The 144,179-nt window shown below is 46.8% G+C and overlaps 1 non-coding gene across 1 annotated transcript; it reads right to left on the bottom strand.

The window, feature by feature from the left end:
* Nucleotides 1–121,224: 121,224 nt before the first annotated feature.
* TRNAA-GGC (transfer RNA alanine (anticodon GGC)) lies at nucleotides 121,225–121,296 on the bottom strand. The gene has a single exon. It is a non-coding gene; the product is annotated as a tRNA-Ala (tRNA).
* Between the last annotated feature and the right edge of the window lie 22,883 nt (nucleotides 121,297–144,179).

Raw genomic sequence — 144,179 nt, 5'->3', positions numbered from 1 at the left:
TTGAATTCACCACCACCACAGCCACCACCCCAAAATCTTCAAGAATTTCCCAGGCTGGAGTGACAACCTTAACAGCAACATCCCAAGGCAGGAAGCCCTGAGGTCTTATAAGAAAGCTTTTAGAACCTGATGGCCAATAAGAGGCAAGAAGGTGTAGTGCCTGGGAGAGAGAAAGAGAAAAGGTGCATGAGAACAGCTCCTCTAGTTCAGAGGCTGGTAGTGTCAGGTTTGCAAAAAGAGAGTCAGGACCTATGAAGGAACATCTGGTTTGGGAATCATTCCTCTCTGAACTCCAGATAAGTACTGAGAATATGATGGGGGTGGGGAGCAACAAGAGAAAACACAGGTCACCCCCAAATTCTAAGGCTTGGATTTGAGGCATATATATGGGAGCTATTCCAGCAGACGTAGCATTCTGCAGACCGTCTCTACAGTCCTAGCAGGTCTCCTTTTCTACACTGGGCTAACTAGTTTTCCCTTTGTACACAAGCGCATCAGCCACAGTCACGCTGTATCATGGGCTTTGTAATCTCTCTAACAGCCATATACACAGTTAATAGTTATTACGCAAGGACTCTGTATAATACTAAAAGCAACAGGCAGAAGAGGAGCAGCACTCATAGTATCGAGGGGATGGGCCAGATTCCAGCGATGCAGGCATAATTTTCACACACAAAAAGGCAACCTCAGAATTAAGAAAAATCCCTGCCAGAGATCCTCAGAGGTTGCTCTCAGAGCATTCAAGCAGTGCTGGGAATAGAAAGTCCAGGCCACCTTCCACAGCAAAGGCCCCGTCCCTGCATCCAAGTTTGCCTCCTAATGGCTCAACGGGACACATTCTCAAGGGTACAAAGCGCCGACTGATTGGCACACCCATCCTTGGGCTGGAGAAGATACTGCAAAGGAAGAGGCAGATCCGCAGTGGGAGGACCTGGCATCGCGTCAGCCATGTCCAATCAATAATTTTCCATCTCTTGCTTTTACGGCATGGTCTGGCCACTTAATTGGGATGCGGAGAATTATGGGCGGTGAGCTGCCAGCCAGGGAGGGACATCATCTTTCAAAGCGGCTGTTCCTTCTTCTCTAGGGAGAGGCAGAGCAGCTGGAAGGGCTGTGAGCCTGGAAGTTTCACGAAGGGTTGCCCTGGCGTGGAGCCGTCAAACTGTTCTCCTGGGCAAAGTGAGGAGACCCTCCCAGTCCTGATCTCAGTGGGGCAGTTTGCTCTCCGTATTAGACGCTCATCCAGGGCTCATTGGAGATTTAGTGTAGCTTATAAGGAAGCTTTGCAAAAACCTGGAAGTTTTTGCAGATATGAGACATATGAAGCTGCCTTCTATCAAGTCAGGCCTATCAAGGTCAGTCTTGTTCTCTTTGGCGGGCAGGAGCTCTCCAGGGTCTCAAGTGCTGGTCTTTCACATCATCTACTACTTGATCTTTTCAGAGGGGGATGCTGGGGATCAAACCTGGGACCTTCTGAATGCAAAGCAGCTGCTCGACCAGTGAGCCACAGCACCACCACAACAGAGATGGGAGAAGAATTCCAGTGAAATAGGTTCTCTCCGGTCGTTACCACAGTGGCCAATTGTTGACCATGCAACAGGTAAGTGTTTCAACTTGGTGCTCCCCAGCAGGGATAATTTCAAGTGTCACATTCCTGCTGTTTAGTCCTAAATATCTCTGCTTCAGTTTTGCTTCCCCGTGTGTGTGTAATGAACACACAGCTCTTTGTTTTTGTGTCGTTTCTCTGTTTCCACACACCTCTTCCCTAAAATATATGCAATATGTCTAAATACCATATACATCAATATGTCCCATAGTCAACATGGCCCATCTGCGGGTACCTAAATCTGCAGATCAGGGCCATGTGTAGACTAGAGATATTTTCTTGCGAAACATAACAACAACAACATTTGATTTATATACCACCCTTCAGGACAACTTAACACCCACTCAGAGCGGTTTACGAAGTGTGTTATTATTATCCTCACAACAATCACCCTGTGATGTATTGTCGAAGGCTTTCATGGCCGGAGAATGATGGTTGTTGTGGGTTTTCCGGGCTGTATTGCCGTGGTCTTGGCATTGTAGTTCCTGACGTTTCGCCAGCAGCTGTGGCTGGCATCTTCAGAGGTGTAGCACCAAAAGACAGAGATCTCTCAGTGTCTCTTGGGGCTGAGAGATCTCTGTCTTTTGGTGCTACACCTCTGAAGATGCCAGCCACAGCTGCTGGCGAAACGTCAGGAACTACAATGCCAAGACCACGGCAATACAGCCCGGAAAACCCACAACAACCAATCACCCTGTGAGGTGGGTGGGGCTGAGAGAGCTCTGAGAGAGCTGTGACTGACCCAAGGTCACCCAGCTGGCTTCAAGCGGAGGAGTGGGAAATCAAACCTGACTCTCCGGATTACAGTCCTGCCACTCTTAACCACACCAAACTTGCCCCCACCCTCAGATTTGCAGAAAACCCAGGGGGAAATTGAGGGGAATGAAACAACCAAAACGAAGAAGTGTTGTCTGTGCATGAGTAAGACAACAGAATTCCTTAGGAGCCTCTGCCCCAGGGTGGAGGCACCAGTGCTACAGCCAGGAAGGGGATGCTGGTGGATGGGAAGGTTGAGAGGCCAGGGTGAGGGTGGGAGGAGAAGCTGGCACTACTTCCCTCACAAGGAATGAGCCAGGCGAGCAGGAGGAGGAGCTGACACCACGCCACCCCCTCAATTTGTGAGCTGGGTAAGCGGGAGAGGAGCCACTGCTGTCACTCCCAACCGCTAAAGGCAGGCAAGGGAACGGGAGCAGCCAAGCCAGGCAAGCAGTTCAGCTGGGAGAGCGGCCTGGCTGGCGAGTGGATGACATGCTGATGACCAAGGGGGACGGAAGAGAGGAAGAGGGGGCGGCAGAGCTGCTGGCAAGTGAACTGCCCAGCAAATGGCTGGCCCAGTGCTCAAGGAGGGGAGGGGATCTCCCCCCAACAAGCTTTGCAGGTCTCCACTTGTTGCCTATAAAAGCCATGCAATGCCCATGAACAGCATGAACAAGCCTTCCAAACTGATAGTTTAAAGAAGTGGGGGACCTCACCCCCTTAGCAAAAATTAGAAGGAATCAAAGAGGAAGCCCTCGGTCCTCCAGAGCCCCCAGCCAAGGGAGACCCCCCTCTGCAAAAATCTTGCCAAATTCAACACTGCGTTGTGTATCCTAGCTCTTCTCGCACAAAGGGCTCACAAGACAGTTTCCAAGTCATGATTAAAAACAATAATTCCATGAGCAAAACGCAGGCTCAACATAGATAAACGAGCCAGCACTAAGACAATAAAACAATCAGCAGCAATCAGCCCTTAAAACCAACTCGACTGAAAAGCGGCTGGTGGGAAAGATGATCCAATAGAGAGCCAATGAAAGAAGGTCGCCATCTCCGGCTTGGGAGTTGAGCCCAGTGCTCAAGGGAGTCTGGGGAGGGCAGATTTGGGGGAGGGAGTTCACTGATGCCGTAGAGTCTACCCTCCCAAACTGCTGTTTCCTCCACTATCCTTGTAGTCCGGTGATCATGTAGTCCGTGTAGATCATCATGATCATGTAGTCCGGTGATCCAGGCCCCAACTGGATGTTGGCGACCCTACCAAAAAATCACTTTAGGCAGGGGTGGCGTGAATCAACCAAAAGTCTGCAGGGGGGAGAGAAATTTTCACCTGGCGCCTAATGCTATAGAAAGTGCAGGGAGAGATTTTCAGAATCAGGGTGCCACTACCGAGAAGGTCCTTTTTCTACTGACCACCTACCTCAGCTTAGAGGGTGGTGGCAGAAAGAGCCAACTGTACAGCCATTGTCTTAGTTGCCAGGTAGGTTCAAATGGCAGCGATCAGCCCCTTCAATAGGCAGACCGTTAAGAGGAACTTACAAGCACTTGGAAGTGTTTCTGGAATCAGGAGCCAGTAAAGATGTTTAAGAATGGGCAGAGTATGTCTCCCAACTATCGGGCTGCTGCGTTGTGCACCAACAAGATACTAATTTAGTTGGCTTGAAAAGGAGGTTAGACGAGTTCACGGAGGTGTTCACTGGCTATCAGCCATAATGACTAAATGGAACCTCCGTGCTCAGCGGCAACAGTTCCGCTTTCTTATCAAACACATTAGAAACACAATGCATCTGTCTCCTTCCGCCGTCTGAGATGCACTTTCTAGAGAAGGACCCTGAGGAGCCAAACTGGGATCATGGTAGCAACTCATAGTCACAGCATTTCAACAAGACCCCCCCTGAAATGGGAACAACCAGGACTGTGATTTACCAAGAGTTAGGACTAGAAAACGGGGATAGTCCCTGGTAAATCAGGACAATGGGAGTATGCCCTATATCCAGGGCTTTTTTTCTGGGAAAAGAGGTGGTGGAACTCAGTGGGTTGCCCTCGGAGAAAATTATCACATGGCTGGTGGCCCCACCCCCTGATGTCCAGACAGACGGGAGTTTAGGTTGCCCTCCGCGCCGCTGAGTATCGCCATTGATACTCTTGCCTTCTGTCTTTTTCAGCTTTTGAAGATCCCAAACAGTCTCCAAGGGCAGCTCCCCACAGAGCACGTTGCTGTATTCCATCTTGTAGGACAGGATGTGTCGCAAATGACAAGACCAGGTTTCATTTCTCTAGGAACTAACCTAAGCTGGGAATAAATGGGAGGCATCTAACAACCCTCCGAGGAATCAGCCCCAGGATGCTTCCTCCAGCTTAAGTGGCTCTTCCTCCATTGGAAGAGCCACTTAAGCTGGAGGAAGCTCCAACTTAAGCTCCTCTATTGGAAGCTCCAACTTAAGCTTCTCCATTGGAAGAGCCAATTAAGTTGGAGGAAGGCTTCTCAATGGAGTGACAGGATAGGGGTAGAATCCACCCCAGTACTCACGGCCACCTCTGTCACCTGTTAATTAAGAGAGTAATCCGGGAGCACCCCCCAAACTGGATCTCTGAGCATCTGCTTGAATATTGCCAAAGAAATCCAGCACAGTGCCTAGAATCCCTCCTCCCAGTTTAAATTTGATCTCTGAAAGTGAACTGGGAACCCAAAGTCCCCGTCCCCCCTGACCCATAAAATCAAAGGGAGGACTCAGGCAGGCTGCCAATCTTTGAGATGCAATAGGAAGATGATAATACTGGCATTGCTTGCCGAGTGATTGCAAGAATTAAGATAATGCATGCAAAGTGCTTTGAACTTTCTAAACCAATATATAAATGCTTAGTAGGAAGAAGTAGCGTCGTGTTGCGGTGAGAGTGCCAGAAGCGGAAGGCCGGGGGTGGGGCAGGATCCAGATTCCGATTCCCATTCAGCCATGAAATTCGCTGAGTAACTCTCTTAGAGTCTCTCTGCATGAGATGTCTTACATGAGGATGCTCAAGTGTAGGGAGATGCAGGCTGATTCCGCACACGTTGGATAATGCACTTTCAATGCACTTTAGCTATCGTTTGGAAGTGGCATTTTTGTTTCACACTCGAAAAATTCAGTTCCAAATGATCTCTAAAACGGATTGGAAGTGCATTATCCAACGTGTGCGGAATCAGCCGCCATGTTAGCCGTTGTTTTAAAAGGCTCAGTAAATTTCACCGCTCTACCGGAGGGTAGTTTAAAAAGACAAAGCCAGCGGAGATCATTCCTCAGAGGGTTGTTAATTTCATCTTCACCTCCCCCAAGGCTCTGTCAATTTCACCTCCTTCCCTATGAGGAGCGATCTCCACCAGCTCTGTCTTTTTAAACTACTCTAGTGTAGAAAAGTGAAATTGACAGAGCCAAGGCTCTATCTTTTTAAACTATGGGCCAAAGTACAAGTGACGAATGACACAGGTTGAACACTTGTCAGCTTCCCTCAAGTTTTGGCGGGAAATGTAGGCAGCTTGGCGGAATGTTGGACAAGTGACAGTTGGAAAGTCCACTGGACAGCAGTCGGAGAGCCAAGCTGCAAGACCAGGATGCCTACATTTCCCATCAAAACTTGAGGGAAGCTGGCAAGTGTCCAACCTGTGTCATTCGTCACTTGTAGCTTGGCCCTATGTTTCCCAGCTAAAATGGCGTCCCCACTCCCCGTGTAAGATGTCTCGTGTAGAGAGACTCTCTGTAACCTGAGTAACTCTTCCTCAACCTAACCTACCTCACAGGGCTGTTGTGAGGATGAGAAGGGAGAAAGCCATGCACATCACCCTGTTTTCCTTGGGAAGAGGGAGAATGGAAAGAATTTTGTATTGCATCAAGCAACACAGGACGAGGACGCCGGTCTCGATTCTGCTTTCTGTGCACGCCCTCTCTCTCCCTCTCCCTCTCTCTGTGCTAAGATTCTTTTATGCCACAGTTCCTACAATATGGCTCCTCCTGATGTCAAATAAGTCTCTGTGCCAGGAGGATGGAAGGAGATTGGCGGAACAAGTTTTCCTGCGGGAACCTGCCGTTTGACTTCGCTCCCGTATTGCGGTTCATCTGGAGCACAGTTCCAGACAAGCGTGGCATGAAGCAAGCCTGGGGTTCTTTGATACATTGCTCCCAGGGAAGCCTCCAGAGAAAATGCTTCAAAGGCAGCAGTTTGCCTCCCCTCGGATGGGTTTTTCTTTCATCCAGAAGATGGCGAGGGAAGGTGGAGCGGGGGGGGGGGAGGAGGGAAGAAACTTAAGTGGAAACAGAAGAGTGATGTCTTTCCTTCTTGGGCAGGGATGGATGATTCTTAGTCGGGGTGCTGAAAGATGTTAAGTAGCTCTGTCTGCGGAGATCGTGGGGAATCAAAATTCTGCAATAAGGAAATGGAAATGGATTTTGAGTTGGGCTTCCAGGGAGGACTCTAGGGGGTAGCGAGGAGCTATGGGCACTGCCCCTCCTCAATTTGCCCAGTTCTTTTGTAGGCAAAAATTCAAGGGCCGCTTCTCACTTTTAAATTGGGATGTTCCGAGATGCCCGTTTTTATTCTGACTTTTGAGTGTTGCCCTTGAGTCATTGCATTTGGCTGGGTTTTGTTGCCGGTGTCCCCGATTTGCCTGTTTCTTTTGTACCACTTGTACCCAACTGATGCCAACAGAGGAGGCCAAGTAGATGCTCTACCATGGAGCCACAGCCCCTTCCCCCAATGACTAAATGGAAGCTCCGTATCCAAAGGCAGCAATAATCTGAATACCAGTGCTTGCGTGGAGGATACAACGGGGAAGTTTGGCCTCTGTGCCCCCTTGTAAACATCCCGGGGGCACCTGGTTAGCTGCTATGGGAAACGGGATGGTGGATTAGAGGGTCTTTTGGTTGCTCTCATGTTCCTATGCCCATTTCAGTTTGGGTTCTCCCTCTTGCGAAACAAACTAGATAAGAGCCAAGCTACAAGAGACGAATTACTTGAGGAGGAGCATGTGAAGGGATTCGCAATGTTAGCCAGGAAGCTGAGTTTTAAAAGAGATCGGAAGGCTTTGTCAATTTCCCCTCTCTACAGAGCCAGGGAAATCACTGCTCAGAGGGTTTGTTAATTTCCTCTTGGCCTCCTAGAAGGGGAGGTGAAACTGACAGAGACTTCCCAAGGCAAAGAGGAAATTAACAACCTTCTGTGTAGAGTCTCCTTGGCTCTGTAGAGAGGGGAAATTGACAAAGCCTTCCGACCTCTTTTAAAACTCAGCTTCCTGGCTAACATTGCAACTCCGTTCATGTGTTCCTCCTTGTGTAATTTGTAGCTTGGCTCATAGTCTCTGCTTTCACACGAGTTTCTCTTTCCTCAAGCCAAATTCCTGTCATTAAAATGTATTGGTTTTTCAGTGCTATTTGTGGAGGGGAAAAATGGCCTGTATATCCGTGGTGAAACAAGAATTATCAGACTACGGTCACTAAAATGTGGCTGATCAAAATGGACAACATATGAACTTGAAAGGAAACAGAAACGGTTGTGTTGCCAAAAAAAAAAAAAAAAAAACCCAGAACAGTCTGAGCATGAACTTAAGAAATTAAAAGACTAAAGGTGATTTTAAGTGTTTTTTTAAGTGCCCACTTCTCTTCCAAAACTTCCAACCCACCAAGAAGGAGCCAGAGACAATAGGCAGGAAGATCCAGAGGAGTTAGCCGTGTTAGTCTGTAGTAGCAAAATCAGAAAGAGTCCAGCACCACCGCCAAGACCATACAATTCCACTGCAGCACAAGCCTTCGATAACCACAGCCCTCCCCGCCAGATGCATCTGACAAAGAGAACTGTGGTCCTCGAAAGCCCACGTCAGGTGCCACTGGACTCTCCCTGACCCCGCCTATGTAAAGGAAATCAGTTACCTGTGATAATGAGATAACCATTCATAGTCCCTATTCAGTCCCAGCTTGACAGAGTCAAATTTACATATGAATTCCAATTCAGCAGCTTTCCGTTGGATTTTGTTTTTGAAAGGTTTCTGTTGAACTACAGTGACCTTTAAGTCCTTGATGGAATGTCCTGGTAGATTGAAGTGTTCTCCCACTGGTTTCTGGACGTTGCCATTTCTAATGTCAGATTTGTGTCCATTTATTCTTTTGCGTAGAGGTTGGCTGGTTTGTCCAATGTACAGAGCAGAAGGACATTGTTGGCACATGAGGGCATATATCAGATTGGAGGATGAGCAGCTGTAAGAGCCAGAGACAGTGTAGTTGATGCCATTGGGTCCTGTAATTGTATTCCCTGGGTAGATATAGGGGCAGAGCTGGCATCTGGGTCTGTTGCAGGGCCTGGTACCTGTGCTGGTGACTCTGCTGGCCGATTCATGATTGTAAGTGAGAAGTCGTTTAAGGTTGGGGGGCTGTCTGTAGGCAAGGAAAGGTCTTCCACCCAGGGCTTCTGAGAGAGAGGTATCATTTTCCAGGATGGGTTGTAGCTCACTGATGATACGTTGGATGGGTTTGAGCTGGGAGCTATAGGTGACAACCAGCGGTGTTCTGTTGTTAGTTCCTTTAGGTTTGTCCTGGAGCAGACTGTTTCTGGGTACTAGTCTGGCCCCGTTGATTTGTTTCCTCACTTCATTTGGTGGGTACTGTAGCCCCAAAAATGCTTGTTGTAAATCTCTTAAGTGGGAGTCTCGATCAAGAGCATTGGAGCAGATACGGTTGTAACGTAAGGCTTGGCTGTAGACAATAGACTGAGTGGTATGTTTAGGGTGGTAGCTGGAGGCATGTAGATATGAGTATCGGTCTGTTGGTTTCCGGTATAAGGTGGTATTTATTCGTCCATTATGTAGTTGTACAGTGGTGTCCAGGAAGTGTACCTGTTGTGTAGAGTGGTCCAGGCTTAGGTTGATAGTAGGGTGAAAGTTATTGAAGTCCTGATGAAATCTCTCAAGGGCTTCCTTCCCATGGGTCCAAATGATGAAGATGTCATCCAGGAATCTTAAGTATAGCAGTGGTTCCAGTGGATGGGAGCTGAGGAAGCGTTGCTCCAAGTCCGCCATGAATATGTTAGCATATTGTGGCGCCATGCGTGTGCCCATGGCTGTGCCATTAACCAGTAGATATAAGTTGTCACCAAATTCGAAGTAATTGTGAGTGAGTACGAAGTGACAAAGTTCAGTGGCGAGGTGTGCCGTGGTTTTGTCCGGGATAATATTATGGAATATTCCTTATGGAATAGGCAGGAAGGCCACAGAAGATCTGACCGCTCTCTCTAATGATGATGATGATGATGATGATGATGATGATGATGATGATGATAACAGGAGCAGCAGCAACAACAACAACAACAACAACAATAATAACAATATATTCGATTTCTAGCCCGCTTGCCCTGTGAGCAGGCTCAGGGCAGGTTACAACCATGTCATAAAACAAATGAATCATTTAAATAAATTAAATGCATTAAAATCAGAGTCAGCAATAAATACATATAAAACTCCAAGATGGCGGCTCTCTCCACATCATCCCAGCCAATATAAGTAAGGGAGGAGGGAGTGCAAGCTGGTGTCATACTGTGACTTCGCATACGGAGGGACAGATGTTATGTAGCCCCCCCCCCCTTAGAGGAGACTGGTTGGGAGGCATTTCTAAAACAACTAAGACTGGTGGTCTGGCTAAAGATGGTAGCCATAAATCTCATTGCTTCCCCAGTCCGTAAGGAGCCAGTGATCCCAGGAGTGAATGATTTTAAAGTAGCCTCTGATAGGAATCTTTTGTACAATTCAAGCTACTCCTCTCTGAAAAGAAGACTAGAGTGTGGGGAAAGGCACCAAAAAGGGGGTGGGGAATGAAGTTGCCCCTGGAGCATGTTGCCTATGAATAACGGCTAAAGCATGCGGGGATTTTCGCTTGGAGAGCAAGAGGCAACTAAAGGCTGAACTGCTGGGAGATAGAAGTGCTGGGAAAGCCATGATTTGATCTTCCCAGGGATTTTAAAAATAAAGATAGCTGCCACTGAGGTCCCCAATTTGGGAATTTGGGCCAGAGATAAACTCTTCCACCCACACATCATCTTTCTGATTTTTAAAAAAATCTTCCCCCTTGAGGATCTTTTATCTTATTTGATGAGTGCCAATGTGGTACAGAGGTTAGTGTTGGATTAGGATCTCGGAAACCTAGGTTCAAATCCTGACTGTGCTATGGAAGCTCGTGGGGTGACCTTGGGCCAGTCACGCCCTCTCAACCTAGCCTACCTCTCAGGGTCGTTGTAGCTGGTGTAGGAGCGGAGAGGCGAATGATGTAAGTCAATTTGGATCCCCATTGGAGGGAAAGGCACCGTATAAACAAAGCAGATAAACAGGTCACCTGAGAATGCGGGAGAAAAGAGAAATAGGAATCTATCTTTTATCCCTCCCAAGTGATCAGCCTCAAAGAGATGAGCAGTCCTTTTGAGTTAGTGAACCTATGTGAGGGTAAGAGAGTTAAGCAGCCCCGATCCAAGTGAAGGGCCCAGATGGCGGCTATTTTTATTTTTATTTTAAATTCAAGGAACATCCCATCAAAGGATTCCCAACATCTGGCCTTGTCAAGCCCTAAAGGATGGCAGGAGGCTTGGTTAGAAAATGGCAAATGCCCCAGGGACAGAAATTGTTCTCCCTTTCTTATGCTGGAAGGTTCTAGCGAATGTAGCAGTCGCAGGTTTCTTTATGAGATTCATTACCACCATGAATGGCCACTTGCCTTAAAACACCACTTAACTTAAAAAGCAATTGGCCAAAGATGTCAGGCTATTATCCACAATCACTAAATGGAACCTCCGTGTACAGATGGAGTCTATCTCTGAATACCAGCTATTGGGGAAATACAAGAACGGGCTGTTGCTGCCTTCACGCACCAATTGTGATCTCCTCAATAGCCCTTGGGGAGATGAAGGGAAGGCCGCCTCCTGTCCTCCTAACTTTGAGCGCTCATCATCACAGCCATTTCAGCAATCAGGTAGGTGGGACATGTCTCCTTTGGTTTGTGAGACTGAAAGCTCTCCCTTTCCCAAAGGCCTTGACTTCCCAATCTCTGGGATCGTTCTGGGGTTTACCCATGCCCAAGTAATGAATTCCAGATTCAGCTTAAATGAAAGTTAAGGTCATTATCTTAAAGAGGGTTTGCAAAAGCATGTAGCTCTCTTACACAGGCAACAGGCGTTAAAACAAGAAAACCTTACTGTTGCTACATAAAACCTGTCAATCTAAAAACTTGAGAGCTGGCTACTTAAGAGTCACTGCTTGGCATCCATTGGTTGCTTATCTCACCTGTCCACTTAGAACGCGAGCTCTCTCCTATGTCTAGCTGGTTTGGCATAGGGACATGCTGAGGTGATGAATAGCATGCGGTTTTCAGCTTCTCTCTGGCACACTTGCGACATGGTCTGAGCTTGGTTGAAGAAAGCTAGCTCGGAGAGAAAAGGAATAGAACAGAGTGGAGCTGGGTGAGCTGAGAAGCCATCTTTTTAGGATTCAATGCATCACTTGGCAACTCAATAGCCAATCAGGGGCGAGATGTTAATTAGCATTTCAGTTGTGTGAAAAACTAGAGTGAACATAGAGCCTCTCTATAACATAATAACATTTGCCCTTCAGGACAACTTAATGCCACACTCAGAGCTGTTTACAGAGTGTTATTATTATCCTCACAACTATCACCCTGTGAGGTGGGTGGGGCTGAGAGAGCTCTGAGAGAGCTGTGACTGACCCAAGGTCACCCCGCTGGCTTCAAGTGGAGGAGTGGGGAATCAAACCCGGCTCTCCAGAGTCCTGCCACTCTTAACCACTACACCAAACTGGCTCTCTCTGGGAACAGCTTCCCAAGGTTGAATCTCTGAGGAATGCAGAGACTGCTCTGCAGGTGTTAGTAAGCAGCCCAGCCACCACATATCTGACTAGGCCAGAGCCTGACACCATTTACAACTCTGAACCTGAGTTCAGCCATTTTGACCGAAACCCTGACTTTGGGCTGCCAATTTCCTTACAGGAGGGCCCATGTCTCAGTGTTGGCAGAATGTCCCAGTTTGAATCTCCGGTTAGAAACGATCAGGAATTCGCTGATGTGAAAGACCTCCACCTGAAACCCTGGAGAACAGCTAGCAACCAGAGCAGACAATACTGCCCGACAGATCAAAGTAGAAAGCAGCTTCACGTATGTCCCTGACTGGACAGTGTTGGAGACAGAATACCGGATGAGATGAATCTGTTGTCGGATCTCTTCAAATTCTTAATTCAGCACCCAGAAAAAATTATGCCAATCCAACGTATTTCCTTTCTGGGAGCAGAATCCTCATGGCTTGTAAGGCATCAGAAGGACAGGTTTTGGAATAACCAGAAAGACAGAAGTTTCCTCGGAACAGGCGGAAACAACCGATACAACTCTGCACCAAACATTTCCGTGCATCATGTGTGCATATGAAGTGTGGTAGCATCCCAATAAGAGCCTGTTTTCCTATGCAGCTTTCCTCCTTTGCATGGGTCTGCATTCATAATCATGCCTGCATGTATTTTGCATAAGCTTGGACTCCAAGAGTCTCAGGGAGAGACTCCTTGAAGCACAGGGGGCAGCCAACAGGCGCCAATCAGACATGAGATCCTGGGACTTGAAGGATTGCAGCACGCTTGATACTATGACTGTTATCAATATTTAATAATAATATTTATCCTTTAGGCAGCACCTAAAAGAACAACACTGGATCCCATAAGAAACAGATGAGAAACAAAACCTATCTCCAATGTGCTTCCAATCTAATTCAGACAACAAGGTTAGCAAAACACAAACAGGCAATTAAAAAAAACCCTACTTGTCACTACACAAATAAGTCTGGGGACAATTAAACTCTCCCCCTTGCTTATGTCCTCGTGCATTGTGGGATACTTGCAGACTTCTACTTCTTCATCATCTAAACCATAAATGACAGGTCCATTCTAAGATGACCAGTCCCCTGGTGGTACCAGGGCATCACCCGCTTCTACCCTCTGCCCCCTACCACCACTCAGCTGGTCATTGGGGGTGACAAGCACGCTAATGGGCCTCCCTGGCACACTCCCTGGGGTGGCACAACCACATCACTTCCTGGAAGTGATGTCATTGTGCCGCCCCCAAAAGCACGAGCTTCACAGTGGGCCGATTTGAGCTCCAAATGGGCCAAACAAGCCTGTTTGAGGCCCAAATTGGCCACTGCGAAGCGTGCTCCTGTGCCTGAGTGATGATGTCACCAGAAGTGACATCATCAGAAGTGCCATCATCGCGCAGGCGTGGGAGCATGCCAGGGGTGAGAAGGTAAGCACTGGGTCCCCCCCTCCCACTGGGAGGGTAAGAAGACCCAGTAACCCTGATTCATTCTCTACATCGGACAAGCTGGTCAGTCCCTATGCAAAAGAACATAAATCTGAAATTAAAAATCACAATGCTCAAAAAACAATGGGAGAAGGTTTTAATCTTCCAGGACATTCCACTGCTGACCTAAGAGGGGCAGTCCTCAAACAGAGAAGCTTCAATGGGAGATTACAATATGAGGTTGCTGAACTTGAATTCCTTTGCAGATGTGGAACAACGGACTCACACACACGGCTGAATAGGGACACAGTATTCTTATCTCGCTACAGATGCTCATTTTCTGCGTTTCCTTTTGCATTGTACCTCTGCATCCTGACTCCCTTCTTTGCAACATCTCTCCCACCTTTTGATATAAGGGCTCAGAGATCTCCATTTCTACTTGTATCTGACAAAGGGAGCTTGACTCTCGAAAGCTTGTACCCTGGAAATCTTACTGTTGTTTAAGGTGCTGTTGGACTCAAATCTTGCTCCTTACAAAGTAGAATTCCAAACCACAATCAGAGACAGGGATAGGCAGAAGCATAAACAAGCAATTAGTAGCTGTTAATAATAAAATTAATAAACATTCAGCAATCGGGTGCAGCTATATGCTTGGATTTAACTTTATAAACTTCTGCTAGAAATTTTGCAACACTTAAAGTAACACAAGGATTATGATCTTCTAAAAGGTAAACTAAAATCCCTCCCTTAATAAAATTATTATACTGAAGGTGTTCAGTTAAAAATTGTTTGCGTAACAGACCAAAAAGAGGGCATTCTAGAATAATGTGGGACAATGAGTCGAGGACTCCTAATCCTCTGATTGTAGACTATTATTATTTCTAATGTCAATAAAGGTAATTGATTGATTATTGAGAATTCCAAACCGGGATTAAACCAGAGTTTTGAGGGTTGCCAACTCCAGGCTGGGGAATTCCTGGAGATTTGGGAGTGGGAAGGACCTCAGCCAGGTATAATGGCATACAGTCCACCCTCCAGGGGAACTGATCTCTGTTGACTGCAGATCAGTTGCCAGGAGATCTTCAGGCGCCACCTGGAGGTTGGCACCTATATATTGTATCCTCTGGCATGGATTTAATCTCTCTTGAGACACGGAGTTGGGCTCCAGTCTACAAGTAATCTCATCATGTCACTTCTGGCCAGCCATGTTTACATCTGTCTGAGCAAAGAGGAACGTGGAGCCAACGCATGGCGTCTGCAAGGCTGCCTTGGACACCCTCCTGGCTTTCTCAAGAAGAGCATGGGCTGTGGCTTTGGTTTCAGTTGTAGCTAGGGTTTGCCAAGAAGATGGCATTAGCTGACTGCATGCAAAGAGAGGAGGGACCAAGGCCAAGGATCCTATAGGAGGGTTCATGTAAAAACCACTCATGGGTTCTTTTTATCCTTGCATCTGGGCACAATTCCAAGCGCTGGTGGGGATCTTTAAAGCCCTATCTGGTTTGGCACCAGTTATGGTGGTGGAGAGTACCCTCAAGTCAAAGCTGACTTATGGCAAGCCCTGGTGGAGTTTTCATTTCAAGAGACTCACAGAGGTGGTTTGTCATTGCCTGCCTCTGCAACCCTGGTCTCCATTGGAGGTCTCCCATCCAATCAGTAACCAAGGCCAACCCTGCTTAGCTTCTGAGATCTGTTGAGATCAGACTCACCTGGACTATCAAGGTCAAGGCTGGCTCCAACATACATGCTTCTTTATGAACCTACCCAATTTTGGAAATCTCGTCCCCAGAGAGACTCGCCTGTCCCCTTGCATCTTCCATCTTTATGTTTTGTCTGACGTTCCCTCCTCCTTGCCCTATGCTTGAATTGTTGTTTTGAGGTATGTGTATTTATTATACCATCTGAGTATTTTAGCTTGTTTTAATCGTGTGCTTTTAATTGGTTTTTAAGATATGTTTTATTACGTATGTTTTTAATTTGTTATCTGCCTTGGCGGCCCTAATCAAAGCAGAAAGGTGGGATATTAATCTTGTAATTTTTCTTTCTGGGAAAAGTAGTCAGGGCTTCATTTCTTCTTCTGTACCCAGCAAGCACAAACATGGCAAATCCTTATACCAAACCGAGTAATTATAAATTTTGGTGACATCACTAGAATCAAAACTAAAAATAACACTAAAATCCGGAAGAGGAGAAGGCCAAACATAATTAAACAAAGGCTGAGTGAAACAAACAAAGTCTTAAGGCTATTTAAAAAAATAGGATCGATTGAATGAATATCAGCGGGTAAAAGGTTCTGTAGATAAGAAGTGGGGGGAAGACAATAATGGGAAACGGAGGAAGAGATATGGGTTTCACAAGCACAAGCAAGAAAGAGAATAAAAAGCCAGAGATGAATGATAAGGAGGAGTCAGAAGATGGAAACAATTGAAAAGGAGTATAGTTGATGCTGGAGGAAAGCGAGAAAAGAAAGAGAGGGGAAAGAAAGGGGAGGGAGAGGAAGAGGAAGAGGAAGAGGAAGGAAGGAAGGAAGGAAGGAAAGGAAAGAAGGAAGGAAAAAAAGAGAAAGAGAAAGAGAAAGAGAGGAAGGAAGGAAGGAAGGAAAAGAAAAAGAGAAAGAAAGAGAAAGAGAAAGGAAGGAGGGAGGGAGAAAGAGAAAGAGAAAGAGAAAGAGAAAGAGAAAGAGAAAGAGAAAGAGAAAGAGAAAGAAGGATGGCTGGATATTAGGAAGAACTTTTTCACCGTCAGAGTAGTTCAAAGGTGGAATCAGCTGCCTAGGGAGATGGTGAGCTCCCCTTTACTGGCAGTTTTCAAAAAGAGGCTGGATGAATACTTGTCAGAGATGCTTTAGGCTGACCCTGCATTGGGCAGGGGGGTTGGACTAGAACCCCTGGACTAGATGGTCTCTAGGGACCCTTCCAACTCTGTGTTTCTGTGATTCTATGGCAGGAAGGAAGGAAAAGAGAAAGAGGAAGAGGGAGAGGGAGAGAGAGGAAGAGAGAGGAAGGAAGGAAGGCAGAAAGAAAGAAAGAAAGAAAGAAAGAAAGAAAGAAAGAAAGAAAGAAAGAAAGAAAGAAAGAAAGAAAGAAAGAAAGAAAGAAAGAAAGAAAGACCAGTTAATAGAAATGAAGAGGAGGAACAGGATCTCATCCATGGGCAGGTCGGGAAAGGTGGGTAGCAGAATGCTAAGCAGTAGCCAGAGATGTCATCTGTTGGGAGCAGCATGCTGCAGTCCATGGCATCGGCACCTTGAACTGGACTTTGCTCCTCCGACCAGCTCAACTAAGTAGGGCTTAGTTGGCACCTGACTGGCAAGTCTCCTACTTCAAGCAATAGCTAAGACCAGGGTCTCCCAACTAGGGTTCCCCAGCACTCCGGGGTACTGCCGAATACTGTCAGGGATTCTGTGAGAAATTGGAGAATAAATAAAGCGCTTTGACCTCTTCATTTAAGAGAAGCAGTATAAAAATCAAGTAACTCAAATAAAATAAATAAATTAATTAAATTAAATTAAAATAAAATAAATAAAATTTTTGAAATGTTACCGAAAGTCCATATATCCCTCGAGATATTGTGGTTGTTACACTTATGTAAGCTGACATATATAGCAGTTCTTTCTAAATAAATGTTCTTGACGATAATTTAGCAGTAATAGAATGGCACTCCCTGCCATCAACTTTTTCTGACCTGTAAACATTTTCATAAGTAGGGGTTCCTTGGAATTTGAGAAATTAATTTAGGGGTTCCTCCATGGAAACAGCCCTGACCTGGATAACCCAAGCAAGCCCAGTCTTGCCAGATCTCAGGAGCTAAGCAGGATCGGCCCTGGTTAGTAATTGGATGGGAGACCTCCAATGAAGACCAGGGTTGCAGAGGCAGGCAATGGCAAACCACCTCTGTTAGAATCTTCCCATGAAAACTCCACCAGGGGTCACCGTAAGTCAACTATGACTTGACGGCACTCTCCACCACCACCATGGGAAAAAGACTGGGAAACAGAGGCTAAGAGAGACAGCAGTGAATGAGGATATTTTCAGTTCACCTCTTACCTCTCCTATGGGTTCACAGGGTGGCCTTAGAGCCAAACTACACAATACGGTGTCCCTGAGTACTCCATGGGGATGTAACAGCATTTTAAAACTTTTTCTTTTAAAATTGCTGCAGGGGGGTGCTGATCCTAACACCGACTGTGGGGTGAGGGAACAAGGGGCTCCCCCCCCCCCAAGCTATTTTCAGGAGCAGTGTGGCTGTTCGACACCTGAAAATAGCACAGGGGATGACACAAGTCCCTCATTCAGCACTGTGGTCCCCAGCAAAACCAGCCTGTGATTTTAAAAGTTTTTAAAGGCTATAAAATGGTGCTGCACCTCTGTGGTGGACTTGGGGATGTGGTACCATGTAGCATGGCCCTTGGGCAAGCCAATCAATATCAGGCTGTGTCTGCAAGGTGGAGATAATACAGTGCAGGGTCGATTCAGGAATGACTACGATAGTTAAGCCGAGTGTTTGACTTGGACTGAGAGACCTGGGTTTGAATCCCTACTAGGCAGGGGTCATTTCGTAGAAAAAGAGCTGGAGCATAACTCATTAGCATAACTCATTAGCATATGCCACGCCCCTTGTCACCACTGGAAACGTTTCATTAGCATAACTGATTTGCATATGCCACACCCCCTGGCATCGCTGATCCTGGCTGTTTTGGACCCAATCCTGGCCATTCACAGCTGAAATTGGGCCCAAAATGGCAAAAAGGGGCTGAAAATGGCCGAAAAGGGGTCCAAAATGGTCAGGATTGGGCCGCTGCTGAGAGAGTGATCCATCACCCATCAGAGGCTCAATCTGGGCCGTTTCAGCCCCGATCCAGGACGAAACAGGCCCAAAATGGCCGAGAGTCAGGTGGGTGGGGCCACCTGACATGTGACCTCTTTGGGGAACTGCTGGTACTGCGTTCCTGCACATTCCCCCTCGAAATAAGCCCTGCTACTAGGGACATAAAGTTCCCTGAACACATGAAGCTGCCTTAAGCAGAACCCTGGTCCATCAAGGTTGGTACTGTCTATTCAGACGGACAATGGCTCTCCGGGACCTCAGATATCACGTCTTCCACATGACCTGCTGCCTGGTCCTTTTAAACTGGAGACACCAGGGATTGATCCTGGGACCTTCTGCATGTCAAGCAGATGCTGTTTCACTGAGCCACCCACATTGGATGACCGTGGCCCAGCCACTAGGGTTGTTATGGAGTATGGCGTATTCGGTTTTGGAAATTCACTTTTTAAGATGTAGCCATTGATTCTTCTTATTCTCTTATTTTCCCTTTTAAAAGCAGGATTTCTCTTTCATTTCTCTTTGAAGAGAAAGCAAGTTGCCCTTTTGTAACTTCACCTCTTGCACTATTTTACATTACACATCCCAGGCTGTGCTCTAGCAGGAAGACAGGGAGGCTTGGGAAGACGTTGCTTGCCTCTGAGCATCTGCAGAGTGAAATTCTAAAATTTCACAGAACCTCCCTTCTCGCCCCTCCTCTCTTCAAATTTTTCTTTGAACAGAAAGGAATTGATTAGAAATTTGACTCCAAATTCCTAAAAAGGGGGAAAGGATTTGGATTTCAGGGAGAAACGGGATAAAGATGAAAGAAGAGAATTTTGCTTAACAACCGTACCAGTCACTGGCCATTTTCACACTGCTTACCGGCCATGGGCCATCGCGCCAAGCTCCCGGAACGACAGCCGTTCTCGTGCAAAACCGCACCAGGAAGACGCTGTCGTTCCGGGAGCTTGGCGCGATGTTCCATGGCTGGTAAGCAGTGTGAAAATGGCCACTCTCTCAGCTTAACCTACATCACAGGGTTGTTGTGAGATGGAAAATGGGATTATTCCCTCCATATACACCAGCCTCAAAGGATATGAGAAATAATTGATGCACATGATGGAAACTGAACATCCAGAAAAGCTGATATGAATGCTAAATATTATGATGGGGTTAAGGAAGAGGAAGAGCATAAATTACCTTCCTCTGGATTGTAAAGCAAAAGCAGCAAGAGGCTTTGATAGTCAGATCCTTAGGGCAGAGAGGTCTGCTGTTTATGTTCGGAAAAAGCTCACAAGCAAGCTAAGCAAGCAGAGAGGCTTCCCCTGGCTTGTTCCCAGATATTCAGCCTCTGCACAGAGAGGCCCCATAGATGGCCCCACAGAAATAATAAACGGCTATAAAGATTAATATTAATTTTTAAAAATCAATTAAGCACCTTTCCCATCTCAGCCAGGATATGACGCTCCTCCTTAAAACGGTTTGGTTTCCCTCTTCTGTTTAGTTCCGAACGGCTTTCAAAAGAGGACCATTACTGAGCCGAGCAAGCTATTAGTTTAATCAAACCATTTAATCCCATCAAAGTTAAACGGTTTCCCCCCCAGATTCCGCTTTGGGAGACTGCGAGGTTTCCCCAGGCTGCACAGCTCGGCTTTCATCTGAAATCAGAGAGGCTTTTTACTGCTTGCCACCTCCACTCCAATTCCTCCTTCATCACCCTTTATGCTCTTCCCCGTTTCTCTAGCTTGAATTCCTTTGTTCAAAATTCTAATTTGGACTTCCTTAAAACCTTGCTAATATTGTTGTTGGTGCGGGGGTGAATATGGACCCTGGTTGTACTTTTTTTTGTTGGCAGAATGCATACAGAAGTTTAGTTTAGTTTAGTTTATTCGGTGTTTAGCTCACCCTCCCCACAAGTGGGCTCAGGACGGTCCTGACGCTGGCCTCAACTGTAAGCCTGGTGGAACATCTCCGTCTTGCAGGCCTGCCGAAATGACACAAGATCCTGGCGGGCCCGAGTATCCTCAGACAGAGAGTTCCACCAGGTTGGGGCCAGGACCGAAAAGGCCCTGGCCCTGGTCTCAAGTGAAACGTGAGAGCGTAACAGGGTTTAAAGTTGAGAAAAAAGGTAAAATATTTGGGTATTACTTTGTCAAATATGAACTGTATGTTATTCCAAAACAATTATATTAAGACTTGGAAAGAAATTAAAAGGGATATGCTAAAATGGGATAAAACTCAATTATCACTGTTGGGAAGAACAGCTACAATTAAAGTGAATGCCTTACCTACAATGTTATTCCTATTTCAGACAATTCCGGTATTGACAACAGAGACACCATTTAAGCAACGGCAGAAGGATATATCGAGATTTATATGGCGAGGCAAAAAGCCAAGGGTTAAATTTAAGGTTCTACAGGACGCAAAAGAAAGGGGAGGTTTGGGTCTCCCAGATTTGAGATTATATTTTGCGGCTGTTTGGTTTGGATGAAGGAATGGATACTGTTAAAAAACAGAAGATTACTGGACCTGGAAAGGCATGATCTAAAATTTGGGTGGCATGGGTACTATTCCGACGCGAGGAGGGAATCCCAACCCTTTGTCGTCAAGTGTCAACGCACATGCATGGGTTACAAACTTAAATAGTCTTATTTAACTTATTTAACTTCTTCATACACATAAGGAATCTCTACTCACAATTCTTCTAAATAACGAAAGGAGAGAGTGCACCTTTCATGCATAAAGGCACTTGATGGAGCTTTGTAGACCCATGAATGTGGTGAAAAAAGAGAGATGACTTGCTCCTCTCCCTGCTGAGGTGTGAATGCACAAAAGAGGAAACGGACTTAACCAGTTTTGGCGGGCTTTGAATGCCCCAGGGACTGAACCTATGTGGTAAGGCACTACAACTCCCAAGATGCACTTCTCTTAAAACTATAGGCATACAGTCTAGTCTGGTACATATTGATTAATATGGTCAGCTTGCTGCTGGAACACTACAGGTACCTACGGGATGACAAAGTTAAAGCCAATGCAGAATTTAATAATTATTATGTAAGGCGTGCAATCCTGAGAGTATGGAATAAATACAAACTTCGGTTCTTTGGCTGTCATCGCAGGAAGCTCATTTTAGAAGGGAAATGGTTAGTCTACTTAAATGGTTGCTAACCTCCAAGTGGGCCCTGGAGACCTCTGGAAGTACAACAGACTACAGAGATCAAGTTCTCTTGGATTAAACGGCTGCTTTGGAGGGTGGGCTGTATGCCATACCCAGCTGAGGCCCCTCCCCTCCTCAAAACCCACCCTCTCCTAGGCTCCACCCCCAAAATCTCCACGATTTTCTCAACCTCGAGCTGGCAGTCCTAGTAATGGAGCAGAGTAGTTGTTAATGGTAGCCCTCCATCAATGGCTGCTTTGGAGGGTGGATTGCATGCCATTATACACAGCTGAGGTCCCTCTCCTCCCTCAAACCCACCCTGCAAATCTCCAGGCAGCCCTTCACCGTTCTTCTATTTTTGAAGCTTGCAAGAGACTGCAGAACCAAGGAATTAGAGTTGCCAAAAGCAAATAAAGAAATTCCCAGGTGGAGCCTGGGGAGGGTAAGGTTCCAGAAGGGGAGGGACTTCCGCTAGTTGTAGTGGAGTTGCTGGCTGGAGGCCTCCTACCTGGCAACCCTACAGCCAGGCTTCCAGCCCAAGTGCCTCCAATCTACCCAGCATCTACCCAGCCTGCCTGCATTCAGACAGTCAGATCGCCTACAGTTAAGCTTGCTAACCTCCAGCATGGACTACAGTTCTCTTGGAATTTCAGCTGATCTCCAGACCACAGCGATGAGTTCCCCTGGAGAAAGCAGCAGCTTCTGAGGGTAGACTCTATGGTTCACAACAGATTCTAGATGATATTCCTCCCCAAACTCTCCTCCTCAGGTGCCAACCCCAAATCTCCAGGAATCCTCTACGTCATAGTTGGCAACTCAACATGAATACCCACGTTTCCAGGAATTCCTGAGTCGAAGCTGGCAACCCTACCAAAAGTAGAGAATTCCTTATTCATTGGCTCTACTTAGAGAGTAAGACCAGTTTGTTCAGAACTGCAAAAATTACAAATCAGCATTTTTTAATTTGGTCCTCCTCCCCAAGAAACTCCAGGTCGGATTACAAGGCTCTCCTCTCCTCCAATCTACTATCACAACAACCCTGAGAGGTAGTCTAGTCTAGGACAGAGGGAGTGGCTGGTGCAGGGTTACCCATTGAGTTTCATCACCGAATGGGGATTTGAACCTGGGTATTTCTAATCCTGGTCCAGCTCTCTAAGCTCGACTAGCCTTTGAAGACATTCAGATGAGGAGGATTTATGAAGCCAATAATTTGGCGATCACTGGCAGATAAAACACTGTATTCAGACACCACATCCAACCTGTGCTTGCCTGGGATGGACCTCGGTACAGCTTCTTCAGATGCTTCTACGCCCCCTCCCTCCTCTCCTCAAGCATGGAACATTCCGGAAGAATTGCATCAACCTTCTCATTCGCTTCATGACACTGAAAAGTGTGTATCTGGGCAAGCCCACCAAGGGAGATTCTAAAGTGGGACGAAGCTGTGAATTTAGGATCTTGGTCTGTGGGGAGGAAACCACCTCCAATTTGATCAGGTGCCTGCATTCATCCCACAGAGCAAATCATGAATAGATTCAGAGTTTTCCAAACAAACAGCATTCCACACAAACAGAAACAAGCTGAGGTTTGTCGTGACACTTTTGTGGCCTTTGTCTTTATTTACCAGCTTCTTTTATATCCTGCTTTTTGCCACAATGAAAACCCAAGGCGGTTTACAAGATTCTCCTCTTCCTTTTTTTCCTCACAACAACCCTGTGAGGTAGGTTAGGGTGAGAGTGTATGACGGAGCCAAGGTCAGCCAGCAGCTTCCATAGCAGAGTTGTTCTGAGTCTCCCAGAACCAAGTCCGAGGGCTTCCTCGCACAAAAATTTGAGTTTTCTTTGAACAAAACTTCAACTCACCTCATATTTAATGTGTGATTGTAAGCTTACCTTTAAAGGTAAGAGCCAGTTTGGTGTAGTGGTTAAGAGCGGCAGGACTCTAATCTGGAGAGCCAGGTTGGATTCCCCACTCCTCCGCTTGATGCCAGCTGAGTGAACTTTGGTCAGTCACAGCTTCTCGGAGCTCTCTCAGCACCACCCACCTCACAGGGTGATTGTCGTGAGGATAATAATAACACAATTTGTAGACCACTCTGAGTAGGCATTAAGTTATCCTGAAGGGCAATATATAAAAATCGAATGTTGTTGTTGTTGTTATCATTATCATTATTTTTATTATTATAAAAGTGAGGGGATGTAAATTATCTCCTGTGCATGTGGACTAGCCAAGAAAGGCCATGGGGGATGTCTATTAGCACTACTGACCATTCTACACATCTGATTAAATGATACAGGTAGATCCTTGCCAGATGCATGGAATCATCAGTAAGGCAAATAGTCCTCCCTCCACGGCCTTTCTCAGAGCGGGACCACAAGTGACGCCTGACACAGGTTGGACACTTGCCAGCTTCCCTTAAGTTTTGGCGGGAAATGTAGGCAGCTTGGCGGAATGTTGGACAAGTGACAGTTGAAAAGTCCATTGGACAGCAGTCAGAGAGTCAAGCTGCAAGACCAGGATGCCTACATTTCCCATCAAAACTTGAGGGAAGCTGACTAGTGTCCAACCTGTGTCAGGCGTCACTTGTGGTCCCGCTCTCAGTTAGCTAAAGAGCTTTGGGTTTCACCCAAAGCAAACTCAAGTGTGTGAAATGTATGAGGAGTACCTGATAGCCTAACCACAACACCATGCTGACTATGTCATGGCTGCCAGAACAGGCCCGGCGCGTCCATGGAGGCAATGCCGGCAGCCACCTTGAGAGCTGAACTCTGAAGGAGGTGCCATGCCGGCCCCCAACAACTTCCCCAACCCGGAAGTGGGCTGCGTCCCCACTCATCTCTCTGCCCCTTCGCCGCTGCCACCTGCCTCAGCTCAGCTCCTGGCAAGCCGGGTGCCCAGGCAGTGCAGTAGTGAGTAGGGAAGCAAGCGGGGAAGCAGTCCACCTCCCTGCCACTTCACCGCTGCCGCCCGCCTCAGGTAAGGGGGATGCTCGTGCACGATGACGTCACAAGTGTCATCATCACGCAGGGCCGGAGCGTGCACACGCTTTACACATGCACACGGGGCAAGGAGCACAAGTAGGTGTCTCGCCTCAGACACCAGAAACCCTGGCACCGGCCCTGTGCCCAAAGGTGTCTTTCTTTTAACCAAACTTGTTTACATTTCTTAATTTATGCCCGCTGCACAATCCTCCTTTCTCTGCAGGCAGATGTATGCTTATTTTTGAATGCGGGGTACCCAGCAGCGATCCCTTTACTAAAGGGAGAAATAAAAGTAAGGGCTAGGACTGCTAGAATTACCATTCTGCTGCTCAGCTAATGTGACATTAATGCCAGGGAGGCCCAAGCGGGATTTTTGCTCCCCCGCCTCCATCCCTCCCTTCCAAGTGAATGTTCAGATACCAAAACAAGAGATCTCACTGAGAGACACGAAATTGTTTCCACAGAGCCGAAACAAAAGAACTGCAAGAGAGGGAAGATATCCCAGAGAGACCAACACACAAGCTCCGGAGCGGGAAGCGAGGGATAACGGAGCAGAGAAAGGTTGAGGGGAGGAGGGAGAGATTGTGTTTGAATTTGACAAACGAACCTAATTTAGTGTTAATTGATTACTGCTCAGGATGCATAGGGAGCTTGGGAAACAACAACACACAAGCTGTTCTCTCTCTTTTTGCCGGACAACGAGTACAATTCTGACTGCCGCTACTAAGGTAACTTCAAGGCGGGATGTCCAAAACCTGTCCGTTTATTGCCGAGGATATCACTAATCATTGCATCAAAAAGCCAGTTCTGTCACACTGTAGGGTCACCGAGGAACAGAACGGGACAATTCAGATGAAGGAAGAAGGCTATGCAGATAGCAGTAGGATTGATTCTCCATGGCTGGGGTCCCTGGAGACCCGGAAGAGCTTCATCCCCCTTGTTAATAGAGTCCCTCCATATATTGAACGCCTGTCAAAGAGAAACATACTGTCAAATCCAACACTGGGGACACAGGGAAGATCAAACCCAATTGTTTAAAGTTGAGACAGTTGGATAACAGTTTCCGCTTTTAGAAAATCTTTTCTATGATGACTAATAACCAATAAAACCACACGCCATTAAAAAGCCATCTAATCCATTCCTAATAATCAATCACCGTCAAGGGAATGGTGATAGCACCATCTGAAGCACAAGTTAAACGGTCTGTGCCTGGCACCCACAGCTCAGATTTGGCACAATATGGGTATTTCTGGGCATGGCACTCCACCATCAGGGCACCACCGCTGAAGAGAAACCGCTGAAGGATGGAGCAGCCCAAAGGAGAAGGGCCTTCTTTTTGAGTTCATTTGAGATCTCCAGCTGAGGGGCGCCATTTTGGCAACAGCCCCATATCAGTTGGAACGTGTCCTTCTACAACAACACACAGAAGCATCGCGAGTGAAGATTGTCCTGAGAGGGAGTGAAGCCCCCTGGGTCAGGGACTGTTTCTCTACTAGGCTTCCCAGTTGCCTGACAGTGGTGGGCAAGCAGCAATCGCCTTCCTCTGTTAGGCAACCCAGGAAAGTGCACACTGGGTGCGCTACAACATCACTTCCTGAAGTGATGTCATCGCATCAATTGTGGGAGTGTTCCCACTCTTCGCCGGGACTAATTTTGGTCCCAAACGGGCTGAATTTGCCCTGCACAAAGTGCAGGAGCATGCCCATGGCTGGTATGATGACATCACTTCCTGGAAGTGACGTCATCGTACAAGTACCAGAAGCCTGTGAGTGGAACAGAAGCACAAGGTAAGTGCCAAAAAGGAAGAGCCAAGGGGTGTGTTGAAGCTAAATATCACCTGTTTGGAGGCTTCACTGCACCTGGCAGCCTCCAAACAGAAGATTTTTGGCTTCAATGCACCCTGCGACTCTTCTTTAGTGCTGGAAAACCATGCTGTTTTCCAGCACAAGGGAGGAAACATGGGCACACTGAAGCTAGTTCAGCAGGACAGGGGAATGTACTCACACACTTCTCTCTCTCACCCTGTGCCTTCCTCCTCCGCAGGCCAGGTGGGCAGTGCTGGGGACAGCAGGTGAGGGCAGAGGGGTGGCAGGCCCATCCAAAAGTGATGACATCATGTCACTGGCCTGCCAGAACCAACCCGGGTTTTGTCCTAAAACCACGGCATCACCAGCACCATGCTGATGTAACTTCCTGTTGCAAAGGAAGTGATGTCAGTGGGTCTGCCGGCAACATCCTTATGTCACCAGTGAGTGTGGAAACCAGGCCGTGAGTGCCCATTTCTCCCCACTAGCCAGATGAGTGGTTTGTGGGGGGGGGGGGGCAGTGACTGGGTGCAGAGCATTTCCCACCTCCAGAGGTGGAATTGCAGCCCAGGGACAGTTGAGATGTTTAAGAGGGGAAGAAATTGCTAAAGAAGGCTTCACTTCGTAATTCTCTCTGTGCGGGGCTGGTGTCAAAGGCGCTGGAGCCCAACCGAGTTAATCTTTTTTTGAAAAATGGACAGCGGCCCTGGTTGTTAGGATAGTGCTTGGGGTCAGGCTGGGCCAAGACCCCCCAAAATTGTTCCAGCCAGACAAATCCACAGCAACTTAAGCCAAGCGTGTACATACCGCTGCTTTTCATTCTCCCAGACTGCCGTTGCTTGGTGTATTGTTCTTGCTCTTGGCCTTGCTTCCGCGGAGTTGGGGAGGGGGGAGAGACAGCATGTTAGCAAGTGTGTCTCGAAGGCAAGGACACACGACAAAGGCACGGCATCACTCACTGTAGCGAGAAACACCCTCACCAGAGAGAGATTTCTATCGCAATCCACGCCCCCCCCCCCCTTGCAAAAATTAAAAAAAAAGATTTGCCCACACTTTTTGCCTCGGCAAGGTCAATCATCTTCAAAAGACATCTCATCCTCAGTACTAATTGACTAATATTTATCGCACCTTCGGAAAAGGTTGCTTGAACAGGTGTGTCATCTTGGACACAGTAAGTAACTCTGTGTTTGTGTGTGTTTGTGAGAGAGAGACAGATAGACATTACAATGAAACTGACTGCTCTATAACTCGTAGGCTTGCCAACCTCCAGGTAAAGCCTGTAGTTCTCCTAGAGTTACAACTGAACTCCAGACTACAGAAAACGGTCCCCCCAGAAAATATGGCAGCTCAAGAGGGCAGGCTGTATGATATATCATAGATTTTATGTAAAAACCCTCCTCAAATTCTTGTCTCTACAAGCACCACACCCAAATCTCCACAAATTTCCCATGCCTGAGTGCCTCTCTACACAAGACATCTAACTCGTGTTCTTCACATGTTGGAGAAGCAATGTTAGCTGGGAAGCGTAGTTTTGAAAGAAAGAGCCAGCAGAGATCGCTCCAGAGGGGATGAATTCTCTCACAGCCCTTGGTCACCTCTGGCATGCTGGACTGTCTCCCCTTCCAGAGCTTTCACCCTGCCGCCCTTGCTGCTTAAAACTTTGAATTAACCAAGCCTTAGCAGGGCAAAGTCTCTGGAAGGGGAGGCAGCAGAGGGCTGTGAGAGAATCTGTCCCCTCCGGAGCGATCTCCGCCAGCTCTGTCTTTTAAAACTATGCTTCCTGGATAACGTTGCATCTCCCAGCATTCGACAAACATGCACCCAGGTGTCTCGTGTAGAGAGACTCTGAGTGGGTGATCATATCCATGAGAAAGGTCCCAGACTCCCAATGCCAATTCCCAAGACCTCCAGATAAAAAGATCAGGTGCTAAGTGATGCCAAAAAGCTCGAGCTGATATCCTGGAAAGTCAGACTAGACAACAAGGATCTTGAGATACCAATGCTCTGACTCACTATTAGGAAGTCTTATCTGCTTATCAAGTGAATGGTGGCCCTGGCTCAGCGGTGGAACCGGCTTTGCGTGCCGAACGTCCCGAGTTCAATCCTTGTAATCTCCAGTTAAAAGAACCAGGTTGTAGATGATGTAAAAGACTCTGCAGAGCTTCTGCCAGTCAAAGCAGACAATACTGTCCTTGACCGAATGGTACGACTCAGTACGGCAGCTTCATTTACAGGGGGATCGTGGCTCAGTCATAGGGCATCTACTTTGCATGCAGATGGTCCCTGGAGGAATCCACGGCATCTCCAGTTAAAAGGATTGGGCAGGACCTCCACTTGAGAGAGCTAAGTGGAGTGATTTCAGGTGCCAAATGACAATAGCCGGTGAATGACAATAGCAGGTGTGATTGGATAGGGTGGGGGTACGCAGAGGGGTAGTGGGTGTGGAGAAATCAGCATTGGTAAGCATTGTTTCTCAAGCACATTCTGGAAACACGAGAGGTGCATACAGAGCAGCCTGGCTTGTTCACAGGATAAACGGCACACAAGAGTGACCAGGCTGGATCTGTCCAATGGTCCATTTAGTCCAGCATCCGGTTTCCAGATGATATGGGAAAGCCTACGAGCAGGACCCCGGGGGCAAAGTCTCCCCTTACTGTTCCTCGTCATCAATTGTTACCCGGAGTACTTAGCCTCTAAACATGGAGGTTCTGTTTAGTTATTAGCCACTGATGGACCTATTCTCCAGAAATTTCATACTCTATTTAAAAACATGTAAGAAGGCAATGGCAAACCACCCTGTAAAAAGTCTGCCAAGAAAACGTCATGATCCGACGGTTCCCCATGGGTCAGTAATGACTCGGTGCTTGCACAGGGGACTACCTTTACCTTTAAGTGTAAACTAAACATCATCTCTATCAGATGGGGGTTCTGCAATTGGTTTTACAGACCTTCGTGATGTCAGGGAATGAACATTCCCAAGAGCTCAGGGGACTAATTTGGCTCGGGAGGGTAGCACACGGAGGGGGGGGGGGGCTGCCATCAATCACAGCTGACTAATGGCAGCCTCCAGTGGGGGTTTCATGGCAAGAGACCTACAGAGGTGGTTTGCCATTGCCTACCTCTGCAAATCGGGGCTTCGTTAGAGGTCTCCCATCCAAGTACTAACCCGGACCAACCCAGCTTAGCTTCCAAGAGCTGAAGAGATCGGGCTCACCTAGGCTATCTAGGTCAGGGTAGTATGCGGTGTAGGGGAAGTATAAAGCTCATCCACGTAACTAATGATTGCCACATCATTTGGTTTCAGATGTCGCTTACACATTGTGCGGAGGAAGGGTAAAGAAGTCTATCCTAAGAAAATTTTCCTGGGAGGAAACCCGATTAAGTAGACTTCTGTAGGACTCTGAGTAGACCTGCACCGTAGTGTTCATATTCTGTGTTTAAGGTGTACCCCGCAAATGTGCCACGGGGACACACAGATAATGTAATGCGTGAATGCCATCTTTTTCACCCCAATGTCTCCTTTCAGATGCTGGTAAAACATTTATTGGTTCACCGGTGGTTTGAGAGCAAGGCCTGAATCGACTGAGAGCGAGGTACTCATTATATCAGCTTTGCTTTGGGTTTATTTTCGGAAATTTTATGAAACTGATTGACTGCATGATTTTTCAATCAATTCTGCTTGCTGACATTAGTTGCCATTATGTGCTGTAAGCAATTATTTAAAAGCAGGGTGGAAACATTAATAAATAAAATAAATGAATGCGTGTGGGCAAATGCTTCATTACTTTTACCTGCTTCTTTTCTTCCTTGCAACTCAAGGCAGCAGAGAAACAGTGTAGCATAGTGGTTAGACTGTTAGGATATCTGGTTGTCAAATCCCCCTTCTGCTGTGAAGCTTATTTGGTGACATTGGGCTACGCACTCTCTCTCAGCTTAACCGACATTACAGGCTGTTTGTGAGGATAAAATAGAGGAGAGGGAAACGATCTACCATGCTCTGGGCTCCCTGGAGAAAGGGTGGGATAAAAATCTGGAAGTAAGAAAGGTGTCCATAGAAGTTCCCTCATGGTTGGGTTGCCATTTGCCTGCTGGCAGTAGGCAGTGCTCATTTCGAGGGGGAACGCGCAAGAACACAGTTCTGGCAGTTCCCCAAAGAGGCCACATGTCAGGTGGCCCCGCCCATCTGACCCTCGGCCATTTGGGGCCTGTTTCAACCTGGATTGGGGCCGAAACGGCCCGGATCAGGCCTGTGACGGGTGGCAGATCACTCTCCCACTCAGCCGCGGCCTGATCCTGACCATTTTGGGCCCCTTTTCGGCCATTTTCAGCCCCTTTTTGCCATTTTGGGCTCAATTTTGGCCCTGAATGGCCAGGATTGGGTCCAAAACAGCCAGGACAGGTGATGTCAGGGGTGCGGCATATGCTAATGGATTATGCTAATGAGGTATGCTAATGAGTTTCTCCAGCTCTTTTTCTACGAAATGACCCCCTGGCAGTAGGTAATGCCCTGTTCCAATCCCCTCTAGTCGATAATTCGAGGAGTGGGGATAAAAAGAAGAGGAATGGGGTTGATAGTAATGCTCTAGGAATTCCCCCCGTTTCTATAGAGATTGGGAGAAATTCACCCAGAAGTGATATCATATCCTCCTAAAACTCCATCTTCCTCACACATCACCTCAAAAAATCTCACAGCATTTGCAAGCACAGGGTTGGGAAATCTATATGGTGGTCTTCCTGCCGATCTGGTTCGCTTCTGCAGGTTGGATGTTATTGGGACACCAACACGGGACCTGAAAAAGGCTGTAGATAGCCGTGCGAGTACAAAGCAAATCCAAAAGGAAAAACCACGTCATTCCTTTTGTTAGGCCCAACCAAAATAGCATGCAAGCTTTTGAGTTCTCCAGGACTCTTTATCAGGTTGGGTGTTTTAAAAAAAAGTGCTCGGAGGAATATAGAGTCTCAGACCTTGATCTTAAAATGTTGAGATCTTGAGGTGCTGAGCAGAGAGCAGGTTTGAAATGGTGCTGGAGTCTTCAAGGAAGAAGGAAAAAGAGAGAAGCGTCCCTCTAAAAACACAAACGACAACCTGTTCATCAAACCCTTTCTGTGGCTCTTTGTCATGTGGGAGTTGTGACGTGCCTGAGCTCCCTGATCAGCAGACAAGGACTTGGTGAAAAGCACATCATGTGTGCCAGTCATTTATCATACCCACCATCCATCCATTTGGGGAATTGGTTTATTGGCACTAGCAGGGACTGTCTGTGTTTTCAGATACCTATGGATATGGATGATAAAACTTCAACCTTTTTCATTTCAGCATTTTCTTTTTTAGGGAGGGGCTACTAATGCCATTTTAAAATTTTGCTAGCATGAGCACTGGTTCAAGCCAAACCTGGAGAGTAGCAGGAGGGGTGGGGACGGGAACACGGTGGGGAGGTGTCATGGGTGTGATGATGTCAGTTCCGGGGGAAAACCCGGAAGTGACAACGGGTAGCTCTAGGAATCACTGACTGCTTCCACGCACGTTGGATAATGCACTTTAGTGATCATTTGGAACTGGGTTTTTGTGTGTGAAACAAAAAATCCACTTCTAAAGTATTGCTAAAGTGCATTAAAAAGTGCATTATTCAAAGTGTGTGAAAACGGCCACTGTCACCTCTAGGTTTTCCTGAAAGTAACGTTATCACACCCATGATGCTGCTGAGTTTTTAAATCTCCCCCCTGCTACTGCTTCAAGCAGCAGCAGGCAAGGGGAGCTGGCAGCAGGGGGTCCTCCACCACCACTGGGGGCTTGGCAGGCCTAGCACAGGTGCATCCAAATGCTAGTTTTTAACAAGTGACTCTGGAGCACAGGTGGATAGCTCAGGAGAGCCTGATCTTGTCTGATCTCAGAAACTAAGCAGGGTTGGCCTCGGTTAGTAATTGGATGGGAGGCCTCCAACAAAGACCAGGGTTGCAGAGCCAGGTGATGGCAGACCATTTCTGTCTTTTGCCATGAAAACCCCACCAGGGGTTGCCATACACCAACTATGACTTGAGGGTAGGGTTTTCATTTTTTCAAGGTGAATGGAGGAAGCCATCTCATATCACATCACCCCTTGGGTCTAGGGTAGCTCCTGCCATGATGGACGGCATCTCTCCAGGGTCTCAAGCAGACGAAGACTTCCTTTCTAAACTGACATCTGGAACTCCTTTTGGGAATTGAACTTGGGACCTGCTTTGGGAAACCTCAGAGGAAGACCTCCCACTGTCCGTGTTCGTTGCCAATGAGAGCTGGCGGGAAAGGGAAAATGTTTTAATAGTGGCACTCCAGGGGTGTGACATCACTTCCGGAGAATAGTGGAAGTGACATCATGCTGCCTGTGTGTCATCAATGTGATGATCTAGGATTTGGGCAAAACTATGGTAGAGTGTGGCACCTTTTTTCCGATTGCCATCCCCCTCCGCTGGTTGCCAGCAATGAGCCGTTAACCCTAGACATCCTCTCTGCAATGCTGGTGCTCTGTCTCTAAGCTTCTGCCTCTCCCTCCTACTGTGTTTCAATCTCTTCTCTTGCATGGCGCCCAGGCAACCTGATGTGGCATGATCCCGGAACCTGCTTTTCGGAGACGGTTCAAGAGGCGTGATCTCTGCCACACACATCTGCAGCTTGACCGTGGCCTTTTATTTCCCGTGTCATGTTTGCAATAGAAATGTGCTTGGATTAAAATTCTTGTGATGCAAGAAGGACATAAACAATTCCGTAAATATTTGCAAACATTTGCAAACAACCAAACCCCCGGCCAAGAAGCAAAGAAATTAATTGGGGAAGGGAATACCAGGAGCCCATCACATCAAGCAATCATCTTGCGGCAGTTCTTATTAGTAATACCCCCGTGGATTCGGTATAGGGATGCCAGCCAGAGACTGATAACAGGCAGGAGTCAGGGTGGGGGGCAGGGACAAGGTGGGAGCAGACTGGCACAATGGCATTACAGCACTTCCATGGTAAAAACATAAGGGACGTTAGCCCACTCTAGGATTCACCAAAACTCCATGGTTTTACCATAGAGTTTCTGGTGGTTCCTAGAGCAGACTAGCCAGACTTGTGTCCAGTAGCACCTTAAAGACCCACAAGGTATAAACTTTCGAGAGTCAAAACTCCCTTCAGCAGATACCTTTAAGGTGCTACTGGACTCAGATCTTGCTGTTCTACTGCAGATCAATATATCTACCCACCTGAAGCTAGAGTAGACTGATGTCACGTCCGGGTTTCGGCTGGAAGTGTTAGAACACTGACAATGATTTTTTACATTTTTCTCCTCCCACCAGTTGCCAGAGCAGCAGTGGCAAACGGGAACCAGGGGATGCAGCAACCTGGCAAGCCTCGTATAGCACCGCTGGGATCCTCCCGGACTATTCAGAAGACATCATGTTCTCTGGCTGCGGACCATTTTGGTTCTATCAGATACATGCCGGCAATACTATATTGGCAGTGAAACCCTAAGCAGAAATCAATGGGCTTAGACCAAAGTAACTCTGCTTCGGATTTCATTGTTAATCGCAAACCTTTTTTCCTCTCAATTTAGTCTTAGGATTGGAAAACCATAAGTATATCTCATAAAGCCTTGGCTTTACTGAAAGAGAAGAGCCACGTTGCTTGCTGAACTGAATTGAGCTTGAAGGCTGTACATCGGCTGTCTTAACGTCAAGCCTGAGGAAGAGTCCTGTGGGATTCAAAAGCTTGCTCTCGATTTCCTGTGGGCTCAAAATTATTTCGCCACTCCTGCCCAGTCCCATGCAAACATAGGAAACAGCAGCATATTTGTTATTCCACTTTGGTACTGAGTACAGCCTACAGACCTCCCTTCCCCAATTTTAGCCTCGCAACTACCCTGTTAGGTATTTTCTTATTTTGCTTCATTTACACCCCACCTTTCTTCTCAACGGGGACCCAAAACGGTTTGCATAGTTCTCCTTGCCTCCATTTTATCCTCACAACAACCCTGGGAGGTGGGTTAGGTTGAAAGAGAGAAATTGACGAGCCAAAGGTTACCCAGTGTGCTTGATGGTAGAGTGGGGGACCTTAACAGAAGTCTTCGAGATCCTAGACTAGTGATGGCGAACCTTTTTGAGCCTGAGTGCCCAAACTGCAACACAAAAACAACTTATTTATTTATCTCAACTAATTAACATCTCTCTCTCTCTCTCTCTCTCTCTCACACACACACACACACACACACACTCACTCACTCACTCACTCACTCACACACTCACTCACTCAGGAGCCACGACTGAAAGTAAAGCAAGTTAAATCAAAGCAGTTTGCCCTTCTTTAGACCAGCAGCTGGCAAGCACTCTCTCTCCCTCTCTCTCTCACTCACTCATTCAAGAGCCACGACTGAAAGTAAAGCAAGTTAAATCAAAGCAGCTTACTCTTCTTTAGAAAGCCAGCCCGAGCAGCCCGGCTGCTGCCTCCGTTTCCTGCTGCTAAAGAGACGGGCAGGAGGGAGGCAGCCTTGAGGAAAAGGAATCACGTGGGCAGGGCCAAAACCCATGTGATCTCTGCTCAGAACACCGTTCCAGGCGTTCCCCCTCCAAATGAGCCCTGAAACTAGAGATCCGGCGACTTGGCTTGCGTGCCCACAGAGAGGGCTCTGCATGCCAACTGTGGCACGCATGCCATAGGTTCACCATCGCTGTCCTAGACCGACCCCTCTGCACTGCACCACACTGTATGTTTAGCAATAAAGAGGCACTGTGTTTCATATGCTATGATCCATTTGTGACCCATTTCAGAAGACATCCCTGTGTCCTCTTTCCAAGTTTGGAGTCCCCTTGGTAGAAGAAGTGATTCTTGAATGTGTATTCTATGGTTCATAGTTGAAGTCACATGAAATGATACACACTGGGGAAATGGCAAAATTAATGGAATTGCTGAGGGACAAAACAACAGCCCGTTTTGTGAAGATCTGGAAACCTTTCACGGACTTTTTGCATGTAAAAGAGAAGTCAGAGCTAATGATTTGTGGATTTGAAAATTAGAGTTAGAAGGTTGGCAACAAAGAATAGGCTGAAGTATGGGGAGGAAATGTAGATATCTTCGCAGTAAAGTCGAAGTTATATGTTTAGTTAAGATATGGGTATTACGGAAGAGTTATTGATTAAGAAATGAGCTTAAAGAAATTCTGTAAAATGTCCAAATGGTATGTCTCCCTCTATGTTTTCATTCATTTGGTTTTTTTATGTTTTTGTTTCTTTATGTGAACTTCTGCTTGTCGTTAGCTGTAATAAAATAAAATAAAATAAATAATAGAGGACAAGAGCAAAAAAAAAGAAAAGAAATGATACACGCTGCCATCTAACGTGGAGGCATAAGCCCATTCAGTCCACAGTCTACAATTACCGAACTGCCCCACTATACCCAGCTTGTCATGCCCACCTTTCTCTAGGTCATGCCCTATATTCTCTGATGTGTTTATAATTTTGAAATGAGAGATATTTCAAGAGCAAGTGCTGCCATTGCATCTGCCCAGCTAGCAGCATCCATCGTTCATCATCCAGCTACGCAACCAGCAGGGAGCTGCGCTCGGTGCATGCTCGGAACCAGCCGCATTGCTGCTGAGAAACTCACGGATGCCTCAAGGTCAGGAGCAAGGTATGCATCATTTCAATGTTCTCCAATAATATGCTTTCAGAACATTGATGATAACAATAAATATGATCACATGCCAGCAGCGCATCATGGCCTTGGACAGGGGAATGTGCGCATGATACGTACAGAGTGGGGGATGTGGCTGCCTTGACAAAGCAGGCCCATCCCGGACACATGAACCACTGCCCCCAAGTGACTGTGTGGGAACACGCACATGCAAAGAGTTTGCAAGGCAATTTAGAACCTTGATAAAAGGAGAACGAGGGGCGGGGGTAGAACTCCTAGTAGGCCTCTTATTTATAACAACAACAACAATAATACTTAATCAATAATAATAACAACAACATTTGATTTATGTATCGTTCTTCAGGACAACTTAACTCCCACTCAGCAGTTTACAATGTATGTTGTTATTATCCCCACAACAATCACCCCGTGGGCGAGGCTGAGAGAGCTCTGAGAGAGCTCTCTCAGCCAGCTGGCTTCAAGTGGAGGAGTGGGGAATAAAACCTGACTCTTCAGATTAGAGTCCTGCCGTTCTTAACCACTACATCAAGCTGGCTTTCCTGGGGCAGGGAATTATCCACCCCTAGCCCCAATTTCCCCTCCTCGAGGAACTGAGAAGTTGAAGAAAAAAATGCTTTCACATAGTGACACTCTAGGAATTTCCCCTAGTCTCTACAGTAAAAGTTAGAGCTTCAACCGGAAGCGACATCACATTCTGCCCAAACCCTGCCCTCCTCAAGCCCCACAACCTAAATTTCCCACCCTTTTCCAAGGCACTATTGAGAACCCTAGTTTATTGTGTTACTTGCAATTTGCAATCACGTTATGATTCAGAGGAACGTCCACACATCACTACTACTTTTTCTATTGAGAAAACACTAATCTTGATGGACCAAAAAACTGGTTCATACTTCCTCAAGCTATGTAGCCACAAGTGACATCACAGCATCAGAAGACTGCGGTTTCCCAGCCCCATATTCCCCATCACAACCCAACTGAGAGTGGGTGGGGAATGGGGGAACACTGGCAGGGGTTCCGCCACATGTGGCTGGTGAATGGCAAATCTAGGTGACTGGAAAAGGTGTGGGTGTATGAAAATACAAGAGTCCTGTGGAATCGGACCAAACATCCCATTGTCCATAGTGGCCAAGAACATACCTCTAAAGGCCTACAAGGAGACCACGGCAACCAGAGCTTCCCTATATTGATGTGCCCCCCACTCCCAGCACCTTGTTTTCAGAGGTACACTCCTTCTGAAAATGGAAGTTCCATTTAGCCATCGTAATTAATTGATAGAGCTCTCTTCCTCCATGAATCTGTCTAACCTCCTTCAAAAAGACATCTAAGTTAGTAGCTTGGTCCTGGGGGGCCACCCAGGAAGACTCTGCAGAGGAAGGCAATGGCAAACCACCCTTCTTCTCACTTGCCTTGAGAGCCCCTTGGTGGGGTTGCCGTAAGTTGGTTGTGACTTGACGGAACATACTTACATACGAGTTAGTAGCCATCACTACACCCAGTAGCAGTGACTACATCCAGTAATTATTCATTGTGTGGAGAAGGTTGTTCTTTCATCCGTTCTGAATCTATTGCCCATCCATTGGGTGCTAATGTTTTGAGAAAGAGAGAAAAAGTTGTTTCTGTTCAATCCCACCATATCCTGAAAAATTTTATGAGCCTCTCTAATCTTCTCCATTGAGACATCTTTTCCAAATGAAATAGCCCCAAACTCTAGCTTTTTCTGGTAAGGAAGAGTCTCCAACTCTTGGATCATTTTGGTTGTCTTTTTCTAGCTCCACCAGGTCCTTCGGGAGAAACGGGGTGGGGGACGGACCCTGTTCACAATTAGGAATGCATAAGACAGGTGGAGAAAAATGAGAGGGGGAAACAGCTTTCATTAGTGGTCTTTGGTGTCAGCATAAGTATTAGAAATATGTCTCTCTTTTCCTCGGCGAAATGTTGGCAGGTATGTATTGGGATCCAACAGTCCTCCGTTCGTCTTTCAACACAATGCCATAGAAACCGAACCTTATTCACAGTCATTCGCTCGCTTTCCCCTCTTGCTGCAAAAATTTGCAGAATGTCCTGTACTTAAAATTGTATTTTTGAAGCAATTAAAAACAGAAGGAATGTGATGTTTCACACACATGCCCGCACACCGAGGGTGAGAAATGAAACCTCATTCGCCATTCTGTCCCCGGATTTCCGTAATGTATTTGCACGAAGTTTCTCTAATACCAAGTCAACAGCAATGTTTATCTTCCCATGTAGCTTTGTTTGTCTGGTTTGCTCTTCTCAGTTTTCCACCCCTTCCTTCTCCCTCCCTCTACCCTGCAAAATCTTTTATGCATTTGACAGCCGACGAACGAAACCCAAAAAGTAGCAACAAGAGGTGTTTGCACTTTTCACTTGATAAAATAAGGGAGTTTACTAAGGTTGCCAGATCCCAATACACTCCTGGAGGAAGGATGGGGACATGGCACTTACCTCATGCCTCCAGCGCATTGGTGCACTCCCAGCGCTTGCGCAATGATGTCACTTCTAGGAACTGATGTTATCATGCCAGCCATGGATGTGCTCCCGCACTTTGCGCAGGGCTAATTCTGGCCTGTTTGGGGCCTAAAGTGGCCCCAGCAAAGTGTGAGAGCATGCCCACAGTCAGCATGACGATCCTTTCAGGAAGTGACATCATTGCGCCCTGCCAGGAGCATGCCAGCAATCGGTGGGCAGCGGGACAAACCTCCGGGAGATTGCCCACCACCAGCAGGCACCTGGGAACCCAAAGTTTAGCTATAGCCTTCTTCTTCCAAAAAGTTGAGTGTCTCCTACTGAGTTTTGGAGTTCCAAATTGCCTAGTTTCATTTCCAAAGAGGGAACTGATGGACTAAGAATTCGTTGTTCCCATTGTTCGTTCTTTATTTCTGAATTTCATACAGAGTATCCATTTCAGTTATATGAGTGTTGGGTCGGACCTGCCCAGTTTAGGAATCACCTCTCCTGATTGGAACTCGTATTCCTCCCTAGGGCCTTGCCATCAGGGGCAGACTGGCCACGGAAGTTCCCCTGAGGGCTGCTGCCCTACAGGGCTGTTGGTAGCCAGGGTCTCTCAGATCATAGTCCAGCACTCTACACTGCACTGGCTATCAAGGATTACAGAAGGACGGAGTCTGAATGTGTCTCATAGCCTGTCCTTGATAAGCCACAACTCTCCCGCTACAATACCTCCAGAACACCCCAGATTAGAGTCGCCAAGGAAGTGACATCATCATGTAGGCCGTGATCGTGCCGGCAGTGCTCCCGTGCTCTACAGGAGGCCCAATTCGGTGTGAATTGGGGTGAATTCATCCCAGATCGGGCCCAATTGGCCTGGAATGGGCCGCCACGGTGCAGGGGAGTGTTCCCCTGCCCAGCAGCAGCCTGATGCGGGCCATTTTGGGCCTAAATTGGGCCAAATTGGGCCCGAATTGGCCTGGAACAGGCTGCTGTTGCATGGGGGAGCACTCACCTGCCTGGCAATGGCCCGACTCAGGCCCAAATCAACCTGGAACGTGCCACTGCCACATGGGGGAACACTCCCCCACCCAGCAGCAGCCTGATACAGACCATTTCAGGCCAAAATCAGGCCGAATCAAGCCTGAAATGGCCCCTATTGGGCCTGATCTGGGCAGTTTTGGGCCCATGGGAGTGTGCCGCACCACCCAGAAGCATGCTTGTATGGCCTGTGCCTCCCCCACCAGCCAAGTAAGTGGAGGTGGGGTAGAGGGTGGGATCAGGGGATCCCCCCGCCCCCAGCAGGGGACTGGCAACCCTACCCCAGATACTAAACTTATCTTAACTTCTAAAGGGCTCCACAAGTATTACTAACCTCCTATGATCAGTTTAACCTTCCAGGCTTAAATTACACGTCCTGCCTTGCCTACCCATTTTATCCAGGGTTTCCAGATCCTCTGGAGCCAATTTTGGAGACCGTGGAGCGATGAGGGTGGTGAGGCAGCAGATTATTTACAGCCAAGTGTTGGGGCAAATTCTCTAAAAGTAGGCCAAGCTTGGGGCCAAGTTTTAGAGAAGCAGCCTCTGTTGCTTCCACATCATGCTGAAAAGTATGTCATTAGCCAGCAACCTGTGAGTGTGTGTGCCCATTTTGGCCAGATCCTCCCAGTTCCCCATTCCTTTCCCCCCCACTGGCCAGGTGTGGCGGTAGGTGGGCTGGGGGCAGGGATAAGGCTCTGGCCAACCCAGGTTTGATTCTCCATCTATCACTGGGTGATCTTGGGCCAATTACATACCCTCAACCTATGTTACAGGTAGGTTTGTCAACCTTCAGGTGAGAGCTGGAGATATCTCCAGGCCACAGAGATCAGTTCCCCAAGAAAAAATAGCTGCTTTGGAGGGTGGACTCTATGGCATGATACCCTGCTGAGGTCCCTCCCCTCCTCAAGCCCCACCTTCCCCAGACTCCACCCCCAAATCTCCAGGAATTTTCAAACCCAGAACTGGCTGCCCCCTAAGGGGAGGAGAAGAGAATGATGTAAGCTGCTTTGAGAGAAAATTGAGATATAAATGAAATCAAAGAAATAAAAATAAGTAAAAAATAAAAATGGAAGTTTCTCTTTTTTGATAGATAGATAGATAGATAGATAGATAGATAGATAGATAGATAGATAGATAGATAGATAGATAGATAGATAGATAGATAGATAGATAGATAGATAGATAGATTAGCTAACTGCTACTCTTATCCAACAGATGGAGAAGGTCCAAACCTGATTTGCTTCCATAACGCTGCACTTTCACACTTTCACAGGCTCTCCTACCACCTACTGGGCTGAATCCAAATTCTGCCATCTTCTTAGATTAAATAAAACACCCTTAATTCAATGCTTATCACTCGTACTGCACTGAGCAGCATTCAAAGCACTTAGCACCCATTATCTTGTATTCCTTATAGTGAGAATCAAACCAGGTCCTTCCTGATTAACTGCTCAGCACGTTATCCACGGGCTGGTCCTACTTTTCCCTTCTGGAGGTCTATGAGACTCCCAGTAGGGTTGTCAGGCCCCCTTACATGCCCAGAGGGATGCGGGGGGGGGGGGGACCAGGTAGTCACCTTTTTTGCATGGTGCAATGATGTCATTTCCGGGAGAACCCCCTCCTTTTTTTTTTTTAGTCTGTGCATTTTTTTTCTTTGTGCCTTTTTTGATTATATTAAACATTATATTATATATATATATATATATATATAATATTATTATATATTATATATATTTTATATTATATATATATATATATTATATATTATATATTATATATTAAACATATTAAAACTGTATTATTCATATGTGTCATTATGTCAATATTCAAAGCTGGCAATTTCTGTAACAAAATTAGCAGAACACAAAATTACTGCACAACAGCCGTTTCCACACGGTTTACCTTCTTCCAGAAAACAGCAAAATTTCGCATGAAATCTCACAAGAAGATGCTGTAATTGCGGCTTCTCGTGCGATTTTGCACGATAACAGCGTCTTCTCGCACGAGATTTCGCTGTTTTCCAGAACAAGGTAAGCCGTGTGGTAATGGCCAACGTGTGGTAACTGGAACCTAAAAGCCCCTTTGTGGTTTCTTTTTAAAAAGTTTGGATTGAGGTCGTGGCATGGAGGTGGTAGAGAGGGGGAAACCCTGTCCCTAAAGCCATTTCCCTCATTTGCCCCAAGCTGTTGTGGAGAAGGAAGATCGGTGGGCACGGATTATGTTTCATCTGATAATGCAATCCTAAGAAGAGTTCCTCGTCTAAGCCCATCTGAACCAAAATGCAGGCTGACTTAATCCGGAGTCACATGACTCATGACTTGGCATTCCGTCAGCTGACTCTGAGGTCCAATCTGGCTTGCTCAAGCCTTATAAATTCCCAACTCAGAGACAGATCGTCAGTGACTTATTTCACTACAGAGTCTGTACTGCATTAGCCACCTCTGGCCCTTTGGGTCTCCAGATGCTACTGAAAGAGCGCCTGACCTTGTCTAACCTGGAAAATATTCCGTTTCCAGCCCCATTGGACTGACGGTTGTCACCTCCTGGAGCCTGACCTCTTTTCACAAAAGGTTGACCATTGCCAGACCCAGAGAGGTGTATCCAAGGGGGATGAGGGAAGGTTAGTTTGATGACTTCATGGCTCATTCCAGGCCTCTGATTCCGTGATTCAATTAAACTCCTTTGTCTTTTTCCAAAGGAATGCTTTCCCCTTGGCAGACGTTTCCCCCCTCTTAGATGCTGAGAGGGGCTCATCCATCATTCGAGTGATCTGGCAGCCTTCCTGGGACTTCCAGTCCGAGCCACCCAGCTAAATTCCTCTTCCCAGAACCGGAGTGGAGAAAAGGTTTTGTGGGTTGCTCAGGACGGTGACCCAACGATAGCCTTAGAACACGCGGAAGTGGATCTTTAGAGCCAAACCTTTGGAGTTTGCCCAAACTCTCATCTTCTTTCCAAGTGCGGAGGGAAGCCATATGGCCTCCTCTGTTTATTTTGAGATGAGTAAAGTGTTGACTGGGGGGTGGGGGGCTTTGGAGAATGGATGGCCTCCTCCTGGCAAAGACATGATGCCTCTGCCCTTGCTACGATTGCCAACTCCCATTTGGGGTTGGAGACCCACTTCGAAGCAGCTGTTTTCTCCAGGGGAGCTGATCTCCGCCATCTGGAGATCCTTTGTAATTCAGGGAGATCTCCAGCCCCCACCTGGAGGTTGGCAACCTCGATCTAGATGGACCACTGTTTGCTCCAGCAAGGCTCTTCTTATGTTTTTATGAGTAACTCTCTTCTGGTCTTGTGTGTGTTTTAACAGATATCTCTACTGCCATTGCTGAAACTCAAGGCATATTATATAATTTAGCAGTGTGCTAGGAACAGTTACATATAATAAGCATTGACATTAGATTGGATTGCAAAATTAGGGGGGAAATACAATAAAAAGAGCAGCAGAGATGACATTTGGAATGCAATAACTGGATTACAGAAATCAGAAAGCAACGCAGTAAGAACAAGATGAGGCGAACAATAAACAGTGCCAGGAATGTATCCCTTTATAAAAGCATCCCCTTGAACAATTTTATTTTACTACCACCCTATTCCCTTTACAAAAAGACCCTCAGCACATTTTATTTATTTATTTATTTTTATTTAACTGCACTTATATTCCACTCTCCCTGCAAAGTAGGCTCAGAGTGGATCACATCAAAGTATAAAAACAAGATAGCATAATAAATAAAAACATTTCCAGCTAAGAAAACCCAGGGGCATTTATATTGCACAATCATATTGCACAAAACCCGTGGGGCAGGTGGAGAGCTGTTAGATGTTGTATAGACTGGGGGAGGGGGGGAAATGCCCCGCTCCTGGCAGGAGGATGGTTAAAGGGGGGGGGTCCGCTCACCTCAACTATCATACGCCTAGCAGAATTTATTGTTTCATTTTGTTATTTTATAGTCTGCCTTTCTCACTGAGAAACAGTGTAAATCAATACGCTCAATAGCTGGGACATTCAATAAGCAATACAGTTTGGTAAGGATTTTAGAAATTTGAAATCAAGCATGGCTCCAAATACAAAAATGAAATACCGCAAAAATAAAACATAAGGAACATGACATGATATATTAAATGATGCAGAAACTCCCAGTAGGAGCATATTTACACCGACAGTACCCAGTAGCATAGTCTACAGTCCCTACCCCATTTACATTTTCATTACATACACATCCTTTTAACATGTTTGCAGAAATTTAATTACAACTAGATATGGATCCCTTTTGCAGATGTGAAATCCACATGGGAGGGGGCAGCCCTTGTCTATATTTTTCTTTTTATATTCATTCATCCATTAATCAACATAGGAATGATTGTCTTTATGCATTTATTATGTGTATGTACATTGTACATTTGTATGCGCAATTCATTCAGTATTTGTACGTACGATGGATGCCATTTATATACATAATGTACAATGTTCTTTGATTGATGCATGAATAGTGTTGAGAATGTGTATGTTTTATGGGGAAAATTCAGTGGAAGGACACAGTGTCAAAATAAAGAATGACAGGTTGGTTTTCACCAAAGGCAGAAGAGAAATTCAAACAGAGACATTCAAGTTGAAACAGCACAGATGAGAAATTTGAAATCATTTCTAAATCTCAAAAAACTGAACAGGAACAAAATGCAAAAAAAATATTTTTTTTAAAGGAATCTTTCTTGTAAATGGGGACAATTGGTGTATAAGGGCTTAAATGGATGGGATAGCATATTTAGTTTGGTCCATTCATAAAAATGCAAGTGGCAAGCTCATGCAGCCTCAATTTGTCTCGGGCCATGCACAAAGGGAGAGGAGATTTAACTCTTTAACCTCCACTCTGTTTCACTGTTCAGAACCAGGGCTCCCACTTATTTATTTATTTATTTAGAACATTACTGTTGTGCCGAAGTTGGCTCCCCTGCATGTTTGCCAATCACCACACAGAGGCTGGTGTAGGCAGAATGATATGGCTTCAGCGCAACAAAGGAGAGGAATAAGGCTCTCAAAGGCAAGATACCATGCTCCTCTGATTTGGGTCAGAATGTTCAGGCCTTTCATAGTGCTGCTACAGCAAGGCATACATGTCTTCTTTGGCGGGGCATCATGCTCAAACTCATGACTTGCCCTTCAGCAATGCAGACCACCCCGTGTACAGCCTGTGGATTTTGTCACATCTTGTCGCAAAGTCTACTGCCATCATAAATTGTTAGCTAAAGCAAGGCTGGTTGTTACTACATATTACTGCTAGCTATGTTGCAAAGCAAAGCTGCTTGCTATCACATACCGTTACTTATTGCTACAGGATTAACTGTAACTATTGCTACACGTGACTTTGGCAATCGTAGCAAGGGCAGAGGCATTATGTCTTTGCCAGGAGGAGGCCATCCAGTCTGCAAAAAACCCCACCCCACCCCAGTCCACAAGCACTTTACTCATCTCAAAATAAACAGAGGAGGCCATATGGCTTCCCTCCGCACTTGGAAAGAAGATGAGAGTTTGGGCAAACTCCAAAGGTCTGTCTCTAGAGATCCACTTCCGCGTGTTCTAAGGCTATCGTTGGGTCACCGTCTTGAGCAACCCACAAAACCTTTTCTCCACTCCGGTTCTGGGAAGAGGAATTTCGCTGGGTGGCTCGGACTGGAAGTCCCAGGAAGGCTGCCAGATCACCCGAATGATGGATGAACCCTTCTCAGCATCTAAGAGGGGGGAAACGTCTGCCAAGGGGAAAGCATTCCTTTGGAAAAAGACAAAGGAGTTTAATTGAATCACGGAATCAGAGGCCTGGGATGAGCCATGAAGTCATCAAAACAACCTTCCCTCATCCCCCTTGGGTTCACCTCTCAATGGTCAACCTTCTGTGAAAAGAGGTCAGGTGACAACCATCAGTCCAATGGGGCCAGAAACAAGGAACATATTCCAGGTTAGACCAGGACAGGAACTCTTTCAGTAGCATCCGGAGATCTGGAGGGCCAGAAGCGGCTAATGCAGTGAAAACCAGGCAGGAGATCAATACTCTAAAGCCGCAGCTGAAGTTCAGACAGACCAGCAGCCCTCGCAGGCAGGAGGCTGAGTGCCAAAGGAGCAGGTGCTCTGCCAAGCAAGGATCCTCTCTACTGAAATGAGTCACGGACAATCCGTCTCTGAGTTTATAAGGCTTGAGAGAGCCAGATTGGTCCTCGGAGTCAGCTGACGGAATGCCAAGCCAAGAGTCACGTGACTCAGGATGAGGTCAGCCTGCATTTCGGTTTTGATCCTGGTGCCTGTCAGGAACCCCATCTGTGAGCCTTTGTGGCAGAAACCCAGCCCCGACCATGCAGGAAGTGAGATGTTCGGGCCTGGCACCTGCATATCCTGCTCTGAGACTCCTGCTGATGCCTAACAACCCTGCCAGTTGCTCTGAGATTTGGGGAGATGGCTGAGTATCCATTCTAAATGGGACTGCACATGAGGCTGCCTCATACCGAATCAGACCGTCCATCCATTAAGGTCCGTACTGTTTACTCAGTGGCTCTCCAGGGTCTCAGCAACTGGTCCTCCACATCTCCTCCAAAGTAGTCCTTTTAACTGGAGATGCTGGGGATTGAACTGATGACCTTCTGTATGCAAAGCAGAGACTCTTCCACTGAGCCAAAGCCCCTTCACCGTACCCACCCACCATCTGCACATACCTACTTACTTATTTATATAGGTATTTTTATCCTGCTTGCCTCCATAGTGAGGAACTAAAGCAGGTTTCAAATCTGAATAAAGAAAAAAAGGGGGTCCCAAATTTACAGTAATCCAGGCCTAGGTTTGGTGCCACCGGCCCAGTTCACTTAGGGTCTCGGGCTGGGAGTCATAGGCTGGGAGTCAAAAGCCAAGGGTTATTCTTGAGGCGTCCATTAGAGGGAGCAGTGCAAAAATGGTGGCATTGCCTCTCATTGCCTTTTTATCTCGCCCTCTCCCTAAAGAGCCCAGAGTTCTTTCAGGGTATCCTTCCAACAACCCTAGGGTTATCATTTTCCAGGTGGGGCCTGTAGATATGGAATTACAATTGCTCTCCAGACGGTAGAGATCAGTCCTCCTGGAGGAAATGACTGCTCTGGAGGATGAACTCCAGGGCTTTTTTTCAGCTGGAACGCGGGGGAACGGAGTTCCGGCACCTCTTGAAAATGGTCACATGGCCGGTGGCCCCGCCCCCTGATCTCCAGACAGAGGGGAGTTTAGATTGCCCTCCGCTGTCTATTTTCAAGTGCAGAAGGAGCTCTACATTCCCCTCTGTCTGGAGATCAGGGGCGGGGCCACCAACCATGTAACCATTTTTCCCCCCTTGTTCCAGCTGACTGAAAGTGACATCATTGTGCGGTCCTGAGTTCCACCACCTCTTTTCCCAGAAAAAAAGCCCTGGTGGACTCTATGGCATTATATCCCCCACCCAGGGTCCCTCCACTCCCCAAACCTCACTATCCCCAGATTCCACTCCCCCCACCCCAAAAAAAAATTCCAGGAATTTCCCAAACTGGTGGTGGCAACCCAACCCATGATATACTTTAGGCCAGGATCGACTCAGTATCAGCCAGAGGTGGCAACCCAACCTGCGGTGTAGTTTAGGCCAGGATTTGCTCAGCATCAGACAGGGATAGCAACCTGGGCCTAGTCACTTCTAGCCCAGCACTCTAAGCACCGTATAACACTGGCTCTCATCAGATTAAAGAACGTGGACGCCTTCCTTCACGTCAGAAAAGGAATTCACCACAGGCAAATTTTGTCTTATTTTCAAGTGCAGAAAGAACTGTCTCTTTCCAGGCAAATACAGAAGACAACCACCTCTACAGTTTGTTTTCAGAGACACGAAATGACTGGGTGACTGTTAAAACTGGGGTGGGGTTTCCTAATAATAATGACATTCAATTTATAGACCACCCTTCAGGACAACAACACCCACTCAGAGTGGTTTACAAAGTGTGTTATTATTATCCCCACAGCAATCACCCTATGAGGTGGGTGGGGCTGAGAGAGCTGTGACTGACCCAAAGTCACCCAGCTGGCTTCAAGTGGAGGAGTGGGGAATCAAACCTGGTTCTCCAGATTAGAGTCCTGCTGCTCTTAACCACTACACCAAACGGGCTCCCTGCACCTCCTGCAGGAGGTATCCACCTCGGTTGAGGCCCAGTGTCCTTGCGTGATCTTCTAGTGCCTGTGGCAACAGCTTCTCCCTTCCCCAATCTCAAACAGGAACTGGGAGGGAGGCATTGAGTGGAACAACACGGGCATACACGTTTCCACCTCCCCCTCCGCCCCTAGCTGTTTATTTTTCATTATTATTCCAATTAACGATAAACCGCAAAGTTCAACATGACAAAAATGAAACATTTACATAACAAACATTCTGCTGACTAAACAGATTAAACATTCTGTGGTGTCTGTGAGGAGGCCGTTATCACACGTAGCACATTCAGGTTGTGTCCGCCAGCACAGGTAGATCGGTGAGGTTGGCTGCCTCAGCTCCCGTTGGGATTCTCTGCCACTGGAAGTCTCATACTTGTTTAGAGGTTCTTTGGTGATCTGACCAGAAGGTTCGACATTAGAACAGGAACAAACGTTCACAAACGTTCACAGTTCAGCACAATTTCCAAGTTTTGCTGCTCAGATTTTGAAGGAGGAGGAAGACCAAGAAGAATTGGTTTAATATCTCGCCCTTCTCGGAGTCTCGGAGCAGCTTACAATCACCTTCTCTTCCTCTCCCCACAACCCCTGTGAGGTAGATGGGACTGAGAGAGTTCGGAGAGAGCTGTGACTGACCCAAGGTCACCTGATAATAATAACATTCAATTTATATACCACCTTTCAGGACAACTTAACACCCATTCAGAGCGGTTTACTAAGTGTGTTGTTATTATCCTCAGGACAATCACCCTGTGAGGTGGGTGGGGCTGAGAGAGCTCTGAGAAGCTGTGACTGACCCAAGGTCACCCAGCTGGCTTCAAGTGGAGGAGTGGGGAACCAAACCTGGCTCTCCAGATAAGAGTCCTGCCACTTTTAACCACAACACTAAATTGGCTCTCTGGGGAGTGTTTCAAATCTGTTTGAAATATGTTCAAATCTGGACGGTGTTGCAAATCTGAACTACTTTTACATTTGACATTTTGGCCTAAAATGTTTGGAATCAGGAGGCTTTCAGGAAGTATCGGCTTCTCATGGTTCTTTCAGATTGAGCGAACATCGTTGAGTACTGGTTACAGAGTTGGACTCAGGTCTGGGAGACCCAGATTCAATCCCCATTCTGCTCACTGGGGTGATCCAAGATCAGTCACTCCCTCTCAGCCTAACCTACCTCACAAGATTGTTGTTGTGATGATAAAGTTGAGGGGGAAGTATGAAATTGTAAGCTACTTTATGTCCCTACTGGGGAGGAAAGCAGAGTATAAATAATCCCTGCGAATAATTAATACCATGCCAGCTATCAACTACTGCACATCATCACATCAGCTAAAGACATTGTCAAATATCTCACACTGTTGCACGTTATCCATCAAATGCTGTCTGGTGGACAGGTGCTCTTCCTACTCTGACTTTTGAAGGCTAGAGTAAAAACGTTTCTTCTGCAAATGCCCATGTCTGGTGGCTACTAGCTATCATATTACCCCAATGTAGGGAAAAGAAGCAGGACTGTATGCACAATGCAAAACCCAGCTGGAGTGTTGCCCCTGCTTGCAAGAAAGCATCTTAGGAAGGGGATGTCCACAAACACATGGCTCATTTTTTTTAAAAAAAATCTGAAGTTGCATGAAAATATAGTACATGCAGGCTGCCTCTCATAAATTTGTATTTATCCTGCCCTTTCTGCAGGGATTTTGGCATTATGTACATAGATTCCCTTTCTTCCGTTTGATGCTCACAACAACCCTGTGAGGTTGGGTAGGCTGAGAGACTGGTTGGTTTGAAGTTCCCAAGAGAAAGGTTTTGAATACAAATCTCCCTTTAGTCCAAAACTCGCACCACTTCTCCTTCTTGCCTCTTCCCATTTACTCTGTTTGTTTATCTTAAATGTACCAATTGTATAACCACATTGCATATGAATCCCCAATCATTTTTCACAGTTGTATGTAACAGAATGCAACAGTGAGGTCAGGGAGCCAGTTTGGTGAAGTGGTTAAGAGCGTGGGACTCTAATCTGGAGAACTGGGTTTGATTCCCCACTTCTCCACTTGAAGCCAGCTGGGTGACCTTGGGTCAGTCACAGCTCTCTCAGAGCTCTCTCAGCCCCACCCACCTCACAGGGTGATTGTTGTGAGGATAATAATAATATACTTTGTATACCGCTCTGTGTGGGCATTAAGTTGTTCTGAAGGGTGGCATATAAATCTATTATTATTGTTGTTGTTGTTGTTGTTGTTATTTAAAGTGAGTGATCTCTGCAGAGGGAGAGTGACTATTGAACTCTCAGGCTATTTTCTCGCTCTCTTTTTCTTCCTCTCCCATAATGCTGGAACTCACAGGCGTCCAAACAAGATGGACAATGGATTCAGAAAAGATTAGTGGGAATATTCCTATACTCAAGCCTGTGGAATTCACTGCCACAAGGTATTGTGATGGCTGCAAAGCTCCTTCAATGGCTATTATCCACAATGAGTAAATGGAGCCTCCATGTTCAGAGGCAGTTAGACTCTGAGTATTTTTCTTTGGGGGCAGGTGAGAACAGGCTCACTTGTTGTTATTGTTGTTGTTGTTATGGGCTTCCGGGGGGCACCTTGTTGTCCAAGTGTAGTGGTTAGAGTGTAGTGGTTAGAGTGTCAGGCTAGGATCAGAACCCGATTCAAATCCCTGCTTTGCCATGGAAGCTTGCTACGTGAATTTGGTCCAGTCTCACGTTCTCAGCCTCACCTACCTCATAGGGTTGTTGTGAGGATAAAACGGAGGAGAGGAGAATTGCATTAGCCACTTTGGGTGCCCATTGGGGAGAAAGGTGGGTGGGGTATAAAAGAAGTAAATGAAATAAAATAAATAAAATTTCAGGAAGGAAGAAGGCACAAGGGGAAAGCCTCCCATTCCCTCCTTTATGTTGATACTAGAGATGGGCCCGAAAAGCAATACCAACTAAAAAAAGACACAAACAGCCCAATCAGCTGTTCACGAACAAGCTGTTAGTGAGGCCCCATTCTAAACGAACAGGTGGTCATTGCAATACTCCTTTGTTGCTGTTCATCAAGCCAGACAATCTGGCACCTGCAATCAATTCCCTTGGCGACCAGAGGCAGGGACTGCCTGAACTCTGTCTGAACTCCAGCTGTTGCCCTGGAAACCCCAATCTAAGCCCAATTAACTTGATAGACAGCTCTTCCTTTCAAGTGTGGAGCTCCAAATTTGTTACAAGGAAGCAAAGAGCAGGGGGGAGGGGGGCTCCCAGCTCTGCTTTTGCAGACAGTGAGGGAGAGACAGTTGCTGTTGGCATTTTGAGAGAGAGACAGGGAGAGTGCATTGGAGCTTGAATTTTCTTTGTGTGTGGTGGGATAGGGATCTACCTCTTCAAGTTCCAGGGCTGCTGCCAGGCTCTGGGGCCAAGCTATTATTTATTATTGGTACCTTTCCTGCTGCCTGCTCAGGTAAGGTTTCTGGGAGTGGTGCAGTAGGGATCTACCCCTTCAGGTTCCAGGGCTGCTTCCAGGCTCTGGGGCCAACCTATTATTTATTATTGGTACATTTCCTGCTATCTGCTCAGGTAGGGTTTCTAGGAGTGGTGTGGTAGGGATCTTGATGGCTGGAGGAGAGCCTACTGGCCCCCACAAACAACGAACAATGAACATGTTCGTGAACAGGTCATGTTCGTCAATGTTTGTTGTTCATTGTTTGTGGATGGCAACGAACAATGAACACCATGTTCTTTTTTTTTATGTTCATGCCCATGTCTAGTTGATACCACCGCAGCTGCATTCTGTTTAAAAATAAAGTCAGGAAAAAGAACCTCCAAATTGCACAAAATGTGTCATTTCCCCCCACCCCTCGGTTCGCAAATGGGTCATAATCTTCTGGCACTCTCCCTTCCCAAGGAAGCAACAGCAGCTGAGGCCCTAACCGCCTGGGTGAGTCAGGCACTGCATGCAGGACATTTAGAACTGCTCCGTTTGACAATAGCTACCCTCCCCACTTCCCTGTCCCCCCCCCTTAGGTGTGCAACTCTCGAGCTGAGCAAAAGAGCAGACAGGCTGCACCTGTGCTTGGAACATGAATGAATGCGCCGCTACGCTTATTAAATCCAAACCATTTTCTCACTCAAAGAGGGCTCTGCTCTGGTCTTTGGGGAGAGCCGTTTGCCTGCCAAGACGGACAAGATCTTTTCTTTTCCTCCTCATTCACGCCACCGGAACCAGTCAATAAAAACAAAGAAGGACCTACATAGGATGCAATAAATGAGAACAATTGACTTTCTTTTTTAAAAAGAACGGTTTCTCTTGTACAAAAGAGAGAATGGAAGAACTCCTTTTCTCTGAACCACCTGGTCATCTTTCTGGACTTTTCACTTGTTGCCTAAAGGGAAATCTTGTTCTGGGAAGGAGGGAAAGGCAATCAGAAATCGCCCCAGCTGTTAAAGCCAGAAGGAGTACTAATGGAATAGACAAATTAATACCAGCAAGGGAGAAAAAGGGAATTGGACCTGGAGCAGGGATGGATCTGGTTCTAAAGGTTCCATTTCCACCTGTCTGGTGCTGGGAAGACTTTTTCAGAATGGAAGGATTGCTACACATGATGGATCCTCATCTCATCCTCTGGTCGAAATACTTTCGAAATTCTCTTCTCAACTTTTCCCTGACCAGGAAGGCACAAGCTAGCCCAATCGAATCTCAGATGCTAAGCCAGGTTGGCCTTGGTTAGTACTTGGAGGTCCAGGGTCCCTATGCGTAGGAAGGCAATGAACGGAAAGCCACCGCTGTTCATCTCTTGCCTTGAGAAACTTAGGGGGCAGCCATAAATTGGCTGTGGCTTGATGGCATTGCACACACAAATTTCTCCCTGCATTTTGGGATTCTGAATAACCCAGGCTTGTTTCCAATATTGATCCAATGTGCTTGCTTTGTAATCCCTTATTGTTCCGTTTCTATATTTTTCAATGCCGTACAGTGCAGTGAACCGGTGGGTTCCCACCTCTCATTTCCTTCTGCTCACTGGAGGTGTTTCCCCTCATCACCACCAACACACACATCGATAAAGGCCAGCATGATAAGAACCTGTGTGTAATTGTGCACGTACAATGTGTGTGTACTACATCAAAACTGCTTTGGGGGGCGGGGCAGTGTTTTATCAATACGCATATGTGAATCCGGAAAACAGAGGGAGGAAAAGATGATGAGAAAGGCATGCTAAAAATCTTTAAATAAATAAACAATTGAACTTACGGGACCGATGGCTGCAGCAAAAGGCATATGCTCCGAAATTCTCCTGGTTAAACCAGAATTAGGGAGGTGAGGAATGCAGCACCGAGCAAAATGCAGAACACTAATGGATGGAATTGGGTAAATCTGCTCTTCTCACTCTTCTTGTACGGGTATAGGAAAAAGGATTAATCTCCCCCTGTGCAGGAATTCCAATAGTCAAGGAAAACCATCTTTGTAGAGTTGATTGAAATAAAGCTTAGGGCTGGCTCCAGTTCAATCGACATTTTTTCAGGGCCACAACTACAGTAAGGGACACCCCATCCACCTTTTCCATTTTGCTTCGAGAAACTGAGGTTAGACTCATGGGAGGATCCTTGATTTGCTTGCCTTACATCTTCTAGAAAGGAGTCCACTGGGTGTGCCTTTTCTAAAAAGCAGAGTCCAGTAGCACCTTTAAGACTAACCAACTTTATTGTAGCATAAGCTTTCAAGAACCACAGCTCTCTTCGTCAGATGCATCTGATGAAGAGAACTGTGATTCTCGAAAGCTTATGCTACAGTAAAGTTGGTTAGTCTTAAAGGTGCTACTGGACTCTGCTATTTTGCTACTGCAGACTAACACAGGTAACTCCTTTTTTTAAGAGGTGAACTATCCTTCTGGGCCTTTGCTTGTTTTGTTTTGTTTTGTTCCACTCCACTGTCCAATGAGATCTGTTGATTTTATTGTTTTATGATTTTAACTGTTATTTATTGTATTTTAAACTGTGGTTTTACGATGTTGTGTGTCCCTCCCTGAGCCTGCTTGCAAGGAGGGCAATCCAACAAATAAATTTTTAAAAAAGCACTCCCACCTCTCTAATGCTGAATAAACTTTTGCATAGGCCAGGCCTTTCTCAGAGGACGATGGAAAGATTTTGCAAGTTTTCACATAGTCTCCAAAACCTGCCACACCTGTTTCATCAGAGGCTGATTGTAGCATTTGGCAACATAACAGCAAAACATCAAACTCAAGCAAAGATGGGTTTTGCCATGCACGCATGCTCTCTGTGTGAAAATTTCAGCCTCTGCCGCTCCCATGTGGGCACTGGGACACACACATGCCCGTGCATGAGAGAAATGGCTCTGCTGGATATTCCCTGCCCCCGCCCCGCCCCGCCTCTGCAGCTCCCAATTTTGGCAACTGGCCCAGAGGATAAAGTGCTAGTCAGGCCAGTAAAATCCTGGCCCACAATGGCATGCTATCCATAACATCACAAGCTCTGGATTTCCCCCACAGGCTGAAGATTTGGGGAGGGGAACAACGATTTTTCATTTCACTTCTGCTACCAACCTGTGAGTAATCAAACAAATTACTCGCTCCGGGACCACAATGCATGCTAGAGGAATTTCTGCCTCTCATTACAGAAGTAATTAATCTCTTTGCAACTTCCAGCAATGTGGGTTTTTCTTTTCTTTTTTTAAATTCTCCTAGCCCCAGAACAAGATACAACAGCGCCATTAACCCTATTTGTCCTGAGACTGGGGTGAATCCGGTCAAGGAAGGATGAGATTCTACTAAAATGCTCCGTATGATCTGAATTTCTCCCTGGATTTTGAAGTTTTGAATCGCCTTGTCTTGTATCTGGAGCTGAACTGGTATATGAAGAATCCTGTTTTTCCCCATTTCTAATTTCCAAATTTTGCACATGTGGAGTTCGCCACAATTTTCTCTGTTCCTTTGGTCCACAGACATGATCTCTCTCCTCTGCATCATAGATCCACACATGAACATCAATAAAGCACTACAAAAGTGCAATCCTGATGTTGTACAAATAGTTGCAGCAAGGTTCTTTAAAAGTAGTGTTTTGCTGATGCACAAGACGTGTACATCAACGGACAGGATATGTTGCAATTTTGGAAGTAGTTCTGGAATTACTTTGAAATATTCTCCCAAAACTGACATTAAGAAGGAGCGCAGCTGAGGACGCAGTGAGATTCCAAAACAACAGATATCAAAATAGGAAGAACCCATTCATCCTTAATCATGCACTGATTCAGACAACCAATAAACCTGACTGTTCTGCTTGACTTTATCCCATAAACATCTTCTCAGCAGGCTTATTTTTGTTGTGACTCAATCAAGAGTTAAAGCAGGTTTAATATAGATCCAACCTGCACTGCTTAGTGCAAGAAATGTGCCAACACTCTATAAATTACTCCCAAATATAATCTGCAGTGGAACAGATTAATTCCGCCAGATCTCCACTGGACGCTTGGAAAGGTTTGGCTGAGCTTTGGATTAGCGCCAGGTTGCGGTGAACCACATAACTCGTTCCAGGGCATGCTTGTTTCTCCCCATTCTCCATTACTTGTGGTAAAATGTGCTGCAGCACCCAGCTTTACATGACGAGACAAATTCTAGCGGGGAGGGCGGAATATAAATATAATAAATAAATTAAATTAAATATATTGAGATTTCAAGTTACCAGGCCTCAGCAAGGAGACATTTCCTGGGCCGTTTCCACACGGCTTACCTTATTCTGCAAAATAGCAAAATCTCATGAGAAGACGCTGTTATTGCGCAAGAAGACACAATAACAGCATCTTTTCGTGAGATTTCGCTATTTTGCAGAATAAGGTAAGCCATGTGGAAACGGCCCTAGTCGTAATTCCCTCATTAAACATACAAGACCTATGTCTTTCTCCTGCTACTAGTACAAGTCAGATGAGAAGGCTTTTCTGGTGCTCTTAGTCACTTAACCATTAGCTACCAGGGCTTTTCTTCAGCAGGAACGCGGTGGAAAGGAGTTCCAGCACCTCTTGAAAATGGTCACATGGCCGGTGGCCCCGCCCCCTGATCTCCAGACAGAGGGGAGTTTAGATTGCCCTCTGCGGAGGGCAATCTAAACTCCCCTCTGTCTGGAGATCAGGGGGCGGGGCCATGCACCATATGACCATTTTTGCCGAGGGCGAGTTAAACTTTAAAAAACTCCCCCTTTGTTCCAGCTGACCCAAAGTGACGTCATTGTGTGGTCCTAAGTTCCACCACTGAGTTCCACCACCTCTTTTCCCAGAAAAAAAGCCCTGGCTGTAATTTATTCAGGCAAGTTTTCAGGGATGGATTGGCCATTAAAGCCACTGGGGAAAGTCTCCATGGGCTGGTCGCCTGGAGGGTTGCCAATGCAACCAGAGCCACCCTGTGTGAGGTGAGAGGAAACCACCAGGAGCTGCTGGTCTCAGCCTCACGTCAGCCAAGTGAGAGCCGCTACTGTCACTGGCCCCCAATCTCCCTGGAGCCGTACGAATAACAACAACAACAACATTGGATTTATATGCCGCCCTTCAGGACAACTAAACACCCATTTAGAGTGGTTCACAAATTGTGTTATTATTAGCCTCACAACTATCACCCTATGAGGTGGGTGGGGCTGAGAGAGCTCTGATAGAGCTGTGACTGACCCAAGGTCACCCAGCTGGCTTCAAGCGGAGGAGAGGGGAATCAAACCCTGTTCTCCAGAGTCTCGTCGCTCTTAACCACTACACCACTGTTAGCAGTCAGACCCCCTCCTCCCACGGAGGGGCAGTTGATGGACATAATATCGTAAACACCCCTTCCTCATATAGCATAAGTGCGTGACTCTGCCAGACCTGAAATTTGCCAGCCAGGTAAAAGGGCCTGGAAAAAAAGTATTTTAAAAGGTGAGTCAGAGCGGCTGACTGACTGACTGTCCTGCACGCCTCGGAGAGAGAAGCATAACTTAGGACAATGAAGTCTCCCAAGAAACTCCTGATTTACCTTGTCAACACTTGATCTCACTTCCCCACACCCATCTACCCTGATCAAGCTATTCAGCAAACCTGGTAGCTTTTCCCATCCAGTGCTTAAAGGGTCATCGAGCACTTTTTCACCTATAGTCCACCTCAGATAGGACCCGTCAAAAGTCTCCCAACGTATTGTCCGGCCTCGGGACAACCCATCAAATTACGGTTTGGAGGGGGGGGTGAAGATATCAGCTTGTCCCAGAGAGCATTTTGCCCTATATCTGGACTTCCTAGCCACCAGTGAGTATGTGTGTTCTGGATCCATCCACACGCCCCCAAATCCATTTAGGCCTCTTCTCTTCCCTGTGAAACATTGGTCATTTTGCTGCTGCCTTCTGCGGACCTCTATCTTCAAGAATGGTAACTTTCGCCATCCTGAAACTGCTTTCTCCTCCTTTCCTCCCTGATTTCCTAGTTAGCCTTGTAAATGCGCTGCAAGTGATTTCTGTACATTTGCCCTCTTATTTCTTTTTAATAAAAACCTTTCTGGTTGAACATCTGCCTGATTTATTTGAGAGTTCTCTAAGGGAATAATCCCCATAATCATAGGTGGAGAATCCCAGTTACCCCCTGTCATTTGCCTCCTTTAAAGATAATTCCCCCTCATTAAGAGATCTACCACCACTCGCTTTGCATGTGGAAGCTGCCATGGGGTGGGCATAAGCCACTGCCACAAGCCACCAGCCCCCCACCCAACCGAGATGCTCAGGAGCCATCCCCTCCCACAAAGGCGGGTAGCACAAGCCAATCAGGAGCTGCAGTAAGCCTGCCAGTTTGCTGAGCTCCAGTGCCCTCAGCCTTTACTGAGGACTCTACACAGAAAAAAGGGCTCGCCGCTCACCATCTTTCACACCATATCAGGGCAACAGAGTGTTTTCCCTTTAGATCATGAAGTCTCCATCAGGTTCTCAGGCTCAGAGCATTGCTGCGCATGTGCAGCATATCCCCAGAGGCTGGATACTGACTACCGGCCCCTGTGCTGTCCAGGGTGCTGATTCCAACGTATTGCAAACCCAACTGAGTCACTGAGAGTTAACATCCACTCCCGCATGCAGATCCGTACCCCAGTCCAAGTCCTGTTGCCGAGGGACCAGTGCAAGTTGGTTCAGCGTCCTCTAACCGCCAACCCAAATTAGCACAGCTCACATGCGGCCAGCTAGAACAAATTGCTTCGCTCCAGCTTTGGTTCTTTCTGTTGCTCGGCTCACTGGTGTCTGGATTGATGGCCAGATTGAAAACAGCCCAAAAGAGGTCTTTGGAGAAGCAGGTTCTGGAAAGAGTGCCTGCCCCCTGGATAAACCCTGTTGCCTTTTTTAATTTCCTCCTCATTTTGTCTTTGACTAAGATAAATTATGCATTTCTAGGATGGAGGGGAGAGCTGGAAAATGAGCCAAGTTTTTGATTCCTGGGCACCGGGAGACTTGGGTCTCACAGATGTAACCTCCAGCATCACCTGTTTTCTTATTGTGTGTGTCATTTGCAGCAGAACCTATTATCTAGATATCTATTTGCAAAGCCAAGCCAGCTTCAGATAATCTCTTACTGTGGTTGCAGAGAGACAAAGAAAGGATCAAATTAAAGCACCGAATACAAAGAGTTGCAGAACAGTTAATAACAGATTGTAAGACAATTATGGCGGGGTTTTGTTCCTAGCGTATCTTTAACCCATCTACCTTCTTGGCTTTTAAAATGGAGCAGAATAGCCTCTTGCAGAGTAAATTAATCCAGCAGAAAGCAGATTTTTCAGCAGTGGGGTGGATATGTATGTACGGATGGATGGATGGATGTGCTGTCAAGTCACAACCAATTTATGGTGACCTCAGCAAAGGGCTTTCAAGGCAAGAGAGAAGCAGAGGGGACTTGCCATTGCCTTCCTCTGCAGAGTCTTCCTTGGTGGTCTCCTATCCAAGTACTGACCTGCTTAGCTTCTAAAATCTGATGAGATTGGGCTATACCCATTTTTTTAGAAATCAAGTTGTCATTGATATTTATATTGCTGCTAAATTTTATTCTATTTTATTGTATACTTTAAAATGCTCTGAGCCCGTTGGCAGGGACAGCAGAATAAAAATTAAATAAAATAAATAAGTAAGTAAATAATACCATACCATATCGAGCCCCGTGGCGCAGAGTGGTAAGCTGCAGTACTGCAGCCCAAGCTCTGCTCACGACCTGAGTTCGATCCTGGAGGAAGCCGGGTTCAGGTAGCCGGCTCAAGGTTGACTCAGCCTTCCATCCTTCCAAGGTTGGTAAAATGAGTACCCAGTTTCCTGGGGGTAAAGTGTAGATGCCTGGGGAAGGCAATGGCAAACCACCCCGTAACAAAAAGTCTGCCAAGAAAATGTCATGATGCAATGTCCCCCCATGGTCAGTAATGACTCAGTGCTTGCACAGGGGACTACCTTTACCTTTTACCTAAAATCATACCAAGTGGAGTGGGTGGTAATCCTACATCCATCTCAAGATGGCTTTAAGCCTGGAGTTAGTACTTGAAATTAGCCTTAGGTGCTCTGGTGAGCAACAGGCACCAAGAGAAAAGTGGTGAGAATGCAATCCTGTTGGCTCCCCTGCATTTTGCGATGGATTTGGGTCCCATCAACCAAAGTACGCTTCTGCATCAACAGTCTGTGGTGGGAAGAGTGAAAACAGTTCTCTGATGGTTCTGATCTCACTTGGCAAAAGTAGTGATCAGAAAAGTATCATTGGGCACTATTTTGCATGTCTAGCGACTAACTCAAAAGGGTTAGCAGTCCCTGGAAGCTGAATGAGCCATGACCTGGATAGCCCAGTTGAGCTTGATCTCATCAGATCTCAGAAGCTAAGCAGGGTCAGCCTTGGTCAGTAATTGGATGGGAGACCTCCAACGAAGACCAGGGTTGCATAGGCAGGCAATGGCAAACCACCTCTGTTAGTCTCTTGCCATGAAAACCCCAGCGGGGAGGGTCTCCATATGTCAGCTCTGACTTGAGGCCACTCTCCACTCTAGAAGCTGCATGGAAATTGTTTCCCTGTCTTTAGAGAGCTGTCAGAGCCTTTGTGACATCTGCAAATCCTACACAAATACCTGTCTCCTCTTCTCAGATCACTTTGCATGTGTCAGGTACACCTCCAGTATATCTGCCATGTGTTATGAATTTCTTGCTGCAGCGTGTAGTGTACTTCTGAGAACATGCAGAGGGAACCTGTTTTGCTGCCTGGTTGCTAGCTGCTTATCTTGCAGGTGTTTTGGTTACCATTTCCTGGCTGGCCTGAGAAAGTGGCCTTGAAGTTCCAGCCGAGACCACACCAACCTTCTAAGAGACTCAGCAGAGCTCATCCTGTCCCGCCTCCCCTCCCTCCTGGCTCCCTGGCTCAGCGCACCAAAATCCTAACTGCGGGTGTGGACTTTGTGCTGTAATTAACCTTGCTCTGCTACCTTGAGTCACTTCAGCCAATGATCCTGTCTGATCACCTTGATACTGGTAGTCTTCTTTAATAAAGTAACTTTAACTCATACACCTGAGTGATGCAGTGAAGTGGCTGGGGGAAATACCGAGCAAGACCTGACATTATGCCTGGACGACCAATGAAGGAACATCCTGACATTTGAACAAGCCCTGGAAATTGCAAGGGGGATTACTTCCAATGACTACCTACTCCCCTGTGAACCTACCTGACTGCTACAATCATCTCTGGAGTCCTTGCTTTGGGTGCCCTCATCATTTGAGACAAGATGGGTAGCAACCAGAGAAAGGACTTTCTCCACCATGGTACCAAAATTATCCAGTTCCCTTCCCAAGGAGATTCTGCTCCTCTCTACCACATTCTTCCACCAGCTAAGACTTTTATGTTTTGTTCGGCGTTTCCTAACCGACGCTCCTTCCCGTTTAAGCATTTGTGTGTTTTAATTGTTTGTGTGTCTTGTTTAATTGTTTCTTTAATTATACAGTGTGTTTTAATTGTGAATTGGGTATTTTAATTGTATGTTTAAGAAGCTTTTAAAATGTTTTCCTAAGTTACGTAGAAAGGTGGGCATTAAAATGTTTTAAACAAATTTTTAAAACTACTCCTTTTCCCTTGCTGTAGGGAGCTATCAAAGCCTTTGTGATAGCAGCAAACCCCACACATATCACCATTCCCTCCTCTCAGGCCTATTTGCATTTCTAGAAACTGAGCTTTTTTTGTGTTTGTTGTTGTCTGTAGGGTTCCCAGGCCCCTGCTGGCAGGGAGTGGGGGATCTCGTATTTATTGGGAGTGTGTTCTTCTTGCATACACTCCTGGTGCCAATGAGATGATGTATAATAATGAGAACAGTAAAGGTTAGGGTTGCCAGTTCCTCACTGGAGGCAGGGATCCCTGTTCCCACCCTCCACCCCCTGCCCCCACTTACCTAGCTGATGGGGGAAGCATGGGCTCCGAATCAGCCCGGATCTAGCCGAAACAGGCCACTGCGGAGCACAGGAGTGCTCCCATGCTCTGCAGTGACCCCTTCAGGGCTGATTTGGGCCTGAGCCAAGCTGATTCAGGCTGATCCAAGCCAGATCAGCTGCTACGGAGCGCAGGAGTATGCCCGCACTTCGCAGCAGCCCAATTCAGTCCAAATTGGCCCAAATCCAGCTCGATTCTGGCCAAACTGGGCCAAATTGCCTCCCCTTGTGAAATGTGGGCGTGCTCCTAGGACTGCTGTGGCCCACACAATGACGTCACTTCCCAGAAGTGACGTCATCGCACAGGCCCAGGAGCGCACACACACGAAGGCAACAGCGCAGGTACATGCTGAGTCCCCCACTCCCACCAGGAGGACAGGGGGACCTGGCAATCCTAGTAACAGTAGGTGAACAAACAAAATAAAACACCCTAATGCAGCTAGCTAGACTGTCCCTAGCTGGTGACTGGCTTCAAGCTGACTCACCCCTTCTGGATGAGGGATCCCTCCGTCTGCAGCAGCCTTTCCTCAGCTCTGCTCCCTAGGCGTGAGCTCCCTCCCACTGTGGTGAGGCCTTTTATCCCTTCTTCTCAGGCACCACCCCTTTGCTTCTCTATTGGTGCAATTTTTCCCTCCAAATCTCCTGTTCACCAATCACAGGGTCTGAAAAGGGACCTGGGAAATGTAGGCTCTGTAGTCAATTTAGTATGGGGTTCCCTGGAGCCGCTAGGCCTCACTACGTAGGCCCAGGCTCATAACACTCTGGAAAAGCGGCTCAATAAAAGAGGATGGAGAAGGCCTCCAATTTGATACCTCCATCTTAGGTCTCATCTCTTGGGAAGACATTTTTTCAGGAAAGCTACTGTCGGTCAGAGCAAGCAACATCAAGCTAGATGGAACCGATAGTCCAAGACAATACGAGATGGATCTCTAAACTATTCCATCCACAGCTCAATGGCAGAGCGGCCCCTGCTTTGTATGCAGCAGGTCCCTGGTTCAGGCCGTGCCCTCTGCAGTTCAAAGGAGATCAAAGAGCAGGTGTTAGGAAAGACCCCATGGAGCTGCTGCCAGTCCAAGGAATCAATGCTCTGCTGGAGGAGTAAAATTTCCCTGCCAGGAGATCAGAAAACAATTCCCAGCGGATCCCTCATTAGCTGGGAATCAGCAGCTGACGGCTGCCTGTAGCCTGTTCCTGCAAAGGCACACAAAAAAGGTTGCGAACAGCCAAACAGCCCGATGATCAATTGGCATCACCACTGGGAAACAGGAAGCGATTTGGACCGGCAGATGTTGGAGCATCCCGAAGCCGGACTGACCCACAGCCTGCTTCAGTGTGAGAGTCTCTGTACACAAGATGCCTCAGCGTTTGTTCGTCAAGTGTTGGGAGACTCAACATTAGCCAGGAAGCATAGTTTTAAAAGACAGAGCTGGCAGAGATCACTCCTCAGAGGGTTTGTTAATTTCATCTTCATCTCCCCCCCCCACCCAAGAGTGTGTCAATTTTGTCAATTTCACCTCTCCAGTCTGAAACTGTGCGGGATGGCAACAAGAGGGCAGCAAGGAAATGGGCTGGAGCTGCCTTCCAGAGCCAGGCTTGGACCTGGAGAGGTTATAATGGGCTGAAGTTTCCCTTCTGGCATTTCACAGCCCCTTCACACAGCTCCAGTGTATAGCAAAGCCTTTGCCCTGCCGCCAGCTCTGCCTTTTTAAACTACCCTTCCCAGCTAACATTGCACCTCCTGACACGTATTCTTCGTATGTCAGATGTCTCATGTAGAGAGACTCTGAGATACAGCAAGATTCGAGTTTTGCACCACCTTAAAGATCAACAAGATTCCCAGAGTATAAGCTTTCGAGAGCCAAGCTCCCTTTGTCAGATATCTCGACTCTCAAAAGCTTATCCCCAGGAACTCTTGTTGATCTTTAAAGTACTACTGGACTCAGATTTTTCTGTTCTTCTGCACACCAACACGGCAACCCACCTGAAACTATCAATGTAAGATACTTTCACATGCTCATAAGTGTGCCTTTTCCCATATGAAACTGTCCAGTCCCGGAGATATGCATCACAGGTTCATCTCCCAAACCCCCTGCCATTTGTGGGTGGGAAATGGCAACATGGCCTTTTTAGTGGTGGCGCCCCCTATACAGAGGCACTGGCCTAAATCTTGTTTGGTTGCCAAGACCTTTTTATTGTCTACGGCTTTAGGTTGTTGCTGTTCTCAGGGCAGTTAAAAAGGTGGTGGAATTCCTTTATTTCCCCAATATATGATGTTTGGGTTCGGGGTGAGGAGGACACGGGGGAATCTTTTCTGGGAGCCCACAGTGGCTCTTGGAAACCACTGCAGTTTTGTGGATGTTACAGTGTTGTTTCAATTTGGCTTTTCTGGTCTGTGAGAGCCAAGCTACAAGTGACGCCTGACACAGGTTGGACACATGTCAGCTTCCCTCAAGTTTTGATGGGAAATGTAGGCATCCTGGTCTTGCAGCTGTAATGGAGAGCCAAGCTGTAAAACCAGGACGCCTACATTTCCCATCAAAACTTGAGGTAAGCTGACAAGTGTCCAACCTGTGTAAGGCGTCTCTTGTAGCTTGGCTCTGAGTTGCTTTCGCTTGCTTCTGGTTTTCTGGGAGACCCAAGCTCAAATCCCCACTTTGCCATAGAAGCTTACTGAATGACCTTGACCTCACACTCTCAACCTAACCTACCTCACAGGGTTGTTGTGGGAATGAAATGAAGAAGGCGAGAATGTTGTTAAACCACTTTGGGTCCCCATTGAGGGGAAATGTGGGATAGAAATGAAATAATAGTAGGATTTGGGAGACCCAAATTTAAACCCCCTCTTTGCCACAGACGCTTGCTGGACAACTTTGGGACAGTCACACACTGTTATCCTAACCTACCTAACAAGGTTGTTGAGTGGATAAAATGAAGCAGAGCAGAATGATGTAAGCTGCTTTGAATCCCCAATAGGAAGAAAGACAGGGTAGAAATTAAGCAAAATAAAATATTGATTCATCGGTTGTTTTAATTTTTTTTTAAACTACGGACTGCCACTTTGAAAATTTTTAAAAGTCAAAATATAGGTTATGTAAACCGTTCCTCCTCAGTCTACAGGAGTTCCATCCTATGTCATCAGTAAATTCTTGGAAGGGATCAGGGTGTCTCCTGATTGGAAAGAGGTACATCCGGAACTCTGAGTCATACAGAGAAGCAACAGCCAACTTCCTCCGGGGTCTGCTGCATCTTTGTAACGGAGCTGAATAAATGGTCCAAGGGCACCCAAGGCAGACTTCGCTGCCTGCTGCAGAGGCCAGTGGGAAAGAGGGAAGGCCGCTTCCTCTGTAGACAGCTGCTTGGGGCGCCTGAAACCCTTCATTTACTTAATGGATTTCCTTCTCAGGGCATCACAGCATTCTCTCCCGGAACATTAGTGCACTCTGGCGCTCCGCTGGGAATGCTTGTCCTAAGCGGGCGTAGAGCTGCCTGCTCCCAGAAGCCTTCAACACGAACCTCCTGGGAGTAAATCATCCCCGCCTGGCTGCCCCTGTGCGATGTGGATATGCCATGTATTATTCAAGGAGCATAATTGTTCTAATACACTGGACATAAAGACCATAACACAAACACTCAGGCACCCAATACTGGGGTAGATTTACATCCCACCTCCCCGGCTTTAACTACAGGCTGTTTGCGCTAGACAAGCCTGTACGTTCCAGCGGCCTTCATTTAAGGGGAACTGCATGCATCGATACTAGAAACAGAAGCTGGTTTCAAGCTCTTTGAACTGGTGTAGCTCCCAGCCAAGGAACATATTCTTCCCATACATATGGTTGGCGGAAAGAGAGCTCCATGTCAGGATACATTCGTTATTGCTGTTTTTTGTTTTGTTGGGGGGGGTTGCATAATTTTGTTGGCCTTTACCATTCATAAGGAGAAACAGAGAGGCAGCAGCTGGGTGCTGAAGCCTTGTCCCTAAGGAGGAGTCGTACAGAGTCCTGAAGCTCCACTTCTGGAAAGTGCCGCGTTTGGATGGCTGAACAGAGTCTCTCTACATGAGACACATATTTGTCAAATGTAGGGAGATGCAATGTTAGCTGGGAAGCATAGTTTAAAAAGACAGAGCCGGCAGAGATCATTTCTCAGAGGCTTTGTTAATTTCATCTTCACCTCCCGGAAGTCTCTGTCAATTGCACCTCTCCAGTCTAAAACTGTGGGATTTGCAACCAGAGGGCAGCAAGGAATGGAAATGGGCTGGAGCTGCCTTCCAGAGCCGGGCTTGGACCTGGAAAGGTTATAATGGGATGAAGTTTCCCTTCACAGCCCCTTCACACAGCTCCAGTGTATAGCAAAACCTTTGCCCTGCCACTGGCTCTATCTTTTAAAACTACCATTCCTGGCTACCATTACATCTCCCAACATGTGATCTTTACATGTCAGAAGACTCATGTAGAGAGACCATACTGGCCTTTTCAGCTTTGGAAGTTTTGCCTACTATGGTTCACACACTCACAAGAATTAGCTTCAAATCCATAAGGACTAGAAACTTGACTTAAAGAGAGAGAGATTTGATTCTATGGTTGCTAACCAGGTTTGAGAAATTCCTGAAAATTTTAAAGGTGGAGCCCGGGGAGGGCACGGTTGGGGCAGGGAAAGGAACTCATATGGCATAATGCCACATAGTGGCCACCCTCCAAAGGAAAGAGGAACCAGGTGCAAGGTGATTTTTTAAAATAAGGTTCTGTAGATGCCTGTGCATTTTGTTTAAAAGTTTCATCAGGGATCTCTTATAACATAAAAACACGATTTATCCAATTAGAATAATCATATAATAAAATAGAGACAGTAACACGTAATACGTGCTTTTATGTTATAACAGATCCCTTGATGAAGCTTTTAAGCAAAATGCACAGGGATCTACAGCACCTTATTTTTTTATTTTAAAAAATTCACCTTTCGCCTGGTTCCTCTTTTCCTCTGCTTCCTGGTGCGGCCATCGTTTCTCCAACCTCCAAAGAAGCCCTTCTCTCCAGGGGAACTGATCTCTGTCATCCGGCAAACAGTTGTAATTCCAGGAGATCTCCTGGCCCCACCTGGAGATTGGCAACCCTGATTGATTCTCCGGAAGCTGAATTCTCTGTGCAATGCATCTCACCCTGTGCTTGATCTGTTTTCCTTGAGGCATAAGCGCCGGCCTGATTAAAAGAGTGGCTGGTCTCCTAACAGAGCTTGTGTTCCCACTGCTTTAGCCCTTTCCCCACCCTTGGCTAGAACAAAAGCTGGCAGCTGCAGACAGCTGCCAGCTTAGCTGGTAGTTCAGAAGGCAGAGGGGCAGGTCTCGGGTTTGGGCAGCAACCAGGATATTGCAGAGAAAGAGGCTGGTGTTTCTGTCCTCCCCCCCCCCCAACTCTGCCCCATGTCTCCCTCTCTCCCTCTCTCTCTCTCTCTCTCTCTCTCTCTCTCACACACTGTTCACCACTGCAGCCTGGCTGCTACACGTTGTTGTCGAACTGCCAAGGCTGAAGGAATTGCTGCAAAATTAATCAGGGAACGGAGAGACGCCGAGCAGCGGAGATGTTCCAAGCAGACAGTGCTGGAACTGTTGAACTTTTCACAACTCAGCCGCAGCAGAAATCCTTGTTTGGACATTTCTCTCCTAGTGTGTGTGTTGCCCCTTAAAAAAAAAACAGACCATAGCAAACGGCTTTGTTGTCAAGTGTTTCGGCCTGATGTAAAAATAGGTTCATGTTTGTTTTTCAAAAATGCAGACCCTCCCATTAGAGCCTCCATGTTCAGAATAGTAAAGAGTCCAGTAGCACCTTTAAGACTAACCAGCTTTATTGTAGCATAAGCTTTTGAGAACCACAGCTCTCTTTGTCGGATCTGAAAAAGAGAGCTGTGGTTCTCAAAAGCTTATGCTACAATAAAGTTAAAGGTGCTACTGGACTCTACTATTTTGCAGCTACAGACTAACACAGCTAACTCTTCTTGATCTCTGAAGATGGAGGCTCACATAGCCATTAATATCTACTGCTATGCACTGAATCAGCACTGGATTAGATTCAGTGCATAGCAGTAGATATTAATGGTGATGGCTATGTGAGCCTCCATGTTCAGAGATCAAGAGTTAGCTGTGTTAGTCTGTAGTTGGCAAAATAGATGCATCTGATGAAGAGAGCTGTGGTTCTCAGAAGCTTATGCTACAATAAAGTTGGTTAGTCTTAAAGGTGCTGCTAGACTCTTTACTATCTTCCGTGTTGAGAGGCAGCCTATTTCTGAATGCCAGATGTCAGCGAGGCTGTTCCTTCATGCTTTCGCTAGATTTCCTAGAATCAGCCTGGCCAGCCATGGCTGGAAACGCTTCAGGTAATGTGTGTGGAATTGTTTTGCATTTTTGCTTTAGTGGGAGGAGTGTTGGTTGCTAGGTATGCAAACAGACCTGAGAGGAGGGAATGGCTGTTGTCTCATAGGTCTGATAGCTCCCCGAAGCAGAGGATATCAGTTATATTCCCCCTGCCCCATGGAGTTTCTGGAGGTTGTTTAGATTTTTGCTCCCTTGTCTTCTTTATTACACAGAATATTTTCTAGTTGTTATCTTACTGGAAACAACAAACATAATGCCTGTCTCCCTGGTTGCTGTGCATGCAAATAGGCCTGAGAAGAGAGAAGAAAGATTGGTGCATGGTTTGCCAATGTCACAGAAGTTCTTAATGGCTGCCTATAGCAGAGTAAATCAATAAGGTTCCTCAACCTCCCTCTCCCTCCAGAAATAAATGGTGTGTTAGTCTTTAAGGTGTGTGTGTGTTATGTGCCATCAATTCGCCTCCAACCTATGGTGACCCTATGAATGAAAGGCCTCCAAAACATCCTATCATTAACAGACTTGCTCAGATCCTGCAAACTGGAGGACGTGGCTTCTTTTATTGAGTCAATCCATCTCGTTTTAGGTCTTCCTCTTTTCCTACTGCCTTCCACTTTTCCCAGCATTATTGACTTTTCCAGAGAATCTTGTCTTCTCATGATACGACTAAAGTACAATAGCCTCAGTTTTGTCATTTTTGCTTCTAAGGAGAATTCAGGCTTGATTTGATCTAGTATCCACTTACTTGTCTTTTTGGCTGCCCGTGGTACTTGCAAAACTCTCCTCCAGCACCACATTTCAAATGAATCATACTTGACCTTGGCTCTTCATCGGTAGCCAATTGAGGGCCATCCGCCCTGGGGGGGTCCTGTCTTCCAGCACTATATCTTTTTTCATTTTGGATTGTTTCATCATAGGGTTTTCAAGGTAAGAGATTAACAGAAGTGGTTTGCCATTGCTGCCTTCTGAGTATTTAAGGTGCCACTGGGTTTTTGTTTTGTTTTGTTACATCACACGAACACAACTACCGCTTAGTTATCCTCTCTAGGTGTACTAAGCAGGGCTCATTTTGAGGGGGAACATTCCGGCACTTCCCCAAAGAGGTCACATGTCAGGTGGCCCCGCCCACCTGACTCAGCCATTTTGGGCCCATTTCAGCCTGGATTGGAGCCAAAATGGCCTGGATCAGCCTCTGATGGGTGGTGGATCACTCTCCCACTCAGCAGCAGCCCGAACCTGACCATTTTGGGCCCCTTTTCGGCCATTTTCAGCCCCTTTTGCCACTTTGGGACCAATTTCCGCCCTGAATGGCCAGGATTGGGTCCAAAACAGCTAGGATAGGTGATGTCAGGGGGTGTGGCATATGCAAATCAGTTATGCTAATGACACACTTCTGGTGATGTCAAGGGGCGTGGTATATGCTAATGAGTTGTGCTAATGAGATGCTAATGAGTTCCTCCAGCTCTTTTTCTACGAAATGACCCCTGGTACTAATCATGTTGGACTTTTTTCAGGGAATTGGTTGCTGAAGAGGCAAATAGGCCTGAGAGGAAGTATCAGAGATTAGTACAGAGTTTGCAGGTGTCTGCATGGCTCTGATGACTCCCCAAAGAAGATCATCCCATGCTGCTAGGGGCGGCTAAGCAGGATGGATCAGTTTGCAGGATGGATCAGTTGCTAGACATGCAAATAGGCCCAAGAGGAAGAAATGGGGGCGGGTGGAAAGTTTGCTGAAGTCTGGTTCCTTAAAGCAGGGGAAATCTGAGATCCTCTCCTCCAAAGCACCTCTGTTTTTCTCCCGGTGTTTTAGACACCAGCTCCCAACCACCTTTTCCATCCAGCGGATGCCCAGTTCCTACTGCGGTTCAGCAGCAGGAGCTGCAAACACAGGAAGAATGAGGGAGATAATCCATTTTTGCTGTTTTTCCTGTCTGTATATCTACATTCCTATTGTAACTTCCCGCTCTAGAGGATAATTAGCCAATATCTATATTTATATCAAAGCCACATGTGTTGTTGAGAACAGCCAACGTTCCTCTTTAGAGAATGCCTGGCAGACTATAAATAGCCCCCATCTGTAATTATCTCCAGAACGATTTGTTAAAATGGGGAAAGGACATAAACAGGGGGCTGGAATTCAAGGCGATGCCTTTGAGGGGGGAAGCTCGGCCCATTCTTCATTCTCCACACCCTGAACATATGGGATGAATCGGTTTAGCACGATAGGAAACTTGCCAATGTGTGCTTTCGACAACAACAACAAAACCCCACCCGTCCAGCTAAGCGACCCGGAGCCCATCCAAACTGACTTTGCTTTCCGATCTTCCATATTCAGGGGCAGTCTAGCTTTCAGTAAGAGATGCTAGGAATAAACATCAGGGATGGCTAAATGATCTTGGCCACTTCCAGAAAATCAGTGTGGAAGAGAGTTTAATGTATCACAGTTTAATGTATCACAGTAAAACAGAAGGGTTAAAACCTATGCAGTTACCTTCGGGTCAGGTAGCAATTTTCCCCAGGCTAGTCTGGCTAGGGATCCTGATGGTGTTTTGCCATCTTCTGGGCACGAAGTAAGGGTCATTGTGTGTGAGGGGGAGATATCTGTGAATATCCTGCATTGTGCAGGGGGTTGGACTAGATGACCCTAGAGGTTCCTTCCAACCGTATGATTCTATGACACCGCTGAAGGCCAAGCTACAAGTGACGAATGACACTTGAATGGCAAGTGGATTGAGTGGAGGGCAAGTAAACAGGGAGAAATATACTTGCTATTCAAGTGTCATTCATCACTTGTAGCTTGGCCCTCAGTCAGCCTAACCTGCCTTACAGGGTTGTTGTGAGGATAAAACAGGGAAAGATGGATATGCGATACTGGGCTCTGTGGGAGGAAGGATAAAATATGTCCAAAGTGCCTTTCCCTTCAGAATCTTCATTTCCAGAGGGGGTATACTTTTGAGCAAAAGAGGCAGGGAGCAAAGAAGAGGGGAAGAAGTGAATGTCTTATTGAATTACACTGCGTACTTTGCCTTGAGTCTCAGTGAGAAAGGCTGTAAATAACACAAGTAATAAATTAATAATAATAAATAACATCAGGGGGCGCCAACCTTTTTTTTTTAATGAGAGCTACTTCCGAGTAAGGAAACAATATCCCAAATGACTCCAACCCAGGCATTTCTGTCCTAGAAACAGAGCATGGGCTCAGGAGGGCACCAGAAAGAAAGCTATCTGGTAAGCAGCACAAAGAAAAATCCTGTGAAATAAATGCCTTTTTGAAGAAGAAAGGAGAAGGAGAAGAGGAAAGGAGAAGAAGATGGAAGAAGAAGATGGAAGATGGGAAAAGATGGAAGACAGAAGAAGAACATAATAATAATAACATTTGATTTATATACCGCCCTTCAGAACAACTTAATGTCCACTCAGAGCGGTTTACAAAGTATGTCATTATTATCCCCACAACAAAACACCCTGTGAGGTGAGTGGGGCTGAGAGAGCTCTGAGAGAGCTGTGACTGACCCAAGGTCACCCAGCTGGCTTCAAGTGGAGGAGTGGGGAATCAAACCCGGCTCTCCAGATTAGAGTCCTGCGCTCTTAACCACTACACCAAACTGGCTGAAGGGAGAAGGAGGAAGAAACGTTTTCATAATCTTTTCCTTGGTCATTTAAGGGATGTGCAAACAGAGGTGGCGCCAGGGTTATTGGCACCCGCGGCTGCCCCCACGTGCGTGCGCACAGAGTGCACGCGAGTGCCCCCCGGACTGTGTGATGATGTCACTGTGTGTGATGTCATCACGCAGCAAGCTGGCCCCATTAGCCGGCAGGGGGCTGGGAAGCCACGCGGAGGCTGCCCTCACTCCCAGTCGGACACGGCAGGTGGCTGGGGAGGTTCCGCATGCTGCCCCAGACACCTGCCACGCCTGGCCCGTGGCTACTGCGCCTGGCTGGGAGCGTGTGTTGGCAGCAGCGCCAGTGCAGGGTGGGAAGGCTGGCAGGCTGCAGCAGCTGCAGGCCAGGCAAGCCAGCTCTGCAGCGTGCGCCCCCCCCCCCGGTGACCCCTTCGGTGCCTCAGCGCTCGAGGTGGGAGCCAGACCTGCCTCAATGGGAGCGCCGGCCCTGTGTGCAAATGACTGTGCATCAGCCGGCAAGCAACCTGTTAGAGACTAACCCACACTCACTTTTCTTGTCCTGACCATGGGCCTCCCAGAGGCATCTGACTGGCCAGTGTCAGAAAGAAGCTGCTGAGTCTGAGTCACCCTGATCCAACAGGTTTCCTACATTCGCAAGGCAATTTTAGAACAGAAATATAAATTCAACGCTTTGCAAGCAAAATTCAAGGTAATTTTGGCGAGATTCTCCGCTCCTGTTCATATCTCACCTGTTCTTGTTCTTGGACCACTTGGGAGTTTCTCAAGAGCTAGGAGTAAAACAACCATACCCGTGAGTAAACGCCATCATCCGCAGCATGGTGAGCCCTTTTCCCGTTCACCGGGATCACTTAGAGGAAGAGGGACAAAGGGGATAAAACTCCAAGGCCCTTAAGGACCCCTGGAGTTCCATGAGTCATGTGATTTGCTTTCCTGTGACATTTGGGTGGGGTCTGGATCAGGTTGCCAACATCCAGGTGGACCCTAGAGATCTCTCGGAATTGCAGCTGATCTCCAGACTACAGAGAGCGGCTGTGGCTCAGTGGCAGAGCATTTGCTTGGCATGCAGAAGTTCCCGGTTTCAAACCCAGACATCTCCAGTTAAGTAGAGCCAGTAGTACATACTGTGAAAGGCCTCAGCCTGAGAGCCAAGCTACAAGTGACGAATTACACTTGCCTGGCAAGTGAACAGACTCATGTGTATTCCTTCCTGTTCACTTGCCATTCACTTGCTCTCCACTTGATCAAGTGGAGCGCAAGTGAATGGCAAGTGAACAGGGAGGAATACACGTGAGTCTGTTCACTTGCCAGGCAAGTGTAATTTGTCACTTGTAGCTTGGCTCTGAGACACTAGAGAGCCACTGCTAGTCTGAGCAGACAATACTGACCTTGAAGGACCAATATATCGATTCAATATAAGGCAGCTTCATATATACATAGAGGACAGTGGCTAAGAGTAGAGATGAGCACGAACCAAAATACGAACCAAAATTCAGCACAAACCGGGCCAGTTCGTGGTTTTCATCAGAGCCCATTTCTGACAAACCACCACGAACTTTAGGCTGGTTCGTTTGGTTCATTTTTTTGGTTCGCCACTGCAGACAGCCTGGCGCCTATCAATCAGTTTCCTAGGCTAAAAGTGGCTGTCCTCAAACAGAGAAACTTCAAGGGAGGATTACAACGGGAGATTGCTGAAGTGGAGTTTATTCACAAAGTCAGAACCATGGAGCCACCCACTCCCACCTTCCAGGGCTAAACAGAGACGTAGGATTCTTATCTCACTCGAGATGTAATTTCTGCTTTCTCAAGTTGCATTGCACCTTTTCATCGTGACATCTTCCTCTGCTACACTCCTCTCATCTAATCAAGCCGCATTGTACTTTGACATACTGATGCAATCCCCTTGTAACACCCCACTCACCTTTGGCTGGGATATAAAGGCTCCGCGATCTCCATTCGTACTCATGTCTGAAGAAGGCAGCTCTGCCTCTCTTACACCCTGAAAATCTTTTTGGTCTCTAAGGTGCTGCTGAACTCAAATCCTGCTGATAATTGCCATTTATTAGAGGAAGGGGGACACAGTCCTCGACCATGCCGGCTTTCCCGTAGTAGTGGATCCCAAGGAATCCTGACCCACCATGTGAAAGCCATTAGATTACTCTTGCAGCCAAGTCCTTTACATTCAAAGTTCCAAAATGTGTTTGCAATCTGAGGAGGCAGATTTCACAAGAAAATCTCCAGAATCCCTTACGGGAACCCTTTCCACTTTGGCACCGTTAACTCAGTGGAGGATTTGTTATTTTTCCCTCCCATCAAAATGTCTCTGAGCATCGGCATGCCAACATAACACCCCGAGCCTGAAAAGAGAAAAAAGAAAGAGAAAGAAAACCTGACATAATTGTGCTACTGAAGACTTCATGCCAACAGACTGCAGTGGAGGGGGGGGGGAGAAATGTCCCAGAGTTCATTTCCATGGAAATCCTAGCTTAGAAATATTCCTGCTTTCCCCCGTAGCTGTGTACCGCATTGTCTTAATGCTAGCGATCTCTATCTCTGCTTTGATTCTATCAGCTCGCCTCCTCTGAAAAGATGCAAGGAGCCGAGCCTGGCTCCTTCTAATAGACCTATGCTAAGTTATGCTAAAAGGGGCTATTTTTAAAAAAGGAGATGGGTAGAGGAATAAAAGAATAGGCTACATCAGACCGAAAATCTGTCTAGTCCTGACGTTTGCCAGCCTGAAGATAAGGAACATGTTCTCTGCCATAGGATAGTGCAATGGTCACAAGTTTAGATAGCTATAACAGGGGACTGGATACATTCATGTCAGGCTAAATGGAACCTCCATGTTCAGACGCAGTGTATCTCTGAATGGCATTTGCTTAGGGGCAACCACAGAAGATGCATTGGCCTCCATGCCCAGTTCGTATAGGCCTTCTGGGGGCATGCGATTGGCAACCGTGGGAAACAGGATGCCGTACTAGATAGACCCTCGCTATGATCTAGCAGGGCTCTTCTGATGTTCTTATGGCATGGAAGTGACGGCGTTCCCTCCATGCTCTTTGTTTCTGGCATTCAGAGGTAGACTGCCTTGGAAATGGGAGGTTTCATTAAGCACAGGGTAAGGAATGTGGAGGTTCAGCTGAGCTATCATGACTCTGGCATGTTTATTTATTATATTGTTATCGTACTTTCCAAAGCCAAAAGGAACAGACTCCCCAAAGTGGCTCAGCACAATTAACATTCAAAACACAGGTCTGGCAGCAGACGCCGTCCATAAATGAAAATAAGATACAGCCCCTGACTTCAGGTTTGCAAATTAAAAAGACAAGGCACACGAGGGAAGGGGAATGGAGAGAGAAGATAGAGGAGGACATCAGTTTGGCAATGCCAGAACAAAGCGATAAGTTGGTAACTGGGGATAAATGAATTGCCCCATCCCCTTGCCGAATGGCTCTGGCATTTTGCTCTGCAATGCATTTCCTTCTTCCTTAATGCTAAATTCGTTGCTGAATAGCGGGATTTCTGAAGTTGGGGCTTTGCAGCTGGCAACGCTTTCACTTCCTTCAACTCGTTTGTGGTTTTTCCCCCTTCTCTACATTGCAAAGGGGCATGTGAATATTAGAACCGTTGCCAAAAAAAGCCATCTCAATGGCCTGTATCCAACCATGTTCTAAAGAATTAAGTTTTCATAAAAGAAAATGGCAATTTTTGCCAATTCCCCTCCTTCCATAACAGACTCCAACTTTGCAGTTTCTGAAGGTTTGCTAGGAACAAACTGAGGGGGGCGTTCCAGGGGGCTGCAGAGGAAGGGAGAAGTGGTGTAAATCAGTGTCACCCTCTTACAAAAACTAGAAGCAGGGCACATTTTGAGGGGGAACACGCAGGAATGTAGTTCCGGCAGTTCCCCAAAGAGGTCACATGTCAGGTGGCCCCGCCCACATGACTCGGCCATTTTGGGCCCGTTTCAACCTGGATTGGGGCTGAAACAGCCCGGATCAGGCCTCTGATGGGTGGTGGATCACTCTCCCACTCAGCAGTGGCCTGATCCTGACCATTTTGGGCCCCTTTTCAGCCATTTTCAGCCTCTTTTTGCCATTTTGGGACCAATTTCAGCCCTGAATAGCCAGGATTGGGTCCGAAACAGCCAGGATAGGTGATGCCAGGGGGCGTGGCATATGCAAATCAGTTATGCTAATGACACCCTTCCGGTGATGGCAAGGGGCGTAGCATATGCTAATGAGTTGTGCTAATGAGTTCCTCCAGCTCTTTTTCTATGAAATGACCCCTGACTAGAAGACTTTCTTAACTGCATAGCTGAGTACAGGTCAAGGTGTTGATTTGCATGACCGGTTCACAATTCTTTTTGTGCAGCACTTCACTGATGTGCCCGCAAGCTCTTGTGCAGTGGTGAAATGTAGCACAAGAAGACCTTTGGCACAACTGCATGTCCAAATTGTGTTAGGTGGATTAATTGAAGGCACTGTTTTCTCAGGGTGGCCATGTGGATGGGCAAGGGGGGCGGGTGGGGGGGAGATTACAAATGCAATGTCCCAACTGAGCATGCCTTCCTTGTGACACAAAGTTTGGAAATAAATAGGGAACAACACAGAATTCCTAGTGCATGGGTTCAGTTTCAGAAACAAGACCTCTTAATTCATACAACCAACACCCTCAGAGGAATGTGGATAAGTAGAATTTTGGAAATAGATGCAGAGGAGTTAGCCATGTTAGTCTGTGGTAGCAAAATCAAAAAGAGTCCAGTAGTACCTTTAAGACTAACCAATTTTATTGTAGCATAAGCTTTCGAGAATCAAGTTCTCTTCGTCAGATGCATGGTACAGAAACTGAATTTTGGAAGTAGCCCTAAAGGACACGGGAAACAGAGAAGTAAGGAGAAAGAGTTAAGGACAAAGTTACACCAGCCTGTGACTAACAGAAGAACACAAGATTCAGTTCTTAAATTCACACACTTACAAAATAGCTATGCTAGTTTCAGGAGACTTCCAGAGCAAGCCTAGATCCAGAGGAGTTTGCCGTGTTAGTCTGTAGTTGCAAAATGGTAAAGAGTCCAGTAGCACCTTTAAGTCTAACCAAGTTTATTGTAGTATAAGCTTTCAAGAACCACAGCTCTCTTCGTTAGATGCAAGCCTAAACACTCATAGAAGTAAGTTCTGTTGAGTCCAATTGGACTTACTCCCTAGTAATTGTGCTTGGGATTACAGCCTTTGTTCCAACACCCCTCCAATCTGCTTGTCTTCCAACGGTGAAGTATAAACCTCTTTGCATCCAAAGAAGCTCACTGAACCCATAAAGCATAGCATGGTTTGGGGGTCATGGATCTGTTCGGCATGTGGAAGGTCAGTGGTTCAGGCCCCAGCATATCCAGTTTAAAAGGATCAGGTGATCTGAAAGACCACAGCTGAGATCTTGGAGAGTTGCTGCCAGTCCGAGGAGACAATACTGACCTTGAATGATCAAGGGTCTCGTTTAGTATAAGGCATCTTCATATAAAAACTCCCCTAAGGACTGAACGTAATCGAGAATAGATTGTGCATCGATTGTGAGGCACTCCAAAGAGATCTGTTGAGGCTGAGCAAGTGGGCGTCAACATGGCCGATGAGGTTCAGCGTGGCCAAGTGCAAAGTAATGCGCATTGGGGCCCAAAATCCCAAATATAAATAACCAATGATGGGGTCCAAAATGGCGGAGACTGACCAAGAGAGAGATCTTGGAGTTGTGGTAGATAACTCCCTGAAAATGTCGATAAAGTGTGCGACGCCAATAAGAAAGGCCAACGCTGTGCTGGGGATTATTAGGAAGGGAATTGAAAACAAATCAGCGAGTATCATACTGCCCCTATATAAATCAATGGTACGGCCTCATTTGGAATACTGTGTACAATTCTGGTCACCGCACCTCAAAAAAGATATTATAGCACTGGGAAAAGTGCAGAAAAGGGCAACTAGAATGATTAAAGGGATGGAACACTTCCCCTATGAAGAAAGGTTAAAGCACTTGGGGCTCTTTAGTTTGGAGAAACGACGACTGAGGGGTGACATGATAGAGGTTTACAAGATTATGCATGGGATAGAGAGGGTAGAGAAAGAAGTATTTTTCTCCCCTTCTCACAATATGAGAACTCGTGGGCACTCGATGAAATTGCTGAGCAGTTGGGTTAGAATGGATAAAAGGAAGTACTTCTTCACCCAAAGATTGATTAACACATGGAATTCACTGCCACAGGAGGTGGTGGCAGCTTCAAGCATAGACAGCTTCAAGAGGGGATTGGATAAACGTATGAGCAGAGGTCCATCAGTGGCTATTAGCCACAAGGTATAGATGGAACTCTCTGTCTAGGGCAGTGATGCTCTGTATTCTTGGTGTTTGAGGGGGGCAATCAGTGGGAGGGCTTCTACTGTCCCTTCCCCACTGGCAGACCTCCTGACAACACCTGGTTTTTTGGCCACTGTGTGACATAGAGTGTTGGACTGGATGGGTCATTGGCCTGATCCAACATGGCTTCTCTTATGTTCTTATGTTCTTATGAGAACTAGAGATGGGCACGAACAGCAATATGAACAAAAAAAAAAAGCCATGAACAGCCCAATCTGCTGTTCACGAACAAGCTGTTTGTGAGGCCCCATTCTAAATGAACAGGTGGTCGTTGCAAGCCTCGTTCGTTGCTGTTTGTCAAGCCAGACAGTCTGGCACCTGCAATCAATTCTCTTGGCAACTTAGGCAGGGATTGTCTGAACTCTGTCTGAACTCTTGCTGTTGCCCTGGAAACCCCAGTCTAAGCCCAATTTAGCTTGATAGGCAGGTCTTCCTTTCAAGTGTGGAGCTCCAAATTTGTTACAACAAGGGAGCAAACAGGGGGGAGGGGGGCTTCCAGCTCTGACTTTGCAGACAGTGGAGAGACAGTTGCTGTTGGCATTTTGATAGAGAGAGTGCATTGGAGCTTGAATTTTCTTTGTGTGTGGTGGGATAGGGATCTACCCCTTCAAGTTCCAGGGCTGCTGCCAGGCTCTGGGCCAAGCTATTTTTTATTATTGGTACCTTTCCTGCTGCCTGCTCAGGTCAGGTTTCTAGGAGTGGTGCGGCAGGGATCTATCTCTTCAAGTTCCAAGGCTGCTGCCAGGCTCTGGGCCAAGCTATTATTTATTATTGGTACCTTTCCTGCTGCCTGCTCAGGTAAGGTTTCTGGGAATGGTGCAGCAGGGATCTATCTCTTCAAGTTCCAAGGCTGCTGCCAGGCTCTGGGGCCAAGCTATTATTTATTATTGGTATCTTTCCTGGTGCCTACTCAGGTCAGGTTTCTGGGAGTGGTGCAGTAGGGATCTTGACTTGGATGATGGCTGGAGGAGAGCCTGCTGGCCTCCACGAACAGCCAACCACAAACATGTTTGTGAACAGGGCCATGTTCGTGGTTGTTCGTGAGTCCCTGTTCGTGGATGGCAATGAACAATGAACATCATGTTTGGAACCCCCACAAGCAGAAAATGAGAACAGCTCTGCTGGATCAATGGTTGATTGAATCCAATGTCCTATTTCATGCAACAACCAGCCTAGAAGGCCCAACAACAGAATACAAAGATCCTTTCTGCTCTTCCTCCCCCCAGCAATTAGTATTAAAGGGCATACTACATAGATCATGGAAGTTTCCATTTAGCCACCAAAGCTGATAGCCATCAATGGACCGATCATTCATGAATGCGTTTAATCCCAATTGAAGCCATCTCGTGCCAATGAGTTCCACAAGCATTACATGACAGAGTACATTCTTTTGACTCTGTCCAGCTTTGAACGAGGCTATTTGTTTGCCTGGCATTCCGGACGAGAAAAATCCAACTGCAATGACTGGGAGTGGGGGGGGGGGGGGGAGAACGGCTGGAACTAAAAACAGCCAGGGTGTTGTGTTGGAGTGAATCCCTGGGCAAAGCTAAAAAAGATGGAAGCCCACCTGGGGATGGCCTGATTTGGATTCAGTTGGGCCAGAGGCACAGCAGAAGAAAAGAGGCAACAGAATTCCTCTGGCAATAATTGAGCAGATTGAAATAGGGTCTTATTTGATCTTGCAAAATATCGTGGACGCAGAACACAGCATATATATAAATTATGAATAGTAATGTACTCTGGTATTCACTGCCAATGTAAACAGGGCTTGTTTGTTCCCAATAATAACTCCAAAGTTTTGCCACCTCCTCTCAATGTAAACTTGCTTGTTTCCATTCTGTTCTCCGTCTCGAGCTCCTTTCCCCCTCGATATGATCTCTCTACCCCCCAACCCTGTCTCTTTTTTAAAGCAGTCTAGGTTTTAAAAAAACTGTAAGCTTTCACCAGGGCTCTGTCTTATTTAATCTTGTAAAGCTTCGTCTCCATTGAAAGCATTATATAAATAATGAATAATAAGAAGAAGCTACTCAGAGGAGGAGGAGAGCTTTCTGAATGTTTTCCTTTAAAAAAAAATCTTGTAGACAGAACGAGATTCGATATCTGGGAGGCGAAGCTGGAGGGGGACGGGTTTTTTTCCCCCACCTCCACGACCTAGGCTGGAAGTCAAGTAATGAAAAATAGGTCAGGTATTTTAATATCTGCATTTGTTCAGAATAAATCATATTCCTAAGTGCATTTTTAAAAGCAGAGGCTGTCAATGCGGCTGTTGGCAGCGTAGCAAGGGCAGTAGGTGACAGAGGCGCTGGCTTGGTGCGCAACCCAGAGGCACCAAATAAACACACACAAAATGTGATATACTGGCAGTTATTAAAAGTGACATGAAATTATGTCATGTTTCTTCCCTGGTTAGAATACTCGGACATATTTTCCGGGCGATAGGTGAACAGCCAGATGGCCACTGGCTGCAAGGCTGAGAAGGGGCAGCAGGCCAGGTGGAGGGACTTTTCTAAGTTCTTATTGGCTGTTTGCCTAACAGAGGTCTGGACTGCACATGGCAGAAAGAGGTAAGGAGGTAGAATCCTGACACAGCAGAATAGACTATTCAACTTCCAACTCCTGGTGGATATCACGTTTGAATGCTGCCCTACTAGCAACATCCAAAAGGGCTAGAAACTTATTTTTTAAAAAGAGCTGAGATTCTCAGGGTCCTTCCTGAATTCTATGTCCATCATCCCTGTTTTTAGGTTAATCTGCCCTGTTGCAGCAGAACACAGTCCTGATTCGAAAGGTTCCAGGGAACTGCAGCATGCAGGGAGAAGGCTGTTGAGGTGCTAGCTTTCTGCTTGCCAGCAGTTTGTTTTTAACAACTTGGGGGCTATTCAAAACTGACATCACAAACACATTCCGCCACTGGTGTGACGGGGAAAACCCACCCCAGAATTTACCAGGTAAGAGCTCAGCAGTGATGTCTTTCAGGGAGATAACAAGTAGATGAGAGACAGTGTTGTATATTGGTTAGAGTTCCAGAATAGGATCTGAAAGACCCAGGTTCAAATCCCAAATCTGGGATGGAAGTTTACCAGGTACCCTTGGACCTTACTCTCAGATTAACCTCCCAAACAGGCAGGGCTCATTTCGAGGGGGAACGTGCAGGAACGCAGTTCCAGCAGTTCCCCAAAGAGGTCACATGTCAGGTGGCCCCGCCCACATGACTCTCAGCCATTTTGGGCCCGTTTCAGCCTGGATTGGGGCTGAAATGGCCCAGATCGGGCCTCTGACGGGTGGTGGATCACTCTCCCACTCAGTAGTGGCCTGATCCTGACCATTTGGGACCCCTTTTTGACCATTTTCAGCCCCCTTTTGCCATTTTGGGCCCAATTTCAGCCCTGAATGGCCAGGACTGGGTCCAAAACAGTCAGGACAGGTGATGTCAGGGGGTGTGGCATATGCAAATCAGTTATGCTAATGACACACTTCATGGCAAGGGGCGTGGCATATGCTGATGAGTTATGCTAATGAGTTCCTCCAGTTCTTTTTCTATGAAATGACCCCTGCTAACAGGGTTGCTGTTGTGAGGATAAGGTGGAGAAGGGAGAATGATGTAAGACATTATGGAGTCCCTTAGCAGAAAAAGGTGGATAAATAAATAACTTTTTACTTCTGAAAAAATCTAAATTTCTAAAACACAACAAGGATCTAATTTTTTCCCCTTCTTTTCCATACAAAGAAAGGACAACGATATGGAGTAAAAAAAAAAAATTAAAAATGTTCAGCTACCTATCTATTGCAGATACTTCTCTGCTTCCCCTTGGGCCATCAAATCTCTCTTTGCAGTCTTAGGGGGCTAGAAACTTGCTCAAATGATTAAAAAATTAGAAAGCAGAGACGCTCGTCATTCTTTGCCTACCATGTGTCTTCACAGACCAACAGCACTGTGATTTGCCTCAAAGGCTACTGAGTAACAGAGAAAGAGGGGCTGGACCTGCGACGCTCACATGAAGAGCCGGCTCTCAGTAGCTTGTACCATGCTGCCTGGAAGCATTTCACCCTCTTGACTTTAAGAACAGAAATTGGAGTCCCTGCCTCTGTTGAAGTGTCTTTGCCTGCAGCAGAAGGTGGCCACTCGATCTGCCGAGACTATTCTAAAATTAGCCCTACGTGCAAGACCTTGGGAAGGCCTGCCTACACCACTGCGACTAATGAAACTAGAGGCAAGAAATCTATAACAGATTCTCCCACGTGTGCACATACCTTTCCGCAAGTCCTCTTGCAACCAATCGGGACAGAGGAGGGGGAGCCACCGTTCCAGTCCTTCCCCACCATAATTCCATGCCATAACTGCTCACATGATCACCTCACTTTCCCCTTTGTCTCTTGTCTCCCTCATTCTCCGTTTTAGATTGTAAGCACCTTTGGGGCAGGGACCTGTCACTTTAATTCTATTTTTTGCTCATGCAATGCTGCAGTTTTCCTTCGGTCAGATCCCATGGAACTGTTCTGCTAACACTGGACCCCATGTCAGAAGCCTTCCTAGGAAGTTAGGACTTCTTGCATCAGAGGAGCAAGAATATCCGCCATAAATACCGGATGTGCTACACACTATGTACATGGGAGAAAGAGCCATCAAGTGCAGCCAACTTATGATGACCCAATAGAGTTTTCAAGGCAAGAGATAAACAGAGGTGGTTTCCCTGCCTTTGCATAGCTACCCTGTATTCCCTTGACGGTCTCCCTTCCAAGTACTAACCAGGGTCAATCCTGCTTAGCTTCTGAGATTTGACAAGATCAAGCTAGCCTGGGCCATCCAGGTCAGGACTACGTGAATGCATTATTAATAATAAGTTCGAACAGCTTGCAGTTCAACTCGTATCCTGTTTGCCAGTCCTAAACAGAAAGTCAGTTTTTCTGATAACCTGTTCGTGGCTATTCAGCAGAACGTTTCCCTGCATTCTTTCCTAAAAGTGCAGTACACTGCAACTGGCTTTCCATGCATGTGCATTCTCACACAGCCTGATGGAGTTCTACTTCCCATCACCCTTGTTGTATTGCTGCTTGATGGCCAATAGTCAATTAAATGGCCAGTTAAATCAGTCACAAATCATATAAAACCTTCACAGTAAATTCAGTGTTTAAAAAATCCTGGTGTTTGGGGATGACCTACAGTGTCGTAGTGACATTGAGGCCTGCCAGTCTTCTTGGATTTGCAGCATTTTCAAGCATGCACAGTTTTGAAAAAAAAAACAGTGCAAACCGGTTTGACAGGTATTTGAATCTTTTGACACTGAACAAAAAAGACAAGGTAGATCAGCTCGTATCTGATCGTCACAGCCGACACGGTAAGTTTGACTGTCAAACATTCTCTGCCAGCATTCAAGGCACCCCTAATAATAAGACTGTTTGGTAAAGATGTACCAGAAAAACAGTATTGTCCTACAGTCACCTGATCTTCTCAGATCTTAGAAGCAAAGCAGGGTTGGCCTTGGTTAGTAATTGGATGGGAGACCTCCAAGGAAGACCAGGGTTGCAGAGGCAGGTAATGGCAAGCCACCTCTGTAAGTTTCTTGCCATGAACCCCACCCTCCCCAGGGGTCACCATAAGTCAGCTATGACTTGAGGGCCCTCTCTACCACCACCACTCCTGTCAAGTATTCAAAACATATCTCAGAATCAAGGTGAGAAATGGAGGGCTGAACATTATCTTAATGATCATTCACCTCCATGCTAGAGAAGAGACTCATCCATCCCACACTTGGTGATTTTATTTATTTATTTTTGTCATTTATAGACCGCCTTTCTCAAGGTGGATTACATAGTGTGAGATTAGCACAGTTAATACCAAGGACATTTCAATAAACAATGCCAAAAGGTGAATAAATGCAAGTTTACAAAGACATAACATTAGCAAAAATCCAATAGAGAGCTGAAGAAATACTGAAACAGAGCATAAACAATTCTAGGACTGACATTAGACAACATAGAACTACCCAGTAGGGTCAAACTTAAAGCAACAGGCAGTATATAGGAGCACATACTTAAAGCAACAGATAGGACAGAAGGCAACATAGCGGTGAAGTCTATGGCCCCTAACTCATTCGTGAAGCATCTTTTTCAGATAATCTCCCTACAATACAGCCCTCCTATCTGTGTAAAAAAGCCCTTTTGAATTTGAATTTCCCTAGTAAGGTTGCCTATAAAACTGGAGAAAAATGTCTTGAGTCCTTTAAACAGAAGATTAGTGTGTGGATATGGGCAGGTGAAGTTTTTCATTACCATCATCTAGTCAATTGTGTCGTCAAGTCACAACCGACTCATAGCGACCACAGGGGCCTGGGGGTTTTCAAGGCAAGAGATGACTAGAGGTGGTTTGCGATTGTCTTCCTCCAGAAAGCAACAAGTCTTCCTTGGTGGTCTCCCATCCAAGCACTAACAGTGGCCAGCTCTGGGTAGCTTCCAGACTCTGGCCGTTTTCACACGCCTCTAAACACCTCCAGAAAATCGTGCAAAACTCACGACATGACAGCGTCTTCATAATGCGCTTTCCCATTTAATGGCGCGATTTCTGACATCATTGCACCATTAAATGGGAAATTGCACTGTGAAGACACTGTTGTGCTGTGAGTTTTGCGCGATTTTCCAGAGACAGGTGTGTGCAGGGCTCATTTGGAGGGGGAACGCGCCGGAACATAGTTCCGGCAGTTCCCCCCAAAAGTCACTGTCAGGTGCCCCCACCCACCTAACTTTTGGCCATTTGGGGCAGGGGAACCCTCCCCTGCCTGACACCGACCTGATCCCAGCTGTTTTGGCTGCGATCCAGGCCCAAAAGGGCCCAGAATGGCCATTTGGGGCCACTTTGGGCCCATTTCCACCAGGATCGGGGCCAAAATGGCTGGGATCAGGGGCCATTTTGGGACCATTTTGTCCTGGATTGGGGCAAAAACGGCCCTGATCGGGCCACTGCCAGGTGGGGGAACACTCCCCCGTCTGGCAGCAAGCGAATCCCGGCCATTTCGGGCCCAATCAAATCAGTTATACTAATGACACACTTACAGTGATGGCAAGGGGTGTGGCATATGCTAATGAGTTATGCTAATGAGTTATGCTAATGCGTTCCTGCAGCTCTTTTTCTACGAAATGACCTCTTGGTGTGTGAAAATGGCCTCTGATGAGATCAGGCCATTCAAGGCTATTCAGGCTGCTGTATGATAAATATAACTACCCATGAAGTCTCTGTTAAAGGGACAGGGCATTTCTTTCTCTTCAGGCTGTTAGTTACCCTAAGTACGAGCAATTTATGCAATGTTTTGACAAGGTGTTCCCTCCCGGCAAAGGCAAAAAGGAGGACAGCAATTTGCCAAGGAGAACAATGCTCCCTGGTAAATAGGAGCAGATTTTATATGCGATGTTGGAGGTGGGGGTGAGGGGGTAAACCTAAGAAGCGGGACATGCCTGAGGCCAGAGAATGATTGCTTACCTGAGGCAAAATTTGAACAGAGCCCTTTCAGTTCACAGACATTTAACACACCAGATCTAGCATCTAGATGCGTTCCACCATTTCTCTCCAATATCCACCGTCTGTCTTTTTAACCAATTCAATCGTTTTTACAATCAGCTTCTAGACAGAAAACTGTTCTGAGAATTATTTTTTAAACTGTTTGATGTTTCATGCGCTGGGTTTTTTTCATGTGCTTTTATGCTTTGGGGGTTTTATGCATGTTTATGCACTTGGCTTTTGTTGAGAGGTCTCTGAAGAGGCGGTGTATAAATGCTTTAAGTCAATAAATAGTGGGTTGGCGGCACCTTCAGTCTAGAAAGAAAACACTATGGAATCCACTCTTGCTCTGATTTCTGCAGAGCTGGGGATCTCTCGAAGGCCCCCACAGACATGCTATAAACCAATCTGATAAATCTCCTGCAAAAAAGGAGAAGTTGAAGCATTTTGATGTGAATATAATCCGACAGGAAATAGCAAACATCCACTCACCCTTACTCCCAACATCTCCGAAAGACTTGGGTGAAAAGAACGCCTAACCTGCCAATGTTAGGCATACATTCATGGGTGTAAGCCCCATTGAATAAAATAGAGCTTACTTTTGAGTAGACTTGAGTAGACTAGCGGAGAGACCCTGTCAACTGCTTTACACACACGGTGCTGTTTTGCGGTTTTACCTTCGCTTGGAAGCGAAACTAACAAATACAACCCCTAAAAAATCACCAGCGCTGTGGCTTCCCTAGTAAAAAATAAATCTATACACTATATAATCTTCATTTTAATGGTCTTTAGATCTAAGTGCACGTCTCCCTTCAATGCCAATAAAAAGATGATTTATACCTTCTCCGTATTCTGAGAATGTTCCAAAACGGCTCTGCAGAAAGACAAAACGGGGCATTCTGTAGTCCCGATTTACATCGTACGGGCTATCCGTTGATTTCTTTCTTCGAATGGATGCTGAAGTTGATTCAGGAAGGGAAGGGAGTGGGATGTGGCAAGGCAGACCCTCTAGGGGTGGCAGGGAATATGAATTAACGTTATTATTAATAAGAAAAAATGCTTGCCCATGAAATTGCTAGGTGCTGTACAAAACCTAAAAATAAAAAAAGGACCCTGCCAGAAGCTTCCAATCTACAGATAAAAATAAAAGACAGGTTGGGGAAGAAAAGAAAATTCACAGGGAAGGAAAGTAGATCAGGGGAAGCCAGGGAGAATGGGTCTGTCTGAAGGAGGCTCTTGAATGTAAAGATAGAGGGGCAGAGCCTGATGCGAAGAGCAAGGCCCTCCTGGAGTCAGGTGGAGTTTGCTGTAAGACATCCAGAGTGATGCAGAGGCCAGAGTGGCTGATTCTGCACACGTTGGATAATGCACTTTCAATGCACTTTATCAGTCGTTTGAGGTGGATTTTTTGTTCCGCACACGAAAAAATCCGTTCCAAATGATCTATAAAGAGGATTGGAAGTGCATTATCCAAGGTGTGCGGAATCAGCCAGTGTTGGACTAGGATCTGGGTTACCCAGTTTTAAATCCCTATTTTGCCCAGGATGCTGTCTTTGGGCCAGTCACACACTCAGCTTTAACCCGCCTCACAGCATTGTTGTGGTGCCAATCGAGCTGCAGCATTCTGCACCAGCTGGAGACGAGAGCTGACTTTGAGGGGAGACCTACGTAGAGTTTTTGCCCCCCATGGAGTCCTGAAGTAGCTTAGATCATTCTCCTCTCCTTCAGTTTATCCTCACAACAACCCATGAGGTGGGTTAGGCTGAGAGTGTGTGAATGGCCCAAAGCACCCAGCAAGCATCGGTGACAGCATGTGGATTCAGGCCTGAATGTCCCAGTCATCGTCCAAATGGATCCTGGCATAGGGTTCCCAACTCCAGTTTGGGAAAATCCTGGAGATTTGGGGGTGGTGCCTGGGGAGGGCAGCGTTTGGGGGGGGAAGGTCCTCAACGGCATATAATGCCAGACAGTCCACCCTCCAAAGCAGCCGTTTTATTTTGAAGAGCTCATTTCTGTAGCCCGGAGAGCAGTTGTAATATTACTCCCATTCTGTAGGCACTCCACTGGTTGCTCATACGGTTGCCAGGTTGCGAGGGGGATCGAGCACTTACTCATGGCATGTCCTTGGGAGGGACGTCGTCGTGCCGCCCTGGAAGGCCTCGAGAGGCCTGTTCCTGCAACTTTCCCCCCCGCTGGCCGGGGGGGGGAGGAGGCTTCGAGTGGGGGAGTCTCTGCCCCCACTGGGGACTGCCAACCCTAGTTACCCATCATTTAACAGGCTCTGTTCAAGGTTTTTACTATCACAAAAAAAAGCCTTCATGGCCTTGGCCCCTCATATCTGCAGTACCACCTCTCCCTCTAGGTCCCACCCTGTCAGCTTTGCTCATCTTGACAGGGCCTTCTGCAGATATCACCCTGCAGCTGGGCAAAACCAACAGCTGCCCATACACAGGCCTTCTCGGTGGTGGCCCCCATTTTATGGAATGGCCTGACTGAGGAGGTCAGGAAAGTTCCCTGTAAGAACCTCTTTTCTTCTCTCAGATTTTGCCTTTAATCCTCTTCATATACCTTCTGGGTACAAAGCTACCACCAGGAATTATATTCCTAATTATTTCATTTAAATTTCCCCTTTAATAATGTATCCAAGTTTCAGGCTTCTTCATGAGGCTGTGTGGCCCTGAGGAAAGGGATGGGATATATAGGAATGACAGATACTCCGGGATGGAAAAAAACCAAAATAAACTTTTATTTTTACAAGAAGCATATCGGTTTCATATTATTTCTTAAGCTTGATGGTTTCAAAGAGTGTTATCCGTTCTTAGGCACAGTCGCTCAGATCTTCATAACTTCCTCTCTCAAGTACACACACAGTTTGCCTGCTTTAGACAGAACGAATGGGTTCCTCTCAGACATATAGAGTTCAGATTTCCACACAGGTTATATTTCTTTCAGAAATGCTTAAACACGCTCAGGCTGCACACAGCTTGCCGGCTTTCCCCAGACTAAATGTTCTCTCTCTGGTCAGTAACTAAAAACTGCAGTTCACTCCGCCCACACTCTCAGTCATCAACCAATCATCTCCCTCACTCATCCCTCTCTTTCACCCCCACTCTTCATCTGTACCACACCACACCAGACACACACACATTGAAATTATTACACTCCCGCTCTCCCACCTTTCTGCAAACTATGAAAAACTGAATTATTCAGGAGAATTTTTTACTCAGGCATTAGGGCGGTGCTGTAAGAAAATACCTTGGAGAGATTCCTCGGTAAAGGGACAGGAACTGTAGATTATTCTACTGTCTACTGACATAGATATCCTCCTTACCGGTTAGATTCCACGTCGTTAAAGATGTCATGTTTAATTACACTTCGTTTCTGTAATGTTTCATCTCTGGATCTCTGTGTTTGGATTTATGCTGTTTTCTAAATTTCAACAACCCAACTGTATTTATTCACAGTGAATGTCCCGGCTGTTGCTCTTATTGACTCACACTGTGCAATCCACCTTGGGTAGCAGTGATAAAGGCGGACTAAATAAACAAACAAAGGAAATAAATAAATTGTGAAGATAAAATGGAGGAGTAGAGAACGAGGTAGTAAACTGCTTTGGGTGTCCGTAGGGGAGAAAAACAAGGCATAAATACCTAAATGAATCAGCAAAGGACGCAGATGGGAGCTAGAGAGGGAAGTCTTATAAAGGGATACCATGATGTCTTCACAGCAAATGTATTCAGGGGGGAAACTGTGATTGAGAACCACGTTCAAGTCTTCACTGAAACCTCCGATCTCCTTGCCTCCCAGCCATCCAACACCAACGGCTGCCGTACTGCTTTGTGGCAGTGTGTAACCACGGTGGCAGTTTCATCGCTTCCATGCTTCCCGTAAACTTGCTTCCAACTGGGTCAATAGAAAAAACAGAAACTGCTTCACTGGAGCAGACCCAACGTAGCAGCAGCCGATAATGAAAATCTGCCGATGAACCCATTCTACACAACTGGACAAAAGTGGAGCACCACCCGGGAATGAAAAGGCAATACGACTTCAAACTCTTACCCTTTTGCCCCCGAGGAAGTCGGGAGACGAAATCTGGCATTGCAGCCGGCCCCCAGCTTGGGCTACCTTATCTGCAGGGTCTCTGCTGTGGATACAAAAAGAACAAAAGGACATGAGAACTGTTGCATGGTAGAAAGAAGAGTATATCCTGTTTCCTTTGAATACACGGGGTGAGAGAGTGTTGCCCTTTGTGATTGGAATATTGTTAAGATGCATATATTGGAATATTTAGCATTTGTTTTATGATAAATGTGTAAGATTCCTGAATATCGACACGGGAAGAGTTTGAAGTATTGTTGCCTTTTCATTCCCGGGTGGTGCTCCACTTTTGTCCAGTTGTGTGTAACCGGGAATTGCCTTATATTTGTATCAATGAACCCGTTCTAGCTGCAGAGAGAGTGACTTTTTGACCACCAAGATAATGCTTTTCAATACTGTCTACTTACATGTTCAAACCTATGGGGCAGGTTGAGTTGGTACAATGGACTATGGTGACTTCAGACTGTAGGTGAAGAATCACATTTTAATACATTTTTTAAAAAAACAAAACAAAACTTCCTACATTAAAAAATCTAGCAGAGGTTTCGGCTAGAACCTCTCTTCCTGATATGCTAGATTTCTACTAGTAGAGAGAAGAGACTTTTATTTTTACATGAGGAATTATTTGAAACGGCATCCCGCTTCGGCAAGCTGAAGTGGTAGAGTCCAATCTACTACCTCAGGACTCTACCACCTAACCACCCCCATCCAAATGTCAGGCTTCTTGCTCAGTTCTCATGCAGTAGAATGAGGTGGGGACGAGAGCTGTCACATTGATGTGCCCCGCTTCAGACTGCAGGTGGGTGGTCACAGTTTTCAATATTTGCCTGATTTTTAAAAAATTCCTCCATGTAGAAAATTAGCTCCTCAAGGAGCATGTTAAGGCAAATCGTTTCTCCCTGATGTGCTAAGTTTCTACTTGCAGGATTTTTTAAAAAAAATATATAGGGGAGTGAGCTAAATGATATTCCTAAATTAGAGATCAATGACACAGGACCATTTCAGGATTCTACCAACATATTCCCCAGCTGCCAGGGATCAAGGGATTTGCAGCTGAGTCACAGTCCAATTCTTCCTTGAGGCTTCAGGCCATCTTCTCAATAGCCCAAGGGGGACATTACATGAAGAAAGTCATATGTTCTTTGGCATACTCTTCCTCAACAAGCCGAAATTGTTCCTCCATCCTGGCACTTTCAGGCTGGGGAAAGAATGGGTGCAGGGGGAAGGCTGGAATTCCCTTTCTCCCCTTACACCATAGTCCTGATCCAAATTGTGTCCCACATGTGTGATTGTGTCACGTCTGACACATGGGGACGCAAACCCAATCTGTGCGCTCTGAAACGCATGAAGAGGCTTCATCATTTTTCCCTCCCTCCCCCTCCCCAGCCATCCTCACCTCCAGCTCACACCCAGCCTTTTTAACTCGCTGCATTAAGGAGCCCTTATCAAAGATTTACAACCCTCTTCAGAGGAGCTGTAAGCTGTCGTTATTAGCTGAGGAGGCCACGTCCTCCAAGGAACGTCGACACTTCCATGTGCCCACGGCCCGACATCTGTGGATGCGGATCCATGGTGGGCAGGCTGCCCGACAGCTCAGCTGGCAAGAGGTGCTGGATTGGGAGACAACCTGCTTGCCAGCGGCTTCGTTTCAGCACAGCCTCTGGATTTGGCTTCAAAGAGGACCTCTGGGCCTGTGCAGAGTGCCTGCTTGCCACTGAGTGACCACAGATAGAGAGGCAAACCATGTTCCCAGGCCCCTAATACGTTCTGTGATCCTCCCCACCAATATGGGATCCTACATCGAGATCTATGCCTGCCAACATCAGGTTTGTACCAAAATACCAGCATCTAACAGTGCAATCCTATGAAGAGTTACTTCAGTCTAAGGCTAGCCCATTGATTTCAATCTATATTTATCATTACAAGCAAGCTTCGGGATGGGAAAAGGAAGTGGGTTTTTTCCCCATATAATGTGTAATTTGGAAGTCTCTGCCCCAGGATGAGGTGAGAGCTGCTACCTTAAGTGTAGGGTTGCCAGCTCCAAGTTGGGAAATTCCTGGAGATCTAGGGGGTGAAACCTGGAGACACCTGGAGAAAGTGCGGTTTGGGGAGGGAAAGGACCTTGGCATGGCATAATTCCATAGAGTCCGCCCCCCAAAGTAGCCATTTTCTCCAGGGGAACTGATCTCTGTGGCCTGGAGACCAGCTGTAATTCCGGGAGATCTCCAGCCACTACCTGGAGGCTGGCAACCCTACTTAGGTGACTTTTTAAAAAGCATTAGATGGATTCGTGGAAGAGGACGGGTCTGTTGCTTAGCTGTTCACCATGATACAGAGATGGAACCACCTGCTTCGAAGGCACAATACCTGCCTCAGCACCAGACATTGAGGACAAAGAGGGGTTGCCTTAAAGTCCTGCTTGTGGACTTCCCAGAAACTTCTGCTAGTGCCTAGAAGTTCTGTCCATCTATCTGCACGACAAGGTGCATCTTTGGTCTGATGCGGCAATGTTCTTCCTACACAACGTCTCATTTAGTTGCTTATAAAAGCCTGATATCTACTAGGCCCTGCCCATTTCATAATTTTTGTAAAATGCATGGCCACAAGGGGACAGTGATAGCCATGAGTGTAGATGGCTTTAAAAATGGTTCCGGGTACAGTTGGAAGACATTTGATGGTGTTTGGCCAAGGGTCACTGGATGGGGGGGCGGGGGGAAGGTAGTTGTGAATTTCCTGCATTGTGCAGGGGGTTGGACTAGATGGCCTCAGAGGTGCCTTCCAGCCCTACGATTCTAGGATGCAGCCTTCCTGAAAGGAGACCACCAGAACCTCGCTATGAGTTCCAAAGAAGAAAGGTGGGGTATAAAAGAGACTTAGACAAATCCACGCCGCACGAGACGTCAATCAGTGGCTAGAACATCATTGCTAATGGAATCTCCATATTCAGTGGCAACATATCTCAGAGCTGGGAAAGGCTAGCGGTTATGGGCTTCCCAGCAGCATCTAGTTGGCCACTTGTTTGCAAACCCCCAAAACTATGGTTGCTAGTCTGGACAAACCTTCGATCTGGCCAAGCAGGGCTCTTCTTAAAGGCATCTTTGTCCCAAAGTCCTGCTTCCTTTAGAGGGCTTCTCTCCCTCATTTTAGCCTCCAAGAGGAAGCAGGGGACCCGTCTGATACATTATGGGAGTATCCTTAGAGGAGTCTCCCCTCCCCTCCACCCCCCTCCTCCCTCACGCACACAATGGTTCTGCCAGAAATGATTTATTCTATTTCAATTCATTCACACACAAGGAAGCTATTCTCTTCCAGAGCGAAGGAGGGAGAGATACCGCTGTTTGAATATTTACACTCGGAGCACTGAAATGTACTCGGCCGTATTAATAAGTGAGGAAGAATGCTGTCGAGAGCCTTTTTGAATAAAACTACCTCTGACAGTGGAAGGGAGAGGAAGGCAGCGTTGGCAGAGGATGGAGTGAAAGCCCAGATTGAAAGCCACACATACACCGACAAACCAAAAAAAATTATGCAGGCTGCCATTTCTATGTACCAGAAGCCTTTCATGTGTCTTTATTCTGCGCCCGGGCTCAACAAAATGCCAGAAGGAATCCAAGCAAAGCCACGGAAGTCTGTTTTCTCCAAATGAGTTGGTTTGTTCTTTCGAACACTCTTCCACCCTCACCACCCGCTTTTGTTCTTTTTTTGTTCTGTTCCACTCCTCCTTAATTCCGATTTAATAAAGAGAATTTCCAACTTAATTCCATGTGCAGTTGGCCAAAGCTTTCGCCATGCTTTTAGTTCATTTGAGTCTATTCCCTCTATACATTTTGCTCTGTACGTGTGTGCGCTGATGAAACACGTCCCTCCCAAAAGGCAATCTTGCCGTGCACCCAGATTCTTTTGCATAGTGATTAACTGAGGCACTCCTGCGCATCAGTAAAACGCCATGCAAAATTTTGATACCACCATATATATAATCATATCCAGATTGCTTAAAATCATAGAATCATAGAGTTGGAAGGTACCTCCAGGGTCATCTAGTCCAACCCCCTGCACAGTGCAGGAAATTCACAACTACCTCTCCACCACACATGCCCAGTGACCCCTGCTCCATGCCCAGAAGATGGCAAAACACTATTATGATCCCCAGCCAAACTGTCCTTGGGGAAAATTGCTTCCTGACCCCAAAGTGGTGATCAGCATTAACCTGGGCATGTAAGAAGGGCCATGAGAGCTAAGCACTGATTAAATCTTCCTGCTCTCATGATTAGAGGTGGGCACGAATCGCAATACGAACCAAAAAAATGCATGAACCAGGTCAGTTCGTGGTTCAGGAAAATGTGGTTTGTTTTCTACAAACCCCATGACTTCTTAGGCCCTGTTCGTCAGGTTTGTTAGCGGTTTGTGGCCCCAGACAGGCTAGCCCTGCTCAATTGATTTCCTAGGCAGTGTAGGCCCACAATGTCTGCAGACCTTTTGTTGCTGTAGAAACCCCAAACTTAGCCCACCTAACCTTGATAGGCAGCTCTCCCAACCAAGTTACATGGGAGCCAAGAAGCAGGGAGGAGACAGGCATTCTGTAGCCATGGGAACTCCAATCTCATCCCTCCAGACCCTGTTAGGCAGGTCTGACTGCCAACCAGAGAGTTCCTGTTCTGCTCTATGGGATCCTTAGTTATATAAGGCACAGCTCCCTGCCTCCTGCTTTCAGTTTCAGCAGACAGTGGGAGAGAGAGGACTGTTGCTGGCACTGGAGGGAGAGAGAGGGAGAGTGGAAGTGAGCTTGGCTGCTGCTGGCTGGTTGAAAAGAGAGACTGAAAAGCCTCTGCAGCTTCAGTCTTGGCATTGCTGGGAAGGGGGCCTTCTTTCCTCCACCCCACCACACCCCACCCCATCCCAGGGGCTGCTAGGCTCTGGGCTGGAGCCTAGCTTGACTGAGGCCTACACTTTTTTACTGGGATTTTCTTTATTTCTCCTTATTCCTTCTGGGTTTAATTATTATCTTTTTTGTGCACCTGTCCTGCCAGCTCAGGTCAGGTGCCTCTGTGTGTGGGAAGGGGGGCGGTCTCAGGGCCACTGTCTGGCTCTGTGGCCAAGCTAACTGGGCACCTTGGCTGAGGGCTCACCTTGTTCTTTCTTTTTGAGTTTATTCTTCTTCTCTTTTTGTTTTGTGCACCTGTCCTACATGCTCAGGTCAGGTGCCTCTGTGTGTGGCAGGGAAGGGCTCTACCTCCCCCCCCCGCCAGTAATCCTAAATTCTCATGACCTAGCTCCCGGTTCCCAGTTTCAATCTCTCACTATGGCAGCACTTTCAGACCCTTCCCAACAACCCCTGTGTGGCACGGTGACGTTCCTGCAATGGTGTGCAGTGGACACACTGAGGGTGCCGCCAGCTGGTAGCCAACCCCCCGCCCCCGAGAAGGGAGGTGGCCGATTGCCTCCCTGAGCCTGCGAGGGGGGGCGGGCCCCCCAAAAAAACATGGGTTCAGACATGCAGGCAGGCACGGGGGGATGCCGCCAGCTGGTAGCCAACCCCCCGCCCCCGAGAAGGGAGGTGGCCAACTGCCTCCCCGAGCCCACAAGGAGGGGGCAGCCACCAACATTACCCACATCTGGGGGTCCATCACTTCAAACGGAGCCATAAATCAATTGGCATTCATGGCTCCAATTGTCTCAAATGGGACTTTCCTGGGGACACCGGCTTTGGGGGTCCATAGCTCAGAGATCCATATTGTAATCTTGACCAAACTTGGAGGGTGGCTGGAGAAGAGCCTCCTGAAAACTCCCTGCGAGTTTGGCCTCTCTAAGTGTGAAGGGGTCCACCCTGGGCTCTGACGAACCATGAACTATGGACCGGTTCGTGAACCGGGTCAAGTTTGTCAAAGTTCGTGGTCCGTGGTTCGTGCAACTGAACAATCCATGAACCTCACCGTTCATTTTTTTCAATTCGTGCCCATCTCTACTCATGATCTGCCTAGGTTCAGCATTGCTGTCCGATGGCCATCTAGCCTCTGCTTAAAAACCTCCAAAGAAGGGAAGTGTCTCAGTGCTTGTTCGCAGTGTTACCGCAACGTGTTTGTTTGCACTGGTAACACAGCTGACACGGGGAGAGAAAAATACACCAATGAATAGAGAGTTGCTTCTTGTGCATACATTTGGATACACCAGCAAATTGGAAGTTACACATCCCACATACATGGAAGACATTTGGAAATAAAGGAAATAATCAATATAGAATATCTTACAATGCAATCCTAAACAGAGCTACTCAGTTTTCAATGGGCTTAGAGTAACTTTGCTTAGGATTGTATCGTTAATGTACCATTTCTATGACTTTATTCTATTGATAGTGAAGTTTCCGTCTAATGGAAAGAACTTGTTGCCACTAGGGGTGTGCAAGCCAAAAATTTTCGGCTATAGCCGAAAGTAGAAAGCCGAAAGAAGATTCTCTATCGTTAAAGCCGAAAGCCGAAACAAGAATCTCTTTCGGCTTTCGGCTTTCGGGATTCTTTCGGCATTATTTCGGCATTATTTCGGCTTTTTTCTAAGGGAAAATGCCTCCGTCTTCCAGGACGCCTGGAGGAGGCATTTATCCACCGAATAAGCCCAAAATTGGTGGAGACCTTCCTCTAACCCTTCTCTAACAACCACCCAAGTTTTAGACAGATTGAACTTTGGGGGGCCATGTTATGGCCCCCCAAAGCAGGTCCCCCATCCTCCCATAAGAAAGCGAAGGAGCAGCATATTGTTAGCATGCTGCTGCTAATCTTTCTTCATTATTTCCTATGGGGAAAAAATGAAGAGGCAGGCTTCCTTTGCCAGGGGTGGCATTTTGCATGCAAAATGCCCCCAAGCCCTCAGGGGCCCTTCTCCCACCCCTCCTCCCACCCCCCACCAAGGCTCAGCCTGCTCCCACTTGGGGGGGGCATTTCATGGCCTCCCCAAGTAGGTGCTCTAATCTCTACCACTGACAGCTGGGGGAGGCTTGTGTTGCCAGGGGTGGCATTTTGCATGCAAAATGCCCCCCAACCCTCTGGGGCCCTTCTCCCACCCCTCCTCCCACCCCCCACCAAGGCTCAGCCTGCTCCCACTTGGGGGGGGCATTTCATGGCCTCCCCAAGTAGGTGCTCTGCTCTCATCTCTACCACTGACAGCTGGGAGAGGCTTGTCTTGCCAGGGGTGGCATTTTGCATGCAAAATGCCCCCCAGCCCTCAGGGGCCCTTCTCCCACCCTTCCCCCCACCCCCACCCAGGCTCAGACTGCTCCCACTTGGGGGGGCCATTTCATGGCCTCCCCAAGTAGGTCCTCTCAGCCCCTAAAGTCCACCCCTTACAGCCCCACACAAACCCAATTCCCCCCAGCTGCCACACACAGACCCAAATCCCCACATTAGCCCCTCACAGACCCAAATCCACCCCCACCTGCCCCACACCCATAACCCCAGGAACAGGCTGGCAAAGGCCAGCCCTCTCCCTTTGTTCCCTATGCTGGGAACTTCTAAACTCTCTTTCCCTGGGCAATTCTGCACAGCCCAGGGGTGCCACAATGGTGGGCACACTTCTGAGTGCCAGCTGGTCCCTGTGAAAGAGCACCTGAACCACAGACACCCTCCCTCAAATTCCCCCACCACCTACAGAGATGGCTGGCCAGCCAGCCCCATTGTTCCCTATGATGGGAACCAACTGCACAACAAAGAATAAAACAAGAACAACACAAAATAAAGTTTTAAAAAAATTATTTTCTCCCTTCCAAAGTACAAGTAGGCAAAGCATTACGACACATTACACCAGCAGTCCCCCACACAGAAAAATTAACACAACTCACTTAACATCAGAGAATCACAAAGCACGATTCCTGTCAAAAACACTTTATTTCTTGAACAGCTTTAGGTTACACAGAAGGGGGGCACACCAAAGGGCATGGCAGCACTATCTTACACAAAAATAACACAACTCACTTAACATCAGAGAATCACAAAAACACAATTCCTGGCAAAAACACTTTATTTCTTGAACAGCTTTAGGTTACACAGTAGGAGGGCACAACAGGGCATGATAGCAACGTACTACAAAAAATAATACAACCCACTTCACCGTTTTTGGCAGCAATTGTGTTTGTGTGATTCTCTGATGAGGAGTGAGTTGTGTTATTTTTGTGTAGTACACTGCTTTCCTGCTCTGTTGTGCCTTCCTACTGTGTGACCTAAAGCAGTTACAGAAATAAAGTTCTTTTGACAGCAATTTTTTGGGGTGATTCTTTAATGTGAAGTGAGTTGTGTTATTTTTGTGTAAGATAGTGCTGCCATGCCCTTTGGTGTTCCCCCCTGCTGTGTAACCTAAAGCTGTTCAAGAAATAAAGTCAGTGGTAGAGATGAGAGCAGAGCACCTACTTGGGGAGGCCATGAAATGCCCCCCCCAAGTGGGAGCAGGCTGAGCCTTGGTGGGGGGTGGGAGGAGGGGTGGGAGAAGGGCCCCAGAGGGTTGGGGGGCATTTTGCATGCAAAATGCCACCCCTGGCAACACAAGCCTCCCCCAGCTGTCAGTGGTAGAGATTAGAGCACCTACTTGGGGAGGCCATGAAATGGCCCCCCCAAGTGGGAGCAGGCTGAGCCTTGGTGGGGGGTGGGAGGAGGGGTGGGAGAAGGGCCCCTGAGGGCTTGGGGGCATTTTGCATGCAAAATGCCACCCCTGGCAAAGGAAGCCTGCCTCTTCATTTTTTCCCCATAGGAAATAATGAAGAAAGATTAGCAGCAGCATGCTAACAATATGCTGCTCCTTCGCTTTCTTATGGGAGGATGGGGGACCTGCTTTGGGGGGCCATAAAATGGCCCCCCAAAGTCCAATCTGTCTGAAACTTGGGTGGTTGTTAGAGAAGGGTTAGAGGAAGGTCCCCACCAATTTTGGGCTTATTCGGTGGGAAAATGCCTCCCCCAGACGTCCGGGAAGACGGAGGCATTTTCCCATTGAAAAGCCGAAAGAAAGCCGAAAGAATCCCGAAACGTTTCGGCTTTTTTCTTTCGGCTACCCGAAACGTTTCGGTATTCCCCGAAACGTTTCGGCATTCCCCGAAAGAAGCCGAAACACTTTTATTTCGGCATTCTTTCGGCATTCTGAATGCCGAAACGCACATCCCTAGTTGCCACCATAAGGAATCTCTTCAGCTGGCAAAAATTGCTACCATCAGTTTGGAACAGAGTTGGAACAGTTTGGAACAGAGGCTGGATGAATACTTGTCAGTAGTCAGGATGAATGCTTTAGGCCAGGGGTGGGCAAATTGCGGCCCGCGGGCCACATGCGGCCCACTACAGTTTTTTGTGGCCCGCCAAGACAGTCAGAAAAATCCACCTTGAACTGAGATTTCCTTCCCGTGCGCGATATGAAATTAGCACAATAAATAAATTGAATAAAACTACCACTATTTTATTTAATTTATATTTATTGATTTTTATGATACAATTTATACCTCTTCTGAAATGCAAAGTTAACTAATGAATGCAATCATTTTAAAAGGTGCGGCCCTCCGCTAACCTCCGCTCCCACAAAGTGGCCCCCGAGCCAAAACAATTGCCCACCCCTGCTTTAGGCTGATCCTGCACTGGGCAGGGGGTTGGACTAGATGGTCTGTATGGCCCCTTCCAACTCTATGATTCTATGATTCTATGAGTTATTAGATCCAAGTTGGAACTCCACACCTGGAGAGAAGTTTGGAGGAGGAAAATCTCAGAAGCATGCCTTATTTCCAATATGATTAACTTGATCATTTCTGAAAGAAAGAGAAATTTAAACCACTTCTTCTCAACCTCAAAGGACTGGATCACACATGCCTGCTCTTCACTACTAGATGTCTCCAAAATCAAGACATGGCTTGGCGTATGAAGGAACCCCGGCCGATAAATGTGTTCCCAGTGCGTTTTCCATCACCCCACAGATGGTACTTTCATTTAAGCCCATTCCGATCATTCATCAAGTGACAAATATTTGTGTGTGAAGTGGCATGTATTCCTATCCTTTTTCACGGATGCTTAAAAATAAGGCAAGAAAGAGGAAATATTTTGATGCTTACGTTCATCCCGAGGACAAAGTTTTGCATGCCCTCGTCATAGAGCAGGGCAGGGCTTTTTTTCAGTGGGAACACGGGGGAACGGAGTTCCGGCACCTCTTAAAAATGGTCACATGGCTGGTGGCCCCGCCCCCTGATCTTCAGACAGAGGGGAATTTAGATTGCCCTCTGCGCCGCCGAGCGACGCGGAGGGCGATCAAAACTCCCCTGTCTGGAGATCAGGGGGCAGGGCCACCGGCCATGTGACCATTTTCACCGAGGGCAATTTAAACTTTTAAAAACTTCCCCCTTGTTCCAGCTGACCCAAAGTGACATCACTGTGCAGTCTTGAGTTCCACCACTGAGTTCCACCACCCTTTTTCCCAAGAAAAAAAGCCCTGGGGCATGGGAACAAGGCTGCCTTGTGAAGGTCAGTTTACCTCTGAGGAAAATGGCACTGGAGGCATATGGTGTTTTTGCACAAATTTGTTTGTTTGTAATAGTCCAGGTTGAGCAAATATTACCAGGCCGCAGAAGCAAGCACATGGGAGATAAAGAGCGTGAAGGATCCTCAAACCTTCTCTCTAAATATTCTTTATTGCATAGGAGTGGGAGACCTGTGGGGCCTTTTTAAAATAAATGTATGTTAGTGATTCTGCACATGTTGGATAATGCACTTCCAATCCTCTTTATAGATCATTTGGAATGAATTTTTTTGTGTGCGGAACAAAAAATCCACCTCAAATAATTGATAAAGTGCATTATCCAACGTGTACGGAATCAGCATTGCAAGCAAGTTCCAGGGTCTTCCAACCTGGCAAGTGGGTCAGTCCATTTCTCACTTTGCATAAAACCTCTACAAGATTGTTATAATATTTTTAGATACACGGTAAACAACACCAACTGGTGATAGAGCAAGATGGGTAGCTGTGTTATTCTGTTCAGTAGCTCCTATAAGACGAACAAAATTTGTGGTAGGGTATGAGCTTTCATGAGTCACAGCTCACTTCTTCAGATACCATTATTTGTACTGCACTTAATATAATCTAAACTATTAATGCTGATCTACACATTTCATGGCTGCTCGATAAAATGGCTGAGATCTTGCTAGAGCTGCATGCCAGATCATTAGATCTAAGATATTTAGCCATTCAGATTTTGTATGCTTTAATGCCTAAAGAAGCTTTTGCCAAGAGGTCTAGCAGTTCAGGTCATGGAAAGTATATTTTAATTAGACGCAGGACAGCTGTTGTCTTGCAAAGCATTTGCTTTTAGTCAGCTTTTTGAAAATTCTTATTTCCGTTGTTAACATTTTTTTTTTTAAGGAAACATTAACAAAAGCTCGAGGGACCAACCGAAAGAGAAAAAGATTAGATTTCAAAGAGAGAGATGATATTGAATGTAAAATATTGAAATGAATAATGGATCCAAATTGAACAGCCGGATGTGTTATTCTATTACTGTAAATGGCCAGATAAGTATCTGACGGTGCAATCCTAGAAAGAGTTGTATCTTTCTAGTCCCATTGAAGTCAGTGGGTTTAGAAGGGCATAACTGTGCTCGAGATTGCACTGTAAGAAATTCAAAGCCCTGTGCCCGCACTTAACTTTTGGAGTAAATTTGAACCCCTCCGCTTTTGAAGAATGAAGCACACAGCAGAAAGGGTGAGAGGACTCCAAGCAGCGCTACCATAAGGTGAGAACATAACAGCAGCCGTACTGGATCAGACCCGCGGTCTATCTAATCCAACATCCCATTTCACAGAGTGGCCAGCCAAATGCCCCCAGGGCAAAGCCTCTCCCAGTTGTTGCCCCTAGGGTTACCAGCTCCAGGTTGGGAAACTCATGGAGATTTAGGCGGTAGAGCTGGGAGCAGGTGGGATTTGGGAAAGTAAGAGACCTTAGCAAGGTCTAATGCAATAGAGTCCATCCTACAAAGCAGCCATTTTCTCCCACGGAACTGATATTTGTGGCCTGGAGATCAGTTGTAATTCTGGGGGATCTCCAGCCACCACCTGGAGGCTGGCAACCCTAGTTGCCCCCAAAAGCATGACTGACTCTGAACATGAAACAAGCCTATAGCCAGAAATGTGAGCATGGCCGGATGATGTCATGGGCAGCGGGACATGATGTCAGGAGGTGGGACATAATGATGTCATGCAAAATAGCAGCACTAAAGGTAGCAATGCCATTCAACACTAGATTTTGTTTGATTGTTTGATCGTTTGATTGATTTCTACTCTGCCCACAAACGTGCTTAAAGCACATCACAACAGTTTAAAATATACAATAAATAGAAAAAAAAATTTAGCAGCAGTATAAAACACAGCAATTATAAACAGCAACGCATATTTTGCCCTACTTCTTCAAACTAAATAACCTGCAAGGTGGGTGGCCAGTCATAAATGTTTACATATATCATGCCCCGTGGAAGGAGGCCGACATAATATCTTAGATGCAGAGGAGTTAGCCGTGTTAGTCTGTGGTAGCAAAATCAAAAAGAGTCCAGTAGCACCTTTAAGACTAACCAATTTTATTGTAGCATAAGCTTTCGAGAATCAAGTTCTCTTCGTCAGATGCATGATACAGAAACTGGTCAAATATAGAAGAGGAGGGGGGAGGAGGGGAGGAGAGAGAAGAGGCAATTAGGGGGGAATTAGGGGGAGGGGATTTTGATAATATCTTAGGTAGTCCACCCGCCTCAACCACCAAATGCCTGGTGGAACATCTCTGTCTTGCAGGCCCGATGGAAGGATAACAAATCCGAACGAGCCCGAGTTGACACAGAGAGAGAGTTCCACCAGGTTGGGGCCAGGGCCAAGAAAGCCCTGGCCCTGGTTGAGGCAAGGCGAACCTCCTTGGGGCCGGGGACCACCAGTAAGTGTTTACCTGCTGAACGAAGCAGCTCCCGGGGAACACGTGGTGAGAGGTGGTCCCGCAGGAATGCAATTCCCAGTCCGCTAAAGGCTAAGGGCTTTAAAGGTTAGAACCAACACCTTGAACCTGATCCGGAATTCCACTGGGAGCCAGTGCAGTTGGCCCAAAACTGGTGTTATAGGTGACCGGAATGGAGTTCCAGTTAGGACGCGTGCTGCTGCCTTCTGGACCATTTGCAGTTTCTGAAGCAGTCTCAAGGGCAGCTCAACATAGAGCGAGTTACAGTAGTCCAACCTGGAGGTGACCATTGCATGGATCACTGCAGTTAGGTCACTGGTTGAGAGGTAGGGAGTAAGTTGCCTGGCCCGGCGAAGATGAAAAAATGCAGACCTGGCAACTGCTGTGACCTGGGCCTCCATTGTCAAGGAGGCATCCAGGACCGCACCCAAACTCCTCACTACTGGAGCAGGCACCAATGGCACCCCGTCTAGGGTAGGGAGGTGGATCCCGGAATCTGTCAAGCCACGCCCCAGCTGCAGGACCTCCGTCTTCATGGGATTCAATTTCAGTCCGCTCTGTTTTAACCAACCAGTCACAGCCTCTAACACCCTGGTTAAAGTATCCGGAGTGAAGTCCGGCTGGCCGTCCATCAACAGACAGAGCTGGGTGTCATCAGCATATTGATGACAACCCAAAGCTCTGCACCAGCTGGGCGAGGGGGCGCATATAGATGTTAAATAACATCGGGGAGAGTATGGCACCCTGGAGAACACCACACACTAAGGGGTGGTAGGGCGATAACTGCTCCTCCAGTGCGACCCTCTGTCACTAGCCATGGAGGAAGGAGACCAGCCACATTAAGGCTGTTCCATGAATCCCCATGTCAGTGAGACAGTGAATCCGTAGGTTGTAGTCAACTGCATCGAACGCTGCTGAGAGATCTAACAACACCAGCAGCCCCGATCCGCCCCAATCCAGGTGTCTACGGAGGTCATCCATGAGGGCGACCAGCACCGTCTCCATCCCATGACCAGAGTGGAAACCAGACTGGAAGGAATCCAGGACAGAGGAATCCTTCAGGAATACCTGTAGCTGTTCTGCCACCGCTCACTCAATCACCATGCCCAGAAATGGGAGGTTTGAAACTGGGTGGTAACTGGATGGGTCGGTGGGGTCCAAAGACAGTTTTTTCAGAAAAAGCCATTCCACTACTTCCTTCAAGGCTCCAGAAAAGACTCCGGAGCTTAAGGAGAGATTAACCATGGTGTCCAAGGGAACTCAGAGCCCATCAGTGCTGGCCTCAGGGCTGGATCTAGGGTTGCCGGCACCTGGCGCAATCCTTGTCAACTGTGCACGCAAAGCACATGCGTGCTCCTGGTGCTGTGTGATGTCATCATGCAGGGGCGGGAGGTGTGCCACCCGCACGGCAAGACAGCCGCCTAAGTGTCTGGTGCACTGCAGAACTGGCGGCGGCGGCGCATCTGTGCGCTGGGGCGGCTGGCTTTCTGCGCAAATGGCTGAGCAAAGGGCTGGGAGGTCCTGTGCGCATGGCAAGCCAGCCGCTCCATCGGCGGGGCAGGCAAAGGCCTCCCAACCCTGCACTCAGCTTCCTGTGCAGCAAGCCGCGGTGCACTCCCAGCGGTTGGCAGCCACGCCCGGCACCCCCTCTTTGGCAGCGCTGGGGGCTGGCTACCCCCCTGCCCCGCCTTGATCTGACCCTGGCTAGCCACCAGCCACAACAGGCAAGGGTCCAAGGGGCAGGTGGTAGGCATCACCACCTGTATTGTCACACAGGGTACCTGGGAACGTGTGTAGTCAGTCACAGTAAGGTTGCCAGCTCCAGGTTGGGAAATTCCCAGAGATTTGTGGGGTGCAGCTTTGGGAAGGCAGGGTCTGAGGAGGGATCCTCACAGTCATGTGATTTTGAAATTTAGCCTGCTTACCAGATGGATTTTTTTGAAAGATGAAAATTAACTATGTGCTTAAGGTCAAAAGCAGTTGAATTTTTCGTGCCGGACCCCTGTGCACAAGTTACCACAAGCAGGCAAGCATTAGAGTCTTCGAAGAAGCTACTGAATGTGAAGGCGCTGAGATTTCACCTTGGCTTTAGAATGGTCCCCCAACTAGGGTTGCTAGGACACAAGCTTTGGTCATGTGACTCAGGTCACATGGCCAAAGCTTGTGTCCTAGCAACCCTAGTGGGAGGAGCTATCTTAAGTCAATTTAAACCTACAAAAAACTAAGTGGCTCTGATGTGCTAAAAATGTGTTTCACTTAGTAATTAAAGAGAACTGGATTCAAGAAAGGGCACATGACATATTTTGACAGGGGCCTTGCCACCCTATGCCCCCTGTAGCTATGGGCCTCACACAAATAATAATAACATTCGATTTCTATACCACCCTTCAGGATAACCGAACGCTCCCTCAAAGTGGTTTACAAAGTATGTTATTATTATCCCCATGACAATCACCCTGTGAGGTGGGTGAGAGAGCTCTGAGAGAGCTGTGACTGACCCAAGGTCACCCAGCTGGCTTCAAGCGGAGGAGTGGGGAATCAAACCCGGTTCTCCAGATTAGAGTCCTGGCCGCTCTTAACCACAACACCAAACTTGGCCATTTCATCATTGTGGCCAATTAACCAGTGATGATGGATCTCTTCTTTACAAATCTGTCTTTTCTTGTTTCTTTTTTGCTATCAAGTCACAGGTGACTTATGGTGACCCCATCGTGTTTTCACGGTAAGAGGTAAAAGAGGTAGTTTGACATGGCCTTCCTCTATGTAGCAGCCTTAGACTTCCTCAATGGCCTCCCAGTCAAGTAATGACTAGGCCAACCCTGCTTAGCTTCCAAGATCTGATGAGATTGGGCTAGCCGGGGCTATGCCATGACCTTCCTCAGCAACCATGGACTTCCTTGGTCATCTCTCATCCAAGTACTAACCAGGCCGACCGTGTCTAGCTTCCCAGATCTGATAAGATTGGGCTAGCCTGGGCTACCCAGGTGAGGACACAAACCTCTCTAATCCCCTACTAAAGCCCCCGAAAATAGTGGCCATTGCTACATCCTGCAACAGTGGATTTTGCCAGTTAATTATACTTGACATAATGAAGTATGCCCATTCGTCCAGTCTGAATCTATTTCCTATCACCATGATTGCATTATGTATTATTATTCACAGTGTTATGGGGAGAAACAGTTCTCTTTCTCCACCCAGTACATCATTTGATAAACCTCTACCATGCCCCCACTGTCTTTTTTTCTAGGAACATCAAACTCCTTAACTAATCCAATGGCCATTTCCACGTGTCCTCAAAGAGATAGCCACTCACTGAATGCTGCCGGATTTTCCCCTTCACTCCAGACGTCTCCGATTTCAAAATGGTAGCAGGCTGTTTGGCTTCCATTTTGTCAGCACCTTTTCCGAGAACACACTAAAAAAGTGCCGACAAAACAGAAGCCAAACAGCCTGCTACCATTTTGAAATCAGAAACATCTGGAGTGAAGGGGAAACCCGGCAGCATTCAGTGAACGGGCCGTCCCTTTAAGGATATGTGGAAACAGCCTATGAACTGTGCAGTCTAGTAGCCAGTAATAATTCCAGGAGAACTCCACCAGGCTCCACTTGCAGGTTGCTTTTCTGGGCCATTTTCACACGTCTTGGCATAGCACTGAACTCATGGAATGAGGGCATCTTTATGGCATGATTTCTGACGTCATCGCACCACAAAAATGGAATTGTGGTGCGGTGATGTCAGAAATCATGCCAGGAAGACACCCTCATTCCATGAGTTTAGCACTATGCCAAGACGTGAAAATGGCCCTAAGGTAGAGCTGATTCTGAAAGGAATCCACTGCTGCAAATCCAAGCTGCCCATGCTGCAGAACAACACCATCTAAGGATGGTGCCCGCCACCCATTTTTCTCCTGGTGTGGCCCAGATTTAGAGGGAAGAATATGCATTAGAGGAGGTGCATATTGCCATGATGGAAGCACTTCAGAAGAGCAGATGGCATCACATATTGAATACACATAAAATGCATAAAAACTGTATCCAAAATTGTGCTTCACGAGAACATCCCCACAAGCAAAGTTCAGAGACGTTCACAATTGATCATCCAGTTACTTCCAAGGATTTCCTTTGTTGCTCTCACTACGGGCGCAAATGCAGCAGAATTCACATTGGTGATGGAGCTTCCACACAAGATTTTCCAATGCACTTCCTTTCCTCTGCTTCTATTTTCCTTCATTTCCCCCTACTCTGCCACCCAAGGGCATTTTAGGGGTTTTGCAATGGAGAGGATCGGTAACCGCTATAGCATTATGGATATATTCATAGATATGTCCACAGGTTGATCAAAAAGTTGACAGGAATAACAAGATCTGTAAAAGGTATAGATGGTTGTTGTGGATTTTCCGGGCTGTATAGCCGTGGTCTTGGCATTGTAGTTCCTGACGTTTCACCAGCAGCTGTGACTGGCATCTTCAGAGGTGTAGCACCAAAAGACAGAGATCTCTCAGTGTCACAGTGTGGAGAAGATGTTGGCAGGTAATTTATATCTACTCAGGAAGGTGGGTTTGGGCTGAGTCATCCTGTAAGAGTTTCCCAGGGTGTGGAATGCTAATGGAGGGAGGCTTCACTGTATCCTGAGGAGGTTCTTTTGCATATGGATTGGTGTTTGATATGCTAATCTTCTCTGCAGGGCTATTGTAGGGTGTACAGTATTTTGTTAGCCTGGTGTTTTTGTTATGAAAAAGCACAACTTACAAATAGTATTCAGACCCACCAGAAAAATACAACAGATGCGACAATCAGCAAAAAACAGTAGAGACCCCCTCACCTCTGCAGGAGTATACCGCAAACCCTGCAGCTGTGGACAAGTTTACATCAGGACCACACAGAGTAGTATCCAGACAAGAATAAAAGAACATGAAAGACACTATAGACTTGGCCAACCTGAAAAATCAGCAGTGGCTGAACATAGCCTAACTCAAATAGGACACAGTATCTTATTCCAGGACACTAAAATACTGGACAACACTTCCAACTACTTTGTCAGACTGCACAGGGAAGCCATTGAAATTCATAAGCATAAGCACAACTTCAACAGGAAAGAAGAGACTTTACGAATAAATACAGCATGGTTTCCAGTTCTGAAAACCACCAGGCTAACAAAATACTCTACATCTTACAATAGCCCTGCAGATAAGATTAGCATATCAAGCACCAATCCATATGCAAAAGAACCTGCTCAGGATACAGTGAAGTATTAGCATTCCATTAGCATTCCACACCCTGGGAAACTCTTACAGGATGATGCAACCCAAACCCACCTTCCTGAGTAGATATAAATTACCTGCTAACATCTTCTCCACAGTTTGACACTGAGAGATCTCTATCTTTCAGTGCTACACCTCTGAAGATGCCAATCACAGTTGCTGGCGAAACGTCAGGAACTACAATGCCAAGACCATGGCGATACAGCCCAGAAAATCCACAACAACCAAACACAGCATTCTTCTTTCCCCTGAGAACTAGCAGGTTTGCAAGGTCAGAGACACAGAGCTTCAAAGCACAAGAGATAAGACACTCTGGCTACAGCAGGCCTGTAAATACAAGGCAAGTTATGGCATCAGCAATATGATATCAAGTCACAGCATAGAACAATGGTTCAGCACAAAACACTGGTTCACAGCAACACTTCAGCTGAAAAGAATGGCATGGATGGGTGACAGACATGACACACACACACACACACACACCCCAAAACAAACCATAAGTCTTAACAATTCCCAGTTAAATGCCTGTTGGAAGTCCACAATCAGGGCCCGAAGCAACAGAAATTATTTCCTGTTTCTTGGCCAACTGTTTCAACCTGCAAAATCCTCATTTCAATTTCAGTTCCTTGCTGTGCATATCAAACACGCAATTTGGTGTTTTTTGTCCCATTTTCCTGTTTCCTTGCACTGAATTATTCCTGCGGAAATGTACCCATTTTTCAACACTATTTGTACATCAATAAATCAGCATTATGCATGACTACAAATGACATACATTGTACCGTACACATTGCGCACAAAACCTGTCCAAGGCACGTGAACAATGCTAAGACATCCACAAGCCTGACAGCCAAATGCAAAGAACTGAACACAGGGATTAAAAATGGAAACGGAAATAGGGACAGAAATGGAAACGGAAATAGAAAATGATGAAATCGGAAACATTCACCGCCCCCGCTGTTTGCCCCTATTGCTCATTGCCACTCAGAGATACAGTGCCTGTAAACATGGAGGTTCCACTTCTCCATCTTGGCTAATATTTTCAAGCATCAAGAAAAAGGAAGTCCACATTTAGTGTTATGCGCCCGTTTGGAGCATGCATATAAAATAGCAAGATCTGAAGAAAGCTCTGACTCTCCAAAGCTCGTGCCCTAAAAATCTTGTTGGTCTCTAATGTGCCACTGGACTCAGATTCTATATGCAAAATTTAAACCCAGTAGCACCTTAAAAACCAACAGGATGTTCAAGGCGTAAGGTTTTGAGAGTCAGAGTTCCCTTCTTCAGATCTGACCACTTTGAGTCTCAAAAGCTTACAACCTGGAAACCTTGTTGGTCTCAAAGGCGCCACCAGACTCAAAGCCTGCTATTTAACTGCAGATCAACTCAGCTACCCGCCTAAAACTATCTGCATATAATATGCTATTGTGCATCTTTGCTTGTCATGCTGTACCTGTGCATGCGTGCTCCATAGCTGTGACACCAGAGGAGCTGAGCATTTCTGGCACGCCTTCATTATTCTGGAGAATCATGCATGTTGCAAAACCCCAAGGTGACAAAATATGGCAAGAAGAAGGCACTGCTGGTGTTTGCATGTTCAGAGAGAGGTTGAAATTCTCCCTTCCTTTTTCCAGGAGATGCCAACGGATTCCAGTTTCTCCCAGCACCACTCCATGTGTTCAAACTAGCCTTACATTCTACAACAGATGCCGAGAAGAGACCTTCAAATCAGGGCTTGACACACTTATTCTTTCTCCCTATCCTTTTCTTTTAAACATCTAGACCAGTGAAGAATTCAGAAAAGCCTCAAAAGCTTGTGCACTATTTGGTTACTGAAAGGTATTTCATGGCCTTGGTTCATTTTATTTATTTATTTATCAGCTGCCTTTTGACCTTTGCAGGAACTCAAAGCCGTTCACAATCTAAATAAAACAATCGTAAAATGACTAAAAACAAAGTTTAAAACCACAGTTTAAGATGGTCATTAAACAAAGAAACAAAGTTAAATAAACATTAAAGAAAGAAACAAACGCTCGATAAAAATGTCTTCAGCTGCCACCTGAAGATTGACAGCTAGGGGGCCAGGCACCTGTCCCTAGGGATACTGTTCCATAATTGTGGGGCTGCCACTGAAAAGGCCCTCTCTCGTGTACCCACTAGGTGAGCTTCTTAAGCTTATTGGACAGTAAAGAAGGCCTCTCACTGTAATCTTAATTCCTGGTCAGGAACATACGGGAGAAGATGGTTCTTTAGATACTCCAGCCTCAAGCCTTGAAGGACTTTAAAAGCCAAAACCAACTCCTTGAATTGAGCTTGGGAGTGGATTGATAGCTAATGTAATTGCTGTAATATCAGGGTTACATATTCCTAATCGCTGGCCCCAACCAGCAGCATTCTGCGCTAGCTGCAGCTTCCGAACACCCTTCAAGGGTAGCCCCAAGTAAAACACATTGCAGTAGTCCAGTTTAGACAGAACCAAGGCATGGCTAATTGTGGCTAGCAGTGTTAGTTATAGGGCATATTCCCGCCTTAACCTGGACCGTTAACCTGGGGGAGGGGGGCTTGGTGTGAGACATTATTTACAGCAGGCAGTGAGAAAGATGGACTTCTCTTTGGTTCTCAGGAAGAGCACACCACGAGCCAGCTTCGGCTGGCTGTCAAGGACACTAGCTCAGCGGAGCGAGAAAGAGAAAGTAAACATTTGCAAGATAACCCACTGGCACGGAGCAATAAAGAACTTCCCATACTCTCAGGAGCCAGAGGCAGAACCCACATACATTCATAGCAGATATGCAGGAGGCATATATGACACAGGAGGTTGGACTAGATGACCCTAGAGGTACCTTCTCACTCTATGATTCTATGACCTGTGAAGAGATGCTATTTATAGGGATCCTATAACCTCGACATTCCCCAGTTTGGCTTCCATTGATGCCTACAGCATCATATAAAAATCAATCTCCGGTCCTGTTAAGATAATGCTACCACATTTCTGCCTCCAGCCTTTTGAGGGACCTATGAGTGACATTTGGTGTCAAAGAGGTTTGATTAACCACTTTTTTTCCGGTTCTCAGCTGGAGGCTTCCATTCTCCCTTTCAGGGGCCGATTGGCCGTTAAGTCATCCAGGGAAATTTCTGATGAGCCAATGACCTGCCCCTTAGACGGGAGACAACCCAGCCCTGAGAGAGGGATGTGTGCGAGTCCCCACCGCCATGAGCCAGAGCCACAGAAAAGGTGTCTCGCTTGGACTCACTCTGCCCATTGTCCGACCCTGGTCTCACTGTGGCAAAGGACACATGGTCACCAGTCCATTCCTCTTTTGTGGGAGTAGCAAAGGGGGTGGTGGTGGCAGGGCCTTTTTCCGGGGCCATTTTTTAGCATGCCTGGACCTGGGGAAGGTGCTATTTTCCCTTTTTCTCTAGAATCAGACTGTGTATATGTGTGATGCCTTTCTCTGCTGAGTTGTAAACATCCACCTCCCGTGATTTAAAACAAGCCCACCCAGCACGATGAAGAGTTCCAGAGAATTCAAAAGCTTGCATGTGGTTTTGTGTGATTGAGGTAGTTACTAATAAAAGGTCTTCGGAGGTTTTTCACAGGAGGGTGTGGGTTTTGCTTAGGACCAGCACAGCTGCCTCTGCAACCTCAGCCAGATTCTGCATGCTATTGCATGTCATCCCTCGAACACACCGGGAGGCCTGGAGCTCTTGCATGCTTCCCCCTACTTCCACTATTCAAGATGGGCAGCCATGTTAGTCTGTAGTAGCAAAACAAAAATCACGTCCCGTCGCAGCTTCAAGACCAACAGAATTTTTCTGGAGTGTAAGCTTTCATGAGCCAAAGCTCACTTCATCAGATACAAATGAGGACAAAGATCCATCAGCCCTTCTATCCAGGTCAGAAGGTGGGAGGGGTATTGCCAAGAAGGGCCAGTGGGAGTACATTGGACTGGCGGATCTTCATTTTAATTTCCATTGGATAAAGTGAGCTTTGACCCACAGAAGCTTATATCTTGGAAAACTGTGCTGGTCTTCAGAGAGCTGCTGGACTTAAATTTTGTCCTGAATACCTGCTGTCTCTTTCTTCCCTCCTATCCACCCCTACCCTCTCCTTCCCTCTCCATCTCTCCCCCTCCTCTTGGCAACGGCTTCAGAAGCCGAGCCGATTAATCCCACAGCACTAGCGGAGTAGATCTGACTCAATTAGCCGCAGCTCGGAGGCTCCGGCGACAGCTCCGGGACCATTTCCAAGCCTCATTCATCACCAAGGAAAATTCTCGAAGCCGGAGGATGGAGGGATAGACTGCTCTCTGTTCTCAAGGCCAAGGCATGGGAAGCAGGCAGAGGGCAGGAGGGGCAGGGGGAGCGATAACAACAGAGAGGGCACAGGGCCAAGGAATTTCAATTGGGTGGTTGGCCTAAGAGAAAAAGGAAATCTGGAACTAATAGGGAATGTTCCTCCATACCCACCTCCCCCATCCCTCCATGTAGAAAACTAACACGTCAGCCTTCTTCTTAACTGCTAGTTTTCTACATGCAAGGCTTGGGCATGGAGGATTGTCTAACTTTATGTGCCTCAATGGCAGCCTGAACACTCTTGTTCTGCTCATGGTGTTGTTCTTCTTCTCCAGGGAAGGGGCCTCATGCATCAGCGAACGTCTCCTTGAGCTGGAGAAAAGCAGAATGTTGGCAGAACGGATTCCCCAGATTCCAAAGCAACAAGATGCAACATGAAAATGCAAGCAAAAGCTCCCCCCGTAGTTTATTTATTTTAAAATGCTTTGACCGTGCCTTTCTCCTGTGAAGTGGGACTCAAGGTAGTTCACAGTGTCAAGATACCAGCATGAAAACAACAACAATAAAAGAACTCTAATTTAAATCTTTCAATTGTAACAAGCCTACAGCAGAAGAAATCTCAATCATATGATTCTCGGAAGAGTCCCGCTGGGTCAGAACAGTGGTCCATCTTGTCTGGAATTCTGTTTCACACACTCTGCCCGAGCAGCTACCCTGGAGGGCCAACCAACATAGAGGGCAACGCCTTCTCCTAAGGTTGACAGCCTCCAGGAGAGGCTAGGCAAGCGGGAATTACGACTGACCTCCAGGCTACAGAGGTCAGCTCCTTTGGGGAAATATGGCTGCTTTGGAGGGTGGAATTCATGGCATTATACCCCACTGAGGTCCTTCCCCTCTCCAAACTCTATGCTTTCTATACTACTCTGCCCTGACCTGGATAGCCCAGGTGAGCTTGATTTTGTCAGATCTCAGAAGCTAAGCAGGGTCGGCCTTGGTTAGTAATTGGATGGGAGACCTCCAATGAAGACCAGCGTTGCTGTGCAGAGGCAGGCAAGGGCGAACCACCTCTGATAGTCTCTTGCCATAAAAACACCACCCGGGGGTCGCCATAAGTCAGCTATGACTTGAGGGCACTCTCCCCTCCCACTGCCACCACTAGGTTTTACCACTAAACCTCCCTACCCAGAATTGGCAACCCTAAGTGACCTTGATATTTCCTCCTGGCTCTCATATTCTGATGTTTGCTGCCTCTGTACATGGAGGTTCCCTTAAGTCACCATGACTAGTAGCCATAGAGTTTAAAACTTTCCACACTCGTGGGCATTCCTACATCCACCGGCCCTGAATTCCACAGTTTGATTAGTCACTGAGTCAAGTCCTTGCTTTTTCTGCCCAAAGTCCTTTTCTTGGGCGCAGAGGAGGGCGGAGCAGCCCTGTTTGGAACAGTCTCTCCCCCCTGGAAGCAGCAGAACTCTCGGCCCAAGTCCTGACAGTGCCTCAGAGCAAGACTCATCGCCTTCCTAGTCCTGGCAGGCACAATTGCCCTGGAAGCACAGTATGGCTCATCTCTGTAACCATACTGGCCAGCTCCCCTTACCCTCCTGGCTGGAGGGGGGACCCGGCATCATCACGCAATCCGTGGACGCGGCAGGGTAAGCGCCAGGCTCCCAATCCCCTCAGGGGAGTGCAAGGGAGTGCACCTCCCAGAAGGGACATCTTTGCACAGTGCCCCGGAGCGCTCCTGTGCTTCCCAGCAAGCAGATTTGGGCCCCAAATGGGCCTGTTTCAGCCCATTTGGGCCCCAAATTGGCCCGCTGCAAAGCAGAGGAGTGCTCCTGAGGGCAGCATGATGACATCACTCCCAGGTAGGGGTGCCCTTCCCCCATCCGGGGTGGGGGATCCCTGCTCCCACCCTTCCACCCCCGCACCCACTTACTTGGCCGGCAGGGGGATATGCTCCCCAGGGCACCCCTCCAGGCAGCACAGCATGCCCCCGGGTGGAGCAGCCCACTCCCACACCCACAGTGGCCCAAATCATAACCCGTAGCGGGTCCGTTTTGGGCCAAATTGTGCCCTTCAGTGAGCATGGAAGCACCCTTTGACCTGCTGGGCCACCCTTTGAACTGCATGATGATGTCACTTCCGGGAAGTGATGTCATCATGCAATCCATGGACGTGGCAGGGTAAGCACCAGGCTCCCAATCCCCTGCTGGGGGAGTCAAGGGACCTGGCAACCCTACTCCCAGGAATGATGTCATCACACTGCCCCGGGAGTGCCCCCAGGGGGCCTATTCCCCAGTCTCTCCCTCCTACCGGCCAGGTGAGTGGGGGCGTGAGGCAGAGGGTGTGAAACCTAGGATCCCTACGCACCACATTCCAAGCACGGGCCTGCTTGGATGGCTTCCTGCATGGAACGTGGTGCTGCTCTGTCCCACCCTGTCTTAGACCGCACTAGCCATGACAGATTACAGGAACTGACAGCCATATTGCCACTCCTGTGTAAAAGTGCAGCAGGGGCCTAATTTGGATCACAACTATGGCACAGGGGAGGAGGGGTTCCTGCCTTCCCCGCCATACCGTTTTCGGGAGCAGAAACAGGATGTTATTTGTTTGCCCTCTCGGGAGACTGCATGTGCAGGCATTCAATGCATGTGCGGCCCCCTGATGGGGTAAATAATGCCGCCTGCCACCCTGGAGCCACTTCGGTTCCCCAAAACAGTGCAGGGAGAAGGCAGGAGCTCTTCCTGACCTGTGGCCATCGCTTCATCCACTGGTACTGAACATGTAATGCACAGTTTGGTCCTTACTGGATCTTGCAAACAGGCCTCAAGGTGGGGAAAGGGCAGGGCTGGGGAAGCTCAAGAGGACCAGCAGAGGCCAGGATGAACAAACGGCACCCTCCACATATATGGTCAGAAAATTCACAGGCCTCGAATTTGGGGAGGAATTAGGACAGAGATGAGTTTTGTAAACAACCCTAATCCAAGTCTACAGTCTTCTCCCTTCCCCCCTTCCTGTCAATCCAAGCAGCATCCGAACGAACAGCTGTCCTGGCAAACGCTTCCATAAAATTCACAACAGGATTAATTATCTGATATCTAAATGAGCAACCCAGATAAGCAGATTCTGCTCCCCCAACCTCCATTCCACTCCTTTTATTGTTCCAGAAGTTAATTTGGTGCTGATTTCTGTTCCTCTTTCGTTCTAGCTTAACTAGGGAGAATTTTCGATAATTAAAATCCAGAACTGGAACGTGGGCCATTTGCCACACTTCTCACTTGCTTGAGTCTTTCCCACTCTCCACTTTATTGATGCATGAGTATGTATTGGTGAAACACTACAAAAAAGCAATTGCAGTGTGATTCTGTGTAGGGTGAGTGATCTGTAGCAGTGTTTTAGAGCTACGTCCATGTGCTCCTGCACACGGGTAAAACACAGGACAAAAAGAAGCTTGAGTAAACCATATATATAATTGCACTGAATTTTTTTTTGCAGTGTTTTATCAGTGAAGAGAGGAGGAAAGATGCCGCAGCAAACAGCAATCTTTCTATCAATCACATTTTTATCCTGCTTTTCCTTCAAAGAGGAAAATGATTTTCCTTTCCTCCACTTAATCCTCACAACACCCCTGAGAAGCAGGCTAGGCTGAGATCCATTGGCCCAAGGTGACCTTGTGAGTTTTGTGACAGAATGGGAATTGGCAGTGGGATATTCCTAATCCTGCTATGATAGTGTAAACACTACACCCTCCTGGCTCGCCACTGCTTGTGCCCGGTAAAGAACAACACTGCAAGTGAGACCAGGATTGGCAACTCCAAAAACCAGTGAGCAAGTCAGAGGAGAAGAATTTGGGAAGTGCCCTTGGCTCACAAAGAACACATTCATAGAATCATAGAGTTGAAAGGGACGTCCAGGGTCATCTAGTCCAACCCCCTGCCCAGCGCAGGAAATTCACAACTACCTCTCCACCATACCCCCAGTGACTCCTGCTGCCAGGGGTCATTTCGTAGAAAAAGAGCTGGAGGAACTCATTAGCACAACTCATTAGCATATGCCACGCCCCTTGCCATCACCAGAAGTGTGTCATTGGCATAACTGATTTGCATATGCCACACCCCCTGACATCACCTATCCTGGCTGTTTTGGACCCAATCCTGGCCATTCAGGGCCGAAATTGGGCCCAAAATGGCAAAAAGGGCTGAAAATAGGCGAAAATGGGCCCAAAACGGTCAGGACTGAGGCGCTGATGAGCGAGAGAGTGATCCACCACCCGTCAGAGGCCTGATCCAGGCCGTTTTGGCCCCAATCCAGGCTGAAACAGGCCCAAAATGGCCAAGAATCAGGTGGGCGGGGCCACCTGGCATGTGACTTCTTTGGGGAACTGCCGGAACTGCGTTTCTGCACGTTCCCCTTTAAAATGAGCCCTGCCTGCTGCATGCCCAGAAGATCCCTAGCCAAACTAGCCTTGGGAAAATTGTTTCCTGATCCTAAAGTGGCGATTGGCCTTACCCTGGGCATGGAAAAAGGAGCCATGCAAACTAAGCCCTGGTGTAACCCTTCCTGCCCTCCCTCTCATGATCTGCCCAGGTTCACAGAATCAGCATTGCTGTCCGACGGCCATCTAGCCTCTGCTTTAAAACCTCCAAAGGAGGAGAGCCCAGAAGGCGTTATCTTCCGCAGCACACACCCGTACCCAAAAACCCCAAATAGTTTTCTTCTCTACGAAAGGATGTTACATGTTTCAATGGCTGCATCAACTCAGAAAGAAGTTTGATGCAGCCCAAGTCCCTGGACTGAGCTGCCAAAAAAAATATGAAACTTGGGGGAAAACATGACCTGAATAAATCCATGCAGCAGTCCATCAAACCTGGGGTAAAAATAACTTCCCGCAATTTGCACATGCAAGATTTCTGACTGCAGGAGGCATGTGCGTAAGAGAACCAGAGCTGAGATCTATCATCTGTCCTACACTCCCTTCAGCCTTGACCCTCAGCTTCCTTACTCCAGAGTAGCCCTGTGCTGGGAGGAAGGGTCAGTGTCAGTATATGGGAATCATGAGTATTGTAAACACCACTGGGCTTTAGATTTTTGGTTTCTATTATGAGCCACTGGATTTGGCATGGAATGTCTGGAAAATGTTAAATAGAGGCTGGCTTCTCTCCAGAATGGAGAAAATGGGCAGCAACAACAAGGAAACACTGGAGGCACTTCTGGCCCAACGGAGTTTTGTTCTAACTGCTGTGAGGAGGCAAACCTCTGCACTTATGAGTGTTCTTTTCTTACACTAAAAAGGCTAGAATACTAACGCTCTATATGATTCAACTAACATTAGTCCCTTCCAGAGGAGTTAGCCGTGTTGATCTGTAGTTGCAAAATAGTAAAAAGTGCAGTAGCACCTTTCAGACTAACCAACTTTATTGTAGCATAAGCTTCTGAGAACCACAGCTCTCTTCATCAGATGCATCTGACGAAGAGAGCTGTAGTTCTCGAAAGCTTACGCTGCAATAAAGTTGGATAATCTGAAAGGTGCTACTGGACTCTTTACTATTTTAAAGTCCCTTCCAGTGATCCTGTGGCAAGTCCTCGTGAATGGTGAAAATAGCTTGAAGAGCCTTTGGATGGGTCCTCTGGGATCTGTTCCGTTAACACAGCCCATGTGGCTCTTTGACACACAATCTGTGGCTCTTCTGAGGAACGTTCTCCAATGTGGTACTCTCTATATGTTTCAGAAAAGTGGGTAAGGCCATTGTCCAGTAGAGCTTGTGATTATCAGGTTGTTCCTGCCTTGAAACAGCTGCCACCAGAGGAATGGAAATGCTGCAAGCCTACCGAAGTGCAGGCCTCGTGCTAAGGGAGGAAGTCAATGTGGCTCTTTTTTTGGCTGATGGTAATCGCAAATGAGGCTCTCGAAGGTGAGTACCACTGTACTGATGTAGCATCTTTCTCCAGCACAAGTTGACTTCCGCTAGTGGAAGAGCCTCTTGTCTTGGCAGAAGGCGGGCTCCCATTGCCCAATGCTGCTCCAAACTCTGTGGTTTTACCATAGAGTTTCTGGCAATTCCGAGAGCTTCCTGCTGTCACTTCTGGGTGTCATCACACTCATGACCAAGGCTCATTTTGAAGGGGAACGCGCAGGAATGCAGTTCCGGCTGTTCCCCAAAGAGGTCACATGTCAGGTGGCCCCGCCCACCTGACCCTCAGCCATTTTGGGCCTGTTTCTGGGCCTAGATTGGGGCCGAAACGGCCCGGATTGGGCCTCTGACAGGTGGTGGATCACTCTCCCGCTCATCAGTGGCCCAGTCCTGACCATTTTGGGCCCCTTTTCGGCCATTTTCAGCCCCTTTTTGCCATTTTGGGTCTATTTTCAGCCCTGAATGGCCAGGATTGGGTACAAAACAGCCAAGATAGGTGATGTCAGGGGGCGTGGCACATGCAAATCAGTTATGCTAATGACATACTTCCGGTGATGGCAAGGGGCGTGGCATATGCTAATGAGTTGTGCTGGTGAGTTATGCTAATGAGTTCCTCCAGCTCTTTTTCTACAAAATGACCCCTGCTCACGACGATACCCCCACACCACATCCAGCCCCCAACTCTCCCACCAGTTGCCAGGCTTAGCCTAGCAACCCTGCCCAGGAATGTACCACTGCGAACTTCCATGTGCAAAGCAAGTGTTCTACCTCTGATCCATTGCAGTTCTGAAGCACTGGAGTTAATGCACAGAAGAGATGATCCAGAGGAAGAATCAGATGGTGCCAGTGTAGCATTCACATTCTATGTATACTAAGAGAGATACAAGTGCTTTGAAATTTTGCAAGGAATTGTGATCACAGAACTCGGCATGCAGCTGGGCCTTATTTAGAGTTGCCAATTTCCAGGAAGGGTCGGGAGGTCTCCCCGAATTACAACTGACCTCCAGATCAGTTCCCCTGGAGCAAATGGCTGCTTTGGAGGGCGGAGTGTATGGCACCTTACCCTTCCCTCCCTAAACTCCAGCCTCTCCAGGCTCTACCCCCAAACCTCCAGGAATTCCACAATCTGAAGTTGGCAAGCCTAGCATTAGTACACCCCTGCAGCTGGGAGACGGAAGACTTTGGGAGCCCGGTGTATGCAGATCCAGATCATTCAGAGTCTGTTCCAAAGAAAATCTACATCAGATCCCAGAGTTCAGTAGGCACTGGCTTAACATTACAAATTTATCCCAGCACCTGAAACCCCGATATCCTGTTTGTAGCCTTCGCACCATGAACGGTGCCCACCTTGTGGTTTATGTATATGGATTAAGATATTTATACCCCTACATTCTTCCTTAATGGGGACCCAAAGTGGCACACATCATCATTTTCCCTTCCTCACCACAACCCTGTGAGGTTGGTTAGGCTGAGAGAGGGGGGGCGGGTACTGATCCAAAGTCGTCCACTGAGATGCTATGGCACAGTGAGGGTTTGGATCTGGGTCTCCCAGAACCTAGTCTGGCACTCTAACCATATTTCTTCGTGTGCCTTACCAGAGGAGAGGTGGAGGGAGATTTAATTCAGAATGAATTCATTTTGAGTAGAGACATTCATCCCAACATTTATTCTGTAAGCTACCTTAGGCAGGTTTCTAGGGGAGGCAGCATTAAAAGGTTCTAAATAAATAAATAGAGGAAATATCATTCACAAACTCAATCCGCTCTTAAGCCTGGTCTAGAGGAAGCAGAACAAAGTGGTAGAATTCTGAGACAGGAGGATAACACTATACAACGTCATATTTTTACTGCTCCCCTCCGACCCTAAAAGCTCCCTGCAAATAAAAAATTAACCCATCAGGAAGAAAGTTTCCAGCCTATCCCTTCTGATCCTGAGATGCCTTTCTAGTTACATGGAATGATGAATGCAGAGGAACTTTGAAAAATGTAGGCTTAGATTCAGCAGAGCGATTTTCACAAACAGACGAGGGAGGTGATTTCATCAAATCCCTCCTCCCTCTACAGACCTTTGACTGCTTCCATGCTGTTCCCGGGGGTGGGGGGTGGGGAGGAGGTTCTCCAGTGAAGCAGATGAGCAATAGACTCAGGCAGGGCTTTTTTTCAGCTGGAACACGGTGGAACGGCGTTCCGGCAACTCTTGAAAATGATCACATGGCTGGTGGCCCCGCCCCCGTTCTCCAGACAGAGGGGAATTTAGATTGCCCTCCGCGCCGTGGCGCGGAAGGCAATCTAAACTCCCCTCTGTCTGGAGAGCAGGGGCGGGGCCACCGGCCATGTGATCATTTTCACCAAGGGCAATTTAAACATTAAAAAACTCCCCCCTTGTTCCAGCTGACCCAAAGTGACATCATTGTACAGTCCTGAGTTTCACCACTGAGTTCCACCACCTCTTTTCCCAGAAAAAAAGCCCTGGACTCAGGACAGAAGAAAGCATTGGTTTATTCAAACAGTAATTCATGAAGTTGTGGAACTCACTGCCAATGGAGGTAGTGATGGCTGTGATCATAGATGGCTTTAGAATAATAACAACAACATTCGATTTATATTCCGTCCTTCAGGACAACTTAACGCCCACTCAGAGTGGTTTACAAAGTATGTTATTATTATCCTCACAACAACCACCCCGTGAGGTGGGTGGGGCTGAGAGAGCTCTGAGAGAGCTGTGACTAGCCCGAAGTCACCCAGTGGAGGAGTGGGGAATCACACTTGGCTTTCCAGATTAGAGTCCTGCCACTCTTAACCACTACACCAAACTGCTTTAGATGGATTCGTGGAGGAGAAGTCATCGAGTAGCTACTAGCCATGGTGATTTAAGAAAACTTCTGTAACTAAAGGGAGTAAACCTCAATGTTAGGAGGCAACAACAAGGGAAGGTCTCAGGCTCTATGCCCGTTGTTAATCCTCCAGAGTAACTGGTTGGCCACTATATGGAAAGGATACTGGACTTGATGGACCATCAGTCTGATCCAGCAGGGCTCTTCTTATGTTCCTTTCCCCCAGGAGCTGCATGTCAGGGGCAGTGGGAGGGAGGCAGGGAAGGCCTGTTCCACAGACAGAAATACACATGAGGCTGAACAACAAGATTCGAATCCAGTTCACCTTGAAAACCAAGCTTTCAAGACTCAAGCTCCCTTTGTCAGATAGTCAGCTCCCTTGGACTCTTGAAAGCTTATATCCTGAAAATATTGTTGGTCTTCAAGATGCTACTGGACTCAAATCTTGTTCTTCTACTGCAGAACAAAATGGCTACCCATCTGAAACATGAAGCTAAAGCTGCCTTAGACACAATCAACCCCTGGTCCATCAAGGTCAGAATTGTCTACTCAGACTGGGGGTTTGGTGTGGTGGTTAAGAGCAGCAGGACTCTAATCTGGAGAGCCGGGTTTGATTCCCCTCTCCTCCGCTTGAAGCCAGCTGGGTGACCTTGGGTCAGTCACAGCTCTCTCAGAGCTCTCTCAGCCCCACCCACCTCACAGGATGCTTGTTGTGAGGATAATAATAATGCATTTTGTAAACCGCTCTAAGTGGGTGTTAAATCGTCCTGAAGGGTGATACATAAATCAAATGTTGTTTTTATCATCTTCCGGGGTATGAGGGGGAGGTCTTTCACATCACCTACTACCTAATCTTTTTAGCTGGAGATGCCAGGAATTGAACCTGGGACCTTCTGCATGCCAAGCAGAGACTCTTCCACTGAGCCACAGCCCCTTCCATCTGTGGGAATCTGTTGGTTTCAAGCCCTTATCCCTCCTCTGCACTGTGCAGTGGTACAGTCCAATCTACCACCTCAGATTTCTACCTCCTCATGACCCCCTCATGACCAGGCCTCAGAAGGAGCCCAGGTCTATTGGTAAACAGGCAGAAGGTGCCAGAAACAGGCTGGATTCTGTGTGCACGAACACTTTGCAACAGCCCTTCTGCACAGATCCTCCATATCTTTGTCTACATTTCCACTCTTTTCCAGCTGCCAACAGGCATCAGGAGACCAGAGCGGATGCTGAGACGTTTGATCGAATCCACCTATCCCCTCAGGGCTTCCGTTTGTGGTCTCTTCCTGCCTTCCCTAGCCAATTATCCTTTCCTTGAGCCATGTTTGCCTGGGACTCATTAAGAACCTGTCGGCATTAATGGCAGGCGTTGGGGATGCATCGAGCGAGCATTTGATTGCTTCCAGCCACAGAAAGGGCCTGCATTGGCAACCCCCTGGGGGAAAGTTACACCAGCATTAGTGAGTCCCACAGGGAATTTGCCCTCGTACAGAGAAGGAGGTACCCTACAAATGAGCTGTGGTAGGAACAGAACAGCCAGGGAGGCGTCGTCCGGGTGGGGAGAGGCAGCAAGCAGCCACGGGCCATTGTTCTTTTCCAATTTATTATGATTTACTAGCAGCAGAGACTTTGTCAATATGATGAGCAGAGTGCATGTAGAAGGAGAGCTTTATGTTGCAAGGATCCATAGGCATGCACTCAGAATTGTATGTTACTCCTGGGAAATCTTCGTTGGGGAAGGAGAGGCTTCGTGGTGGTCAATGGGGTCAGGGCAGGGTTGGGAGCAGGTAGGGTTTGATGTGGTTACCCACACACCTATGTACAGCTGCCTGCAGGGATGAAAGTCCAGAGATCCTGTTTGGAATTCCCTGGAAATGGATTCCTAGACTCGAAAGTGACACTTGTCTGTCTAGTACCATTTCCTCCCAGCCTTCCTGCCTGGAGCTCAGGACAATGTTGATGATTCCCCCTTCCCCCATTTCAACCACACAACAGCCCTGTCAGGTAGGCATATCTGATTCCTTCCCCTCCGCTGAGAGCTGGTTTCTGGCTCCCTGTGGCTGACCAAGCTGAGAGTGTGAATCTGTCCCATTCTTGATGTCTGGGTGCATTAGCAGTCAAGCATCATTCCTCTGAGAAGATTTTCTGCAGCTCCCTCTGCAAAGTGAAAACTCTGTGTATGCCCAGGATCCATCGTTGACCAGGCAGCTTTGCAAACGTATCTGCAAAGCAAAAAAAAAGTGAGGAGAGGGAATGAAGGGGCACGTGCAGAGACAGTCCGTAAGAGTGAGGGGGCTAAGCTCACTTTCCGGCCCTGGTGACCTGAGCCATTATGGGTTGCAGCCGCACTGCAGATTTTGTTTCTTGGTCATTCTGGATTGGTTGTGACGGAATTATATGAACTGGATTTTGCAGAGAGATTGTTTTTCATATACTACCATACTTGGAGATGATGCATTTCAAAGCAGGACAAGTAAAGCCACAGTTGTGTGAGAGATGCAACAGGGCAAGTAGATTTGAGGTGTTAATTGGGCAGACGTTTGCCAGGAAAGCGGGCTTGAGTATGCATAATTCTCTGCACCAGTAAGGAGAAACAGAATCCGCCAGTTTGTTGTAGTGGTTATGAGTGGCAGGACTCTAATCTGGAGAGCCAGGTTTGATTCTTCACTCCTCCACTTGAAGCCAGCTGGGTGACCTTGGGTCAGTCACAGCTCTCTCAGAGCTCTCTCAGCCCCACCCACCTCACAGGGTGTTTTGTTGTGAGGATAATAATAACATACTTTGTAAACTGCATTAAGTTGGGCATTAAGTTGAGTGGGCATTAAGTTGTCCTGAAGGGCAATATATAAATTCTTCTTCTTCTTCATCATCATCATCATCATCATCATCATCATCATCATCGGTGTTCCTTTATTGCTCAAGAATTCCTCTCTGTGCCTCGCACATTACTCCTCCTGAATCCCAGTTTACCTAGGAGAATTTCTAAAATTCATTCCAGAACTGGAGCATGTGACATTTGTGACAATTTTCCACTCCTTTGGTTCCTTTATTTATTTACTTAATTTATACCCCACCTTTGTCCTCACTGGGGGGCCCAAACCAACTTACATCTCCTCTCCTGCATTTTATCTTCATGAGAACCCTGTGAGGTAGGTTAAGCTCAGAGGGCATGACTGGCCCAAGATCATCCAGCGAGCTTCCATGGAGAAGTGTGGATCCTAGCTTAATCATTACACCACTCTGCCACTTCAGTATATGCTCAATGCATAAATGTGCATTGATAACACACTGCAAAGATTTCTATGGCTGCATCATGATTCCTTTTGTGCAATGTTTTATGAACGTGCCTATGTGGTCCTGTGCGTTGGTAAGACATCACAAAAAAAGAATACTGATTCAGCTGTGTGTGCAACACCTCTGCTTTTTTTTTTTGTAGTGTCATCACTGTTTATGTATGCGTTCATACCATAGAAAGAAGGGCAACGACATAAAGGAAATCTGCAGCAAACTGAGTACAATTTCCTGCTCCGCATTTGAAAATAGCAACTGGGGCAACAGAGAGCTTCAAATATTTTGCTTCCGCTCTGGAAACCAAGTAATTCAAAATTCCAAAAATGTGAAGATCGCCGAAAGGCAACCGATCTTGTTCTGGAATTAATGCAAAGCTTAGCTTTCAGCATGCCCTGTCCGTGGTGCTGAAATACAGGTGTATATCCATTCTCCTGTCACTTGAATCTGAATAAAGATTTGGGATGGCTGGCACATTACAAAAAGTAATTGTTTCTCATTACAGACTTATGTAGAGGGAAGGCAGCATGGTACTGCCCGACCTCGTCACATCTCAGAAGCTAAGCTGGGCCAGGACTTGGACGGGAGACCACCAAGGAAGCCTCTGCAGAGGAAGGCAATGGCAAACCACCTCTGCTTCTCACTTGACTTGAAAGCCCCTTGCCGGGGTCGCCATAAGTCAGTTCTGACTGACAGCACTTTACACACAGATGGAGAGATTTATGTATACCAGTGACCCCCACCATCATGCCCACACCTATATGTTCTCTGGTGCTCACCTGCTTCTCCACCAAAGCATGTCCTTTTCAAAGCAAAGAATCAGCTTTGGCTTTTCTCCACCTCGAAGGAGCGGCAGGTGCTTCAGAAGAACCCAGGGGTTGCCTTGTGCCTGCAGGAAGTAACCATTCCAAAACAGCTGTTTCCATTGCCATCCTTATGAACGCATGAAGCTGCCTTATATCGGATCAGGCCCTTGGTCCACCAAGGTCAGTATTGTCCACTCAGACTGGAAATGTCTCTCCAAGGTCTAAGTTGGAGTTCTTTTACATCACCTTCTGCCTGGTCCTTTTAACTGGAGGTGCTGGGGATTGAACCTGGGCCCTTCTGCATGCCAAGCAGATGCTCTGCCAGTGAGCCACGACCCTTTCCATGGTAGGAGGATACTTGGAGCCTTTTCATCTTTTTGTGGAACCTTCCAACATTCTGTCCCGTTCCCCCATGGCAGTCATTTTATGATAGCACATACTACCTGTTCTCCAAATTCAGAAACTGCCCACATCCTCAACAAGAATGAGATCTCAGGTGCATCCTACTCCAATTCATCCTACTGTCAGGTCTTGCCAGATAAATTCTCCAAGCACTTCACTGCAGACACTCAGGTGTAAGAGTTAAAGTTACTTTATTAAAGAGAGATATCGGTATCAAGGTACTCAGACAGGGTCATTGGCAGATGTGATGCAAGGTGGGTGAACAGCGTTAATTACAGGGGAACGTTCCTGCCCCTGGGAGAGGGAGACCGTTAGAGTTTTGGTGCGAAGGGTCTAGGCCTGGGTAGGGCCGGCACGCCCATTGAGGCCAGGTAGGCAATGGCCTCAGGGCATGGGATGCTGGAGGGGGCACTGGAGGAGGCATGGGGGGCGGGAGCATGCACCACGGAGCTGAAGCCTCCTAGCCCTCCCACCCCGCACCACCACCACCGCCAGCACATGCCCCCAGCCGGGCGCAGCAGCCGCAGGCAGGTGTCTGCGGCGGCACAGGGCAACTGAGCAGGAGAGCTCGGAAGCCACCCGCCCGCCGTCCCAGCCGCCTGCCACAGCGATCGGGCCGGTGGGGCGCATGCACCTATGATGACATCACACATGACGTCATCCCTTTACACATTCTCAGAGGTCCAGAGCATTATGCATAGAACCAATCATGGCAGATATACTGGGGTGTATCTGACACCTACTTTGCCAGTTTGTCAACAATTGGAAGTAGTCCACACCCTCTTAACAGATGGTTTGCTTTTTTTCACCCAAGGTCACCGGGATCCTTTGCTTTGTTACATTTCAGGATCCTGTAACAATCATTTGTTACGTGCATCTGTGTCATACCTGTTGATGTATCTACTGTGAACAGGGAAGATAAGTCAGCCGGCACCAGTTCATAAGTTACAACTCTGTATATTCCAGAATCCTTGTCCACAGCAACAACAGATCTACGTAGAGGGAAGGCAGCATGGTATCACCCAATCAGTGGATCAGTGATAGGACTGGTAGATATCAATGTTTTTATCTGTATCCTGTATTCCCTTTTGAGTATATATGTTGGTCCTCACAATGGGGACTCAGCAATATACAAACGGAGAGTCACAATATTAGAAGGGGGGGGTGACCCCAGTCCAAGCTGAAGAGAAATCCAAATGTGCCGACGGGATTATGCATGCATGTTATACAATTCCCGTTTCGTATAGATCATACTTCTTCCTGGGCACAATTAGTCCTGGACTGTAACAAAAGTATAAACTTATGAAAATTCGTAAAACATTCATAAGAAATTCATAAAAAATTCCGTTATACATGTAAACACCATATACTCACTGGTCACCAATTTGCTAATTACTCCAATGTGACTACTCATAATATTCTTCCCAACTTCAATGCATAACGAACATAAATCACGACTATAATAACACGGACAAGAATCATACAAGGAATGGACTCTCTTAAATACATTGTTGCAAATTAGTTAATTGACATAATTACATCCATTAGATAACATCTTAAAGGGCAGCACAACTTACATACAGAATATAATGATTTAAACAATATTATGAGTAGTCACATCGGAGTAATTAGCAAATTGGACTGTGGTCACCCCCCCTTCTAATATTGTGACTCTCCGTTTATTCATTTGCACTTTGCACTTTTGCACTTTTGCACTAATACAGTGTTTATAAGAAAAAAGAAAAAAAGAACTGTTGGGTTATTGTGTATTCCCGGACTTGTTGTTTACATCTCAGAAGCTGAGCAGGGTCAGTACTTGAATGGGAGACCAATAAAGAAGACTCAGCAGACGAAGGGAATGGCAAACCCGCTGGGTGACCTTGGGTCAGTCCCAGCTCTCTCAGCCCCACCTCCTTCACAGGATGTTTGTCCTGGGGATAATAATGACAATGACATTAACTAATCTCTCCAGAAGAGCAGTACATAAGCGCACAGTTGTTATTTTGATGATAACCTACACATCCCTCTCTTCCTATCCCTCTATGCCCCCTCCTCTAAAGGCTTTGGCCTTGAATAGGATGGTTCTTGTGTTCTACCTTAAGAGTCAGTACTTTAGGCAAAATGTATCAGATCAAAAACCAAGGGCAAGGTAGAATAAAATATACACATTAGGAAGAGAGGCCTTATATAGATTCCAGTCACAGCAATCTTCTTCTGCAGGTGGAGAACGCTACTGGCCATGAGTTAGCACTCTCTCTTCCCAAAGAGACTATCCACGTACTATTAAAGAGTAACTATACCTTTGCATGAAGTTACTTACAGGCATGCAAGAATCTCAACACTTATTTTCCCTCTTTTGATCCAAAACTTTGCTCTGCCCTGCATTCCAGATCAGATTTCTAAGATTAATCCCAGAAATGGAACATGCACAGATTACCACAACACACTCCTGTTTGTTTGCCTCTCCCCCTGCAATGCACATATCTTTATATTATGTACGTGCATGCTTAGGTTAATAACACATTGCAAAAAAGCAAAACGGATGAAACAGTATGTATAATTGCATATTGCTGCGTGGCGTTTTGACTGATGTGCACATGTATTCCTGCACATCTCTGAACACTGTACAAAAAAAAAGAAATCAAGGTCACTGTTTGCACAGTCATTATAATGTATTGCTTTGGGGGAGTACATTACCAGCGTACATCAATAAGAACATCAGAAGAGCCCTGCTAGATCGGATCAAAGATCCTCATAAAAGTAACGTATCTTTCATGTACAGAGAAAAATGTAAATACTCTGAAGGAACCATAAACTTCAGCAAACTACTCATGCATTGGAACTATACAGAATTCTGAAATTTAAAGAAAAAGAACAATGAAGGACTTCTGATAAATCAGATCTGCTTTGGAACAAGACCACCTCCTCTGGAATTCCAAAACCTAGATTAAAAAATAGAATAAGCACCCTTAGTTCCTACCACCGGAAGATGTAGTCCTAGTAAATATGGGAACGCTGCCTGTGGTGCTAAGCCTAACCCTACAACTCCACATGATGTGAGAGGTTCAGGTGGTGTAGGAAGGAGATCATCACCCAAAAGGGAGACTGCAATGAAGAAATCAGAAGAAGATTGAGACTAAGAAGGGCAGCTGTGAGGGAGCAAGAGAAGAGCCTTAAAGATAAAAATCGAGATAACCAAGATAATCAAGATAACCAAGATCAAGATAATGCAAACTATGGTATTCCCCATTACTATGTATGGATGTGGAAGTTGGGAAATGAAGACAGCTGATGGGAAGAAAATGGATTCATTTGAAATGTGGTGCTGGAGGAGAGTTTTGTGGATACCATGGATGGCCAAAAAGACAAATAAGTGAGCACTAGATCAAATCAAGCCTGAATTCTCCCTAGAAGCTAAAATGACGAAACTGAGGCTATCGTACTTTGGTCACATCATGAGAAGATAAGATTCTCTGGAAAAGTCTATAATGCTAGGAAAGGTGGAAGGCAGCAGGAAAAGAGGAAGACCTAAAATGAGATGGCTTGACTCAATAAAAGAAGCCGTGTCCTCCAGTCTGTTAATGATAGGACATTTTGGAGGTCTTTCATTCATAGAGTCGCTTTTCATTCATACGTCAGAGGCGACTTGACGGCACATAACACACACACACACACAGAAACAGGAGAAGTTCAGATGACCAATATATTCAAAGTCCAAAAAGGACTTTGTTATGCCAAATAAGCAAATATGTGCAAATGACACCCTAACCTGTCCTATTTATATATTCTATATTGTGAATCAGCTCTCTCTCTCACTCTTGCTCTCTCTTCTTACGAAACTGGGTTTTCTCCCCCCACCCGCTAAGAATTCAGACAGTTTTGCACAGCACAAAGCAGCTTCCACCCTTGATCACATGCGTCTTCACATTAGCCCTTACTGCTGATCGGAGAAGGAAGTCAGGAGTGGGAGCGCTTTTTCACAAAGGCACATCAAGGCACATGACTCATGTTGGAGCCACTCTGCTCAACGGGAGCAGCTCCCATCGCCCTCTTTTCCCTTCTCTTCATACCTCTGTGCAGCTCGCCTTTCTAAAAGGCTCAGCACAAGGCCAGAAAAAAACCACAACGCTGTGAGCTCTGACCCGCCTCCTCTTCTCCTCCACCTGTTTTTTGGATCACATGCCAAAGCCGTAGCATTAAATGGCTGAGATGACTTCAGACAGACCTTCGTTTTTCACACCCAGAGCTCCCCATTCCATCTCATTAGTCTATCAGGTCAGCTGGAAGGTGAATGCCGATTCTCCTGCCCCGTATAGAACATCTGCTTTTATTCTTCGTGGCCCCTGGCAGGAGCGACTCTGATCTCTGCGTTCCATCGGGCGCCTCACCTCCCTCTCACCTCCCGTACACACAGCTTCCCAAAATCCCTTTTCTCATTTGTGCCAAATGCTAAACATTCTCTCCCTTTCTTTTTCTGTAGTTCTGGCACTTCGCAGAATCCCTGCTTCTTCTCCCTTCTCTTTTCTGCACCACCCTGAACCGCCCATATCAGATGCCAAAGTTTTGAAAGTCATCGCTAGGGGAGAAATCACCAAAGCATATGCGAGAAGCCCAGCTAAGCTCCCTCAAAAGCCAAATGCAAAGCGTAATTGGAAGGCCCTGCTTTGGCAAAACATCTGAAGGGTTTCAAGGAAGGTTTTAAAACAACACCAGGTTAGCTGCCTGCAGTGTTCTAGTTACATGCCAAGACGTGGATACAACAACTGTTGGAAGCGCTGTCTGAAGGGAGATGCAAAATGGTAATACAGGTAACAGGAAGTAGAAGAGAGATGACGTGTCCTGGGTCCACATTGACTCACCAAGTGGCACAGCTGTCGTGTATGCCTGCCTGCAGTATATGCCATGGGTATGTTGTGTGCAACCTATCGGGCTCCTGACCCTACAAAGAATTCTGAGTACCTTTCAATGCCTGTTATTTGGAAGTTCAGTGTGTTCTCTCTCCTTTGAAGTTAAACACTTTCACTTCTGTAGCCAACAGCCTTGAGGCCAGATGCTGCGAGTCTGAATGGTCTCTTCCCTGAGAACGGGGATGATTTCATTCCCAATTTGCTATTGTTGTTGATCGTAGTCTAAACTCTGATACTTTTTGTCTCTGGCATTTGTGCCCGAATTTCAATGGGCTACTAACCAGGGGAGGGACTTTAACCTATAACTAACCATGCTTTCCCTTAACACATCACTTCTGTCAATTCTTCCACTGTCTGAGCGCCTTGAACAGGATGGATCTCTCATAAAAGTTCAACCATATCACCTGTGTGCTCCCCAGGGCACTCCCCGGTGGCATGGCACCCCCCCCCCCCAGTGGCACGGCCACAGCAGCCCGAATCACGTCCCGCAGCGCCCCACAATGGCCGGATTTGGGTGGAATTGTGCCGCTCAGGGAGTACGAGGGAGCGCCCTTTGCCCTGCGCGGCCACCTATGACCCATCATCATGCAAGCCAGGAGCAAAGAAAAAGACCCAGGACAAGGCAGGGTAAGTGCCAGGCTCCCAGACTCCCGCCAGGGGAGTCAAGGGACCTGGTGACCCTAATTGCAACTGATCTCCAGACAACAGAGATCTGTTCCCCTGAAAAAAGTGTTTTCTTTGGAGGACGAGCTCTACGGCTTTATACCCTGCTGAGGTCCCTCCCCTCCCCAAATCCCACCCTCTCCAGGCTCCACCCACAAATCCCCAGGAATTTCCCAGCCTGGAGTCGGCAACCCTATTTGCAACTGAAATCCCACTCAGTGCTTGATACAACACTAACTTTGATTCGACTCAGAACTGGATTCAGCAACCTATTTCCAGAACTCTTATTGTGACCCTCTTCTAAACTCGTTGATTCAGTAGGCTTAGAAGGGTGTGATTCTGTTTAGGATTGCATTGGTGACCTACTGAAAATAACCCCCTACACCCCAAGCCACCGTATGATGCAGAACTCTTACGTTGCCAGTTGGAAAATATATGCTTACGGCAGAGACTCGTCAGTTTCAGTCATTTCCTCCTCCTCCTTCTCACACACACACACACACACACACACACAAACACACTATCAATTTTGCCACCCGCACTGGTGTGTATACTGCATGTTATCTTTCCAACCAGCTTTGCTTTAGTGCAATTCAAGTAAAATTGACTGCTAACTCAAGGAGGCCTGGGGAAAATGTCACTCCCCGGTTTGGTAGGCCTGGGCTTTATTAGCGTTATGTACGTTGTGTGTCAACACACTTTGGTATGCACTCTTCACGGAACTGACTTTTCATGGACTCGGACGTTTATCTGCTTTCCCCAGCACATCGTTCAGTTCATATGAGCAAAAGTGGCAAGAATCAAATCACTTGTTAAATGGTTACCCGGGTTGCCAGGGGGTCTTGCTAAACCAAGGCTTGCTCTGAAGTTAAACATATGAACTTGCCTTCAAGAGAAAGGGGGATTCACAGAGTCCAAGCGCATATTTATCCTGTCCAACTACTGTCTCCTGACCACTTCTTCATAGGCAATAGGTCTGGCCTTGAAAAGAGGGAAGGCTTTTTCGGTAGCCACCCCGTCCCCAAAGAATTAAATAGCCTCCCATAGCAATATACCAAAACCTCACCCTCTTAACGTTTAGAAGAGACTGGAAAAATCTGACTATTTGATAGACTCTATGGTGTATGGCCACTGCAACATTTCTGAGGGCTAAAATTTGTAATTTGGGGTGGATCTTAGTGAGTTGTTATTTATTATGTACAAAATTGTAGTGCAATGATTGTCTTTAAAGGTATATTTATTTATTTATTCATGTCATTTATAGTCCACCTTTCTCACTGAGACTCAAGACAGATTATATTGTGTGAAATTAGTACAATCAATACTGGAGAGCCAGTTTGGTGTACTGGTCAAGAGCGGAAGGACTTTAATCTAGAGAGCCAGGTTTGATTCTAATAATAATAATAATAACAACAAAAACATTCAATTTACATACCACCCTTCAGGATGACTTAATACCTACTCAGAGTGGTTTATAAAGTATGCCATTATTATCCCCACAACAATCACCCTGTGAGGTGGGTGGGGCTGAGAGAGCTCTGAGAGGGCTGTGACTGACCCAAGGTCACCCAGCTGGCTTCAAGTGGAGGAGCGGGGAATCAAACCCGGTTCTCCAGATTAGAGTCCCACACTCTTAACCACTACACCAAACTGGCTCTCCACTCTCCACTCCGCTTGAAGCCAGCTGGGTGACCTTGGGTCAGTCACAGCTCTCTCAGAGCTCTCTCAGCCCCACCCACCTCACAGGGTGATTGTCATGAGGATAATTATAGCATACTTTGTAAACTGCTCTGAGTGGGCGTTAAGTTGTCCTGAAGGGCTGTATAGAAATGGAATGTTATTATTATTGTTGTTATTATTAATATCAAGAACATTTCCATAAATCATGCCATACAGTAAATAAATGCACGTTTACAAAGACATGATATTAGCAAAAGTCCAATACAGAGTTGAAGTATGCTGATACAGAGCATAAGGAATTCTAGGACTGATATTAGACAACATAGAACTACCCAGTGGGGCCATAGTTAAAGCAACAGCCAGAACATAGGAGCGCATAGTTAACGGAACAGATAGGACATAAGGCAACATAGTGGTGAAGTCTATGGTCCCTAACTCATCAGTGAAGCATCTCTGTGAGACCCCCTCCCTACAATACAGCCCTTATCTGAGTAAAAAGCCCTTTTGAATAATTCAGTTTTGCATCGTTCGTGGAAGTCCGGGAGAGTGGGGGCTTTCCTGACTTCCTCAGGCAGGCCGTTCCATAGGGCAGGGGCAAGATATAAAGAAATAATAAATGACTAAAATAAGAAGAGCTTGGCTGGATCAGGCCAAATGGTCCACCTGTTCCAGAATCTTTCAAAGTAGACAACCGGAGGAACCGGAAGGCCCACTGTGTCAGGATCTAATATGTTCTGTGGTTCCTTGGTCAGAGTTACGCCATGTTTAATACTGTAGTCGTTAGCCTTTCTCTCCCTCCAGGTCCAGGTGTTATTTTGACCGCGCTTTCCATGGGAGAGAATCCGCTTATCAGTTTCTATGGCCAGAGACCTTGACAGGCTGAGCCTTCCCACAGCAAAGTTCTCATCGCCATGGAAGATGGGGGGAGGCTGGGAATGGAGGGTTTGACGTATCACATGTTGTGCTTCTTTTTTTCATTCTTGACAATGACTGTGTTCAGCCAAGATCCTTTCTAGGCCTTGGAATATGGATACTTGTGTCAAAGCCTAGTCTTTCAATAAACCTTTTGAAATCAAGAAATTATGCTTCTTGCAGAAGGGGGAGACGAACTCTAGATAACAGGGATTCCATAGTCTGACACACTGCAGGGGTACCGAGGCCAAATGTGCTTTGATGCTTCTGCCTTCTAGCAATTGGCAGGGTATTCTGCCCCTGGATGTGGAGGTTCTTATTCAGCCCTCATGGCTAACAGCTGTGGATGGACCTCAGCATTTACAAAAAATCATAGAGCTCGAAGAACACCCAAAGGTCATCTAGTCCAACCCCATGCCCAATGCAGGAAATTCACGGCTACTTCCTCTCCAGTAACTCCTGATGTGTGCCCAGAGGAAGGCAAATCTACAAATGACTAGTAAGGAGACTGAAAATAAAAAAGCAAATATCATAATGCCATTCCTATAGAAACGATTTTTTAAAAAAGCTTCAACAGTGAATAGAGCAAGGAAGTGCTAGATACTGGAAGGAGACAGTCAGCCACAAAGTTATAATTATATGTAAATAAGAGGGTGACAAAACTGAGAGGTTAAAAGCCAACTGTTACTTTAAGAGGCGGAAGGCAAAACATTCCGCTGAAGACTTTTAACCTCTCAGTTTTGTCATCCACTTATTAACATATGTCTTCATTGTGGATGTGTTAAGAATACTGTGTATCCAATCCCCAAAAGAATATCATAGAGCTGGAAAATTAACTACAAAAAATAGGAGACAGGGTGTAATCAAAATGATCAAGGGTTTGGAGCGCCCCGCCTACAAGGAAAGCCTAAAGTGTTTGGGACTTTTTAGAAAAAAAATGTGAAGGATGCAGTTATGTACCCTGATTACTAATATGAAACTTCAGTCTACAGAGTTTAACTCTCAGTTCCAGATGGCGGACACTGGAGAGCCACCTCAACTATTCCTTGCATTGGGGAACTTGCCCGGAGTCATCTGGGAAGCAAAATGGCGTGTTAGAGAGATCTTTGGTCTAATCTGACAAGGTGGTTCTTATGAGCCATGGAGCAATTGGGCAGCCCAATACTATTTGTATTTTTATTTCCCTCACCTTTCCCACACCCTCAAGGCAGCTTCCGAGTACCACCAACAGTTTAGAAAATTCCAAACAAGTGATAAGTAAGTCACACTGCAAAGCCATCAGCAGTCAATACATCATTAACCTGGAGAACGATAACCGGAGCAGGACTCCCAGTGAATACCAGAAATCCTCTTGTGTCTTCAGAGAAAAGCAAGGAACTGAACAGCTTTCCGTTGCCTTGAAGAGCAATTAACTGTCAATGGACGGTGCCATTGTTTTTAACTGTTAAAATTGTTTAAAGGAACCCTCTGGTTAATGGGACGGTGCGGCGACCCAGGAGACAGCCTTAACAGAACGCACACGGGCCTTAAACTGACCCTATTCCTCCTCTAGCCCAAGCTTTACTAATCCGTTCAACTAATCTAACGCTGACTTTAGTTAATGTTTATCTTCCTCCATTTGAAGATGACTCAACACTTAGGAACCACTGGAATAAATTATCTAAGGTTGTTGTGGATTTTCCAGGCTGTATAGCCGTGGTCTTGGCATTGGTCTTGGTGACACTGACAGATCTCTGTCTTTTGGTGCTACACCTCTGAAGATGCCAGCCATAGCTGCTGGCGAAACGTCAGGAACTAAAATGCCAAGACCACGGCAATACAGCCCGGAAAACCCACAACAACCATCGTTCTCCGGCCGTGAAAGCCTTCGACAATATATTAAATTATCTAACTTTATTCTCTCCTTATTGAAACGCTCTCCATCTACCTCACTACTTGTAATGGGTGATATGAATGCGCGAATAGGACCAAACAATCAAATTCTCGTTTCCCCTTTGGGTTTTGAAGGGATTGAACATCTACCTGCACCCCTCACTAATATACATACCTCTAAGGATATATTGTTTAATGAAGCTGGTCTACAACTCATGGAGCTCTGTATTGCTTACAATCTTAATATTTTGAATGGTTCGCTTGATTTTCTGAATGCAAATGAATTCACCTACTCCTCAGTAAGAGGTGATCAATTATTGCTTATGCTCTTTAGAACTGACCCTATGCTGATTCTTAAAAGTTCCAGGGATACGGAAAAGGGGTGCCTGATGGGACCACCTTGCGAAGGAGGTCTGGGTCTGTTTAGTGCCCAGACGGGAAGTCTGCTGAAAATCCTACGTACGCTACCCCCGCCCCCAAAAAGTTGCATTGATGGAAGAAAGGTGGGATTTAAATGTAAATCAAAAAGTGATACCTGCCAACATCTAGGTGGGGATTTCTAGGTCTGGGAGACAAGCCAAATCTGGGCTCGTTTGGATTTTTTTTTTAAAAAAATCACTAAGTATGCAGACACAAAGATGCCAAGCAGATCTAGGAGGGTGCAGTTCAAATGAATTCCATCTGTTGATCTTACCCCTTCCGCCCAGGAGCCATATGGCTTGCATCAGGCAGAGCAGTGAACCACAACTCTTACCGACCGACCATGTTGGAAGAGGGGCCGCATAGCAAAACTCTATCCCTGGGGAGGTGGGATGCCAGGTCCCTTCCCCCCCCCCGCTTTTTTTCTTAACTCTGAACCGCAGCTACAGTGAGGCTGGCAAAGTAATTATTTCTCCCTGTCAAACAGTGAGCTCCGTTTGCTGTCTGCAGACAGCTGGAGAATGATGAATCCTTTTGTGTTCACGGCAGCCTTGGACTTGCTCCAGGAAGAAAGGTGCAAACCGGCAGCCAGGTTTGCCATTAACATTCTCATTGGAGGCAATTTCCCTCGAGTTGCTCCATCTGTGCTCAGCTAAAGACAGTGGAGAAGGTAAAGGCTCTGCCGGAGTGTGACGGGGGACAAATAACTATACGGACTCACTACAGGTTGTTCCTTCGTCCCTCCACAAGAGTGTGGTATGGTTGTCGAGAACCTGATTTTTGAGCTGGAATCCAACCATGTATGGGTAGTCAATGAGCATTTAAAGAAGGATAGGATCTTGTTGGACAACTCACATCATCTACATGTGGGATGTTTCCACGCAGCCGGTCGTTCCCACCCTTTGCCCACTTCTGCTGAGTCGCTCAGCGGAAGTTGCTCATTTTGCCATGTCGCTCCAAAAAGGCAGCCTCCACACACAATCCCCCAAAACACTTACCTTGCCGTTTGGGAGGAGAGGCCAGGCACTTTCTTCAGCCTGACCTCTCCTCCCAAACTGCAAGGTTGGGCACTTTCGCCCACCTCCCTTTCAACCTTTTTTTTTTTTTTGCTCTGCACATGCACAATTGCATGCTGAGAGCTTCAGAGGAGGAGCTGGGCTGTAATCGGACGATTCCTCAGAGCGCTTTCACCATTCACCTGCCCAAGAATGCAGAAGAAGCGCTCCATCTGCCTGCGGCAAAAGAAAAGACCACGGAAAAAGCGGCCCCAAAAAAGGCGCTGAAAAAATGGAACCCAAACATCTTGCAACCATTTTGAAAATGGAGACAAAGGGGAAAGCTGCCAACCTCTGGTTGTCCTTTAAAGAATGTGTGGAAATGGCCGCTCTTTGGAGGCCTCTCCTTGTGAAGCAAAGTGTGTGCTCCAAGAGGCAGGGCCTTTCCAGTGATGGCCCCTCAGCCCTGGATCACTGACCCATACCCAAGTGGAAGCCAGTCTGTTGTCACACTTTGAGTGCTAGACTAGAATCTGGGAGACCGGGACTCAAATCCCTACTCATCCATGAAATTCACGGAGAGATCTTGGACCCATCACTGTCTTTCTTCATCTCAAACCCTAACATACCTCACAGGGATTTTTATGGGAATAAAATTACGGAGGGAGAATATTGTTAGAAATAACAATGTCTGGTGTACTGCAGCTGCAAGAAGTAAGAAGAGCCTACCATGCAGGGGGCAGCAAGGATCACTTAGTTAGGACAGTGAGAGTAGCACCTCTCTTGTTTCCTGGGGGTCATTTCCTTGTCTTGTCTCCTATTGGGCTAAACAGGGCAATATCCTGCTTCTTCTCTCTCCTGCCACACTTCTTCTCTGTCTCTGCAAGATGTAGTCAGATAGCTAGGATCTATCTCTCCCCCTTTCCCTCAAGTATGTAACTTCCTCAAATAAAGCTTTTGCCTCTCTGACCAGCTCGGCGTTTAATTCCGCAGCGTAGTTTAACACTCGCTCTAACAAATATCCCCTGCTCAGAGGTCCAGAAAGGGAAGAACACACACTGTCAGACTCGGCCTCCATTGAGTCAGGGTCCGGGCCTGTAATGCCCTCCAGCATCTCTTGACTTTGGTCCAGCTTTGGATGAGTATGCAGGGAGCAAGGGGGTTGCCTCACCTGTTCGCTTCTCCCTCTCAAAGCCTTTCCCTCTCCCACAGCATCTTAGGAGCAGTCTGACCCTTGCCCGCTCTCAGCCAACCTCATAAAGAATTGCCTGCAATCTCTGAAACCAATGTGAACCCAGAGACAGTGTGGTGTAGTGCTTAGAGTGACAGACTGGTCGCCTGTCAGTGGGAGGGCTGTATATTCATCTCACCGCCACCACATTAGTCATAGTGTGCTCAAGACAGCTTAGAGTGGAGACTACGTCCTTCGTTCATAAGTAAGTAGGCTTGCTGAGATCGGAGGCAGGAGAGAAATAAAATTAAAAACAGCAACATCACTGACCTCATTATGTCACTTCAGGGTGCAACCCAGAAGTGACAAAGGGAAGACTATAGAGTTTCTGGTGATTCCTAGAGCTACCCTTTGTCACTTCCAGGTTGTACCCCAAAATGACATGATGACATCGCTGACGTCACACACACCCTTGTCCCCACGTGCAGCCCTCCCGTCAGTTGCCGGGCTTGACCTGGCAACCCTACAAGTAAGGTTGTCTGAGTATATGTATCAGTAAATACCTGGCCTGTCCAAGCCCACCAACTATGGAGAAGACGAAATTTCAAAAAGGTTTGACTTCAATAGTCCTTATTTGATTTCATTTCTATTTATTTTTGTTTATTTATTTATTAAATGTATAGTCCACTCTCCCCACAGGTGAGCTCAGAGCAGATAAGATCATGTAATAAAACCACATAAAGACACATTAAGACATAAAATTCAGCCCAAGAAGACAACAACTTTACCTGGCAGCCTATATTGCCAAAATCTAACCCAGTACATCCCATGGGGTGAGAGATGAAATTAGACTCCATCAAAGCCAATGTGGCATAGAGGTGAGCATGTTGGAGCCAGACCTGGGTTCAAATCCCCCCATGAAGCTCCCTGGGTAACCTGGGGCTAGTGACTCTCACTTACCTTTAACCCACCTCGGGGTTGTTGTGAAGATACAGCGGAGAAGAGGAGACCCATAACTGCCCCCCAAGCAGGGGTCATTTCGTAGAAAAAGAGCTGGAGGAACTTATTAGCATAACTCATGAGCATATGCCACGCCCCTTGCCATCACCAGAAGTGTGTCATTAGCATAACTGATTTGCATATGCCACACCTCGACATCACCTATCCTGGCTGTTTGGGACCCAATCCTGGCCATTCAGGGCCAAAATTGGGCCCAAAATGGCAAAAGGGGCTGAAAATGTCCAAAAGGGGCCCCAAATGGTCAGGATCGGGCTGCTGATGAGTGGGAGTGTGATCCACCACCCATCAGAGGCCTGATCCGGGCCGTTTTGGCCCTATTCCAGGCTGAAATGGGCCAAAAGTGGCCGAGAGTCAGGTGGGTGGGGCCACCTGACATGTGACCTCTTTTGGGGAACTGCTGGAACTGCGAAATCAAAAAGAGTCCAGTAGCACCTTTAAGACTAACCAATCTTATTGTAGCATAAGCTTTCGAGAATCAAGTTCTCTTCGTCAGATGCCTGATACAGAGACTGATACAGAGAACGAAGAAAACTGCGTTCCTTCATGTCCCCCCTCAAAATGAGCCCTGCCCCCAAGCAAAGAGGCAGGATAGAAATATAGACTAGCAGTTTCTCTTTCCTCATGTCGAACTATTTTCCCTCAAAATGAACACTTTTAAAACATTGTTTCTGCACTGATTGTGTATAAATGGCATCTATGAAAAAAATGTCATGAAAGTATCAATGCAAATTAGGTACGCTGAAACCAACAAGAATGAGATAACAACACTGAGATAACAAACAAAAACGCAAAGCAGCCCTTTTGACCTCTTGTTACCCTTTCTGTCGTTTACCACCCCCACCCCCACCCCAAAAAACACCAGCTTCACAATTCCTGCTCTGTCTTTTCTCACCTCCAGGACGGAAGCCGACACCAGGAATCAACAAGCAGTCAACAAGCATTTGATTGAGAGCCGCATCTCCCCGCAGGCCTTGTGCCTCTTTCTGCTGTAAAAATGTTTTCCTTCAGAGCTGTTCCAATTAGCACCCGAGAACGTAAATGGAAGGTCCTACTGCTCCAGAGATTACTTTGCCCAGACACACAAGCACAACAGCCCGGCATCGTATCACCTCCCGTCGGAGAAGCAAGACAGTCGATTGATTGGACCGCAACTTCGATGACCAGCGCAATCCGTTAGGGCGCCTTTCCAAATTGAGCTGTCTACTGTTTGCAGTTTGGAAACGGGATCCGTGGCACACAATATAGTCAGCTCCTCCAACTCCAAGGGGTAAATGCTTCTGTCTTGGAACTCCCTCTCACAAGACGGAACGGCACTGTGCCACTGGGTGACAAGACCTCTCGTGATGCCCCCTCTCAGGAATTTTGCGCCAGGCGCTCGAGAAGTTGCTTTATGCCGAATCAGACCATTGGTCCACTGAGCCAAGGAAGAATACACCGTAGTCAAGCGGAACCTTAAACACTAATGTTGGGGGAATTATTAAATCTCTCAGCGTACCAATTAGAGGTTCCCCACTTCCTTAGCCTCAGTAATTAACCAAGCCTTCAAATTCTATGATCTCAGAAGAAAAGTTTATCCTCCAATAAACCTGATGCACATAGCAGATAGCAAACATGCATACCAGAATCTGGTAGCATCCACTTTTATACCTTTCAAAAGGTGGGGATACAGGTAAACCAATTTATTTACAGGACAAGAAATTATTACACGAATATAGAACCAGTCAAGTGAATATATAAACAGTCACATGAAAGTTACCCGATGTTCAAACATGCTGGATTGACAGGTCAAGTTCATATCTGCTTTAGGGCAAATACTATATACAAAATCCTGAATCAACCAGAGACACTTGGGTTAATCCAGAGCAGAGTATAGGTGGGGGACATAAAGAAAAAGCAGGGTGCCCCAAAATTCCGGAACAACTGACAACGTTTCATTCTAGCCCAAGCTTCCCTGGACTAGCTCTGTCTTCTTCAGATGCAAGGAACTGGGCTTGTTGCATTTTTTTTTATTTATTCCCAAAGTGGCTCCCATCATTCTCCTCGCCTGCATTTTACGTGCACACAACAACCCTGTGAAGTCGATGAAGGTTCAGAGAGTGTGACTGAAGCGGGCTCCAGTCTGCAGATATTTACAATGGAATAAATGCTGTTAGTCTTCAAGATGCCACTGAATTCCCTACTTTCTTTTTTTTTGCGCCAAGGGACTAACACGGCTCCCCCACTGGCATGACGAGCCTCATGCTGTCACGGGCAGCCACTCCCCAGAGTTTCAGGCAGGGAAGAGTCCCCCCCAATCACTGCCAAGATCCTTGAACTGAATCTGGGACTGCCTGCAAAGCAGGCAGATAGATGGATGGCTACCAATGTGATGCGTATAATGGATAACCAATGAAGCCTTCAAATAAATATTGGCCAGGAAGAAGAGACTTCAAAACGAGCAGGATTGCAATCTTGCAGGCTCGTTGCCTACGTATTGGAGCTTTTGGCTGCCGGGCTAACCAACCAAATTGAAGCCTTGTTCCCAGGGCTTTTTTTCTGGGAAAAGAGGTGGTGGAACTCAGTGGGTTGCCCTCGGAGAAAATGGTCACATGGCTGGTGGCCCCGCCCCCTGATCTCCAGAGAGATCTGAACTCCCCTCTGTCTGGAGATCAGGGGGCGGGGCCACCAGCCATGTGACCATTTTCAAGAGGTTCCGGAACTCCACTCCCCCGCGTTCCCCCTGAAAAAAAGCCCTGCTTGTTCCACTGATGATATGCCTTGTCAAATCTCCGCTGGTGTCCATCTCTTACTTACCTATTTAAAAGAAATAAAAAAATTGACGTTAGAGATGGAATACGGACTTACCTTGGACTTACCTTGTTATATTGTAATATTTATTCTTGAAATCATTGTATATTATTGTTATCAATAGTTTCACTGTTAGGTTATACTATTTAGCACTTGCACTTTAACTAATATAGTGACTTCTGATGAACACCTGGTAGTGTTTTTGTTCTCCTTGGGCAGTTTCAGTTCTTGTACCAGGGAAGCCAGTTCTCCTGCATTGGTGCCTCTAGCCAAACACGATCTGTCCTGTGTGGCAGCAGGTCTTCATGGTGGCGGGCAAGTCTTTCCGAGCTGTGTTATCGACAATTTGTTTTTACCTGGAGATCAAGCTTAAGGCCTTGCAGATACGAGAGTTGCCATCTCTGGGTCGGGAAATTCCTGAGGATTTGTGGGTGGAGCCTGGGGACAGACAGGAAGTGACCTCAGCAAGTTGCAATGCCATAGAGTCTACCCTCCAAAACAGTCATTTTCTCCACAGGAACTGACCTCCATATTCTGGAGATCAGTTGTTGTCCCAGGAAGTCCCCAGGCCCTCACCTAGAGGTTGGCAACCCTACCAGACACACTACAGGTACTCATGGGGGTTTACTCCTCCTTCACAAGCTCCACCCCCTACACAAACACACGCACGTACCCTGAGCAAAATGCAACCCCTTTCTTTCCTGCTATGAAAAAACCTCTCATCGTCTAAATGACTGTTATTGACTGCTGCCATCTAGTTATTATATATTATGCAAATGTTTTAAATGTTTTTTACTCTTTTAATTATACATAAATTATGTGATGGATTTTAATTTGTTGTAATCCGCCCTGAGCCCGATTGCAGGGAGGGCAGAATAAAAATCCAAAGTAAATTAAAGAAATAAATAAAATAGTCTGCCTCTCATTCAGATTTCATGCTACGTGAAAGGTGGGAGCCGTTTATTGCGATTAAAACGTATTTTCCCCTCAAATTTCATTTTTTATATACTAGGATTTCTCTCCTTTTTGCCATTTCCTCTCCAATCTCTCTCTTATGTATAGAGTTGTTTTGTTCTCAGTCACTCAAGAGGCCGTGTGTCTTCCCTTACAGAAATAAACAGGACGTTTTAGGAAAAGAAAACACACGAATGAATCACGCTTTTCATAATTTTGAAAAGCGAGGGAACCGTTAGGAAGCGAAGGCAATTATCTCTCTGCATTAGTACCATCGGCTCGCGCCAATTTACCGCAAGGCTGAAAATTTGTTGGGGCCTTCTTCGAGCCAGATGCGTGATCCGTGCAACGCTCTCCATTTTCATCTTCTTGTTTATGGTGACGACAAAGAGGGGGCAGAAAATATGCTTCTACTAAGTGGTCTGAAAGTCTGAGAACTAATTTTTTTTTAAAAAGGGCAAATTCATTTCCTTTCTAAAAGGCTTTGGAAGGGCGATGTCACTTTTGTAAGGCAGCTGAACTCACAAGCCAAGCTGTTAACATCACCTGCTAATACCACAACGCACTTTGCTGCCCTTCGGATGTTCAGCAAAAGGGTTCTGTGCTGCCTGGTTTTGTTTCCTTTGAATCAGAAAGCACTGAAGATTTGGAGACAATTTTTCGTAGATATACAGGCAGAGGCCAAATTGAGTGAAATCACGCATACTTTCAATCCTGAGTTAAATTTCCTATGAGAGACATCCTTTACCCCAAGATGCTTTGCTTTCAGCCAATTTGCAGTTCTCCTGCAAGGAAAATCTAACTGGCTAATGCCAGAGACTATAGCAGGGCTTTTTTTCAGCAGGAACACAATGGAACAGAGTTCTGGCACCTCTTGAAAATGGTCACATGGCTGGTGGCCCCGCCCCCTGATCTCCAAACAGAGGGAAGTTTAGATTGCCCTCCGTGCCGCCGAGTGGTACGGAGGGCAATCTAAACTCCCCTCTGTCTGGAGATCAGGGGGTGGGGCCACCAGCCATGTGACCGTTTTCTCCAAGGGCAACCCACTGAATTCCACCACTTCTTTTCCCAGAAAAAAAGCCCTGGACTGTAGATTCTACTTCCGCAAGACGTGAGACATACCAGGGATGGCATAAGTGGGTTTCGTTTCCTTTGAATGTGACGGTGCTGGAGATTTTATGGTATCTTGGCAGTATGTAATTTTAGCTGCAAACATACAAGCAAGTCCTGAAGTGGGGCGAAAAGGTTAACCTTTTAGATACGCTTTGGATCCAGCACTCCACAAAAAGCACAGGAAAGAAAAAACGGAGAACATTTATTCCATCCTCTAAAATTAGCAAACCAGCAAGGAAGACGGATCCTGTTGGAAGACAGACCACAGAAATAAATCAATGTTGCCCGGCAACTTAGGCCAAGAAGGACAAAGCAAAATGAGCTTTCACAGGGTGGGAATTTAATAGCTTCGGGGCTACTTCTGACAAAGCCCTGCCCCATAGAACAACCTACCATACCCTACATGATAGGGAGGGTGATGTCTTGCACTCTGCAGTTGGGGCCAATCTGGTTTCCTCAAGCGATACTAGGTTCTTGACGTTGATTCTGGTGGACCAGTTGCTCTAACAAGACAGCCTTCGTGCATCTGACAAAGAGAACTGTGGTTCTCGAAAGCTTATGCTACTATAAAGTTGGTCAGTCTTCAAGGTGTTACTGGACTCTTTACTGTTTTGCGACTAAAGACTAACACAGCTAACTCCTCTGGATCTATCTCCTTCCCAAATAGGCTGTGATGTAATTGGGTCCAGCTGAACTTTGGGCAGGTACTCCAGTTCCTGAGGCAGCATTGGGCTTTGGCCAGGATCCTTCAAGGAAGTACTCGTCTCTAGACATGGGCACGAACCAAAAAAAATTAATGAACCTGCGGTTCATGGTTCGGTGCCACCGATGAA

Source organism: Eublepharis macularius, chromosome 1 (genome assembly GCF_028583425.1).
Source record: "Eublepharis macularius isolate TG4126 chromosome 1, MPM_Emac_v1.0, whole genome shotgun sequence".
NCBI lineage: Eukaryota > Metazoa > Chordata > Lepidosauria > Squamata > Eublepharidae > Eublepharis > Eublepharis macularius.
This window is presented reverse-complemented; position numbering and strand designations above follow the sequence as displayed.